At 33.5% G+C, this 128,729-nt stretch overlaps 2 protein-coding genes across 20 annotated transcripts; both read left to right on the top strand.

The window, feature by feature from the left end:
* Nucleotides 1–24,540: 24,540 nt before the first annotated feature.
* On the top strand, nucleotides 24,541–88,727 carry LOC143223281 (single-stranded DNA-binding protein 3-like). 17 transcript variants are annotated; one of them, XM_076451056.1, is made up of 20 exons: nucleotides 24,541–24,846; nucleotides 25,361–25,433; nucleotides 26,534–26,595; nucleotides 30,050–30,134; nucleotides 34,548–34,589; nucleotides 51,451–51,537; nucleotides 52,704–52,799; nucleotides 53,297–53,362; nucleotides 53,987–54,047; nucleotides 55,897–55,926; nucleotides 58,013–58,089; nucleotides 58,888–58,949; nucleotides 59,954–59,996; nucleotides 64,546–64,581; nucleotides 72,529–72,592; nucleotides 80,945–81,015; nucleotides 82,412–82,499; nucleotides 84,258–84,367; nucleotides 84,607–84,708; nucleotides 86,050–88,727. In XM_076451056.1, the coding sequence occupies exons 1-19, from the start codon at nucleotides 24,791–24,793 to the stop codon at nucleotides 84,688–84,690; spliced, it is 1,293 nt and encodes a 430-aa protein (XP_076307171.1). In that variant the 5' UTR covers nucleotides 24,541–24,790; the 3' UTR covers nucleotides 84,691–84,708; nucleotides 86,050–88,727. The 17 variants fall into 17 exon arrangements, with proteins under 17 accessions (XP_076307171.1, XP_076307167.1, XP_076307173.1 ...); XM_076451052.1 differs by having other exon boundaries at nucleotides 55,861–55,926; XM_076451058.1 differs by lacking the exon at nucleotides 34,548–34,589 and having other exon boundaries at nucleotides 55,861–55,926.
* An 11,383-nt stretch (nucleotides 88,728–100,110) lies between these two features.
* Nucleotides 100,111–127,265, top strand: LOC143223279 (uncharacterized). Of its 3 annotated transcripts, XM_076451049.1 has the most exons (3): nucleotides 100,111–100,248; nucleotides 101,015–101,292; nucleotides 125,507–127,264. In XM_076451049.1, the coding sequence occupies exon 3, from the start codon at nucleotides 125,536–125,538 to the stop codon at nucleotides 126,316–126,318; it is 783 nt and encodes a 260-aa protein (XP_076307164.1). In that variant the 5' UTR covers nucleotides 100,111–100,248; nucleotides 101,015–101,292; nucleotides 125,507–125,535; the 3' UTR covers nucleotides 126,319–127,264. The 3 variants fall into 3 exon arrangements, with proteins under 3 accessions (XP_076307164.1, XP_076307163.1, XP_076307165.1); XM_076451048.1 differs by lacking the exons at nucleotides 100,111–100,248; nucleotides 101,015–101,292 and adding an exon at nucleotides 123,811–123,909 and having other exon boundaries at nucleotides 125,507–127,265; XM_076451050.1 differs by lacking the exons at nucleotides 100,111–100,248; nucleotides 101,015–101,292 and adding an exon at nucleotides 125,356–125,375 and having other exon boundaries at nucleotides 125,507–127,265.
* The last annotated feature ends 1,464 nt before the right edge of the window (nucleotides 127,266–128,729 follow it).

Here is a 128,729-nt window from a genome sequence, read left to right as displayed (position 1 = left end):
TTGTTCAAGAACTGTGCAACATAAGCAGACAAAAACTATTCAAGATACATCAATCGAAATAAACGCTGGCATCATATTCAGTGTTAAAGTGTGAAACAGACTAGAACAAAAGCCAAGTTAAAAGTTTAAAGATAACGCTCGTTGCTAACAGAAGTTACGAAATAATATTCACTCATTCTTCCAATTCTGACTGGATGTGACCTAGTGGTTAGCCGTTCTGTTTGTTTGTTTTTTAAATTCGCGTAAAGCTATACGAGGGCCATCTGCGTTAGCCGTCCCTAATTTAACAGTGTAAGACTAGCGGGAAGGTAGCTAGTCATCACCACCCACCTCCTACTCTTTTACGAAATAGTAGTGGGATTGACCGTCACATTTTAACGCCCACTCGGCTGAAAGGACGAGCAAGTTTGGTGTGACGGGGATTCGAACCCGCGATCCTCGGATTACGAGTCGAATGTCTTAAACACCTGGTCATGCCGGAGCCAGTATGATAGTAAACACCAATTTTCGCTAGGAGAAAGAGAAGCCAAAGAGTTGGCGGGGTTGATTGGCAGTTGCCTTACAGTTGTGAATCAAGAGTTTTGAGGCTCGAGATGAGATGCTGTTAAACATGATCTGCACTTCAGCTGTGGGCCCATTTTGGAAAGAGATATTCAGTTCCATTATTCGACTGAAACCCTCATCACAGTAGGTGCTTCTGACTGGCTGCTTTCCCTCTGGTCAATTGTTCAAAAATAGGAACGGCTATACCTGAACGATAGGGATCTCTAGTCGTATTGGCAGAAAAGACCAGATTTTCCCTATACCTCATACGCGACATAATCATACAGACTTTTCAAAAGAGAGGAATAGTCAATCGGTTAATATAGTAACTTTCATTCAAATCTGAATAGTTCTGGTACTTACATGCAGTTTCGTAAGTGTGTCTGGTACAAACTGAACACAAACTTGATGTTGCAATTTTTAGTTCCTGTGTTTTGGTGTTATCTAGCAAAGAGTGTGCTATACAGTACCGAAAATAGTTTTAATCAATCTACTCGCAAAAGCAATGATATACATACAGTTTCAAACATGTAATCGTCTGTTACACATAGTATTACTTTGGGGTTTCAAACCATTCAAAACACATCAATCAAATTAAACACGTAATATACTACATAATTTAAGAATGCTTAACATCAGTATTATCGAGTTTAGGTGTTCTACCTCTTCCTTTACTATTTTCTAGTATGTCTGTCTCGATCTCATGATCTATGGTGTACTTGACGGTTTGAGGGAATATTTCAAGTCTGCAGCTAAACAACAAGACATAATCAGCACATTCACACACTTATGTATAGTCAGTCCGCTTGCAAATCAAAAAATTATAATTATCGTGATATGTGTTATTGATAAAGACACGTTTTAATGTATTGAATAATTTAACAATGTAAATGTCTTGTTTCAGCTATTTATATCTGTTATGTCTTTCCTCCGAAAGGGGGCCAAAATCCGGAAAAGTTACGTGTTTTAACCACTTTATTAGTGATGTGTTGTCAGTCAGTCAGTCCTTTAGAGAGACATCCTCCACCCAAAAAGTCAAGAACAATAACAATAATTAATTTATTTTAAAAAAAAACACACCACTTAATCTTAATAGCAATCCACGAAAGGGGACGAAGAGGAACCACAACGTTCCTGAACACCCTGGTTGGGGAGAGAACTCTTCTGATTTCTCTCTCTCTAAACTGAACCCCTGCCACGTTAGTTAGTTAGTTAGTTCAGCCAGTCAAAAGACACTAAAATGACGTCACATAACGTTGCAGTTTGTACTGTCCTGATGTCAGTAAAATGTGCGCATTCCATGAATCACGTAGAGAATTAAGTACTCCTCAGACCACGATACAACATGACATACGAACTTCAGAAGCAACAAAAAATGCTACTCTTAACTTAGGTCTTGACATAGAACACTTTCAAGGACCCTGTAGACGTACATCAAGTCATTATAATCAAAACTTTTATAACTAATACAGAGGTATATGATTAAAGTGTGATTGATATTGGTGAACTTCCGGACAGCAACAGTATTGTACGATTGCGATAACATTAATAAATAATGATTTTTCCGTGTGTCCATAGATGGCAGAAGCGATGATATGGAGTAATACAAGTAATTTGTTTGTTTCTTTTTAATTTCGCGCAAAGCTACTCGAGGGCTATCTGCGTTAGCCGTCCCTAATTTAGCAGTGTAAGACTAGAGGGAAGACAGCTAGTCATCACCACCCACCGCCAACTCTTGGGCTACTCTTTTACCAACGAATAGTGGGATTGACCGTCACATTATAACGCCCCCACGGCTGAAAGGGCGAGCATGTTTGGCGCGACGGGGATACGAACCCGCGACCCTCAGATTACGAGTCGCACGCCTTAACACGCTTTGCCATGCCGGGCCAATACAAGTAATAGAGTAATATAAAGTTTAACTTTTCATGAAATAAATAATTTTTTTATTTCACCAAATTCCCTACACTCCTCACCAATCTCTCAAATAAAAGGCACGCTTCCTTAAGTATTTACTTTTATTTTTAATTACTAACTTAGGATGTAACGAGAAATATGGAATCACTCGGTAAATAATTCATAACCAAAGCCGTGCCCAGTCTTTGTTTGTTTGTTTGTTTGTTTGTTTTGAATTTCGCACAAAGCTACTCGAGAGTTATCTGTGCTAGCCGTCCCTAATTTAGCAGTGTAAGACTAGAGGGAAGGCAGCTAGTCATCACCACCCACCGCCAACTCTTGGGCTACACTTTTACCAACGAATAGTGGGATTGACCGTCACATTATAACGCCCCCACGGCTGAAAGGGCGAGCATGTTTGGTGCGACCGGGATTCGAACCCGCAACCCTCGGATTACCAGTCGAGCGCCTTAACCCACCTGGCCATGCCGGGCCAGCCCACAGTGGGAAGAACACAACCCATTTTGTAGCTTTGTACTTAATTTGGAACAAACAGCAAAACCAAAGCCGTCAGTTGTTTAATATTCACTTTTAAATTTTAATACATCTTCTGTAATATACTAATTTAAGAATGCTTAACAGCAGCAGCATCAACTTTAGGTGTTCTGTTCCTTCCTTTCCAATTTTCCAGTATGTCTGTCTCGATCTTACGATCTACGGTGTATTTGACAGTTTGGGGAACATTTCAAGTCTGCAGCAATTTGTCGGAGAGTCCAACCAGCATCAAATAAAGCTCTATTCTACTGACAATTCTTTACGCTTTTTGGCTGTGGCATGACAACAAAACCTAATATATAGTGTTAAACACTGTTTTTATCAAGGTTTATTTGTGGAGTGCTATTAAATTAATTTCTTCTAGCATGTAACGACATAATATGCTGGCTTCTTTCTAAATAATTAAAACACTGCATAGGGTACCAGGACAATTATTTAAGACCCTAAATTTGATAAGTACGTTCATTAAAGCAGAATTCTTATGACATGCCCTTGGTACAAGTATAAGGGAATTCTAAACAAAGATAAGTATTCTCACCTTAACTCATTCAGTTGTCAACAGGGATCAGTGAAACATTACCATTGTGTTGAAATTTACATTCTATAATAGCATGGAAGAATTAGCACCATAAAATGAAAAAAACGATAAAATATATTCTTGTCCTAACTCTTTTTACACAGTACGTTACATCAGTTTATCACACATTCTTGGTAATATGATATGATTTCAAGAAAACTGTGTTTTAATACATGATGAGGTCGTTATAATATTCCCAGTCAATGGTGGATTCCATCTTTATTGATAATGTGACCAAGAAATACATTACTGCACATTTAATTGCTTTCAACTTCCAGACTGCCCTTCTTATTCACTGAAGTACCTTGCTCAGGTTTCCAGTAGCAGACTCAGATGTGCAGCTAAACAAAAAGACATAACTGACATGGATATGTCATGTCTTTCATATCAACTCTTTCAGTGTAAGCTTCATTAACCTTTCAAAAGTGATGGGTATATTGCACAGGCTAAATGTCATAACGCAAAACTCAGATAAACCATCTTGAATACTAAAATCAGTTTTAGGTCTGCTCTAGTTTTCCATTGTGACTTGAATATCCACACACCAGGTCTTATTATTGAACGAACAGGCTCATTCCAATGCATCTGGATGTTTGCCTTTCTACTGGAATGAAAAGGTCTCAGTGGAAGTTATTACATTCAGCCAACTAATATAAACACTGAATCTTTGTTTCCATCCTCATTCCTCACACTCACTACTGAAGATGACCATGCAGTTTCTTAAGGCTGTGTTATTCTATCATTTAACATCACTATTATATTAACACTGATTAGATTCCTAGGACTCTAGAAAAGCCTACGGAGGATTTGCTTGCCTGTATTTATATGATTATGATTTGTTGTTCAACTAAAGTGGTCATCTGGTCCAATGAATACATCAGCACATTCAACCAACAAATGTACTGAGTTTCAATCACTACATTAAGTCCAAAGTGTTTGCTTATCACAATGGTGACAGCACTGGTTGTACTTAACTTACCGTGCTGACGACCATTAAAGATGGAAGCTAGATAACCGATTATCCACAATTCCATAACACTATGACTTCATCCCTAACTTAAACTGCTCCATATATGAATAAGAAATGTTGCATTTCATTCATTAGCTCTATCACCATTTAACATGGTGCCAACAAACCCATATCTTATCCACAGTAAACTATACAACAGCACTTGAGTATAGGGGGAAAATGTGGTTCTTTCTACAACATACACTCATACAGTCCACTGATTTGGCCAGCATTGAATAATTACCCTACAGAACATAAATTTACCTTTAGCATTGCAAATTACTAATTCTTATAGTACTTCTATACCAAGGATTTCGATGCTCCTACCAAGGTTGAGTATTACTTTTTTCATTCCATTTTTCTTTCTAAACTAGTCACAAAATTTCCTCTTTATTCCCACTGTATCAACATTTACCAGAATGAAAGCAATGTTGACTGGCTAGCATTATATGGCAAGCTCAATTAGGGTTCTGCATAGGGTAAAATTGATGTGTTTTATTCTATAATATCAGTTTAGGTAACCTCAGAATGTCTAAATCAAATTACCTAAGACTACAACAATTACAATATAATCAAACAATCTAACAAATTGAAGAAGAGATAAAAATTATATTAGCCCTCATTTTTTCCCACAAATTACATTGTGCAATAGAAATTTTAGAGTGGTTTTATTTCTGCTTTAATGACCCTGAGGGTAACTGCCTTCCCACAACTGGCTGCAGACAGTGAAAGGAAATAGAAGTTGAGACATTGTGCGTGTAAACACTCAACTCCGTACCCTTAATTGATTTTTCATGTTATCTAACTAATTTTACATCAGCATTTGGATATTCGCTGATAGCTGGGATATCCCCAACGCAAATGGACGTTATTAACACAGGCATTATCCCTTATGCTATCCTAGTTGACAACTAGGACTGACAATGGCATTTCTACGAATGCTTGAGTAATACTTATTTTATATTAAGTTCATTATTGCTATTTATATTTATTTATTGTTTTATAGTACTATATCGAGTTCAGATTGTTTGAAAAAAAAAAAAAGCATATCAGATGTTCTGATAAATTTAACTTCTGTTAATTTAATTTATGTAAGGCCAAGTCTTTGTTCCAAAGTTCAACGGCATGTGCCACACTAGAACTTAAAAGTTGCGCTGAAAGGTTAACTTTCATTTTTTCTTCTACCATTGAATGTATATTTATCATAATTTATTTCTCAGGGGTAAGCCTTCTGGTTTTTGCGGATTGTTCGAATCAGTAACGAACTGCCGTTTAAAATATTCACCATCTCCGTTTTCTCATATGTAAAAATATTTTGAAAAAAACTTTAGCAAGCGGCAGATATCAAATATCCCAAACATTCTGCATTTTTAACTGCTAAAGCCGAAATACCATGATTGTTAGTTTACTAGCGACGAATCGCCATCAAGCTTAACAAGACAAAGTATCACAAACAAGTGCCATGACCATAATTTCAACATCTGACAGTTTTTGTGGACAAATTTTCACCAAGTTTTTGTTCTTCTCCTGTCATACAATTGATAAAGAAACAGGTAATTGGGATCTTCCGTTCGCTCTTTAGAGACATAAACATAAACACTAATACTTCGCTAGTAAAAGATTTGGTTTGTTTTGAATTTAGCGTAAAGCTACACGAGGGCTATCTGCGCTAGCCGTCCCTAATTTATCAGTGTAAGATTAGATGGAAAGCAGCTAGTCATCACAGCCCACTGCCAACTCCTGGACTACTCTTTTACCCACGAATAGTGGGATCGACCGCACAGTATAACGCCCCCACGGCTAAAAAAGCGAGCATGTTTGGTGTAAAGGGGATTCAAACCCGCGACTCTATCGTCTGTGTCTGCCAACTGTCCCAGAACCCAGACCAGCTATGTTCAGAAGGTTTTGTTATTTTAAGAATCAAGCCAGATCAAAGTATATAAGAACTGAAAACAAGTTATGAATTTAAATGTTGGGAATATATGCAAACTATCGTTAAAACAGACTGTTTTCATATATACACAATTCCGATCTGTAATAGTCTTCCCATAAGTATAAAATCTAAATACTTGTTCTACTAGAATTTTAATAGTGACCAGAAGCTGCATCACATATTATTTGAAAGAATTATTTTACATTTATCTTTTGTCAAAAATTATCTTCTATGTTTCTTCACGTCTGCGAATATTCATTAGATATATTTTATTTACGCTTGAAAAATTCTCCAAGTTAATTTAACCAAACACTCCTAAATTCACATTCATAGTTCAAATTACAGTTTCTATCCATCCACCTATACAGGCCCGGCATGGTCAGGTGGGTTAAGGCGTGCGACTCGTAATCTGAGGGTTGTGGGTTCGCATCCCCGTCGCGCCAAACATGCTCGCCTTTTCAGCCGTGGGGGCGTTATAATGTTATGGCCAATCCCACTATTCGTTGGTAAAATAGTAGGCGATGGGTAGTGATGACAACCTTGCCTTCCACTGCAAAATTAGGGACGGCTAGTGTAGATAGCCCTCGAGTTGCTTTGCGCGAAATTCAAAAACAACAACAACCATTCACATATGTGTTTTAATTTTTCTGAATATCACAAATATGTGATATTTTCAGCTTTACCTTACAGATCCTTCTCCAAATTGGTTATTCATTATTCATCTTTCTAACAGCTTGTGTTTGCAGCTCTTTGGCCAACTAGTCTGTATTTAAGTTGTCTTAAAAACCAAACCACGAGCTACTGTCACAGTACACCCCTCTTCATGAAAATACTTTTGTTTGTTTGTTTTGGAATTTCGCACAAAGCTACTCGAGGGCTATCTGTGCTAGCCGTCCCTAATTTAGCAGTATAAGACTAGAGGGAAGGCAGCTAGTCATCACCACCCACCGCCAACTCTTGGGCTACTCTTTTACCAACGAATAGTGGGATTGACCGTCACATTATACATCCCCACGGCTGGGAGGGCGAGCATGTTTAGCGCGACGCGGGCGCGAACCCGCGACCCTCGGATTACGAGTCGCACGCCTTACGCGCTCCATGAAAATACTCAACAGTAAGACAGACATAAGCTTATTGCGGACTACATATAAACTAAAATTAAAGCCATCTTCTTGAATTATATTTGGAGATATTTTCGATCTGTTCAGTTCTGCACGGACTCATAAATTATTTGATAAGATTACCATATGAGGTAATATCGAATAACAGTTCACGTAACTTTTAAAGAAAAATGTACATTACAAACTAGTAGAGATACATCATGTATTCTTAGAAAAGTAGATCACAAAATTTTAAAACACATATTATATATGATGCCTTAAAGCATCATACTCATAGAAAAGATAATTATAAATAAATATAAAAAAGTAGTTTTCAATACAAAGTCATCGAAACTTAGAATACAAAGTCATGGAAATACAGCCAATAAAATCATAGAGAAATAAAGCACAAAGATTTTGAAACACAGAAAGACAGTTAATAGAACTATAGAAATATGTGATAAAATCTTACAATCACATTACAAGGTTATATAAAAGGTTAAAAAGCCTTAAATATATTGTAAGTTTGTAGGAAGACAGTTCAAAGCCAGAAAAAAAAACCTGGACACGAAATTAGATAAATAGTTCAGAAAAGTCTAATTAAAAACGTTTACAATAATACAAACCAGCCTCAATAAGGGACAGGAGCAAGAGAAAGTATCCCACCAATGTAGGCTATTGTTGATAGCATGTAAAAAGAGCTGTTTACCAGGATTGTCATATATGGAGACAATCACCATTTCCTGAACTTAATATTCCGACTCCAGTTGAATGGGTTGAAAGCAAACAGACCAAGACTGACACCTTTGTGGACAATCCCACCAGAGACTATCATGTTTTACAATAAGGTCATCTATACTTCTGCAAAAAAGAATGCATAGGTTTCTGCAAATTCTGTAAGGCTAGATTGTCCTGCGTTTCACTGTGTTTTTGTGTAAATTGCTATTGGTATTAATGTTTTGAAGTTCCGTGATGTTTGGTACAGCTACGTTTTCATAGTCTAAACTGTTATAGATCATGCACGTATTTAAATAAATCGTGTGATCCTTACAACATAAATTACAATAACCTCTGTATATTTATTGGTCTTAAGAGTGATTGTTTGTTTTGTCTCTCTATGTTTAAATAAATTTTACACTGATGGTGGGTGATTTTTCACATTATGGTACACGTTGAACAAGTGAAAATATGAATGTTTATTATACACAAGTGATCTAACTGTCTGTTTAAAGACATTTGTACCAATATACTTAGACATTCTTCAAAAAAATTAGGAATTATATCTTCTGAGATTTTATTGCCACATGCTAGAGTATATAGAGTTTTAGGCATTAAATAATAATCGAACTGAAACTAAATGACTTCATATATTAAATGTTATAATCAAACTCTTTCACCGGGAAATTTGGGTATTAATGTAACATTTATATGAATTAGTAGTGTAGATTTGCACAAAACTGAGTTTTGATGGTAGCATTGTTGGAATTCAATATGGCGACTGTTGAGACAACATCTGCAATGGGCCTTGCTTTCACAGTAATTTTAATGTGAAAACATATATGTATGCCAAAATTATGTATTTAAATGACATTTCTATGTGCATTTAGAGCATATGTTTGAATAATACTGAATTTCGATGGCGAAAATATTTAAATAAAAGATAATAGTTGTTTGGAGCATGATTTGCAATGGATCTTGCTTTCACATAAAACTCCATAAGAAAACTTCTGTGTGCGCCAATTTCATGCTGTCTTTACATGACAATTTTCAAGCTCATCTGCTGGACTAAAACACTAAATCATGGGAAGCCAATTCATTAATTTATCAAAGAATATCTCACATAAACACAACATGAACTATTGTTTGTTTGTTTTTTGTTTTTTTTTAATTCCGCGCAAAGCTACACGAGAGCTATAAGTGCTAGCCGTCCCTAATTTAGCGGTTTAAGACTAGAGGAAAGGCAGCTAATCACCACCACCCACCGCCACCTCTTGGGTTTCCCTTTTACCAACGAATAGTGGGATTGACTGTCACATTATAACACCTCACAGCTGAAAGAGCGAGCATATCTGGCGTGACGGAGGTTCGAACTCTCGACCCTCAGATTACGAGTCCAGTGCCTTAACCACCTGGCCATGCCGGGCCTGATATATTTTAATCTTGCACAAAGAAAAAAATGGTTTTGCGAGAAATGATAACACTAAGGAAATAAAAAATAGCTAAATTTATAAATAAAAATGCGCATCTGTGTGATTTTATGAAAATGGACAACTTATAAAAATCATGAACATTTATTATCATGAAGTATATCTGTTATTCTGGTTTCTGTTGAACTCAAGAGCTTCGTTAATTGAATCTACTCATTCTTGAATGTTTTCTTACAGACGCTTCAAGTTAAAGTATGGATATTAGACAAGACACAAAACGCGAAGACAGAAACCCTTTGAAAACTATGGCACGCTTTCTTCTAATTTATCTCATTTCTGATCGTTTAGCTAAATGGATCTGGCATTACTTGCAGATCATTTGCATATAACATGTTCAAAAACAGATGAGAACGTGAATGTGAATGTTACTAAAAATAACCCAATGTATGTTGAAAATTTTCTAGTTACTGACGACTACAAACAGGGCCGTGTTCTGATCTGTACTGCTAACTTGAAATATAGTGAATCTTATGGTGGAACGCTAGAAAATGGTGACGATTTACACCAAACAGAAAAATTTGTTCCAAACACATTATTTGCAGTAAGTGTAGGTCAGCATAACATGAAGATTGAGAAGTATTCTTACATCAAATAAAGGTAATCTTCTCCCTCAAAGTTCTTAATGTTATACATTATATTGTTATTAAATTTAAATATTAAATGTTAAATGTCGAAAGCTGGTGAAGTAATAGAAACCAAAAGGCCTAAAAGTTTTGACAAAAATCACTTAAACTTCACATGTTTTCTTTCCACATTATTTTGTCCATTTCGTATTCAAATTCAGGGGCCTGTAAATATACACTTTCTTTTCGATACGTCTTTTGCCTCCCACAAGCCACTGCCAAAAAGACCTTTAGTTTAGTACAAGAACTTATCATTTGGATTGGACGATAAAAAGTAAAAGTTTTTCTTTCGTTATTTCATTTTACAACTCTAAGGACTGGTAGATATATCATCAAAAGGTTATGCTCTCTCTTCGGCCAAAGACATTGAAGAAGGAAATATACAACTGATGTATAAAATGACCTAACTGAAATCATGATGTGAAAGCTAAGTGAAAGCAAAGACTTGTTAGTAAAGTGTAGGAACAGAAGAAATAATCCAATTATGACTTAAATGGTTAGAAAACCAGTCCATCAACTGTTGAATAAATTAAGTGAATAGATTCATCAGAGAATAATCATTATTATCGGAATCATCTAGTTGAAGAGACACAAGAGGTTCAATAAACGATTAACCAGTAGGAATCTATGATTTGGTACGTCAGCAACATACAAGATATAAACGATATCAAAGTATAAGAAGATGGGGAAGGTGATATATCTCCTTTGATGGAAACTATTGCACGTTGACCAGTGAAAAGTTAAAAATGGATGTTAGAATATTAAATCTGAATGCCGTTAAGAATCAAAAGCATGTTCAAAATCAAAAATAATCATGGCAGGAGGTCTAAAAGATTCAAAATCCTTAGTGAATTTATAAGAAAGTTTCAGATGTTGACCCTCGGTAGAAAGGTGGTGACAAATTCCAAATTAAGAGTAATGAAGTATATCATAATCCCCACCCTTCCCCCAAAAAATGTAAAGTTCATATATGTTCAAAAGTTTCGCTGAAGATACTGGTAAGGTAAATGGAATGATTAAAATCAACATGAACATAGTGTAGTTGTTTGACTTTATAAAGAGAAACATAGTGTAGTTGTTTGACTTTATAAAGAGAAACATAGTGTAGTTGTTTGACTTTATAAAGAGAAACATTGTGTAATTGTTTGACTTTAAAAGATAAACACAGTGTAACTGTTTGAAGGTTTCAGAATAAAATCCCGACCAAAGAAGAAACGTGCACAATGTTAGAAGAAGAATGGGAAGCTCTGCTCAAGCATGTTTGAGATGAAAATAAGTTAATCCTGTGTTCTGCCAACCTCTGAGAGCCAATAGGAGGTCTTGCACACTAAAATTAGCATGGGTATCATTCAGAGTATGTCTAACAAATGAAGATGAGTGCAAATATTGAAGATCAAACTGAACTAAGATGTCTGTAGAACTGTCAGGGTCTAGTGAATCCTGTACTAAGGTTAAATATTCCTTTTCCTAGAAAGTGGTAAAAATATTAGCTTTGTGAAGTATAGAAGGCACAGTCCTATCAGTTAGAATGAGATATGTTGGAGAATTATTCTATAATATTAACATATTGAACCAATTTCAGTATTGACTAACATTTAAAGAGTGTGAGAGAGAGATTATTTCAGAGTCAACGCCAACGTTGATTTTTCATCACTCAGGTAAAGTTACACATCGTCCGTTGATTACCATGATACTATGTGAAAAGGAAATAGTCTCAGTTGCTATGGTAACCACATAATCAAAAAGTGACATAGAGGGTCCACTACTGGCTAATGAAGCATTTACCAAATAGTAAGAATATGAAGCAAATTGGCAGTGGTATAAGCTAATTCCAGTGTAATAACAAAACAGTTTATCTTTCCAATGGAGAAAAAGAATGGTGAACAGTACCTGTAATAAGAGAACAATATTCTGTCCAATTGGCTTTATGAAACTGGAAGATTCTACATGTATCAGTGTATATGTAGGTTCGCCAGTTCTGTAATTATATCTAAAGAGAAAGATGATCAATTCCAAATATCACCAGTGAAGCAAGTAGAAGTATAAAAGAAAAGCTACATTTCAGGATGCAGTAATAATTATATCAGGATTTTATGTAGTTCGACCAGGAGAAGAAATGGGTTAGATGGAACTAAGTGACGCATTAGGAAAATTGTAACCAGTTAAGTTTAGTTAACATGTAACTGTGTAAATTGACGTCATCAGTAATAACGTAGCTATGAAACGTAATATCCATTGGATGGCCTAAACAAGGTAAATCGTATTTAATTTGATGAATGTATCTAGTAAGGAAGTCAAGGTCTGCTGCATATGCCAGTCTTACCTTGATCACAATTATGTAAAGTAGATACAGGTAATTTGACAGTCTCGATCAGTTTAAGAAAACTGTTGTTTAAGAGTATGTAATTACCGAAGACTTCATCAAAGAATATTTCCAAAAGTGGTTGAATGGCGAATATTAACAAACTAGAAGTAGCTCTTACTGAAGCAGCTGTGGTAGGTTCCTCGGGTTGGGATGAAAGTTTGTTATAACACTTATATGAGTAAGTTGGATAATTTAGTTTAAATATAATAAGTCCACTTGGGACTTGATAGCACTATCGAACCAAGTGTGCGTTACAGTAATGTACAAATGTTGTGATACTTAGCAATGAAATGAGAATGATAGGTGAGGCATTCCTCACAACGTAAAAGCTGAGAAGAGGGGAGTGTCCAGGTATATTCCACTTGATGTTATATTGTTTGAATATGTAAGCATTGTTTTGAAGAAATTGTCAGTAACATTGCTGTTTTCAGCCAGAATATAGATCATATATGTTGGACAGTGTTAGTCATTTTTTAAATGAGAAGATCACCTCCGTGAAAGGACACATGAAGAGAGTAGAGACTTGAGTGATGACAGCTGGCGTTAAAGTAGCTAAATTTCTGTAAAACAGTATTGGATGCTCATCCAGTAAATCCCATTTTGGTACGTAGAATGTTATTTAAAGTAAACATGGCTGTCTTGATTATGGCATCATTACAAGTTTAACGAGTTAACAGATATGGTCATGAAAACAATATTTATAGATCTTCAGAGGTTCATGTGGTAAAAATTGAGAATCTGTCCATGAAAGTAGAAACGCTGAAAGGTGGAAAAAAGAACTAGTATCCATGTATGTATGAAGAGTAATAAACACTGGAGTTGAAACAGAAAGATAGATGTCACTCAAATACTTGGAAGTTCTGGCTGTATATGTCATTGAAGGAATAATGAGGTTGGCGACAACAGATGGCAGATTAAAAACGCGCAAATCCAAGCACAAACAAGGTTTTTTTAACGTAGTAAAACAATATCACAGCATTTTGCTGGGATCATTGCCGAGTCATGAGTTAGTCATAGATCGTTGACGACTAGAATGCTTCCAAAAAAGCTTTTAGGAACTCCCTGGCGCTCAGAATGCACCCAGAAAAGCAAAGAAACATGATACAGTTCATATGAAGCAAATAACGTAAGTTATCAACAAAACACAGAATCAGAAAGCTTGACACAGAAACGCAAAATACTGTAACTGCAAACTTTGGAAAAATTAGCAAAGATAAAGAGGTCTAATTTCCAAAATGTACTAACTCCTCTATCCCTCACAAAAGTTTCCTTTAAACGCTATTTATATATACAGTATAATAAATAAAACTCACGGTTTATACGTCGAAATCTGAAGAACGACTAGAAACCACTAAACCTAAAATTTTCTTTTTAAAAAGAATTTCTCAGTTTTTGGTATGATTTCAGTTTTTGATTTCCGTTTCAAGGGCGTATGCAGAATGTTTGAAAGCGGATTCCTAATTTGCGAGATCAAAAGCCAACACATATTGTACGAAGTACAATCAGCATGCTGATACTAAGGAAGTCTGGCAGAGTATCCACCGGAAAAAAAATTATGAAAAAAAAGATCCTATGAGATTAAGTCTGGAAGTAACTTTGCATGAAATATAGCTTAAACAATTGTATGATTGTTTACATAAAATCCACAAACATCTGAAAAATAGTCAACGAACCATCATTCTGTTGTAATACTGTGTGGGAAGCTAGACTTAAATTACCATAAATATGTATGTTTTATTATAGTAAAATACTGTACTATCTATATGCAGAGTAGTTATTAATTATTAAAACGCTAGAAACCGGGTTTCATTACCTGTGGTGGGCAAAGCACTAAAGGCTGTTTTGTAGCTTTGTGTTTAACTTGAAACAAAAGAGTCTAGCGTATACATACACGTATGAGCTATTGAAATAACATGTTAGCATAATCCGTTATTCTGAGGCGCCTTTCCGTAAATACCTTACGTACAATTTTAATGTTGATAACAGTGTTATAATTATTATGTAATTAATATTAAAGCTAGAGCACCCAGTCTTTCTTCGGTTTGTGTACACGTCAGGTAATTAATTATTAAACCGGCAGAGAGCAGGTACCAAACGTTGACATGAACTTCTTTCTTGGCAGTGTGGCAAAGAATTTCGGTAACATAAAGATAACTGGTACACTGAAACATGCTTTAAAGCAGTCACGTACTATCTGGGACCTGATCTGGAGAGGTAAAGAAAGTCATTTTGTCTTATATGAAAAGAATGTATAATATTTGCAAAACATTAAATATCATAAGCAGCTGCGCTATAACGTCACAAAAATGTGGTTCAGTCGAACTCCTTTGAGTTCCTCTTTGTATTACAAAATGTTCATGAACTCAGTCAAACTCCTTTGAGTCCCTCTTTGTATTACAAAATGTTCATTAACTCAGTCGAACTCCTTTGAGTCTCTCTTTGTATTACAAAATGTTCATTAACTCAGTCGAACTCCCCTTTGAGTCATCTTTGTATTACAAAATGTTCATTCAGTCGAACTCAGTCGTATTACAAAATGTTCATTAACTCAGTCGAACTCCTTTGAGTTCCTCTTTGTATTACAAAATGTTCATTAACTCAGTCGAACTCCTTTGAGTTCCTTTAAGTTCATTAACTCTCTTTTAAGTCCCTCTTTGTATTACAAAATGTTCATTAACTCAGTCGAACTCCTTTGAGTCTCTCTTTGTATTACAAAATGTTCATTAACTCAGTCGAACTCCTTTGAGTTCCTCTTTGTATTACAAAATGTTCATTAACTCAGTCGAACTCCTTTGAGTTCCTCTTTGTATTACAAAATGTTCATTGACTAGTACATTTACCTGTTTTATTTTCCCTAATTTTTCGTTTACTGTTGTCCCTGTCTTAGTTTTCATTCCTTCTTTCTTCATCTTTTCCTATTTGTTTTGTCTCATTCATTTATACAGCAAACAAGAAAGTGAGTTACTGTAGCCGTTACTCACGAAATCATAATGTCAAACACAGATAGGAAATAGAAATAAATATAAAATAGAAAAGGAAACAAATGTGAATTGAAAATCTTAAACGGTAAAGCAAATAAGACAGTGATTTCCAACCTCCACGAAGTATTGGGTGGGTCTCAGAACAAGACACACCAAAAAAGCACATTTTTATAGTGGAATCATTTGTCAAACAATGAGCCTGTAACGATCAAGAAAACACCAACCAAGAACATAAAGTTGAACAGCACTACCAGAGCTTACTTGGAAATTGAGCACGAGTTTCCAGAGTCAAGAGAACTACCTGGCTACTCAAATGGATCGTGAGTTAAAAAAGTTTGGTAATCATTTGAAAGTACAGTTGTACCTTGGAGATCAAAATAATGTGGTAACAATAACAACAATACACACTGACGAAATTTATAGATAAGTCCTAACAAGCAACTTAAATACTTATACATAAATTATCACAAAATATAAAATCAGAAATGAGACACTGCAAAAGTTAAAAGGTACATGTTGTATCCCTTGTCTTATATTCCATAGTTGAATAAAGATAAATAAATATTATAGATGATAAAATTACGAAACATTAATTAATTAAACTAGCTTCCCTCATAGTCTCAGCTGAAAACTTATGGGCTACAACGCTAAAAATCGAGTTTCAATACCAGTGGTGGCCGCAATTCATATACATCATTGTATTGTTTTGTATTTAAACACATATACACACAACAAAACTTCAATTACTATTGGTTAGTATTTTATGAGCATTTTTAACCTCTGGAAGTAAGTTAAAATGATGTTTGTATATTCAAAACTACAGTATCGATAGGTCGTTTATAGATGTGTATGTGTGTCCAGTCGTTATCTAGCTGTCATTACTATGTCTAGAATTAATATTGAAATTACAGAGGGCAGTGGAATAAAGAATAAGGAAGACGAAGTGGTGACTTACATATGAATCGAAAATCACTGAAGTTTTTAAGCATCTAATACAAGTTCTTATCAAGTGAAATTAGCTATTTCTGAAAACATAGTCTGAGCAGCAGTATAAAAACTACAGCATTTATTTACTGTTATTACAATTACAAACGCCAAAAATTAATTACTAAGCCTGAAATGATAAATTCGTCAATATTTGTACTTTAAAAAGTTGTCGTTTGAAGTTTCGGAAGTCCTTTAGGAATATTTCGTCCATAAAGGATGACTTGAAATATTACATACGTTCAAGATTTTATCATCCATCATTTTAAAATCAGTCCAGTATATAAACCCTTTCATAAAAAAAAAAAAAAACGGATTGTAATTAGTTATTTTAGAAAATTAATTATTTATAAAAGCTATGCAGGGTTTAGACATGGTTTATTTATAGCACTGTTCATATAACTGTAAAACTACTGAAATATTTATAACATTATTTGGAATAGTACAAAACTCCTAAAATTGAGTTATGTTTATTATATAATCCGTTCTGTCAACAAGATGAACAACAAAGTCAAACTTTCTATTCTTCTATGAACGTTCGGATTTGGATTATTTTTTTTTACAGAATCATACAAAGAACAGAATTCTATGAATGTACCATGACATTGTATGGAACTTTTTAAGCTGCTCTAGAATATCAAATTGCAGAGAAATCGGAGCCACGAGCAAAATGTAAGTTATCAATTTCAACAAACATAATTATGTTGATGTGATCTACTAAGTAAAAAAAAAAGTTTTAATCCGTTTTAATTATGACGTATGTCAGTTTGAAAAATGAATTAATGTATTAGGTTGAGTAATAATTTGTGAGCGTTTTTAAATAATTTCATTCAAGCATTACATGCAAAACTATACAATACTTCAATGCATGAACACATTACACCCAAACATTTATCATGATACTTTATTTCATGTAATACCTAGGTATATAGTATGCATTGTTATAAACGAAATTGCAAGAAATTAAATGCGAAAAGCAGATGGTGTCGAAAACGCTCGATTTTGTCCACTTGACATTCCATTTAATGAGCTGAAAATGAAAGCAAAAATTAAAGACATATGAAAATCAAACACACCATCTATTAGAGCAAAAAATTATCTACCAAATGACATGAAATATTTTGCGAAAGCGTTTCATTTATGAATATATTTTTTAACTTGAAAAAACGCTCACGAATTATTCCTCAACCCAATAATTTATTGTTCGTTTTTACATTTTAAAAGGATTGTAAAAGGATTAATAATCATCGATATTTAATCTTTTACAGTAGATGGCGTTAATAAAGTATGTGTTGAAATTATAAAAACATTTATATATATATGTGTGCATACACAAAGCTTTGATACTGTTACATACAGAGAATAATTTAAAAGTTCATAACAAATGTATGTAATAATTAGCAAAATAGTATAAGAAAGTTTAATAATCATAAACAAAGTACTCTTATGCTTACAAAAAAGTAATTGTGAATATAGTAGAAGAGCAACAACCACATGGTGTGGCATTATTTTCTCCTGGATTTGCTGTGTTCTTTCTTGGCTCACTAGCTAGTGATCGATGGCTGCTAGATCAAGAGAAAGAAAAGTTGTTACGCTTTGTTAATCATAAAAATGTTGAAATTTTATAAAAGCTATTAATTAGTTAGTTGTAATTTGCATAATATGCCCAACGTACTTTTTGATAATGAAACCTTTAAAAAAAACAGATACATGTATTTCAATTGTACTCAATAAATACCAACATTCGAGGTTTAATGTTATCCAAACAATTAGACTAGAAAACAGGTATTTAAAGTTTACAAAATTTAAAACAGAAGCGGGTTAACAGTAATCCAACTTGGGAACTTTTCTGAATAGCCGTTAACCCATAACATCGTCAGCAAGTTTATGATTTTATGAATATGAATATTGTTTTATGATATATATTACTTTAGAAAAATTATATGCTTCAAATTTATCTACAAGGCAGCAAGCATTTACACTCCCTATGCATACCGTGTAAAGATAATTTCTTAATTGCTCTATTATACTGTATACAAACATATTCACAAAGAGGAAGTACTCAACCGACTAGTGATGCTTACGTAACAAACCAGAAATTATTCAGTGGGTCTAGTAATTCATTTTATTTGTGTAAAATGGTTGCTAGTTTTGTGAGTGGTAAAGGAAATAACTAAACATGCCATAAAATGCGGTAATAAAAAACACATTAACTTCTGCTGTGAATGATCAAGGGTGAATCACATAGCACGCGCACGTACACACATATTAGCCAGTATTAGTACAGAGAATTATAAGTATTAAGCTGCTAAATTCACGCGCATGTACATAGTAGTTAGTATTAGTACTGGGAACTGATTTTATAAGCAGTATCAATTACCAGCATAAAATGTTTGGAATAACACTATAATTGTTACATTTAGTACTATACCACTATCTGTACAAAATTTATTCTACTGTTAGAATTAAAAAAAACAACTTAAAATTAAAATTGTAGGGGAAACGTGCGTATACATACTCGTGTACTCGTCCAGCAATGATACTGAGCATTGGTACACAAAAAGATATTAGCAGTTCACCCGTTTCTGTTGTAATTAATTATATGAGTCGCTAGTCATGCTCGGAAACTAACACGAGGAATTTCGGCACGTTCACAATACATTGCTGCAATATATTTTGTCATTATGTGCTTTTTCGATTATTTTGTAAAGATAACGTGAGATTCAATCTACATAATGATAATGAATTTATTTATTTCTTCCTTAAAATATCACTTAAAGTTGTAAAAAGTTGTAGGCATAAGTGTACAAACAAAGTTTCTACACCAACTCTGCAACTAAGTTTAGGTTTAACTTTAAAATACAATATTACAACATAAACTGTGAGACTTGCAATTAACTTAACTATATTTTTTATATAAATAAATACTTATCAAGTAGCTGAACAACAAAACAGACGCAATAATTCTCACTGAGCACTCAATAGCTTATTAAATACTTCACTTTGAAATTAATATTAGCTTACTTTTTATTTGTATTTATAACTAAAGTACCCATTTAGACATTAGAAAATCTTAACCTCATACTCCTTGTAGTTTATAACACTGTTCATTCCTGGTTTATATTATCTCTTGTATTATCAAATTCAAAAATAAAACCCTACCCTAAACTGTCCATTCACGAAGTATTTTTGGTGGCTTTCTTTTGCAAGGGTTATAATATACATATGGAACAGCTTCTTGTCTCTTTAAGTCCTTGCTTTCTTACCATTTAGGGACTTTTTCCCTGGACAGCTGGTCGAACAAATCCACTAGACTTCACTAGTGTCTGAATCCTTTTTCATTCTCTAAAAGTGGTCTTGAAGAACATTTTGGGCTCCTCAGCTGGTTGACTTTCTGCTAGCAAATTCTTAACTGGAGTTACCAAGTTGGCCATTCTCTCACTGATATATTTCCAAATATATAACATTGAATGATTTTGACTTGAACCGTTTTTGAAAATTCACAAGTCTTGAAGTGTCAAGATCTTTCTTGTAAACTTTTTTCCCATATAGGTAATGGTGGAAATAAATTAAAGCTCGAACAATACTTAGTAGCTCTTTAAAAGTTGTACAATACCATCTTTTTTTTTGTAGTATTCATTGTTTTGCTGTAGTAGGCAATCACATGTTATTTTCCATATTGTACTTAGATAACACTGCTCCCAGTGCAAAACCACTGATATCTATATCTCAAATGAGTAGATCTTCAAGAGTTTAGTAGAGAAATAGTTGTTAATTCCTTCTTCAATTTATTGAATGTTCATTCAAAATTAGCAGTCCAACAAAAACCTTTTGTTTTTCAAGTAATTGGTATAGAAGACAAGATATATTTTAGAAAATGGTGATATGAAGAGCATAGTCTAAAAAATCCTCTTAACTCACACATATTCCTTGGATGTTGGCCTTATATAAGCATATTCAAGCTGTAAACATTCCCACTCTGCCATATGTCCCAGGAAACTCTTCTGCTGATGAAACAATTTATAATTCTTGGGTGAAGCTTAAGATTTTCTTTCTTCAACCAATCCAGAACTTTTCTTAGCTAATCATAAACATTTTAAAATGTCTTCCCATGTGCGAATATGGCATCCAAGTCGGTAAATACAAGATTACAAGGTAGTTCACGACAGAGTACACTTCATTAATTGTTCGAATGTAGTAACTGCATTGCATGACCAAAATGATAACACAACAAACAGCCACAATCCATTTCCTGCAATAAAGACTTTCGTCTTTCCACTTGCATTATTTTCTTACATTTGCCAATGTTCATTCTCTCGATTCAATTTTGAAAAACATTTCGATCCATATAAAACGTTTAAAGTAGAGTATTTCAGGGCTGTGTATAACAGCTGATATAAGTATTTCAACTCTTATTGGTAAATGACTTCCCTCTTTATCATAAGTAGAAGTTTAACCTCTGATATAGTAAGTATCAAATAGTGCACAGTGATTTCGTGGTCATAGATAAAGAAGCTATTCGAAGTTAGCCTCTCCTCGCATCTATGTATTTGCGTGAAGTCATATATTTATTGGGATCAGTTTTACTTATCGTGAATAACAAATGTTGGTAAAATGTTTTTCTTCTTCATATTTTTTGATACTTCATTACCTTTTATACATGTATGTAAATTTAGCCATATAAATGCAGATACGTATGGGCTAGGTGTGGAAAACTCAAAGCGATACAATGGACTAGCTGTTGTTAACGTTGTAATCCGAAGACATACCGTTGTGCTACTAGATGGGGTAGAGGGAGGGTTGGAGAGCTCAACCGGACATAACTAAGTACAGAAATTGTACTGGTGCGTGAAACGTAAGCCTAATAATGAACATCGGATCACTATATCATATTAATAGGCAACAATGATCAATTCCACTATTATCTGACGATAAGTGCTACTAGCTGTTTGCCTTTGGTGTGGTTGATCGTTCAAATTTAAGGGACCCTGACAACAGCCTTAGTAGCTTTGCCGTAAACAAACGAACAAAATATATCACATGTTGATCGTGTCAAATATAATTTTTTGCATATGCATCTCTCTCTCTTTGTTACTTTTTCTTTGCCTAGTCACATCACATAACGACAGAAAACTCAGGCTTCTCACCAGGGGCGTAGATTTTTTACACCCGATGGGGGGGATGATTTTTGCAACCACTTATGTGGACTGTTTAATTTGCAAATTGGTAATCTCTGATTACGTGAACCTGAAAGCTGTAAACATGCAGTCACAGAGTAATCTTGTTGCCACGATACTTGCATGTATACTTAGGCCTACTAACTGATACTTACGAACTATCGCTTAGATCGAAAAGCTTAGAAGCCCGCCTATATTAAAGATGCACATTTCGGCTACTGAAAAAGCCTACATCTAGGCCTAATTATGTAATTCGATTGGTAAGAACACGAGAATCACAAGAACAAACACACAATTTGTAGGCCTGTGATGCAATAAAACAATTCAACAGACCAAACTGTAGGGAGGGGATGTATACCTTCCATCCCCCCCAGGATCTACGCCCGTGCTTCTCACTATTAGAACCACCTTACTGTCCTTTCAATAGGTCATTAGCCGACTTCAAGTCATCATGGATAATCCGATGAGCAGTATCAGTGATATTCCAATTTGAATACAAAATGCCTCCAGTAGCTCAGCGGCACGTCTGTAGGTTTATAATGCTAAAATTCGGGTTCTGATCCATGTGATGGGTACAACATAGAACGTCCATTGTGTAGCTTTGTGCTTAACAAGGAAACAAAACAACGAATGTGAAATATAATCAAAATGACCCAATCTTTGTATTGATGAATGTTGTTTGAACAAATTAAATATATTTCACACCATTACACTAAAAAAGAAATATAATAAGAAAAGGTCATCTGATAAAATTTATTTAATATAAACTTTAAAAACACTATATAGAACTTATGTGAATATAAATTCACTTTATAGTAATTTTACAATTTTCTAAACAACTGTATCATCCTGGAATACAAAGTGCTTGTTACAAGGCAGTGAAGTAAGATGACTTATGTAACTTAATTATTATATTATTGCTTCTTCTTCATTGATGTTTAGTTATTTGAATGTTTTGATCTATATTTAAAGTGTTTTTGTTTAACATTTCTTAATAACAGTTCAGCAAACTATTGTAATCAAACTACTAAATGACCTTTTTATGATATTTATTCTTAATTCGAGGTGGTTGCTCTAGGATTTTTCGTTTGGTTTGAGTTTCGCATAAAATTACACGAGGGTTATCTGCGCTAGCCGTCCCTAATTTAGCAGTGTAAGATTAGAGGAAAAGCAGCTACTTATCACCATTTAGCGCAAACTCTTGGGTTACTCTTTTACCAACGAATAGTGGGATTGACCGTCACATCATAACGTTCCCACGGCTGAAAGGGCAAATATGTTTGGTGCGACGGGGATTCGAGCCCGTGACTCTCGGATTACGAGTCGAGCGTCCTAACCACCTGGTCAGGCCGGGCCCGTGGAGGAAAACTGCCATTATTACTTTAATTTTATAATATGTGCTTGTTTCTGTTTATAGAGATAGAGCAAGCTAGAAATAACATTTGATTTAGTATGTCTTGGATACATGTTTGTATGCTTCATGTTGTTTCTTCAACTTTCAGACAGATTGGCGTCGCTTGAATTTCATTATATACAAATTTGCTGCTTTCGATGTTAAGGTCGGACATGAAATATGTTGCCAATGGAAGGACTTTAGTGCTTGACAAATATGTAATTCCGTGAAAACCAATACCGGAGGAGAGATTCATCTGTGGTCTCAATAAAACTGTCACAAAAAAAAGAAAAGAAAAAAAGAAAAGATATATATTCATTCACCATTACGGTGAAGTCATTTTTCCAAGTGTGCATCTGTTTTATCTAGGTGTTTGTTTGAACGTAAATAAACTTTGAAGTATCTGGTATTTTGCAGTAACAAGTCAACACGCTGTCTAAAGTAAAAATGTCCTATAATAATTTACTCTTTTAACATTTATTTGAGGAAATTATACTTAATTTCCAGTTTAAGCAGTTATGTATTAATAGCAAGAGAATGTTGAAAACGAAAAGAAACAAGGCTTACTTTTTATCTCTCTCTGAAAAAAAGACAAAGAGAAAAAACTGATGACTAATATATGATACTAATGTATAAATAATTTTGTAATGCCTGTTTAATTTTGAATTCTTACCATAACTTCAAATAAAATAAATCTACATGGTGCAGGATGAATCAAATGTAAGAAAAAAAAAGAGAAGAAAATTACAGGCTCTACTAGAAACATAAAATACATAATTTACACAAATACAATTTTGAATGAGAAGTTCAAATGGATAAGAACATTTTACTAAGTGTTTATATTAAAGATTTTTAAAGCTAATTGTGGAATAAAATTATTTGACTATTTCTATATAGTCACTGTTTTAAAAATATGTATGACGCGTTATCTTATTGATTTTTCGAGCTCATAAACTAAAAAATAAAAATTATTTCGACTTCCTCTGTTTTCCTTCATGAGTGCATTTAGTACTAATTAAAAGAGTTCTCTACGATTGTTGTTGGGTTTTTTTTTCACAACCAGCCGTAATACGTCTTTGGCGTTCAACTTTAAAATTTAGTGTGCAAACAGTTATAACTGGGTTATGAAATAAAATTTCTTGTCAACTGTTTTGTACTTGCACGTTTACCGCTGTCAAGTAAACAAGTGCCGATTGCGTAACATGCTCAATCTACAGCGTACTTTTAGGAGGGCTCTCTCTACACACTGTCGGTTGGAGTATACTGCCAACAATTTTGAGTTTCACTCCGCTGTGACGTAGCAAGTAGGACCGGGATATTCTGCACGACGCAGACAGTAAGTCCAATCGCGTTACTGCCTCTGACAGATCAATTGACGTTTCTATGGTAACAAGGTCGGTATCGTCGTATATGTCTTGACAGGTGCGTGACAGCTCAGCCTCACAGCATGTACGCGAAGGGAAAAGGCTCAACGGTGCCATCCGATGCTCAGGCAAGAGAAAAGTAAGTTTGTTGTTCAGACGATTAAGGTTTTTAACACCACTGAATATTGAGAGTATTGTAGAACAAGAGTCATTGAAGTATCATATAAAATTTTAAATCGTGTAAGAATAGCAGTAGTACTAGTATAAGTGAACCTAATTTTCTAAACTAAGATTAACATAAGTATATATATATATGTATGTACATTTTATATATGTAAAAAAAGAGTACTGTTGTCATTTAGTGAGTTTCATTGTGTTACACGTCAGGTTTTGAAAATTTTTATATTTGCACCTAAGTAACATTATTGTAGTCCTTCCCACAAAAAGGGACGAACATACATAACTACCAAAATTAAAATCAGGTTACATTTAAATCATAACTTCAAAACAAAATTCATTTGGGAAAGAACAACAGGCAGTACTTCCAGCCCCAGGCATATGGCATGGCACGTTCCATGTTTGACCAAGAGGAGGGAGTCAGAAGATGAATGGTGTGTATTTATTTTCAAATTTCCTTTTTCTTTCTTTTACAGATTAGCTCTTTATGTTTACGAATATTTGCTGCATGTAGGAGCACAGAAGGCGGCACAAACTTTTCTGTCTGAGGTAAATTTATCATGTATATAGCGCATATTATTATGTGTAAGTAGGGCAGTGTTATCAAGTAGGTACTTCTGGTATGCACGGGCGCTTCCATGTGAATGAAGGCCGATGAAACGTACGGCACATGTAACACTTAAAACTAGGCTTAGCAAAGTTATTATTATAAATATACTGTATCTTGCACTTTGTTTATACATGTTTTCTATTAGAGAATATACTATAAAATACAAAATATGTTTTACATCAGTATAAGCAGTGAAATAAAATATAAAATGAAAGATACAAATAATCTACAGACTGATAAATAAGACAAATATTTATTGCATAAATATCAACTATCTTGCTTGTTTCAATAAATTGTAATTTATATCTATTTTGTATATTATAATGGGCTGGTATACTTTGTGTAAAAAATGTGTCAAAGAAAAGAGGTCAGTGTGATATAAATTAAAACGTAAGCGAAATCACTCAGTTTAAAAATGAATACTGAACTTAAGGTACTTTATTTAAAATTCTAAACATATTGAATAATGCTCTTGTATTGATATTTGTTGTTTACAATAATTTACTTGAATAGTTTGTAATCAATGTTTTGTCAGTTTAATTATATGAAAACGATGTTAATATGTTTTGTTTTATATTGCAATCATCTACTCTTTTAGTTGAAGTAGTATGTATAATCATTTTATTTCATAATACACTTGGAGATTTAAAAAAAAAAACACATCATATCATATAAAATAACACTACATTTAAAATAGCATTGCGTTAATTCAGTATAACCCGTATCTGTAGTTGAGCAAAACTTGAGTTAGAAATTTACTGGGGGTATTTCTTACTTGATAATTAGTATTTATGACTTTCTAAGTTTAAGCTCAGATTTTAAATAATGTAGTTTAATGAAACATGGTTTGTTGAAACAATTTTCTAGAAAACAATGAAAAATCAATACTTTTAATGTGTGTTTTTACATTTCTTTTTTTCTGTTTAAAATATTAATATACTAAACTTATACAGGATACTTTTACTAAAGTAGTAAGACATAACAGGTTTGTGTATCATTTTTCACTGTGACTGTTACTTATTTATCTTCTCTTTTTTAGATAAGATGGGAAAAAAACATAACATTAGGAGAACCTCCAGGGTTCCTACATTCATGGTGGTGGTGAGTAAATAGTTATAGAAAAAAAATGTAAAAAAAAGTGAATTGGGGAATTTATTTCATATTTTTTTTTCTAGATTTTCTTTCTGAAACTGTTCTGCTAAGTTAGTCAATCTTACTAGTTTTGTTTAGCGTGTGCCAATTAAAATACACTTTCGTTTTTTTTAACATTATATGTTTGATTTGTTTGGATATTCATGCATATCTACATGAGGATATCTGCGCTAGCCATCCCTGATTTTGAAATGATAAATTATAAGAAAGGTAACAACACTCACTGCCAGCTTTTTTACTTTAAAAATATGATTGAATATTGAGATTTGGTTGTCATTTGTGTAATTTATCCATGGCCCAAAGTTGCAGAGCACCGTTTTTTGGTGATAAGAAACAAACCATATTGTTGTGCATATTCAGAAAATTTAGAACAAAATAGTTACAAGACAAGTATATGTTTTAAGAAACATTAACATTTTACTTATGCTCCAGCATAATTTTTCTTTCATTTCCAAATAAGTATTATACATAAGTATCTTTGAGACAGTAAGACATAAGCCATCCATGTCATGACACTAGTTACAAATTACATGATGTATTTCTAAAGTTTTAAAGAGTCTTACTTTATTTCCAATACTGTCAAAATGCCCCTGAAGCCAGAGATTCCTCTCAGCTAAAATATGCATATGGACCTGATTATTTTTTGAAAAACAACTTTTAGATTTATATAGTTAATAACTTTATCACTACATAGTTTGTAGTCCTATTTCTTGTATCTTGTGTGTGGAAAATATAGAAAATAACTATATGAATGCATTTAAAAACAAATTTTTAAACTGTAATACTGCTTTAAAAACAAGACAGCAGTCTTCTAAAAATGCTTAAAAGACCTACTTTTTACTTTTACTTAATAATGACAAAAATATAGATTAGTCCACAGTAAATATGAAAAGTAATGGTACATTTGAAATGCAAAAGAAATTATTATTTTTTATAACAACAATTACTAAAATTTTAACCAAATCTTAATCCAGTTGTATATGCTTTGAAAAAAAACTGAATTTTTTTCAAATTGCTACTCTGGTATTTCTAAATAATAAGTTTTGTATAAGTTCAGCTACGCTCATTAATTAAAATCTGAAATAAAATATCATTTTCTGAATATTGCCAAACATTTGTTCTGGATACATGCCAAAGCTTTTATGCCTCCCTAACACTTATTTATGTGCATATAATGTGTTAATGCCATCATATATTTTATGCATCTTTTAAAAATTGTAATTAAAATGATTGTATTAAGCAATGCATTACATTTCTTCAATACATCATATGGAGCATAAGTCAAAACAGAAAAGTGTTTTACCAAAATTGAGAGTTTCATCTGTTTACAATGCTGTTATAAAGTAAGTATTCCACATGAAATTGGTGTAGTATCATAAATTATATGATATAAGATGGTGCATTGCACAGTTGTAACGAGGGACACTTATTCATTTATCAAGTCTATCCACAGAAGCAGTACAAAATCATAATTTGTATATTGAAGTGTTTTAACTTTTTGTGACATCCAAAACAGCAAATACACATCTAACCATGGACATTTATTCTACCATTTATCTTCATCTATATATTGGGAAGTTTTCTTAGGGAAGCATTCTTCAGATTATATGAAGTACATGACTTATTCTTTTAGTTACACCTGTCTTTAGGTAACCCCATAACCAGAAATCTGCCAGTGTAAAGTCCTAGGAATGCAGTGTCTGTGTACATGAAAAGTAGTGAAATATTACCCTATATTCACAAAAGTGTATTTGTAATATTTTTCTAATCTGTTGGCTTATGTAGTAAAATACATCATCTTGTCATAAATATTGTAGGGTTGATTATATGATACTGCTTCAGTAGGGGTTTCATTGTGTGAGTAAATAGGCTATGGTAGTACTTATTGTTTACTGTACAGGTCTTATGATAATGTGGCAAATTCCATAAATAAATATATGCTAAATATACACTGTACAGTCACTCTTCTGTAGGGGTTATTGAAGCAAAACATGGGAATTCTCATTGTAGCAGATCATGAATTTCTTTGTACTGATGATCTAGTAGATTTTGTTAGCCCACAGGATATTTTTATGCACCATAAGATTTGCAAGGAATTCTAATGCTTATTTGGATTTTAAACTTCATGAAGAAAATAAATTACTACAGATTACAAACAAAATATTTGTATAACACAGCAAGTAGAAAAATTGCTGTAATGTCCATGGTCCCTCAGGTTTTAAGTTTTTTAACTGTCTTGATAAAATCATGAAAGGATAAAATGGTAATTATAAATTAATTCCAAATACAATAACTGCAATGCCATTAATTATGTATTGCAGATTGTTTTCAACACAGAGCCAGTAAAATTGTCTTTTATGGTGTGGTTGATTTGTAAGATAGTATAGGAGTAATTGCTGAACATCCAGTGTTTAGTGTTATGTGATAGTATCTCCTTTTCTGATTACCAGCAGCTCTTTGGAGTTAAAGATTAAAGTATAAATCCAGACACAAATAATTATTCATACTTAAATTATATTTTGAAGTGTTTATACAGTAGGACACAATCCCCTTTTTACCTTGGTTTTCATAAATGTAAATAGACTGATGACAGAATTAGGTATAGGCTTTGGGACACCAGAGAATTTATTGAGATCTAAAGTTGTTTGTTGGTATTGCTGCAGGCATCCATGGTTGCTGATAAAGACAACAAGACTGTGTTTACATTGTTTTTCCTACATGCAGTTGTATATTTTTAGTAACAAGATAGTGAAATTAGGTGATGTGTTGCTTGGCAACTTAGTAGAAGAACCGATAGATGTTTGACTTCTATTACTTTTTTCCTCTATTCACCTGAAAATAATGCAGAAAGCTATGACTTTTATGGTTGCTCTCTGCCATAGCCTTGTGTTTTCTCTTATATGAAGGGAGCTTCTCTGAAAGTTACAGAAGTGGCTATATGGGTGAGGCAGGTGTGTACATTAATTCCTGTATGGTCTCATAAGTTAATAGTACATAGCTACTACCAATTTTTTGTGATGTTATTTTCTACAGACCCAATTATTTGTTAGCTGAAGATGACCCAAGGTCAAAATGTTGTTCTTTATTGTAATAAAAGTTCTAATTCCCATACCAGCTGTCTTGAGATACATTAAAATTGTAGTATGTTAATGTACTATTTTACTAGATTCCTATATTCTACAGCAGACAGAATTCATTAAAAAATGACAATAATTTTATACTAGCATGTGTAAGTTTAGTTTTTTGTTTACAAATTGAGAATACATGCTTTTGCAAAACTGTGTATAAATTATTTATCATGTAGTTTTAAAAAGTGTGAAATTTAGATATATTTATTTTGTTTAAAGAAATTTTGTATCATTATTAATATTTTCCTTCATTTTATTCATAATAATTTTTTTAGTGTATTTTGGGATTTGTACTGTGCAGCACCAGAAAGAAGAGACACCTGTGAACATTCAAGTGAAGCAAAAGCTTTTCATGATTATGTAAGTTATCTGTGATTTACCACCAATAAAAGCAGAACTATAAGTGATATCTTTGCACTGGATGAATTTATTAAAAGAAAGATTAGTACAGATAAGATGACATGATAAAGATGCTCAAGCTTAGTCCAAAGTTTAACATTTTGTATGTATGGAAGGACAAGAATTTATCAATACTCTGAAATTTGCTGTAATAAATCTAGTGATTATGAAATTATGTTGAAATTAAATTTAATGACTGTGTGACACCTTTGTTCTAAATTTTAAGAGATGAGACTCAGAATTCTAATCTGTTTTAATATGTTATCAGATTTTAATAGTAATTTAACTTAAACTTGTAATTGTTTGCCAGGAACAACTTTTTCATATTGGTTATCTCTTGTGTTATAGGTTATTTTATCATGTTAAAGGTGTCCTGATCTTCTCATTTAAATAAGTCCACACCATAATTAATATTTCATATAAGTACATATATCTCTTCTTCTTTGCATTTTGTTTTGTACAGCAAGTGTATATTTGTTAGTATTGTATATCAGTAGAAATACTTAAATTTATAACTAACTGGAACTTGCATTAGATCAGCATCAGTCATAAATGCTTTGAATGTTTCTGTTTAGCATCATGTAATTATGGAAGTTTCCTGTGATGGAAATGTTTATGTAAAAAAAATAGTATTTTTGTAGAGTGACTGACAAGCATTTTGTATTTCCAAGAAATAATTAATTACTATATAAGATAGACTCCATTTGGGTGTGAAGTGATTGTGGAATGTTGAATATGTTTGACAGGTATATTTTTATGTCACTTCCTGTCAACCAAGTTGTATAAGTTAAACGTTAGGGACTTTGTAACCCATGAAGCATGAATATGTGTTGTGAAATGTAGTAATTTTGTATTGTTATATTTTTAAAATTAATTTTTCCACTAAGCTTAATGATAATTTCAGGAAATGTGTGGCCTTTCATTAGTAAGGCAAAATAGGTTTCAGTGGACATACATTTGTTTCTGATATGGTTGGGATAGCCTTAATATAAAGTAAAAAGCTAGGCTTGAACAAATTGTTTCACTTGTATTAAGATTGAAATATATAGCTTTTAAGGTAACAGATGTTATCAAATCGCCATTGCATTGTTTTCTTGCATGAAACTCTAATAAAATCAAACTCTGGTTTCACTTCAAATGTAAAGATTGACAGTTGAAACTTTCTCTCAAATTGGTATAATATTGTTCATTGTTCAGTATGTGATATGTGCAAAATACACAACTCTTGTATTAAAAAATATGCAAAATATTTTCTAGTAAATGTGCAAATTACACAGTGTACTAAAGAGCACTCAACTTTTCTGTAGTGAATAATGCATTACTGTTTAAGTTATATTTATGAGATTTTGATATATACTACAGTCACATTATTGTTTTGTTTTTTTAAATTGGCAAAATAATATAAAATCCTATACAAACAATGATCCCTTAGTGCTTGAAAAGATAGACATGCCAGCAATTTATTTTATGAAACTATAAAATCACCTCATTAATATAACCTAAGGAGAATCTCACTTTTGGGGCCTGGCATGGCCTAGTGCGTTAAGGCGAGCGCTTCGTAATCTGAGGGTCGTGGGTTCGCGCCCGAGTCGCGCCAAACATGCTTGCCCTCCCAGCCATGGGAGCGTTATAATGTGACGGTCAATCCCACTTTTCGTTGGTAAAAGAGTAGCCCAAGAGTTGGCGGTGGGTGGTGATGACTAGTTGCCTTCCCTCTAGTCTTACACTGCTAAATTAGGGACGGCTAGCACAGATAGCCCTCGAGTAGCTTTGTGCGAAATTCCAAAAACAAACAAACAATCTCACTTTTGATAATTTGTTTTATATAGTTCAAAATTTGTTTGCATGCCTTATAAAATAACTGAAAATAAAGTAGCTGTCCTATGAAGCTGGACATATAAACAAATCATATATAAAATTTTAAGGTATTTAGAACGTATTTGCTCCTTATATATTAATTACTTGGAATTTAGCCTGAACTTGTTCACTATTACTACGTCATAAAATAAGGAAACTGTATTTTAATATCAAATTCAAAATATGTTAGTTAATATAATAAATAACTGGTGTGAATAGGTTTTACAGAATTCCAAGAGAAAGCCCACGTGTTAATAATACTTATCATTTGAAATCAGATTGTCCTTTGCCAATAACATAGTTGTGACGACAACAATTAATATTTTTTATGCGTAAGCAAGCAAAAGAATTTCTAACCCTATAATTTATCAACAAGTATTTATTCTTAGATTAGCGAAGAGAGGCTGATTTATTTTTCGAAAAGTGTTCTAAGAGATATTGATTTTACTTCTCGTTAAGACTATACGCAAACAATATCAAGTGTTTTTTGCCGATTTCGTGTATACGGAAATAATTATGACTTGTAAATGTCATACGTTTTAAACATTTGGCAACGAAAACGACGAACAGTTCCAGGATTTTTGATCAGTTGAGAACGCCCAGTTTCAAAAATTAAAAGGACTTTATAAGTTTTCCTGGAAGACCATAAAAACCTTAATCGTGATTAAGTTTGAATGAAAAAAATTGAGAGGTGTAAAGCGTTAACTGCAGTATATATGTAAATTTTAAGGCATGTTTTATCAGTAACATTGTAATACCTATTGTTGGAATATGATTTTACCCATCAGTGGAAGTGCTGCTTTAAATTAACCGTGAAACTTAACTATTCGTTAAACATATCCGTTATATATATCAAAAAATAGTCGTTAATTGTAAAGGCACTGACATGAATGGCACGAGGAAGTTTTGAGATGTACGTTTAGAATACTCACGATACTATTTGTTTAATACGCCACATTTTGAGTTACGCGAAACAATGGCTTACGTAGAGAGCTCTAAACATACTTTAGAAGAGAGAACACGACTGACCTTGAAGCAATGTGGGGTTGTAGTTCGTTTATTCCGGTCTGATCTCAGTCAAGGTGAACAAATTATACAACGGTTTTGAGCTGAAAAACCTACTAGGTCCTAGATTTACTTTAAAGCATAAATAATATGATAACGTAGACGGTATATTGTGAGCACTATTATGTTATTTTCCACATATTTATATTCGTAGTGATTTCGTTAATAAAGAAATTTTAAAATTTTCAAAGTATTATTTAAATTAATTGTATTTGACTACAACCTTTGCATACTTAATGCACCAGTCATATAGTTTAATGTAGTGTATTAGCGTAGACAGAAACAGTAAATTACAGACTGTAGCTAATTGCCAAGTTATGGTAAAGAGAATGTGTGCTAGCTGCAAAGTTTCATATATGCCATCTACCTTATGACCTGGTATGATGCAAGAAAACGACTGTACATTCACGTTTTCTTCAGTACGAATAAGGCGTCACGTGATAAGTCTTCGCCATGGTGACGGATTATTCCCGACAAAACAAGGTGATCAACGAAACTTTATCTCCACTGGAATAAAAAAATATTGAACACATAATAATAACCGTGTACTTAACATATACTAATTGTTATTGATACATTGTATGAGAACAAAAATAATACTGACTTTGATTTTTGTGTTTTTTAGCATTGATAGCGTTTTTCCGAGAAAAGAACCTCAATTTTTTTTTTAAATAATGAGTTAGAGAGTTATATATATTTAATAATGCTTGAGCTAGATTATAATACTGATAAATAGATACGTGTATTCAGTTTTGTTTATCATCAACTTGTTCTTTATTTTATGTTCCCCTGAGCTTAGTATTCTGAATAAATTTTGATCAGGCGTGATATAATTAATGGACCTAAAGTGAAATTAAAAGAGGTACAATTTACATGATCTTTACCTATTAAAGTAAAATAAAATTTTGAGTATTTCATTATCTCTTAAATTTCTAGTATACCTTCACATAGTACCGTTTTAGCTAAAATAGATTGTTAATTAATTCCTGGACTAGCTATAAATTTACGGATTTACAACGCTAAAAACTGAGGCTCGGTTCATTGCAGTGGACAGGTTGTAGATAGCCCATTGTGGAGATTTGCACCAATAAAATTTTAACTACCCCTGTCTAGAGGTCGACAACGTTTCGTCGGCATCTATACTGAAGCATTCGACCTGTTGAAGGTTTTAGCCGAAACGTCATCCCCTTATAGATACAGACAGTAGCAGTGCATTAAAGCCAGAACTCTGTTATGACAATGTGTTTAAGACATAAATAGATGTATAATTACACTAATCAGCTTTAAATATCGAGTATGAGTTGTAATTATGAAACTTCAAATTAGTGTTTTATTTTTATTTTGTGTAACGTGGAATCTTATTATTATGTCGGAGATAGAAAGGCTGTTTGACTCAAAGCTATGTCGACCTTTTTCTATACATTTTGATGCTGCTTTTTTTTATTTTTTAAGGGGTTTATCAACTCCGGCTATGCCGTCAATGGGATTGGACATGTAAGTGTTAACGTTTATTTTCATAAAGTTCAATCTATTTCATTCGTTTGATATATATATGCATATATTAACTAGTGGTAGCATTATTATTATGTAATATTTATGAGTGCCGTGCATGGTAATTTTTAATGTCTATAAGAGTATGTATCATATTGGATCATATAGGTAGAATTGGATCAAGAAACTATGTGGCAAATACGCACGTGCGTTGGTCCAAGACCAGAAAGAGACTCTTCAATGAGGTTTCTTAAAGGGTCCAAAGTTTTCTTAAGTTATAGTTATATAAATTGTGATTATGGTTGCCCAGACGAATCAAACGCATCCTTGCAATGAGGAAAAGTATTCTGTGTTTTATATTAATTTAAAGCTGGGTTGTCATTAGCTGTATAAGTCAGTTGTATTCGTCATAACAAAAACAGAATGCCTTAAATGTTTACGACGATTTGTTCATGCTTGTTTGAAGTATCCAATCATAATTCATTTTTCAAGTTCGGTTAAAAACGATATGAGTTAAGTATGGTCGAAACTTTCAAGGTACATTAGAAACTGATAAATGTACTGGAGCCAAAGGACGTAACATTGTATTTTAAAAGTGCATTATGGTTCACTGTACATATAATACACTTTTAAAATGAAGTGTGATAACACTATATGTCATAGAATACAGCTGTGTTTGTTTAAAGTAGTATAATATTTTTTTTATAAATAAAAAATACTATTTTGTTAAAGAAAAAGGAATAAATATATTCTGTATTCTTGTCTAATTGTTTGTATCTTTCCTTGAATGTTGGGTTAGTGATTGAAGGACGAATAACATTTCCCGTGTATGGGGTCAAAGGTAACTTAATCTGGCTCTGTGTTGTAGATACTATTTAACAACGAACCTCAGAATCAGCTACACCACATTCGTTGTTCCGTCCCAGGAGGCATACTTTCAGTATTTCCTCGACTCTCTTGCAAAGTTTAAGGGATATGCGTTGTCGTATGATGGAACAGAGAAGATACTTTTTTTGTGGTACCTGGAGATATAGTTTACAGAGTTTTATTTGCCCTGATATTAACGTATTATCACACACTATTTACAAAGATTCTCGCAAAGCCAGTATTCATCGGGAAGTTTAAGGAAAAGCAATCATTTGGCAGATTTTCTGTCCAGATGGCACATATATTGGAGGACAGATGTCAGAGGCACTAGTTTCGAAACTCTTAAGTCTAAGGTAGCAAATTGCCTGACGTCACTATCAGTGGAACAGATGTGGATACGATCATGAAGTGATACCAGTTGCAAAGAAAGTAACCCGTAATAGAGGACAGATAATATTTCCATTCACAGTAATAAAATCACAAATGGCCGAAGAGAGCCATGTCTACCTACAGATCAGGTATGTTCACTAAATTGTTGAAAGACGTGAACAGAAAGCTGATAGTGGTTAACTTTGGGGGAAATACCATTGTATCCACAGGAAAATACTTCCTAGATGAAGCCTTACAGATCCCTATATTTTATTACAGTTTTTTCCGTGTGTATTATGAAACATACCTTTTTCTTTCTTTTTTTTAACTAAAATGTACACCATTTATCCGGTTGGCTCAGAAATGCGTTGTTCTTAGCGGCGGTCAACTTTCGTGTAGGTGTATAGAAGGGACCGTCTTAAAATGTCACGCTTGAGTTTTATTAGTCATATATAGACAACATAATACACTAATACGAAAAGTTTATATATTATGTTTTTGCGAATGTTCAGAAAATCTCAGCATTCACAACGATTGTTTGATTAATAAGAGTTGTTATTATGAAACAAACATTCAAATTATTTGTTGCCATTAATAGAAGAGCCTTATATTTTGTATATGATGAAACACCACACATTCTTAACCCTACACATAAATAATTGATATTATGCACCAGAGTTTCCTTCGCTTGGCAAGCACGTTCTCTCAAAATTCGAATGACAGTTGTACTTTTGCTTTTAACTTACGTATTCATGTGACATAATTTTGTTATATTTTAATTTTTATCAAGTAAAAGTTCATCTGCAGAGTCTGAACCAACTTGAAGAGGTCTTAGCTCGCTTGTAATTGTCGTTGAAACTCGCCACACAAAGTCCTTTTGTGCAAAAAAGTTTTCCAACCCCGGGTTCTAATTCGGCCATGTAAATATAAACGTAAGAACAGTTTATTTGATTAACAATACTAATTACCGGTTGCATTTTAGGTTTGGTATAAGTAACTCTGGCCGGAGGCTAATATTATCACTTTAAGGTAAAACTTTCAATCATTTAACTTCTTATTCATGGTCTTAGCAAATTTTTTTAAAGTCGGATAAACTTTATTTTCATGATACTTGAAAACCAGACAAATCACGGTCATCGAAACCTGATAATCCAACCGTTTCCAGGGAGAGAGCGCTTGTTGAAATTTCTCGAGTTACCGGATTTCCGTAACTTTGTTTTTGAAATTTATATTCCGCGTTTTTCTTTCTCCGCTAACAGTAATGCTGACTTACTGAATTTTGTTTTGAAACTCATATGAACAAGGGTTTCTTTACTTCTGTCCATGACATAAGACATTGTTATGTCAACAGCCTCTAGATTCTAGAATATAAAGACGGTATGGTAAACTCGCGACTGTCTGTGCATGAATTGTACATTTCAATGATAATACCAGTCATAAATGGAATATCTAAAATATCTTGCTAGTTTACGAAACTGTAAAGAAAAATACCACGGTCAATTTAGGAATATTGCTTTTCATATTATATATATTACAAACTCGCATTTTCCCAAGGGTCATCAAGTGTTTAAGAATCCTACTTGTTGGATTTATGAATTTCAGTTACTCGAGTATAATGCATTGAGTTATACATGACTTTGAAATCAATATGAAAGAAATCAACAATGGGCTAAAGACCCGTGTGTCAGGGCCTTTTAATCAGTACTTGTATTAAGAATTAAAAACATTAGTTTGGATGTCATTAGAATTAGCTATTTATAAATCATATGTATCACTTGCAAATTGTTTGAAATCTATCCAGTAAATTCATCTCGGTCAGTAATTCTTTACAAAATTTATAGTAAATAGAGGTCGCCACAAAAGGTGTGAATTATTAGTTGTTTTTTTACACCGATATTAAATTTTATATACATTGTGATTAATAATAGCGTGGTTACTAAATCCACGTTTATTTTGCATGTTAGTTTAATTTTGTTATTCCATTTACGGTTACTACATAATCTCTTATTCTCTAGTCACAGGGTTTATAATAAACTTACTTAAGAATGTTTGAAACTATGCCTAATTCATAAGACATTTTTGTGTAAGTAGAAAGACGAGGAATATGCTGTATAACTGGAATTAAACATAGATTGTATTGATAATACATATAGTTTGATTACGTTTATTACGGTAAATAAAATATATTAGTGCTTTTTTGTGAGAAAGACATTGTTTTTGGTAGGCCTTTTCGTTAAGATATCAAGTTCATCGACGAAAGGTCGTTAAATCATGAGTCTTAGGACCATTCGCACAGTTATGACTTATTGAACACTAGGTGGCGCCCTTTTAACCTTGTTTTATTATCTTTAGTAATTACGTGCCAATTTGCGAGTTATATCTAATATTACTTAAAACATTGAAAATCTATTAATGCTTTCATTGCTTTAATTGGATGAAGCATTATAACAAGCATCCTTTCACCTGAATTTGTTTGAGTATATGGATATGCATCAGAGTACTGTGAGAAGATGCAAGAGTGCGTTGTTCTACCATATTTCGTATTCCATTATACCAAACTGTTAGGTAGCCATTGATCAACTTAATAGCCACCTACTTTCATATTACTATGTTAAACAAGGAGTTGTTAAATGTTTTTTTTTTTTCCCCAGAATATCTTTGCTTGTAAAGTAGATTTAAATGTATATTTCTTCATATTTTAACTTCCAAAAGTGTATTAAACTTCGATTTATGAGTTTATTTAAATCGTATTACATAAAATGATGCATTAACACGCCATTGAGTCGGTGTTACTTTACGTAGAAACTTTAGTTTTGTTTGCTTCGTACTGCAGTGGTAAAACCTTTTTTTTTTTTAAGTTACACTCTTGTTTCGAAATGCAATCACTGTTTTGTGTTTTGTATTTTAATTACAGTGAAAAGATTGTACACGGTACATTGCAAAACCCGAAGGATAAAGCCACACTGTGTTGTCATTTTATTGTATAAACGCTTTTAGTTTTTGTTTTTTACTGGAGTAAACACTTGTTTGTGATACTCTGGAAGACTTTAGAATAGTCGCACTGTGTCGTTGTTTCTTTATTCGATGTATTTTGTGCGTAGTGACATGCTATTGTGTGAATATAACTTAACTGCATGTCTATGCCTTTCAAACGTTTTATTCGTAAATTTAAGGTTATTTTTTGGAACATTCACAAAAGGCTTGGTTTGGTTTGAATTTCGCGCAAAGCTACTCGAGGACTATATGCGCTTCATAAAAGGCACTGTATCTAACGTCACAAAATATGCAGAATATACCAATATAAAGTTGGCGTAGAACCGAGTGTATAAAAGCAACATTTTTACATTGTTTGGCCTTTTTGTCGCAAATTATTCGTACACTTAAATTAGTTCCTCAGTGGGACGGGGCAGCAAGTCTTCGGATTTACAGCGCTAAAATCCGGCATTCTCTTACCCTCGTTGGACATAGCAGATAGCCAGATGTAGCTTTGCTATAAGTAAAACACACACACACACAAATTGTAAAGAGAAAGGATATAGAATTTCGATAACGGAGATATCCCTTGTACTTATGGCATTGAAAAGTAAAGAAATATGGATAAATTTGGAGTATCAGATCCATACAGAAAAATACTTGTATCATACTGAGAATCTATGAATACAAATATTATTAACAAAAATCGTCCACCAGACAGTATTATTCAACATAACCAAAAAGAATCTCCCTGTCGAAGAACTATACTAATGACATGTACAAAAACTTCTTCCATGACATATCTGTTCAGTTGTCACGTTCCTCTAACAGCTGCAGAATGACACCAATGTTCATGTTAAATGCAGTACTTTCGGATTTCTTCGAAAGGACTGGTGAAAGTGACGCTTGGAAACTGTTGTCTTCGTACACTAGACTAATAAAAAAAATGGATTCAGAGAAGATTAGTATAGTTTGGTTGTGACGTCCTTACGACGAGACCTTTTGCATTTGAAACTACGATGCACAGCCGTCGGTTTGTTTTTATAATTTCGTGCAAAGCCACGCGAGGGCTAACTACGCTAGCCGTCCATAACTTAGCAGTGTAAGACTAGAGGGAAGTCAGCTAGTCATCACCACTCACTGCCAACTCTTGGGCTACGCTTTTATTAACGAACAGTGAGATTGCGTGATGGGGATTCGAACCTGCGACCCTCAGATTACGAGTCGAGCGCCCAACCATCTGAACATGCCGGACTAGTAACGACGTTGTGAAGCTTACTAAGTAAATCTATCTATTAAGTTGAACGTTCTGTATCGTGCATTAACCAGCATTTCATAAACACGTGATAAAACCATGTCAGAATTGTACATAAACATTAAATTTACAAGTAACGTATTGCATGTAAACTGCCTTGTGCCAAGTGTCTATATAAATTATGCATAGCTTTTCATGCGTTTTATGTAGATGTTCGTTGTCTTCTGTAAATATTCCATTGTCAGAGTGAAGTCGAATAGGGAAGCTACATATCATGTATACCGATCATTTTCTTGTGTGTCACTTTGACCTGCACAATGTGTGTGTGAGTTTGTTTGTGATACTGTTTATGTAAACAGTTGAGGTCGTTATTCACTTTTACATTCGTGTACACATGTAATGTGAGCCTAATTTTGTGCATATCTCGTAACACTGAACAGAAAGTTGTATTAAACGACAGAACTTATAGAATCTCACAATATGTTTATTCACGTACAAACAAAGGACTTGGAACAAATAGGGACCATCTCCTATTTGAACACAGTTGGAAAGTTATGGTTTTTACAAATATATGTGTGTGTGTGTTGCAGGTAATTTAATGGGAAACATTTTTGCCGCAGTGTATTGATAAAAGATGTGATATGTTAACTAAGTCATTTGTAAGCTTCTTGGTATGTTTGGAGTACAAAACAACTGACTACATCTCTAGTTTCTGATGTTGCGATAGCAATATTTTGTTTTTTTTCTTCATACTATTTACCTCACTTCTATTATTTGTAAAGATATATAATACACAAAATGGTGGAAGTTAACGATGTGATGGTAATTGTTTAATATTCCAAGTTAGTTATCAGTTTAAAAAACAACATCTTTTAACTGAAGTTCGATCTGATGGACTTTGTAATTTATATATATATATATATATTATTTAATTCTAGGCGTGGGTTAAATGTCGCTTGTGCCGTGCTACCGTTATCATCGTTGGCCTCTCATTCATCAATACATCTGTTAATTCTGCATTATAAACGCCACAGTAAGGAAACCGATCGATGATAGATTAGTTTTGTCTGGTTGTCCTTGCTGCCTCCGGATATAAGGGAGCATCTGTTAATTGCGATTGTTTGTTTTCTATCATATTAAAGCAGTCAATTTCGATCACATGCTGTTCATTAGTCACTTACAAAGTACACGTTTGTTTTTACCATGCATAAAGTTGTACTAATATTCCATTTTATTACCGACAGAATTAAGTATTCCAGTATTATTATTAAACAATAAAACAGTAATAAAGCTTAGTGAAACACGTGTTATGTTGTTCGTTACCTGACTATTGAATCCGTTCGCGTGATTGTATAGAATTTTTTTTTCTCACAGAATTCTGTGTATAGTTACCATTTGTTGACGAAATCTCAAGTTGAATATACGAAGTGCCAAATACATGTGTAAGAATATATTTTTGTGTATGGTTTATTTTTAATGCTTAAGAAAATTCATGTACGTGTACGGATGACTGGCGATAATGGCACCAGTAATAATACTAGGTAGGAAAAAAAAATAGTACCGATAAAAATGATGCTAAGTGGGAAATATATGTTTTGTAAAAATCATAAATATCCAACTTAATTTTTCTGTCTTCTGGAGTCAAACGGTGACATTTCGCGTGTTATTTTTTCCATTGTTAATGATGTCGTAATCACCGTAGTCATTTTCTTTGTGATTCAAACAGTTTCTGATTATTTTGTACATGATTAATTAAGTAATACAGTACACCGTATGGTTTCAAAATTATTGACTATATTAATTGTTTGTGTGATCCATGTATAGGTGGGTTGCTGTAATCAGTTATTGTTAATAAGTCACGACGTGTAATTTCAGCATTGGCCAATCGTGTTAAGTTCCTATGTTTATAATAGTCGGGGGAGGGGAATTAGTAAAACTAAGGGCTTGTTTGTTGTTGTCTTTTTATTGTTGGGGAGGGGGAGGCTCGAATCTTACTGTAAACAGATGTTTATGTTATATTAAATTTAAGAATGGTAGCTAATTTTGATTTAAACAAAAACCCGATAGGAGTAGATCTGATAAGAACGAGGACACAGACATGTTTTATGTTTACCTATAGGTAGGTAATTATATCGACAGTTTAAAGCCACCTCTACTGACTTGTAATTAACGCAGTAATTACTCATTTAACTTCATGTGTTATTAATTCTGAAGCACGAGGATGGTTTTTCTAACGTAATTACAAGTGTGATGACCCTGAACCTGTCTTTAGTTTCCACATCTACGAAGTAGATTTTAAACAAATGTTTCTATTATATATTTCAAGACCCATTTGCGTGCATTATTTTCATTAGATTGGACAGCCAGTTTAATTTATTTTAATATGTCAAGCCGGTTTTTGTATTTTTTTTCTTTGTACTGTCAACAGATTATTACAACACATGAACATTAGTTATGAACAAAATATGTTTGTGTTTTTTTCTTCTTTATATGTACTCTTTAATAGGCTACAACAACATGACATATAAGCGTTAGTTATTAACCAAATAAAATGTTATGGGGTCATATAGGCACCATCCTAGGTATTAAGCCAGTACTTTCCAAAATATTTCCCCAAAGCACCTAAAACATTTCAGTGGAATCTTCCACCCCCCCTCACTCGTCAAATTGTGACGCTTTAAGCAGAGTAAGAATAAAGCCACCCACACAAACACACGTGAAAACCAGATGGTAAATAAAATGGTGCATGATTCTTTTCACTTTGTCTCTGTGCTTCAATCATTATTTCAGTGTTTTGTTACTTTTTTGCAGTATGCTGTTTGGGAAATACTGAGTTAAACTGTTATCTTCGAAATGTATTTCTGGGGCATGAAGTAGGTGGCTGTCTGCGTCTCCTATGTCTTAGTTTTCAGTGTATTTTTTTCACTTTTACTGCCTATACATGTGTTATATATACACACACGCAGCAGGATGTGTGAAAACGGGTGAATTTAAGACCGGTTACAGTTTGGTTTTGGCAATAAGCATAATATAGGTCATTGAACAGACTAGATCCAATCCAAGTGTTTGTGCTAGACATTTGTGTAAGCCAGGGGGGTATTCAAAGTACTATGCATCTACCTGATATGCATTTGAAATGCATAGCTTGTATAGCAGGTTAGTTTTGTTTGTACATTAATCACATGATGAGCGATGATTGTTATTTGGGTTACTGTACACTGTTGAATATTAATTTCAGTGTACGAGACGATGGACGCTGTTGCTAGACTTTTTATATTCTACCATCAGCAGCATTATCACAACTTTCAGCGTCAAAATATACTTCTATACATGTGTTTGATGAAAAACAGGGAATTCATTCAGCAGCGAAAAGTCGCAAATGTGGTTATAGTACAGACAATAGAATTAGCTTAGATTTTGATTTTGATTTCGCGCAAAGCTACTCAAGCCGTCCCTAATTTAGCAGTGTAAGACCAGAGGGAAGGCAGCTAGACATCATCACCCACCGCCAAATCTTGGGCTACTCGTTTACCAATGAATAGGGGGATTGACCGTCATATTATAATGCCCCCACGGCTGAAAGAGAGAGCATGTTTGGTGCGACGGGGATTCAAACCCCCGACCCCTAGCTTGCAAGTCGAGTGCCCTAACCACCTGGCTATGCCGAGCCGTACATACATCTAGCTCCAATGATTTTTGTGAAACTCAACGACATGATATCCAAGTTAAGGCCCGGCGGGTTAAGGCATTATAATATTATGGTCAGTCCCACTATTCGTTAGTAAAAGAGTAGCCCAAGAGTTGGAGGTGGGTGGTTATGACTAGCTGCCTCCCCTCTAGACTTACACTGTTGAATTAGGAACGGCTAGTGCAGATAACCCTCGTTTAGCTTTGCGCGAAATTCAAGAAACAAACAAAATGTGTGTGTGTGTTTGAACATCTTAAACATTTTAATATACTTATTTCTATAAAAGAGAAAAAAAGAATTGTAATTACTAATACCAAAAACATTATTCTTATTTGGATTCACTCCCCATTGTTTTTGCGTTATACCTGAAAACAGTTATGGAAGAAATGCTACATTTCTAAGATATTTTAAATAAATTACACAACCAAATATTCGAACAGGTATTGGATAACATAATTAACTAAAAAATTATTAACCACGGCATAGCGGCTCATAAAAGTTTTTTAAGTACAAACTTTTAACTCATAACTCCGTCACACCTTGACCGATGTGAGATCTTATTGCAATTTCAGACTCAGGAAGTCAAGCTCTTTCGATTAATGTATTGGGTTGAGGAATAATTCGTGAGCGTTTTTCCCAGTTAAAAAAATATATTCATAAATGAAACGCTTTCGCAAAATATTTCATGTCATTTGGTAGATAATTTTTTGCTCTAATAGATGGTGTGTTTGATTTTCATGTGTCTTTAATTTTTGCTTTCATTTTCAGCTCATTAAATGGAATGTCAAGTGGACAAAATCGAGCGTTTTCGACACCATCTGCTTTTCGCATTTAATTTCTTGCAATTTCGTTTACAACAATGCATAACTATATACCTAGGTATTACATGAAATAAAGTATCATAATAAATGTTTTGGGTGTAATGTGTTCATGCATTGAAGTATTGTATAGTCTTGCATGTTATGCTTGAATGAAATTATTTGAAAACGCTCACGAATTATTCCTCAACCTAATATTTGACTATGTCCGGGGTCTTGTAGATTCATTTACTTTGATCCTACCTAAAGAATTTCACTTTGAGGGTGGCCTGGCATGGCCAAGCGCGTAAGGCGTGTGACTCGTAATCCGAGGGTCGCGGGTTCGCGCCCGCGTCGCGCTAAACATGCTCGCCCTCCCAGCCGTGGGGGCGTATAAGTGACGGTCAATCCCACTATTCGTTGGTAAAAGAGTAGCCCAAGAGTTGGCGGTGGGTGGTGATGACTAGCTGCCTTCCCTCTAGTCTTACACTGCTAAATTAGGGACGGCTAGCACAGATAGCCCTCGAGTAGCTTTGTGCGAAATTCCAAAACAAACAAACAAAACTTTGAGGGTAAGCTGGTTGAGATCGTTATAAAATGATAAAATTAAATCAGGTATACGTGGTATTACTGGGTAAGGAAAATATAGCTAATACAAAAGAAAATGGTAGGTCTCATAGTTTAATTTACCCTAATCCTGAAAAAAATAATTTCAAGTGTTGCGGCTGTTGAGGATTCCCCCTTGTTCCAAACAAGATAAATAAATCTCTTCCATTGATCTTATGTCATGTATCTGACAACTAAGTGATGAGTTACAGCAGTTGTCGAAATATTATTAGAAAATACAAACTACCTGGAGATTACATATGAGAGATAAGTATGATGACCAGTTTTCTGAAAATTTCTAGAAACTGACTTATATGAAATAGTATTAATTGCTGGAATTTCTAGAAACTTGTATAAATATTAATATATGCTAACTGCTGGTAACAGCGGGCGTCTGGATACATTTCACACCATGGGTGTTATTTCGTCATACCGGAGATATTTTTAACAAATAACCATATTTGTGGTTCTGTGACTTTTAAATGGAAGTGTTAGTCGTTCAGTCTTAGTCTGAAACTGATGTTTAAGCTTGGCATGGTCTAGTGGTTAGGGCGCTCGACTTACAGTGTGTAGGTCACAGGTTCGAATCCCCGTACACTGAACATACTTGTCTTCGTCGTCGTGGAGGCTTTATAATTGATGTCTAATTCCACTATTAGTTGGTAAAAGAGTAGCCCAAGAGTTGGCCGTTGGTGATGTTGACTAGATGCCTTCCATTCATAACTACTAAATTAGGGACTGCTAGCGCAATTAGCCTTCGAGTAGATTTGCGCGAGATTCAAAACAAATTAAACCGATTCTAACTATTACTTTCAAACAGTATTCATGGATGTTTCTACCTTAATCTTCATTATATCCAAAATATATCACTTCTTCATTACTCTTATCACCATGGCAGTTCTTTCAATCCCCATTTGCCAAAGCCTCTCAGTGGCACAGTGGTACGTCTGCGGACTTACAAAGCCCAAAATCGGGTTTCGATACCCGTGGTAGGCAGAGCATAGATAACCCTTTGTGTAGCTTTGCGCTTAATTACAAACAACAACAGATTCGGCACGACCAGGTAGTTAGAGCGCTTGACTCATAATCTGAGGTTTTCGGGGTTCTAATCTCTGTCACACAAAACATGCTTGTCATTCCCTTCAACGTGGGGCCCGGCATGGACAAGCGTGTTAAGGCGTTCAACTCGTTATCCGAGGGTCGTGGGTTTGAATCTCGGTCACACCAAACATGTTCGTCTTTTCAGCCGTGGGGGCGTTATAATTTTCGGTCAATCCTAATAGCGCAAATAGCCCTCGTGTAGCTTTTTCCATGAACAAATTTCTGCTTCGTAATTATTAATAAAAATTACCAAGCTTTCAAATATGTGCCACGATCTGATGATGTCGGACATTTTATCTGCATTCCATAAATGCATTAGAGCCTAGCGTGTTCTTATGGTTAGTATAATTGGATTCCGGTCTAAGAATCCATTGTTATAAAGAAATAAAAGTCACTTTCTGGAGGGTTATATTAACAAAATCTCACTTCGTTCACAGTAACTCAAGAGTTTGCGATGGGTGCTGTTGAGAAGCTGTCTCCCCTCTAGTTTATCAGTTATAAATTAGGAACGGTTAGCATAGATAGCTAAATAATTCTCGCGCATCTTTGCATCAATATCCGAAACAGTCCAGAAACATGTTCCTTTACTGCTTCAGGATGTTTTCTCATTTATGTTGTTAAGTTCTTAAAACATGCATTCAACTACCTTGTCCTGGACTTTTTCCTTTCTTCAATCTTGTTAAATAGATTTTTCAACTTACTGTACTGTTCATCGACTATCTGATATCCGTTTTTCCTAATCCCCGTTTTTACCTACTGCAATTCATTTCTCTTGTTACTACCTCCTGAAACCGTTCTAAAAGTGTTCATCCATCCATATCCAATGCTTGCTTCTCAGTTGTCCTTTCTCAGTATATTTAACGTTTTAAAGCATTCCTTCCTTGTTTCACTGTTTTCAGTTTTGTTCTAATTTCATTTGTTCCCCACCTTTTCCTTTCCATTCTTCCTCCTCCCCATCTACTCTTCCATTGAAGAACATTTCAGTTCCCAATATTTATTTTTTTTTCCATTTCTATTCGTTAGTCTTGTTAATTTCTACATCATTTTCATAGACATCTCGTACCTTCTTCCATTTTAACTTGGTGTGGCTTAGGGGTTAGCGCATCAGACCATGCATCCGAGAATCTATGGTTTTTCCCCTGTTGCCGCAAACTAAAACCCTCGTTTCACACTTTGATTCGATGAGTGCATTACAAAGTGATAGTCCAATAACATTATTAGATTAGAATACCTAAAGAGTTGGAAGTGGGTGTTTGTCATGATATAAAAGACTGTGTAGATATTAATTTATTTTTGAGTGAATATTTTATTATTTTTTAGTTTTGTTCATAACAAGATAGTTAAAAGCAATTCTATTAAAGTAAATGTTATGACAAGTTTAGTTACGTAAATCGGCGAGAGTCTTATGGTGTATTTATAACTCACTGAAGTTGAGATTATCGAATGTCGCGTGAAATTTATTGATGTATGGCATATAGCGAGCAGATTTAGCAACAAACATAAAAATAGTGTTAGATGAGCGGGAAAAAGGCAGAGCAAACTGGAAACAAAGTCACGAAAAAGAATTGTGAGGACAGAGAAAGAAGCTCTAACGGTTGATATATATTAGAGTGAGATTAATAGTATTGAAAGAAATGAGAATAATAGTTTATTTTGTCAGAGACAGTTCTAGAGTAGTTGAATCATCTGCCTGTGTGGACTTTATTGGAAGTAGACCTAAATACCAAAGAGGAGCAGACGGTTTTAGAAGTATAGGATACCATTGTGATAAACTCGACCAACTGAAATTCTAAAAGTAATTGAATAAGCCTAACTAGACCTTTTACAATAAGAGAACTATATAATATTTATGATATGCCTGTGCTCATATATAGTGTAAAATAATTGTTGTGCATACATTTAACTAGTTCCGTGTGTGTTTGTATGTTATTTTGAAAACGTGTGAAGTGAGTACTGTTCTTTTATTTATTTCAAATTCACCGCTAACAAGTCGCAGACACCTACTTTTCAAGAATCCTAAGCCCCAAAACAACAACAACAGTGTTTAATTATACTAATAAGAAATGTAAGTAAAAACATTTAATTGACAATGTCGCTGACTTAACTGCATTTTCTGTAGTCTGTCGGTTCAAAGTGAGGGCAGCTAGAGCGCAAAACTTTGCGCGAATATCGGAAACAAATAAACCAATGTTATTGTGCATCATATTCTTACCATTTCCCGATCGTTATGTATTTCTCACCAATTTTATATTTCCTTTCTTACAACAGCCTCAAATGTTACTTCCATTCCCGTAATCCTTTGCTTTACCCTTGGTTATTATACGCTGGAAAAGGTATTCATTTCTACTTTATTTTATTTATTGGAATTACCATCTTCTCGTCCTCCATCTTGCCCCCCGCTAGTACAGCGGTATGTCTCCGGATTTACAATGCCAAAATCAGGGGTTCGGTTCCCCTCGAGCAGATAGCCTTTGTGGCTTTGCTAAAAGAAAAACACAAACACAGTTCTCTGTCTTCATTTTCATCACAAAATTATTTTAACTTCCGGTGTATTATTTCTTTTTACCCTTACTTTCTTCTCTGTCCGTCCGTCCAATTTTTCACACATTTACCCTTGCTTTCTTCTTCTCTCTGTCCTGTTTTTCACACATACTTCGCATTTATTTCTTCTCAGTACCAGTTGTTGTCTTTTGCTCCACCTACATCTCTATTAGGACCACCTTCTCATGTTTTTGAACATATATGTTTGAGTTTCACAAACCGCAAAGAAGTACCATCTTTATGTAGAAGATACAAATAAGGTGTGACCTAATAAAAGAGTGAACATTCATTTGTCCAAGTCAGTAGTCCAGTTCCTCCACATTGTATAAATACAACGAGAAAGTCGTACAATATTGGTCTAGTGGTAAAAGCGCTCGACTCGTAATTTCCAGGTTACGGATTCGAAACTTGTCACTGTTTATTATCCCTATCCTGTCGTTATGACGTTATTATGTGATGACCAATCCTACTGTTTGTTTGTAAGGAGTATTCGAAAAGTTGGCGATGAGTGTTGTTGTCCAGCTTCTTTTTCTTTAGTCTCTCACTGTAAGATTTGGAACAGTTTAACGAAGATGACACTCTTTGCATGAAATTAAAAAAATACAAAGTATGTGCTGACACTTTCAGTGGACATCCTATGCCTTTGAATTACTTAAATGGGCCCTAAAGGGGTCGTCGTCCACATTACTGTAGTTTGGCTGTGATAATACAAAAGGGGATAGGTAGCTGCATTGACTCCAGTATAAAGGGGATAGGAAGCTGCATTGTCTCCAGTATAAAGGGGATAGGAAGCTGCATTGTCTCCAGTATAAAGGGGATAGGAAGCTGCATTGTCTCCAGTATAAAGGGGATAGGAAGCTGCATTGTCTCCAGTATAAAGGGGATAGGAAGCTGCATTGTCTCCAGTATAAAGGGGATAGGAAGCTGCATTGTCTCCAGTATAAAGGGGATAGGAAGCTGCATTGTCTCCAGTATAAAGGGGATAGGAAGCTGCATTGTCTCCAGTATAAAGGGGGATAGGTAGCTGCATTGTCTCCAGTATACTGCGCAATGACTTCCTGCATTGAAAATTGCGCTATTGAGCAACATTACATCAACAGGACCATTAAATAACATACCATCGGTGGTGGAAGAAGTCGTTTTAAAGCTAATGCAGTCATTTGTATCGTTATCGTAGATTGTGGATAACCTGTGGTAATCCAAGCATTTGTTACTCTATATTAGTAATAATGTACTTGAATAGAGTTTTCACGCTTAATTGTTATCTGATTGTAAGACAGATTAATTCTGTTAGTTCGGATAAATCATTAACCTTTTTTTTTTATATGATCAAATATCAATGAAATGATTGATCAGTGAATCAAGAAAATCGAGGAACCAAACTACAGTAACAGGTGTAGTCGTGTTTAATACTGTCATTGATAAAGTGAAACGTCGTGGTTCTAAGCACATGATGACAGCCAAACAGTATATATAAATTCATTCATTCGCTCCCAGTAATCGATCATCAATGCGATTGGGGCATACTTATAAAAACAGTTGTAACGGCATGTATATCAATCTTTAGATATATTGAGAAGTGTGTTTTATGTACCAGTTTCTTAAATTGTATTCCAGTGAGATCAACTTGAAATGATTGGTGATGATTTAGTCACGTTAAGCGCTAACACTCACGTGTCCCTTGAAATCGAATGATGTACACGTGTAAACGGCTACGGTAACTAAGTCGCATCATCCGTGTGTAACAGTGATCTTGCCACGCAAAACGAAATACGAGTTACTCGTATAAAACGGGTAGTAATAAATTAATTACGTAAAATAATAAAATATATTTGCATGAAACAAGCGATCCTGATTAAGACATAATACTTATATTTGAAACTGGTGACAGTGATTTAACCACATGAAAGGAATTACGAAGATTTAGCCACGTCAAATGGGTGACAATGATTTAACCATACAATTTAGGTTACAGAGATGTAATTGTATTCGGCAGTTCATTTAGAGTGCAAATAAATCGATGAATATAACTTGAAAAAAAGAGTTAATCACGTTCTTTTGGGAATGCGTCGATCTTTTGATGGCAGATTCAATTAATTAATTTAAGTTTCCAAGTTTTAAGCATAAAGTTACATCTCTGTGTGTATGTAAGAACATACGCGTGTACTTAAACGATTGGTGTTTTTTAAATAGCTTTCAGCTTCGTCATATTATGTATGACTTAAAAAACAGACACAAAGTTATATAATAAGCAAAAAATTTGACGGCCATCAGGCTCGTTTTACTGTTATCCATTCGTTTCCATGACAACGGTTTCTACCATCAGCCATGGAAATGTCAACTGATTGTGTAGGAGTGGCTGATTCTCTCTCTGCTTCGAAGCCTAGTGTTCAGTAGGCAGCTTATTACTATGTTAAGGAATAAATTTTGGTAGTCGCCAGTCTATGAGTTCTGTTATTCTGATGTACTTTTGGTCAAGGACAGTTTCTATCACTTTTGTTTTAAATGGAACGGTGAAATTCAAGTCATATTAAAGGTTGGATTGTTCCTAATGTAAAGAACTACGGTTTGCTTGTATGATAAGGAATTTTATTTTTAATGATTTTATTATTTTGTAATAAAAATATGCCGGTTTTCTGTTAGAATTTATAAATATTTCTTTCTCAGAACCCTACAGCTCCCAGTCCATTAGGCCAGATGCCCCCTGGTGATGGAATGACTGGCGGACCTGTCGGCCCTGCTGGTTTTTTCCCCGTAAGCTTTAAACTATTAGCAGTTCGCAGATAACAGCCATAGAAATATTCTCTGTTGTTTCACAATAATGAAATATGAAAATAAGTTCGAATTTGTAGTTAATAAAATGAATACTATATTTGCTAAATGGAAATAATTTTACGTTAACCTTTATTGAATAAAACTGAAATAATGTGGTATAAACAGTTTATGCCATTTGAAGTACAACTGATTTCTTCGAACATTTAAGTTTCATGACGAGGAACTTGCTTATTAGGAAATAAAGTTTAGAGAGGTTTGAATTGGTAGTGAAAGAAACTAATACAAGTTTCGAGAAATTTATATGCAATTTCATTGTTTCGCTGTTTTCTTTAAATACAAGAATAATTATGGAACCTTGAAAAGAACATAAGCTTTTCGAAACGTTGTACATTTCTACATGTAATTAATTTCTTTTACTACCCAGTCAAGCTATCACCATATTATTAGATTTAAGTTTAGTTAGACGTGTGTGTATATTCTAATGAGATGTGCAGGTTAGTTTATAGAAGAAAATTAGTACTGAGTAATGTTAAAGCCAGCGGAAACGAATACAACCATGTAGCTAGAAGTGATAAAATTATATTACAATAGATGGCGCTACATGTCAGTATACTTGTATAGCTGAAAATGCGATTTTCATAGAGTTTATGACAGGATACGGAAGTTTGTGTTTTAAGTAACGAAAGGGAATTGTGCAAGATACGTAATAATTTAACACTCCTACGAAAAGTGGGGCCTAATAGGCCCCAGAGCAACTTGAAAGGTTATTAATATTAGGCTAATAATTTTGTATTTAAATGAAATTGCCATTTAAATCCATTAATGAATGGATTAACGAGATTCCCACTGTCCCATCTACTATCTAGCGAAACCACAGCCAGGGGAACGGGCTTGGAGAAATCAGGACTAGAAACGTCTTTTCGTAGGAGTGTTAAGCAACAGTGTTCAGATGTTTAAAAATACGAAAGCTGCTTATGACATGTTTTTGGTTTGTTTTTGCATGGAATAGGGAAAAATTTCCCCAATAGTAATTATAGATATATAAATATTGTATTACTTTTTATAATGTGTCATGTGAGTTCACACTGAACGTAGTGCCCTTGCTTCCTCCTGTAGATAGTTATCTTACTCTATATCCTCTACAGAACTCTCACATCAGACCTTCTCAGCCTCATCAGCCAGTTTCACAGCCGTCCCCTCATTCCCAACCTCCTCCTCATAGTCAAATGATGCAGAATCAGGTGGGGTGGCGCCATCTAGTCGTGTCTGTAGTTAACTGTGCTTGTGTAATGATGAATGTGCAGTCTCATTGTTTCGTTGTTTCCTTTAAATACAAGAATAATAGTTGAACCTTAAAAAAAGCACTTTGTTTCGAATAAATTCTAGTTGAGAAAAATGCGTTTTTTAGGTTTATAATTTAAGCAATTTACAGTTTATTATTTAATGCTGAAATATTAGAAAAGGTTCCATGTTATATCTAATATTGCTGCTAAAGTAATGCCTTCATATGAAAGATTTTAATCAAATTATCCAGGTTCATTAAAATCATTAAGGTTGATTTAAATTGGTACTGTAGAAATATAGACATACTTTGTAATTAAGAACTAGGCACACTCTTTTTATTAAGTGTAACCATCAACAAGGTAGCATAATTTTTTTTGTGTTGTATAAGAAAAGCAGTATTCAAGTGAGAATATTGATAAAGCTGGAAGATGTGTAACAGTTTTCCTTTTTCCAGCCATTCATGTCACCTCGTTATCCAGGTCGGCCAGGAGTAAGAATGGGCCAACAACTTGATTTCAATGTAAGATTTATTTAGGTTTCAGTTCTGCTGTACTTGCTTGTCACATTGAAATCAAATATCTATTAAACAGTTTTTTTTATTTACTCAGTAATAGTTATATTTAAGATTTCAATTACATAAACATTTCTCATAATTGTAAAATCATGAATTTTAAAGGACTTTCAGTTTGTATTATTATCTTTTCACAAAACTGTAAAGATTGTTGGTTTTGTTTTAATCGTAACTGGTACTAAAATGAGATTTATATTCAAATTTTACAAAACTTACTTGGTCAATTACAGTTAACTCTCATATAATGAGAAGTTTAACTATAACTAATTACTGTCAAATGATGTCAGATATTCATCATTATCTGTATAGTGTTTTTCATGCTGTGCAAATATTAATTGGATACAGAGAGTCTTAAGAGAAGGTCACTTTTTTAAATCAAGGACAATTTATTATTTTCTGACAGAATGTGTATAAGAAATAAAGAAGAAATTTCAAATTGCTGAAGAGGACAACCTAAAGTTCTATGCATAATTTTCTGTGTTTATCTATTTAGGAAATGTAAGATTATTTCATTAGTTTTTCCATTAAACAGTGTTAGATAGTTTTAAACTTGTAGTGTGGTACTTTCCCTAGGCTCCTGGTAATGTTCAAGGCCAACACATGATACCAAACAATATGGACCCAACAAGACCAGGTAGGGGATGAAGTGTAACAGATCAAAGGTTTCACCATTGATGTGAAACAGCTAAATTGTCAATGTTTCTTCTGAGTTTATTTACAAAATCATTCTCTATATCATTAAATATATCACTTACTTAGAGTTTATTGTTTGCATTATTGCTAGACTGTAAGTAATTAGATTTTTTACATTATATTTATCAGTTTTTGCAGGATTGTTTATGCTACTGCCATGCCATCATAGTTATGTTAGACATTTCCCAGCATAACTTTAGGTTTTCTGATGGATCACATAGTGCTGCCTACATTTCTAAATACTATTTGATTAGAACCATTGTTACTGGGGGCAGCAGCTGTACATACTTTTTACCACAAACTAAGACAAAATCACGTCCTTCTTTTTTATAGTTTTTATTCATTTACAAAACATCAGATGCTTTATAAATACGTGAAAAACTTGTCTCAGTAGTTTTAGTTTTCCAATAAATATTTTATAAATTGTGGGTTACGTTTTATCTTGTGTTGAAATTTTCATACATTGTTTTATTGACTTATGGTTTAATTTTCCTTTACATTATTTAAGATATTGTGCTATGTTTAAACATGAGTAAAACTGCACTAATAATTTCCTTTGTGGGTTTTAGGACAGTTCACTACTAAATATTTCCTTCCTGGACATGTTTCTACTGGTCTTTTTATTACTAGGGTATTTCACTATCTGTTCCAGCTATGTATAAATGACTCATTATGGCTCAACAACTATTTGAGGCAGTGGCTAGGCTACAGGCTTATGATCCAGCAAATAAACACCACTTTAATCATAGAGCTGTTCACAGCCTAAATGATTTTTAAAAAGTTTATATCTTTCATCATTTCAAGTAAAATGTTTTAAAACATAAGAGCCTTTTTTTATTGTGAATACATGTTTCTCTAATGAACTAATATTATCTAATATTTTTCTGACTGATGTGTTTGTTTGGTGAACTAATACTGATGAAATAGTTTTATTTGATGATGTTAAATAAGATACGTAAGGGAGATTATGACATAAAATTATCAGGTAGTGAGAAAAGACTGGTAGTGAAATGTTCGGGAACAAAATGTTCAGTAGTAAACTGTCTGGCCACCTCCTTTCTGATATTATAACATACATAATACCTGTATTACATAGTTTTAATATTCATATATATATATATATATATATATATATATATAGACACACACACACACACAATATCATGTTTTCAATAATAATTGTTCTTTATGATAGTAAAATGAATTTATTTCCCTGTTAGATATGTCAAATCTAGTCACGTAAAATGGTACACAAACAAAATATTTCTCACGTTCATGATGAAATGAAAAAAAAATTGAAATATGAAAAGTTTAAAATTTTATTAATTATTTTTCATTTAAAAATATTAGCTTTCCAGAAATGCTTATTTAAGTTTTTCATGTAAAGTAAGTTTGTGTTGTTGTTAAGCATAGAGCTGCATAATGAGCTATTTGTGCTTTTCCCACTACAGGGATCAGGCTTTGAATTTTAACATAATAAATCTTCAAGCTTACCACTGAGCCACTTATGAAGGAAACATCAGGGAGTACTTTATATTTGAATAACAAGGGTCAATAAGTATTATCATGTGAACAGCAAAAGGAGATGTGTGTGTGTGTAGCAGAGCCCTTATAAAATATAGTTGTTATGCCTTCAGAGTGAATTTTTTGTGTACCCATTACTCCCTGTATTTGTTAATGTGCTTGGTTTGTTTTATTAAGTATTAAAATGCTCTTAATCCTAACCTCTAACCTTTCTTCTTCCTTACTAACAGTTCTTTCTACTCATCCATCAACATTCTTGTTTCTAGCTGACGGTGGAGAGTTTGTAAGCTGGCAAGGTAAGCAACATCTCTGTGCACCTAATTGTGCCATTCATGTGTTCACTTCATAATTTTATGCACACTTAACATCTTTACTTATGTAATTGTCTCTGCCTAACATTACTACTTTTACTTTAATATAGATGTAATTTTTATTCAATTTGACCACAGTTGTTACAGCTCTACCTGGTTTGTCACTATAACAACTACTATTTAATTAGAGGAACCCAGTGCTTAAATTGAACTACCCTTTACAGCTTTTGTTATTGCTCCAAAACCTCTTGTCTCTATGTTATGCTTTTGGTTTGTTAATTAACATGTTCAGATCCTATCAATAATTTCTGATCAAAGCAAGCAACCTTAGTTTCTGATTATTTTGCTAGTTTAGTTTCAATTACTACATTCAAAACTTACTTCTTCTGTACTAACTTTAGAAACAAATATGTATGTATATATGTATATTTATACTTTGGTGAGCAAATAGATTTAAAAACTTTGAGAGTTGTGATCAGGGAATTTTAACCAGTTCTGTATATTATAGTTGAAAAAGTGTAGCATATTGTACATTAAATTTGTTTCAACAACATAATTATGTTAAAGTAAGACTTAATATTTTACATATAGTAAACATCTTGTGTGTAGAAGGACAAAGATGCAATAACACTGAGAAACTCATCATAGAGTATTACCTTTATATAAAACTTTGAGAAAAACAAATAATTGTTAAAAACTATTTATTACTGCAATTTTTCCAGTGTTTAAATTATTTGCATTATATAGGCTAGCTAATTACCATGGTACCAGTGCTCACTTGGGATGCCAGCAGTTGGTAGGGATGACAGTTCATGGTAGCTGTGAGTGATTTGCAGCCTTGTATAGTAATTTTTGTTAAATTCTTTTTTTCTTGTCCAAAGACAAAAATATGCCAATTACCCTGTAAAGGTCAAATTTGCATGTGACCTCTTTACCTTCATTTTGCTCCACTATTTGTAGCAAATTCAGCTGCCCAATTTTTCTGTACATTCAAATGGAGAAAAATATAGTTCTCTGTGATGGGAAACTGAGGCAAAACAGGAAAATTGCAACCCCTATTGCAAATCTACATGCACATAGGATGTAAATTTCACAAAGTTGAGGGTTGCACATCACATAATAAAAATGTTTTTCCAGTATCATGCATATACGCAAGAGTTGCATTATTGTATGATTTTTATTGTCATTGAACTACAACATGGCAATCACTAAATTATATTAAAATATCACTGCTATGAAATCTTAGTGTTATAAATATGTAATCAAATATCTCAGAGCTTCTTCAACAAAAAAAATTTGTAATATGCTAAAAATATTCATTAGTTATTGTGTTTATAAATTTGTAATTCTTATTTCATCTAGAATTCCAGAAAATAATTATCTAATTTCAGTAATGTAATGTTTGTGTGCATCATTACCTTGCATATTTAGGATGAATAATAAAAAAATGTTCACATTTTTTATATTATTATTGGTGAGTATTAGCTACCAAAAAGCATAAAAAATACTAAGTTGCTCAGAGAATCTTCATAAATGTATTGACAAATAGGGTGCATAATGTAAAGTATTTTATTATTTTGTTTCATTTTATTTTAAAGATGTGTAAGAGTAAGTTGTAATTTAGCTTCTGTTACATTCTGAGGAACTTGCAATTTATGGTATTACAAGCAACATTTGTAAGATAATTTTTAGTGTTGCAACAAATTTATTTGTAGAACTTCACATTCTTTTATGTAAGATCTAAAGAAAAAAATGTCTATTTTATTAATTTTATTTCTTAATGTTCCAGTTTGAATTTTCTATTACAGACCTACATCTCAAGCAGACTAAAAATAATGTGCAGATATGTGGACATATTTTATAATATTATTTTTACATTTTTGTTAGTTTGAGAGTACAGATTGTTGTTTGTATCAAGAATGAATTGTAGCAAGAGTTACAAGGATATGTTGATCCTTTGCCAAGTTCCCACAGTGGTGCACTGAAGTTTAAGCTTTTTCTTATTGAAAGCTATCCTTGTGATAGTAAAATTACTGATTATCTGTAAAGTGTGTCATTTTTCTTTTCAAAGGACCACCAGGAATGAGCCCAATGAATCCAAGAATGAATCCACCTAGAGGACAGCACCTTGGACAAATGAATCCTGGTGTAAGGAATGCAGAATTTTTAGCATTATTTTGCTTTATATACAAATTCATGATATAGGGTTGAGAGAAGAGTACAAGCTTTAACAAAACCAGTAGAAAATATGGTATCTTGTTTGGCTTTCTAGTGAAAATTATCTGTTAAGTAACATAATACTTGTTTTTAACACTTTTAATTTTAAAATTGCTTGTTTGTTTGTTGATTTTTGCACAAACCTATTTAAGGGCTAAGTGTGCTTAGTCAATGTTTGGCTATTCTTTTACCAACAAAAGGTTGGATTAACCATAACATTATAACACTTCCAAAGTTGAAAGGGTGAGTATGCTCACTGATAGGATTGAAACTTATCACCCACAGATTGTAAGTCAAGCATCCTATTCATCAGACCTTTTACAATTGTACTTGTAAATATTAGCAAACACCACTCAGTTTAATTTATACTTTATTTATGTTTAAAAAATCCAATAACCCCAGCAGTTTCATAGATTTGACCTTGCTTAGGAAATAAGCTGCCTATTTACTATTACTAGTTCAAATATCACTCATAGTCAAGTTGTAGACTAATGAATAAAACAATAATAAAACATTAACTTCAATTTTACACAGAAATTTTCAACCTTTTATCAACTTTGTTAATAGAATAAATGTATTTTTAAATGATCAGAAAGATTATATAAAGTGATGCCCATGAAATTTTGTCAGCATTATTTCTGATTATCACTAACATTAAGAACAGAAACGAAGTTGTGACATAATTGAAATAATTTTCATTATCATGAGATTGACAGTTTTTTATTTCAGGGTTATGGGCCAATGAGACCACCAGGTGGTGCAGTGGGCCCTGGAATTCCTTCAATGTCCATGTAAGTTGTGTTTCTTTCAATATGTGAGGGTATATTCAACATGATTTTTTATTATATACTAATCTCACTGAATAAGACATGTAAGATCATCAGTGCAAAAATACTTAATACAAATAATAAATATAAAGGTATATAGGTTTATGAGACTTAAGCTCTTGTCTAAACATTTGTGGTTTCATGTTATACTTTGTAGTCATTCTAAAATGGAAAAGGCATAACTTGTATCTATTTCTTAAGTTTTTTATGGTGGTTATGAGGTCAGTCAAACAGACCAAACCCATATGGAAAGTAATAGATAACGCCTAAAGGTTTTTTCTAACCAAAAACATTTGAAAATTATTTGGAGGTTATAAAAAATTTTGCAAATGAAGTTTGACAATTTTCTGATGTATAAAAGTATTTTTAATCTTAAAATCACTATCAAAGGACAAAATTTAAAAAAAAATGTATTTAAATATCTAATATTTAGTGTATGAAAGTCTTGTAATGTTAACTGATAATCTGTAAACTTTTGTAAAAATATACTTACTGTATTAAAAGTTAATATTATGAAAATTATAATGAGCACAAAATGGTCACAAGGTTTGCTGGTGGGACCAAACCTCTAGTGAGAGAGTTAACTTTACTCTTAGGAGAGAGAAAAATATGTGGCTAATATTATAACTAAATGACAGATTATTTATCAAAATGCTTTACTTTTATTTTTCTTAGATTAATTTTAACAATTTCTTTATATTGTTACATATTAGAAAATGTAATTTTATCAGTCTTTGATATATAAGAAATTAAAGTAAGTACCGAAAATAATTGAAATGCTATCTAGTCATCAATTATCTAGACAGTTTGTCCATTTGAAGAACAACACTTTCAGCTGTATATTTGCCAACTATACCTTTTTAAATCCAATTTAAATACTTGTAAAGTTTATAGCAATACAAATGTGGTTAATAGAAGTTTCAATTTGTTGATAAAAATTATTGTTTTGATTTTTCTTTTACCTAAAGGCAAGGGCCTGGTGGTAGAGCATGGCAACCTAACACATCCACTGTAAGTAACTTGTCAAAAATGTATTATGTTTGTACATCAGTAGTTAGTAATTAATAGATTTTTGTGTACTTTTGAGATAAATAAACTGATGTTTTAATTAACATCTCTAATAATCACTTCATAATGGGAAATTAGAAGAAACATGATATAGTTACAAAAAAAAAAAAATTAAAATACATAATAAAGAGTAAATATAACACAAAATGTAACACACACACACATACATAAATAGTTTCTTTGAAGTTAAGCATGAAGATACACAATGGGCTACCTGTGCTCTGCCCACCATGGGTATTGAAATTGAAACTGGGTCCATAGACATACCTCTGTTCCACTGGAGGGAAAATAAATAAAACAACAGACATGAAATAGATATGAAGAGCTTTAACACTCCTACAAAAGACGTTTCTAGTCCTGATTTCTCCAAGCCCATTCCCCTGGCTGTGGTTTCGCTAGATAGTAGATAGGGACAGTGGGAATCTCGTTAATCCATTCATTAATGGATTTAAATGGCAATTTCATTTAAATACAAAATTATTAGCCTAATATTAATAACCTTTCAAGTTGCTCTGGGGCCTATTAGGCCCCACTTTTCGTAGGAGTGTTAACATAAAGAGGAGAAAAGAATTGAACTAGAATCATTACATAGTTAAACAAAGAAAAAATACCCAATGGTTGAATATAACACAAACTTAGTTTGCATGGACATATTTTTACATTACAGCTCCAACAAGTATATTATTAAGGTGATGAGTAGGTTGTCCAAGGCCAGTGTAAGTAGACATTTTTTCAGCAATAGTTTGTGGTTGACCTATGTTGTTTTAACCAAAATGTGTTTTATATCCACAAGCTCTACTTGTATTGTGTTTATTTTGTTAACCCTCTTGAGGTTTTCACATTTCTAGCATTTGGACTTCTCTTGAAGTAGGTAAGAGAAGGTGATGTTCATTCATTGTGTATGGGTTTGAAAGTGGTTCTTTTATCACATAAGCTGCCCAAAAGTCATAGTCTTATGGCTTAGTAGTTAGGGAGTCCACCAATAACTTCTGTGTCTATAGGATGTCAAAACTGCTCAGTAGTCACAATATCTAGATGTCATTTTGTGGTTGTTGTAGTCAAAGGAGTGTTTATAGGTTCAGTCTCCCTTGCTGGGCTGTATTTATTTTTCAGTTGAAATTCTCACAGGTTTTGTTTTTGTTCTTCAGCTTGGTAAACTGCTACTCTTTTAAATGCTTTTTTTTTTTTTAGATGAATCTTAATGCCACTAAAGTGAAAATTGTACGTCTGGCTGATATTTGGTTGTAATGCCTGTGTTAGGTGGCATAAGACATCTAACTTCTGAGGATGAGTTCAAAAGCATGAACTCCTTTGATGTGATACTGAACAGTTTAGAAAGTGTAGGAGTTGAGATGCTTCTTGTCTATTTCAATATCTTCACATACATCCTCAAAAGTGAGGTAATCATGTATAAGATGTGGACAGGGAGAGAATGATTCATATTTATCAACATAGGAGTTGGAGAAGCATCTATGTCAACAAATTTGATGGTAAAGGAACTCCTATTTAAATTTCCCAAGTCAACAGTTGAATTAACTCCCTGATCTGTATATCTTTCATGATAAAACTGTAGTTAATAGTTTAACTTTAAACTAAAAAATTAGAAGGTGAAAATAAGTCCAAAATATCTTATCGTGCACAAAAGATTAGAAAAAAAAGTGATAGCTTGCATTTCTTCACATATTTTTATTCACTGACTTTATAACCATATCATCACCCACACTACTAGATGTCTGTGTGTTTCCTCAAAAGCTATAAAATAGGGAATTGTGTCAAAGACGTTTGACAGAGCCAGAAGGATTTGTAATGAAGACCATGTTAAAAAAACACTAGATAACCCTCCTAGATGAAATTTTTGGAAACAACAGATACCCTTATAGTGTTTATGCACAACCAAGGAAGACATGATTTCCCACTGCAAAGAGACCAAATCCAACTCACAATAATTTTTATACACAACATTCCCAAGATAAATAAAATAAAAAGATTTTGCAGAACTTTAATGGCAAAGTTTGAAGTTAGGAAAAGGTCTTCAAATATCTCTACTGAAGTGAAACAGTCATCCAACAAGTCAAAATAAAAAAGAACTCATCTTTAAAGTAACAGTGTTCATATATTAACATTTACTTTGTATAACTTGTTCAGACCCTAGAACAAAGATTAAAATAATGTTAAGATACAACTTGAGAAATAAATTCAGATAAACCAGCATTGACTGAACATAACTACAAAGCAGGACCTATCATAAATTGGGATCGACATAAAATTTTAGACAAAGCTTACCATTTTTCAGAAATAAAGGTGAAAAAACTGTCTATATCAAACTACACCAATCTGAATTCAATAGAGATGGTTTGTGCATCAGCAATCTTTAGGCAATCACTTACAACAAACTGTGCAGATAATATGACATCACAGTCATACTGACAACATCTGTTAAACCTACTTCACTTGGAGAGTTACTACAAAGTTGTGTATACATTTTCCAGACACTACACAAGTATCTACAGTGACCTGAAGAAAACTTCATTATAGTTAAACCTACTTCACTTGGAGAGTTACTACAAAGTTGTGTATACATTTTCCAGACACTACACAAGTATCTACAGTGACCTGAAGAAAACTTCATTATAGTTAAACCTACTTCACTTGGAGAGTTACTACAAAGTTGTGTATACATTTTCCAGACACTACACAAGTATCTACAGTGACCTGAAGAAAACTTCATTATAGTTAAACCTACTTCACTTGGAGAGTTACTACAAAGTTGTGTATACATTTTCCAGACACTACACAAGTATCTACAGTGACCTGAAGAAAACTTCATTATAGTTAAACCTACTTCACTTGGAGAGTTACTACAAAGTTGTGTATACATTTTCCAGACACTACACAAGTATCTACAGTGACCTGAAGAAAACTTCATTATAGTTAAACCTACTTCACTTGGAGAGTTACTACAAAGTTGTGTATACATTTTCCAGACACTACACAAGTATCTACAGTGACCTGAAGAAAACTTCATTATAGTTAAACCTACTTCACTTGGAGAGTTACTACAAGAGTTGTGTATACATTTTCCAGACAGACACTACACAAGTATCTACAGTGACCTGAAGAAAACTTCATTATAGTTAAACCTACTTCACTTGGAGTTACTACAAAGTTGTGTATACATTTTCCAGACACTACACAAGTATCTACAGTGACCTGAAGAAAACTTCATTATAGTTAAACCTACTTCACTTGGAGAGTTACTACAAAGTTGTGTATACATTTTCCAGACACTACACAAGTATCTACAGTGACCTGAAGAAAACTTCATTATAGTTAAACCTACTTCACTTGGAGAGTTACTACAAAGTTGTGTATACATTTTCCAGACACTACACAAGTATCTACAGTGACCTGAAGAAAACTTCATTATAGTTAAACCTACTTCACTTGGAGAGTTACTACAAAGTTGTGTATACATTTTCCAGACACCACACAAGTATCTACAGTGACCTGAAGAAAACTTCATTATAGTTAAACCTACTTCACTTGGAGTTACTACAAAGTTGTGTATACATTTTCCAGACACTACACAAGTATCTACAGTGACCTGAAGAAAACTTCATTATAGTTAAACCTACTTCACTTGGAGAGTTACTACAAAGTTGTGTATGCATTTTCCAGACACTACACAAGTATCTACAGTGACCTGAAGAAAACTTCATTATAGTTAAACCTACTTCACTTGGAGTTACTACAAAGTTGTGTATACATTTTCCAGACACTACACAAGTATCTACAGTGACCTGAAGAAAACTTCATTATAGTTAAACCTACTTCACTTGGAGAGTTACTACAAAGTTGTGTATACATTTTCAAGACACTACACAAGTATCTACAGTGACCTGAAGAAAACTTCATCATAGTTAAACCTACTTCACTTGGAGAGTTACTACAAAGTTGTGTATACATTTTCCAGACACTACACAAGTATCTACAGTGACCTGAAGAAAACTTCATTATAGTTAAACCTACTTCACTTGGAGTTACTACAAAGTTGTGTATACATTTTCCAGACACTACACAAGTATCTACAGTGACCTGAAGAAAACTTCATTGTAGTTAAACCTACTTCACTTGGAGAGTTACTACAAAGTTGTGTATACATTTTCCAGACACTACACAAGTATCTACAGTGACCTGAAGAAAACTTCATTATAGAAGCTATAGTGTCATCCCCATTTTGTTCAATAGACATTTGCATTCCATTAAAGTTCTCAAACAAGGCTGGATAAGGTCTAACTAATTACAATAGAGTCTTGTTGCAGAGTATTTTAGAACATAGAAGTTAGTACTCTGGTATCAATCATACTTGTATTGTAGTTTGTTTTTATTTTTTTATTTGAAGAAAATTGTGTCAATTAAAATAATTACCAGGTTTTGTTATAGAATTAGATCTTCAAATTTTGCCAAAGTTTTCACAGTTTTTATTTTTCAGATTAATTATTCATCTGCATCACCTGGTAGCCATTATGTAAGTACTTTTATGGTTTTCATCATTACCACTACTGTAAAATTTAAGCTTACGATTACTTTATTGTAGTTCTGTATGATAGTGTAAACAGCCATTGTAAAACAAACGTATCCTAAAAATAGTAACTAGGATTTAATGTAAAACAGTGATCATTACCTTTACTCTTATGGAGGATATATTTCATTTGACAAGAGTTACTTAAGTGTTTTAAAACTTTTTGTTTTGTACACAAGTTAACCAATAATGAATTTAAGTTTCATTGTACTCTCATGGTTATTCTGAGTCATTAATATTCTGTAAATGAGTAGGTAAAAGTGTATCTTTTTACATTTATATTAAAAAACCTAAATAAACTACTCTATTATCAATGTATGTTAATAAACTTTACATTCAAAACCTGGGTAATAAATTAATTTTAATATGGTGTAAGTTAAATAGTTAAATAAACTCCCAATCTACACTTTTTTTTATCATGTCACACAATATATATTGCTAAGACATGATCTAACTTTTATAGCTTTTACTTGTCTTGTTTTACTTGCATACAAACCTGAAAATCCAGATCACCTGCCATACTCTTCTGTCACTACTGTCTTTCAAAAAATGTCAGTAATTCTCTCTGACACGTGTTATTACTTTGTTTATAATCAGTTGAATGTGAAGATTTCAGTTTACTGATTTATGTATATTAACTTGTTCTTTTAACAGTTTTTTAATTATTTGGCATACAGATTTAAAATTACTTTTGTGTTCAACTTGGCTAGCTAAGTTCCTTAATTTAATGAACTTGCAGCTCATTTAAGCTATAAGTGCTTGTTATTATTTTGTATTCTAGCTTCAATATTTGAAAGTAATGATAATTCAGTAAAGTACTAACAACAAACTTAGCAAAAATTAGGGTTAACTCTTATCAACACTTCAAGTCTTTAATTGCAAAAGGTTTAAGATCAACATGTATGTATATTTATTATTGTTATAAAACTAACTACAGTGTAAAAATTAGATCTTATTATGTTAAATAAGAAAATATAAAGGGAAAATAATAAAAATATAAAATGTATACCTGCAAAAAGCTTCTGTGCTGTGTAATTCAATACTGTAACTTAAACCGTATGTTTGCTGGGTGATTTCTGGCATGTTATTGCAGATTTTGTAGTTAAACACTGTTCAAACAGCAATAAAACATTTAAACTATTATAAGATTGAGTCTTTTAAGTAGAAATAGGTATAATATTTTGATGCAATCTGCAGTCACTTTAGAAAGGAAAAAGTAATTTAGATTTATTTTGTATTTTGTTGTGATGGTTATAAAAACAGTCAAAGAGACCAAACTTGTATAGTGTAAGGGTAGAGAAAGTGATAGATAAATTATAAATTTTTTCTGAAAACTTTAAGATGAAAAAAGGTATTTTCAATCATAACATGGAAATCTCCTTGCATCCTGTCTGTAAGTTTAAGGGCTAACCTTTAGTAAAAATTCTTAATTTAAAAAAAATAATTTTGGGGTTACAAAAGACTTTATGCTAACAAACTTGATAAAGATACATGTACTATATTAAAGGCTATATTGTTTATAGCTTCATGGTTATGTGTTAGTTGGAAGGTTGGTTAAAATTACCAAGTCTGTATAGTTAGGGGTAACTATTTCTTACTCTGTGATTGAATCTCAGCCATACCAGTACTCCATAAATTGATTATCTTTGTTTTTGTTTTTGCAGACACATGAAAAAGTATTAGTAATATAAACAATGAACTTTTTTATCAAAATATTTTTATTATTTTTCTAATAAGAAAAAAAAATAGCCCCCTTTACTACATCATCATACTGATAATATTTTTCTTGAGAGGGATGTTGCACCACATTTGCACAATGGGTGTGGAATTTCCTTTTACATTATTATTGTGTGATTTATTGATTTGCACTGAAATATTATTTGATTTTGATTTTTTCTTTCCTATGGCTTAAAAAGAAACCCTTTCACTTGCCAACTATAGAATCACATATAATAGTAATATGAAATGAAAGTACATTGAAAACACATTTGTATATAAAATAATGAATTGAAATAGTTTCTTGTTGCAGTTTTTTATGCATTATTTATCAAATTCTACTTAATTTCCTTTATGTTTAGAACTTTTTTAAATAAACTAATTGATTAAGTTCATAAATATAAGTGTTGGTAAAACTTTCTCTTTCTTTTTTTTTTGATCAGGAATCCCCACATTGATTAATGTATCAAATGAATGTACATATAAGGCATTAAATAGAAAGTATTAATCACATATATTGCTAAAACTTGCAACCAGTAATTTTAAGCGAAAATGCCAAAGAAGTTAAAACTATTGTTTTAATGTTTCACTGTCTGTCAAAAACAAAAGTGATCACAATCCAAGTTAATTTGCATATATCCCATCAGTATTCAATAACATACCCAATTACTTAAAATATGTATGTTTAAAATTTTTACACTTATGTGAAGGATCCAGGTGTGTTTTCATGATAAAAAAATTGTTTTTAGAATAATAATTTTATAGAATTATATTAAGATGTTTTACACCCTAAAATTTGACATGTACTAAACACTACATAATTTTATAACTTAACTCTATGTTACATATATTAATCTTACACATACCCTTTTTTGGTATCTTTCTTACTTACATTGGCTCTTAGAGGATATCCACAGATATCCTGAGGGACTTTTTCTGATACCCATCACTTTTTTTCCTACATTTTAGCCTGAATTTCATTCTCAACATTAGCCTTACATACATGGTTTCTTTGTTGTTGGAACCTTCTAAGTAGGGACTCAGTTTGACTCAAGTCATTTTATCCTCCATATATCTCAGAGTCTTGCATCTTTCTCTTTTTTTTTTGAGACTTGTATTTGCTCCAGTCCCTAATAATATCGAGCCACTAGCATTGTCAGTCCAACAGCAGTTTGTGGTTACAACTTTTGTAGCCCACTTATCTCTCTTAAAACTCTTTTGCCACTTAGTTCTCCTGACCCTTTCCTATTCCTTCAGTTTTGGGTTATTCTTTTTATTGATTTCCTCAGTGGAGTACCACCCATTGCAATTAGTACCAGTGACTACCCTGAGGGAGCTCAAATATTTGTGTTTCTTTCTTGCTGACTTCTCTTCATCTATGATAATTGAGTGTTAAGGGTTTTTTTGAAGGTGTCATTATCCAATTTCTTACTCTTTCCATCTCTTATAACCCATTTTCTTTCCTCATCTCTGAGATTCCATTACATGCCTGTGTCTGTGAGAAGCAGTTCAGGATTTACTCTGCATCAAGCAGATGAACTAGTTCACCATCCTTCTGGGGTTTTTTCTTCCATTTTTTCATTGTCCCCATGACAACTCTCGATTGCTAGTCAAATATTGATTTCTCTTATTTTCTACCTTTTATCTCTCATTTTTACTGTCATCTAGACCCTGATAGACTGTATCCAATCAGGGACTACAGGTGTGATATTGTGCATGCAGCAACAATCTTTTTATTTCCTGGCAGTCTTCCTCTTTTTGTGACTCTCTCCTTCCCCTGTACAAGTTGGGTCTACTTTCTGGTCCATTTGGCTTACTTCTGTCTCCCTTCTTTTTCTTGCACCTTGTTCCATGTTTCTTCCTATACACACTGTCTTCTCACATTTACCCTTACTTTCCATCTTTGTTATCCATTGGAAGAGATTCTTCAAGCTGGCATATGGACAATGTCTACTACGTTCATCTCCCATTATCTTCATTTCCTAAGGGGTTTTGTCTTCAATTTATGGCCATGCTCCAGACTTTGATGCAGCTTTAACTTGTAAGTTTTGTTTCTTTCTCAGGGGTCTTTATTTTATCCCTTTTATTCCACAAATCCTACTCTGTGGCTAGTAGTGCCTGACCAGATATTCTTTAACTTCAAATCTTCACTATAAGCTATGTAGACTCATGCTCTATTGACCATGGCTCCACACAGTTGCCATAGAGATGGGGTGTTCCACAGGTTTGCTGGAAGGTTATCTGCCTTATGATAATTGCTTCATAAATATATCTGCTCTGGACCATACCATCCATGAACTGCATAGGTAAAGCAGAAGGAGATAGCTGCCCATCTTTGCCATGGCTTGAATGAATAACTTGGTATGCTCTACTTTTCAATGGGAATGTTTCTTCAGAGACTCTTAACACATTCTTGCCCTTCTTCTTTGAGTTAAATATGGGAGTCTTTAACATTTTCCACTTCCAAGCTGCTGTAGTGATTAACTCATAGGCACCTTCCTGAAGGAGTTCCACAAAAAGTTGGCTTTAACCATTCAGTTTAGAATAAGATAGTAGTATTTTTCTGGTGTAGATGTGATATGGTATCCACAGGAGTTAATCTGTCCCCTCATTGGTAGACATTGTCTTCTACTGTTAATGTACACATCAAGTTGAGTTTATCTGTCACCTTACTGGCTGGTTTGGCCACCTATTACACATTCCATACCAACTGGAGTTGATCTGCAAAAAATGAAGTTTACCCATTTCTATTGTGAATCTACATCCTACCCTTTTGTGGATGTTGATTTCCAGCATTGAGTAGTTGAATCCATCTTCTTGATGCCAGATGGCTAGTCCTGGATTGCTCTTGGATATTTATCCTTGTGTAGTACCCAGTAACTAGAGCAGTTCTTAATTCCCAATTTCTGGTTTGGAGATGAAGACAGTATGATCCTCATCCTACCCTTACATGGACATCGGTGTCCTGTAGAGGAGGTTTTGACTTGTTGAGTACAGTCCAACGTGCACTAGCCACTCTACACCTTGCAATTTCCAACCTTGTATTTTATGAATTATACACAAAAGCAATGGCTTGAAAGTGGTGCATTTCCCATCCTCCAATCTCTAGATATCTTTCTTTCAAGGTCTGGGTTATCCTTTGGATGCTTTGATGGGTGGGGTGCTTCTGTTATTCCCTTGCATTGTCCTTCTCAATATGGGATTCTAGCTAATCTTGTGAGAGAGGTAAGTACTGTATCAGAAGTTATAATTTTCCTATGCTGAAAATATATTTCCAATAGGTACCTACCTCTTCTCACAATTTGCACCCTTCTTATCCACTTATCTGGTGCTCACACTTGCTGCCAAACTACAAAGTGAATGTTCAGTAGAGGAGTGTAGAGGGAGTTAAATGTGTCACATGAACATTCAATGCTATTATTGGTTGATGGGTGACACATGATGATTTTCATGAGAGATAAATTAGAGTATAATAATCCCAACCAGGGTGAAGTACAAGTCTTGTGGCATGCATAAAGAATAGTTTGCACACAAAGGGCAGCACTGAAAGAGAATAGCTAGCTTAATAATGTAAGAGGAGGTAGGTACCTGTTGGAAATACATTTTCAGTATAGGAAAATTATAGCTTTTCCAATACATGGTTAGTCTAATGGACTAACCTTGTGCATATTTGGTTAATTTAACACAAAAGATTGATCACTTAACACTGCTTACATTTATAATTGTTAGAATCAAGCATGTGGTAATGATGGTATCTAGAACTGAAATACTGAATTTCAAAATAAAATTATTTTATAAACACACTTTGTTAAAAACCACATCTAAGCCATTCACATAGATACAAGAACTTAAAAATGGCACTTTATTCAAAATATTTTCATATTTTATTAAACACTGAGGAAGCAATAGTTATAAGTGAAATAGGGAATTAACATGGTGAATGGTAGGGTAGAGTCATAGGTCTTCACTCTATTTTTAAGGTCAGTTCCAAATATTAAGTGGCTTTATTGTGAAACAATGAAAGGAAAGGACATTCTGGTTTACCAGGTGAGAGAATTATGGAACTATAACTCAGCATTCGTTGATGGTATTAAGAATGGATGCTATCCCGTTCTATTATGCAAAACCCCAAAACTGCTATTCAGTTTTTTGTAGCTTTTACTGCTACATAAATTTGAGAAGTTTATTTTCATTCCTAAGGGTTCATGTAAAACTTATTTTTATACCATTCACTGCCAGTAATGAAAAGATTTATGTGTGTCTATGTGTAACAGCTAAATATTTGTCTTGTCACACTCATGAACAGTTAATCATATAAAAAAAATGCACTGAAATGGTTATTTTCAAAATTATTATTATTTTTTTGTTCAATTCTCTAAGCTTTCATATTGATACCAACATTGATGTGTCAGGCTTTATATGTGCTAAACAGTCAACCTGAGAAAGAAATTTGTTAAGAACAAAAATGTTTCTTTTTGTGAGGGATTTCCATAAGAAAAGCAGGACTTCTTCCATCAACTGACTGAAAGAAATATTTAAAGATAGAAGCATAAAGGGGAAAAGTCTATAAAAACGGGAATAGACAAAAAATAAACTGATTATTATGACTTTGAAGATCAGTGCTCATATACATGTATGGCTTTATTATGCCATGTTGAATAAATTGATTTGAATTGAAAATTTCCTCTTGGATACTTCATACAGAAATGATAACTGTCTAAAAGTACTTGCTTTGGTAACTGTCTTTTGTAGTGCTCTGTAAAATGACTAGGAGTGGTTGCATCCAGTGAAAATAATTGTCACTACTACTCAGTGAATGTGAGTACTGTTTAGTACTGGATGCACTCATTGAATCAAAACCCAAATGCCTTTGCTAACAATGTATTGTAGTCAGTCACAAGTGCTTAAAAATGAATGCAATGTAATGTTACTTGTTGAAATAGTATGTGGAATGACAAGAGATTTTTGTAAATGGTTCACTAAATAATCATATTGCACGTATGCTATGCCCATGGGATTGGGTTGACTGCACATTTTATGTTTATTTGTCACTACTTTTAGGAAAATTACTGTTGAATTGTTACAACACCCAGTGTAAATAATTTATCAAAGAAAATGGGTGAAAACTTGTTTCTTATGTAGAAGACATAGGTGATGCTAATAGTAATTGGCAGGATTGCAATTTTAATATTATTTTTCCATTAGTTGTTCTCTGCGACTAATATTATTAAGGACCATGGTCCTACAAGCAGATTTGGTCCTAAATAACTTATAAACATTGTATGGTAACTTGAAGTTACACATCATGTTGATTAGGCTTTCATTTTTCAATCATTTAAGACCCTAAGTTATATTGTTATTATTTTTATAACCAAGAAGTTGTTTGTTTTTTTTACCTAGGTGATATGGCGAAATGTAATACCAGTTAAATTAGTGATAAAGTAGATTGTGATTATTTGGCCAGTACTTAGGTCTTCAAGCCTTATGCAGATAACTGCCCAGTTTGTTACAGCAAGAGTGATTTAAGTATTTACATTAATTGTTTCTAAGTAGTAATAAGTGTTTGATAGGCTATAACCTAGTTTTAAATTGAAACTCACTAGGATAAAAGTCAATAGTCAAAGTTCACTCTTGGGTGGGTAAAAACATAATTATATTGTTCAATTCAAATCATCTTAATATGAACATTGCAATGATGGAAAAATTTATATTCTCCAAATGTGAAATTTTGGCAAGGAATTAATCAGGATATCTATGTTTCATTATCTTTGATTGAATTAAACCAAATCTGAAAAATTGACTTATAACTCAGGAAAACATGGATTTCTTTTTTAAAATATTGTTCAAAATGACAGTAATCAAGTTATAGCTTTTGTTTTCACACATTGTTTTATAACTTCTACTCCCTGTTGTTAGTTTGTGATATAGAATTATCTTCATTAACATAAATTTTTTTTTTTTCCAGTTTTAGCTTACAAATTTAGCTGTTATAATGTGCTGTATGAGAATTTTTTTTATGGGAAAGTATAAATTGATAATTTTTCTGTTTTTCTAGAAAATATTTGTGTACTAGACCTGCAGGCTTGGTTTAGTTTTGTTAGCATGTTTAAGACAGTTATTATGTTAATAAGCATTTTTTAAAGCATAGTTCGGTGAAATTTGTCTTCACTTGAATAGGGTCCTCCAGCCTCGGGGGCAGGTTCTCAGAGGTCAGGCACACCTATTATGCCTAGCCCTCAAGGTAAGTCGCATTGTTACCTAATCATCTTATAATTGTGGTTGTAATAAATAGGCATTTGTTTTAAAACTATGTGTCTCTAGCATCTTTAATATGCATTGAATTTATTGCACCTGCTATGTAAATAATGAAATTGCAATATTATGCATTACTGTTAGTAATTTTTGAAATTAATTATTAACCAATAATAAGTTTGTTTTAATTTTAAATTTTGCCATAGTTTTCTTTTCTTTTTTTAAATTATCTCTTTGATATATGCAGTTGAGACTGTCCGTGACTCGATTTGTTGTGAGATGGAGATGTATTTGGTCCAGGGGACTATCTCCAGGAGGTTTTGAGGCTGCTTTTACCAATGATCTTTTACCAGGACAGTCTGGAGAGAATTTGGACATTTTTTTCCGGCACCTTCGTTAATAGGTTGGCTTCTCACAAGGCCAATCCAAATGAGCCACCTTCTGTTTCATTTATAAAGTTATTCATTTGGGTTTGTGAGGTTTTAGGGCTTTCTCCAGTTGCCTTTGAACCTACTTCTTCCTTAATTGCTGAAAGGTCTGAGGGTGACTGCTTAGTTTTTCCTCCTTCACCTGATACTGTTGCTCATGCTGAGAGAGTTACTTTTGAATTCTGTAACAGAATAGTTAAATCTTGTCCCCTAAGTTTGTTGGTACAGCATGTTTTAGCTTACCATCTCCAGGAGGACGTATATATTTAGATTTCCAAAGAGTTCATATCCTTTTGGATATATGGAATAATAGACAGGACCCTAGAATCACTTTGAACATGTCACAATTTTCACTATTGTTATGATATATATATCTTTCCTCCAGATTTTATTCAACACCTATCAGTGTTCCCCACATCAATTTAAGGATCAAATGTTTCTTTGCTAACTTTTATCTTGAAAAGATTCTCAGCTTTTGCTCTTTCTTTAGTTTCCTGGGTTATATGTTGTTGGTATATTTTTGGTGAAGATGCCTTGTTGGAGGGAGTTTGCCTATCTGCTATAACCATTCATGAGTTACGAGAGGCTCTTTTTCTTTATCTCTTGATGTTTGTGGGTGTCGCAGAGGCATTAGAATAATGAATTGATGTTGCCTGTTTACATTATTCCTTTTTATCATTAGCTTCTGCTGGAAATCATGGCATGACTGCTTGTTGTGTGTCCCAACCCCTGACTGGTACTTTTTGATCCATTGGTATTCAAAATAGATTCTGTCCTTATCTTTTACTCTCCTTTGTTTGGGTAGACCATTGCCAACAGTGTTGATGACTACCCTATGTAAGTGGAGTTTGTGGGAGTGAGGTTGTGAAATTTTTTAGATATCTGGAATTCCTTCATGACAGATCCATGGGTACTTCTGGTCATTCAATTCACTTTTTCACCTCCGTTATCTTCCCAACCAGTGGTATTTCCACTCCCAATAGATCTACAGAGTGAGGATCTTCATTCCAAAGGTATCAGAGAGTCTTGGGCAAGGGGGCAGTAAAGAGAATTCATTTCCTTCTTACAGGATTTTTTCCCATTTATTTGTTGTGCCCAAGAAAACATGAGACTGGCAGCCAGTCATTGACATTTTTCCAGATCTGTGGATGACCAAGCTTAATGTTGCCAAAACACATCTTCAGGTTCCCATAGTGAAGTCATTCTGCTACTATTTACATTACATGTACAAGAATCATGCTCTGCAGTTCAGGGCTCTGCACCATATGACTTCTGCAAAGTTGTGTGAGCTTCTTATCACCTTGTATACTTTGGGCATTTGCACACACACACCATTATATGGATGACTGGTTACTTCTGGCATCATTAAGTATATTGGAGGAACAATGCACACAGATTCTCTTTTTATAAGCCACCAAGAATGGCTTTCTTATCAGAGTCAAGAAATTCATTCTCTTGCTGACTCAGTATAACATTCATCTAGATGATTTTTCAATGTGTGTTTAAGCTTTGTTTAGTTGATTCTCATCTGTCTCCAGCCTACAGAGCAGGCAGTCAGGCTCTTACTTACCATTTTGTCTCCTACTGCATGAATAGTTCTCTTTCATTTTTGGGTATGTAGGCATCCCTTGAAGTTGTGATACCTTGGAGACAAGCACACATATAGTACCTTTAGTAGCCACTGTATAATTAACAAATTAAGAACTGTGATGCACTGCATCAGCCAATTTCCTTAATCAGGAGCAGCATCTTAAATCTTGAATGGTAGTTGAATCAAGAGTTTCTGTACCTCCTTCTTATCCCAAGATTCATCTTTTTACAGATACCTCATCAATTCAGGGATGGGGTGTGTAAAGCAACAGTCAGGAATTTCAAGGTCTATGAATGGAAGATGATGAATCTGCTTTCCACCTCAATATTTTAAGACATGTTGCTGTTCAACAAGCAATGGTTCAAGGTCTTGATTTGGTAAAGGGGAAGATCATCATGATTCATTTTTCAGTTTCTCAGTGGTGTCTTACGTATCTCAATACCATTGTTTTTGAACTTTGTATATCTCTACCAGGCTTACTCCCATCATATCAGTCTCCTGGCCTGCCATATTCCAGTGATGATAAATTTAATATTAGATTATCTGTCTCAACTTATCCATATTTTCTTGACTGAATGGATGATCCATCATAAGATTTTCTGGTGGATTTGTTTTCAGTTTGGGACTTCAATGATTGATGCATTTGCCACTCATTGCAACTCTCAACTGCAGGTGTTTTGGTCCAAGGTATCTCATTCTGTGGTTTTGGCAGTAGGTGCATTCAGTCAATATTGGATGGAATTGCACTTCTATGCTTTTACTCCATTGCATCTGTTACCCAGAGTTCTGTCTGTGGTTTCATCCAATACTTTTTAAATACTGTTGATAGTCTTAGAGTGACCAGCCTCTGTTACAGTATCTTCAAGACTGCCCACCTCTGTCAGTTTTTATTTGGCCATCTCTGTTGAGGCAACCTTGATCTGACATTCTACACCCAGATATTCTGAAACTTAGACATTGTGTATGGAATTGGTGTGGTCCTTTGCACATCATTGAGCTTTAACTTCTACAGTTGCCTTGTATTTTACTCACTCTATCAGTAGATCCACAATGGCCATTTATAAATGAAAAATGACACACTTAACACCAATGGTGTCTCATGAGGAAATTCAAACTACTTTACTGTGACCACAATATCTTGTTTTTGGACCTGGCTTTTTGACAGTGACTTAGCTTTATCTACTGTTGCTTTATATAAGACAGCTTTATCAACTACTTTCAATATTCTAAACATTGGAAAGTATTTGAATCCCCAGTGCTATCTGGGCTCCTCAAATCTTTGTCTTTTGTCCCAAGTGGCCTTTTTTATCACCCAAGGAGGTATTACTCACCTTTGTCTCAACAAACATTTGAACTTTCAGCTTCACATATCTTGTATTACCTTTGCTTGAAGTGTTGCTACTGGTATATGGATGTCATATGTTGGAATTGTTTGCATTATATGTGCACTAGACTCTTTCTCACTCCATGTATGTCCTGCTATACCCTAATAGGTCTTTTCTTCATAAGTCTCACAGCTAGGGAGGTGAATAAATCCTTCTGCCCAATTCATTTAATAGGTATTTTTTATCTGTGTATGACCAATCAGACCCAGATCATTTGTTATGTCCTGTCACAGCCTTGAGGTGTTATGTAGCTTGGACTGACTCCTTTCAAGGCTCTAAAAAGCAACTCTTTACTCACTCGGATCCTTCAGTTTTTTGAGATTTCTTCTTGAATAATTTCATAAGGTGGTTTAACAAATTTATTAATATTCTTTATCGTAGACTTTCTTTACAGGTAAGAAACTACGAGTAACATCTCATCAGATTTATCATTCTTAAGTGTCTTATGCAGCCCTATTGAATTGCTTACTGGAGAACATCTTGCATGCTGATATGTGGACTTTTCTCTTACATCATTTTTACAATCTGGCAGTTTCTTCTTCTCAAGGTTTTTGCCTACACCTTGTGGCTGTTTTGACCACATTTGCTACATAAGAAGAGGGGGTTAATTTTTTCTTTTCCTCTTTTGTTTTTTTAAATCCAGGGTTCCTTACCTCTTTTTAATCATTTTATTTCACTCTGTGATAAGTGTTGCCCAGAGAGATGTGCTTTTATCCATCCATTTATGTACTAACTGCCATTCATCTACTATCATGAGTAAAACTAAAGGAAATCCTGCCAATCATTGGATTGAATAAATCGAGGGTGAATTGCCTTTAAAAATTTAGGGAACTTGACTCACCTATTTCACTGTTCTTCAAGACTCCCCAGTGCACATTATTCCCCAGATTATATTAATGGAGCTAGGGAGTCCTTACTTACACCCAGTTTCAAGTCACTAGGGTGGTGGACAGAGGCTTTTTCTCCAGAGTGGAGGAAACTGCTTGAACATTCTGAAACTGGTTCAGATATTATGCTGGACTATCCCTTTGGGGTGTGCATAGCCTTCTTTTTGGTTTAGTAGATTGTTTATGGAAAGAGTTTCAATATATCCTTGTAATTTTGAACACTGAACAGTTTCATTCTAGATCCTTGATTGAGCATGGTGTTCCATATCCTCTCCATAATTCTAGGGGTAAGTGGAAGGCTCCTTGCCCACTTGGTTGGAAAATGAAGATGAATGTTCATAATTCCAGACCAGAAGTGTTCTGTTCTTTTGGTTGAATAAGGTTTACACGATTCTATCATTCTGATCCTTTGGTGTTGCCTTTCAGAATTCTTCAGGTGGAGGAGAAAGTTTGTCCGTTTCAGTATTGTTTACTTTCTGTTGCATTTCTGGGTGTTCATAATAAATCATTCTACAGCCACAAGAAGGACTGGCATATAATGATGATTACTCATGTACTGTTCTACTTTTGATACAGGAACTTAGTTAAGAAAGAGGGTGAAGAACATGCCTGTTCTGGATGTAATGTAGTTCTCCCACTCAGGTACCACACTTATCTTGGTACACCCTTGAACTTTGCAGACATTTACTGTATGGATACTAACCTCTCTGGCTCTTCCACCATCTCAGTATTGGATTCTAGCTATAAGTTACAGCAGAGATGAGTATGTTTTGGAAGTTAATAATTTCCTAAATTGTAATTGTATTTCCAATAATACTTACCTCTGCTGACACTCTCCTGCCCTTTCTCCCTACTGATACCTGGTATTAGAAACTGGGATTGCATCGGTCTTGAAAAAGTGATAAAAGTATCTGAATGAGGTACTTATATATATAGTACCAAAATGGAGAGTGCATTAACCAAGGTGGAGACCATCACAAAACGAATATGGCAGTCGAATAATAGTTGCAAGTGTCAGTGGAGTTAAGTATTATTGGAAATGCATTTTCAATTTAAGAAAATGTTAACCTCAAGCAGTTTATTACCATCACTAATTTTAAACTGCTAACTGCACCAAACAACACCCACCACCAACTCTGGGGCTACTTTAGTGTTAAATAAAGTGTAACTTGATTTTTTTTCCCTTTATAGTGTGCTTTTTAAATTGTAATTATATACCTGTTTTTAATTTTGAATAGAATGTAAAATTTACAGGGGTGGTAGAATGGTATACATGTGCTTCATTTGTTGATTGTATGAAGAGAGAAAATTAAATGACTGTCATATTCATAAAAATGAGAAAAGAAATAAAGTAAGGGTTTTCAAAATACCTCTGGGACATACCTAAAGACCCTTTAATATGGTAATCAGATATCTGTATATTTTGAAAATTGTTATTGAGAACAGACAGAAGCTATTTATAAAATATATTGAAAAGTTATATGATTGCTCATTGAAACTATTTGCTTGAGTTTTGAGTTGTAGTAGCTTAGTTGATAAAATATTGGTGCACTGTGACCTAAGGATCCTAAATTCAAGCCCTTACTAGGATATATTTTGTAATATTCATATTTATTATACTGTTAACCATGTGCTTTGTGTGTCTACTAATCCATTTATGTTTTTATCTTATCAAAAAATAATACTAGTGCTATATAGTACCTAATTAGTCTTAGGTGTTTATTGTAAGTTGAATGTGAATATAGTGTATTTTGTAATAAAGTTGGGCTTAAGCTATCTAGATTATTTTGTTATGTATGTGTATTTATATATATAAGAGGCTAATGTCCATTTGTTTTCAAAACATCTTCCACAGTTTAAGTCCAATTTAGATTAAACTTTGCACATTTTTTTCAACACCATAAGGGGGAGTTATGATTGGGTCTCTTATTTAAAAAAAAAAGTTATGTAGTGCATGTGTCCACATGTTTGAAGAAACAACTCAATAACAGTTTTATATTGCATCAAAATGAGATAAAATAAACTCTCTAAAATTTAAAAAGTGACAGGACTTTATAAAAACTTTTTCCTAAATTACTTCTTTAACTGAGAAAGATACATTAATTGAGTGCATTTAATATCATTATCAATGAAATTAATTTCTTAAATAAGACTAAAATTACAGTAAAGTTAGTTTAATTCTGAATTTAAAAGTGAGTCTTCCTAGTAGAGAATCATTGTGATATTATAGATGAAAAGTGACTTTTTTTCTGCTGGAGAATCAAAGCATATGTTATGAAATGAACTGCTCTGTTACCAAAGGAAACTCAGGTCCCTTGTACAGAGTCCATTGCATACCAATCTGCAGTAATTTTGTAGTAGCTCGATGGTAAGTTACATGATTATTTTTTCACTTCAGTATCAGTATAAAGTGATCAAAAACATTGAAAATCAAGATGTCAAAGTTGTAAAATGAAAAAGTGACTTATCATGGAAAAAGTCTGAAACTATGAAAAAGAAAACGAGATGTCAAGATGTGAGTTACAGCAAGAAAGAGGTAGGCTGGCCTCTGAGTTATGTTACAATGCTAAAATCAGGGGTTCAGTTCCCCTCAGTGGACTCAGCAGATAGCCCAATGTGGCTTTGCTATATGAAAACACACACACTGAGTTATGAGGCAAGATTCAGTGGAAAGAAGCCATGAACAAATATGAAATACAGAAGTACATCAAATTGCTTACAAAGATGCAATTAAAAAAGAAGTCATGAGCAATTTTGTGACAGAGAAGCACACTTTTAAGCTTGCCAAGAACCTGACTGAACAGCTGCCCTAAGAGTGGCATTTCTGCTAGTTCTGAATATTTCATTTTAGTAAGCATAGAGAATATATTAATATTTCATAATTACATCTTTTAAAAGTTGTATAGTTTACTGTTAAATTATAAATAAATATTAAGAATAAAAAAGCATAATGACATATAAGTGATTTTAGCATAGATTAAAAGTAAATAACCTTATGAAAAATATAAATGAATCTCTCTATCTCTTTTCACAACAGTAAATACAAATTTCAATAGTGTATACTTTTATATGCAAAACCGGCTCGTTTGGGTTGAGAAAATATTTTACATAGAAGAGCGAACAACGGTTTGACCGAAGAATATAAATTTCTCAACAAGTGGGTTTCTCGACATCACTGAATAGTGTATACCATTAATTTTTCTTTACCTTTACCAGTAGTATTAATATTGTAGGATTTACTAGTGCTTGCTTCACTAATTTTTAATAACAGTGGAGGTATTTATTTTAACTTCTTTCCTCTCCAAATATTGGTGTAGAAACTTTCAGCAAATTGTTATAAACTGTGTGTGAAAGATGTGTTGATGTAGACATTAGTATGAAGAAAGTTGTCTTTGTGTGAAAGGCTGTATCCACAGATAAGGTTGTTTGTTTGTTTTTTGTCAGAAAATAAAATAATAAGAATCAAATAAATCTTTGTGATGATGGCAGATGGTTCAAGTGTAATGTTTAGTAAAATCAGAAATCTGTGCATGCAAAACACTTTTGTTTATTGCTGTTTTTTCGTTCAAGTCTTTATATCATATTGCTAGTATAAATTACTAGTATTAGCTATAAAAAGAGGGAAAAACTAATAGGGAAGTACTGAGCTAACTTGTAAATATGTTGTATAAATCTGTCAAGTAAAAATATTGGTTATGACTTGTGCAGACAAGAAATGTTTCAAACTTATTTTAATCAGTAGAAGTAATTATCAAATAATTTTGCAGAAATCCAAGTTCTGTTCTTGGTATAAAAAGTTTTCAGTATTAAAATAGTTATTCAAGAAGTGTATGGTAGTGATGACATATATTCTAGATTTTGGTCTAATTTTTTCTCAGCTTACAGAATAATAAAAATGAGAATTTCTCAGTCTATCTTTAGATCTAAAGATGTTTAGATCAACAAAATCAATATTGATAATGCTCATTTTCCAACTTATATTTTTTCTCTAGCACAAACTATATTGAGCAAAACTTTGAGTTTTTATTGTGTTTTTTTTACTGTTTTCAGACTCCTCGAGTTCTGGAGGTGAGAGTATGTACACCATGATGAAGACAGTTCCAGGGGGAAGTATGACAGGGGTAAAGCTAATTCTTAATACATTATAAAATGTTTTTAAAACCTAAGATTAACAAAATACAAAGTTGACATGTATTTTGAGTGACTGGCTAGATGAATAGATTGAATAACTTACTGACTATAGATGGATAGTTGATTGGGTAGCAGAACAGATGACTGAAGATCGACTAGTGGTAAGTTAGAGGATTGAATAACTAGCTAACTGTGTAGATGAGTGAATAAGACACCTGTCTGACTGGGTAAATAAGTAGGTAACTGAGTAACTAGTGGACTGCATAGATGAATGGATAATTAAATAGCATACTGGCTATTTGAGTGGATGGAAGACTGTCAGTAGGAGGACAGACGAATGATTGGTAGTTGAAGTAATAGGATACTGAATAGATAAGAGGTTAATATTTTAATTTAAATCCATAGTTTATTGCAGATGTTTCAAAGTATAGGTCATAGAAGTCAAGAAGATTAAAAGATGCAGAAAATTTCTGAAGTGTTATTTGGAAATATATGTTAATATTGTGGCTTAATAATTAGACTTCATATTATTTGGTTCTTCTATAGGTGAAAGTATTTCTTCCTCTTTTCTTTTTTAGTTTATTTCACATTTTTTGTGCAAAGCTACACATTGGCTATATGAGCATAGCTGTCCCTAATTTTAAACTGACACACTAAGAGAGAAGGCAACTAGTCAACCATACCCACCAGTAACTTTTTTTGGTCAGACAGTGGGATTTGACAGCACATCACTCTTGTAGCACATTAACAGACCCTTGAAGCCATGGCTTACTTTACTCTTTAGTATTCAATATGTGTTTTGATTGTTTTGAAGTGATGGAATAATTTAAAAATAAACTGTGTGCTTGAAGTGTATTACTGTACTGATGCTTTCTGTTTTTAGAACTATAGATACTTTCTCTTGATTTTTAGTAATCTTACAAATGGGGGGGGGGCTTGAAAGTTCACTCTTACAAAAGGGGATCTTGGTATGGAAAAAGTTTGAGAACCCCTGTTTACAGAATAGATAAATAAATGAATTTATAGACACAAGGCTGAATAAATGATCTCTTAGCTTACTGGCTAGATGAATAAATAGTTTTTTTTTCTATGAATAGGATGTTCGATACTTTGCTGGCTGGATTAAATGATCAATAATTTTCTAAAAAGAACAGCTTTACAGTTAGATAAAGAAATAGAAAAATAGTTAACTTGCTGTCTCTCATGTATTTAAGAAAAACAAATTGATAATATTGAATTAGACTGGAAGTAGCACATTTTAAAAACAGCTCTAATTCTTGTATAAAAAGGATTAATATTACTGTAAAGAAATTTTTGATTTTGTAGTAATCCCAAATGTATTGACTATGAATAAATTAACTGTGTAACATTTATGGGTTTTAACAGTTTGCGATTGGGCCAGGTCCAGAAGGTCCCATGGGACAAATGGGACCAGACATGGGAGCACCAGTTTTGAATGGGATGTCCTCTGCAGGTATAACCACAAATCATTTATCAAGTAGTATCTAAGTATTATTTCCAAACACAATAATACTGTATGTTTGTTGTAACGAGCTACCATTAGTAATTTTATTATAGTGTTCTTCAAAGAAGATGCTATGAATGAAAATTGTTTTAGTTTATTTCTGTTTTTCTAATATTTATCCTGAAGAGCATCTAATGATGCTGTGAAACCAGTTAAGAGTTTGATAAATAAAGAATAATTTGGCAAGAAAAGAAAGGATTTGGGTTTTCTTATATTTATATATATGTAATTTAAAGATTACAGATTAGTGGGCACACCCTTTCAAACTTGAAAGATTTACGACAAAGTTAGAATAAATGGATATAGAGCCTAAACATTTGTACAGGAGTAGTAAGACTGATATAATGCACAAAAACATACCATTAAATTTTAATTGAAGAAGATACAATCTTATTTGATATTGTGCATAGAATAATTTTTTTTTCTCAGGAAAGCATACTTGTCATTGTGAATTTATTGTGTTAAGAAAATTAAAGATACAGTTAATTGATATGCACCTGTATACATTTGTTTGTATGGGTGCAATAAAATGTAACATCTGCATAGCACTTCAACTTTTTAATCTCTCAGTTTTGTACACACAACCCTCCCCTCATAGCTCAGCAATAAATCTGAGGGTTATAATTTCATATGAGGGTTTGGTGTCTGTGGTGTGCAGATCTTCGATAAACCATTATGTAGCTTTGTGCTTAGCAGAAAACAAATTTACTAGTTTTGTAACTTCAATAATTTATTGGGAAATGTAACCAAAGATAATATAAAATTAGTGAAATGCAAATTATGAAAGACTATACAGATCTAGTATTTTGTTATTTAACTATTCCTCTAAAGTTAATCCAACTTATGTGTGGGGGTGAATAAACACGTATATCCAAGTGTATCTTTTGCCAGAAAAGTAGCCCAGCAGCATCTTGAGCAGGGTTGTCCATAAGCTTAACACTGTCAGTAAAATACAAGGCCCAGTTCATCCATATATCAATTTAAAAAAATGTAAAGTTTGCACCCATTATGAAAAACCAGTTTAGAAATTCTGAATAAAGTAATTTATCAGCATATGCACTTTGTGCATGTGTGTCTTGAGAGAAATGGAAATCTGAATGTAACACACTTTGTTGTTGTTCAAGGAAGAGTTTACAATTTTTTTAAGTTTACAGCCTGCAAATTAAAACCTACCAAGCAGAGAATAATAGATACTAATTCTGTTTGGAATACTGAAAAATAAATTTGATACCCAATCTATTGTTTGACTTACCACTTGTAACTGAATTATAGTTTTAACTTCACATTTTATTTTTTTTATATTTTAAAAGCTTATTTGGCTGAGTAATTTACAATAATAAATTAATAGCATCAGTGATACATGTTCTTGAAATTTCTTTATAAGTATAGGATTACTGAGCAAGTAAAAGACATTTAGCACCATACATATAAATTTAGTTTTGCTTTTAAATTCCTACTTTATCAGTTAATATTTATTAATTGCTTTTTGACAGTTTTGTTGATTATTGAATTACTCAGTGAGTCCTTTGTTGTAACTTTATAAAGGTTTGTAAATTCAGTTCAAAATTGCCAACAGAATTTTTTCATGTTTAAGGATTATGAGGTGTGTAGTCACTGATTAATCTGTAGGTAGCCTTTTTTCCAGTCAGTTTGACTCCTTGTGTAGAACATGAATACCTGTTTGAGTTGTTGATTATCTCTGTGTAGGTGAAGGTTTAGATGGTATGAAGAACTCCCCGGCTAATGGGCCTGGTACACCGAGGGAAGATGGACCTCCTATGGGAGAATATGGCATAGCAGGGTATGGACAAGAAAATGTAAGTAGCTGTCTCAAGATGAGCACACCCTTAAAACTCGAACTAACTAGATTCCTTGTGTTTCTTCAACTCTTTCACATTTTGTTAGGTGTGAATGTTAGGTGTGCTGTGAGTGGTGTTAGTTTGAATTGTTTGAAGTGGTTGCATCAGTGGTATATGTAATATCAATCTCTTCAAGGAATCTAGTTAGTTCCACCCACTTTGTGGCCAGCCATTGATTGTATACTCTTGGGCTACAGATACCAGGGGATACGTCGGGAATTGACATGCAGTGCCATTTGCAGGCTTGTAGCAGTCATCAAGTTCACCCCTGTGAAATTTAAGTGCAGGATAAGCTCCAGGTATGTCTTTAGACTGCTGTCATTGTGCTCCACTGTTACACTAGTGAATGTGCACTCCCTGTGTTTGCTGTGTAGTGACCTTAAGCCTGAAACTGTAGCTGACTTTACATCCTTCTTCTCTTGTATTCAGTTCAGTTCCCTAGTGCTGTTTTTTATTTTATTGTTATTCATTTGAAAATTATTAGGAGTGTATTGCCCCAGTATATCTTAAAACCTATGCTGTCTGTTTTCCCAGTCTTTTCAATTTTTGTTTTAGAGCATGCTTGTAGTTTTCCTCCCTTTCTGCTTATTATTCTTAAAGAAAAAGATGAAAATACTTTTGTATGGGTGCACTGTGGAAGAATTACACCACATTATTATGTATAAAGTAGGCTTAACGTATTTTAAACCTTTGTAAAATAAAGCAGGTATAATAATTCATTTTAAGCTAACATCTTATGGTGTAGGATTAATAACTCCTACAGTGAACAAAATTATATTAAGATTATAGAAAATAAAATAAGCATAATTTAACAAACTTAATGATGCTGTATAAATAAATTTAATTTTTGTTAATCCTACTTTATATTTGCTAATGCAGTGTAGCATTTCAGTGGTGTATCCATACAAATGTCTAATCAAGAAGAAAACATGATTCAATTGCTCTCTATGAAGCTCTTTCAAAAATATAATCTTTCTTGCAACTGCACTTAAATTTCGTGTGGAGGTAAAGATGTGTCAAAACTCGAATGGTTAGTACAATATATGTATATATATAATATATATACATGTATATATAATGTGGCAGGCTACATTTTTTAAGGAAAAGCTGAATTTGGAGTCCGTGTCAAAGGGGAGGAAAATTGTACCAAGATCCCAGCTCAGTTTCAGACTTGTTCATTGTTTTATAGAATGAATTAACTGTTTGTAATGCTTTTTTTTCTACTTGTGAATTATAAACCTTTTGTTCTTGCACTTCTATAATTATTACTGTATAAAATCACTTGCCTGTTTTGTGGTTTAACATTTTGATTATCTGTTTTAAGTTACTCATAGTCACACTTATAACTGGAATGTTGTTGTTAGTGCAAGGTTAACAGTTAATACAAATATTCGTTCTTGCTTTTGAGGTGAATGCAAGTTGATATGTAACTTCATAATATAACAGTTCATTTTAAAATCATTTTTATTATTATTTATTTCAGTAGTACATTAATTTGTTCTGTAGTACCTATTTGTGTATTCTGCCTCTTTAATTTCAACTCTGTGTGGCAGTGCATGCCTTATGTTTTACATGACATTTTTGTTTCTTATTCCTGTAACTAATAAGTGTAGGTGTTTGAGGATTTAATATTTTTACAGGACCAAAATGAATCGGCGGCAATACTAAAAATCAAAGAGAGCATGCAGGAGGAAGCTAAGAGGTTTGAAAAAGACACCCCAGCAGAACAACCAGACTATTACCTGCAGTGACTTAAAGAATGACTGATTAAACCAGAGATGTATATGTATATTTCCACACAGTCAAAACGTGCTATTTCCCCATAGACTCCTGAAGAAAACAAAAACAAAAAAAACTAATGGCTTCACTTCTGAAGTGTAGTATTCACTCTCACTGTGTTTATAATGTATCACTTTTAAATTGGTTTAATGATTTAAAAGAAAATTCTAGGTATATGCCATACAATGAATCCAAGAGTACAAAATTTAAGATTTTCATTTATTGACTGTATTATTAAATCTTTTTTTTCTGGTCCTGTATAAGTTTAGATTTTGTATATTATTAGGATTTTTTGTCATAGTATGAGAGTTAATGGAATCTAACACAACAGGAGAAAAAATATATAAATGTTTACAAATTGCTATTATGCTTTTACCAAAGAATTATAGAAGGGGTGAACTTATTTCAAACCTGAATGAACTGTATTTTAAACAGTATAATATTTGAATGGACTTAACTCTTGGAACAAAAGCTACTCTCTAAGTGGCTTTGAGCAAACTTCAAGTTTCTCTGTCAAAATTTCATCTCCATGTCAGTATTTTTTTCTTTCTCTTCCTTTTGTCACCTCTCACTTCATCATCAATTTTGTGGTCATCACATCAGTAAGAACTCTTACAGAGAACATGAAAACTAAATGAAAAACTTAAAACCAGATGATTATCACATTTGTGAACAATATGTCAGTTTTCTGTCCACAGGTGAACTTTTCTCATCTTCTTTGTAGCATTCTCCCTCTTAAAACATTGAGCCATCAAATTTTGAAGAGAAACTTGATTTTGATGAACAACAGAATTAACTTTTTCATGATTAATCATAAGTAGATTTAGTAAGGTTATCCTTTTGTACTGACAACTGATTGACCGAAACTCAAAAAACAAACTACTAGTAGGATTATCCAGTAGGTTGATGTTGCTTCAGCTTGACTAATGAAATTTGTCATTGATCTAAGCATTTTGTATGACTGGTTAAATATTTTATCAAACCAAACAGGTTACATAACTTATGAAATATATATTTTGTTCAAGATTGAATACTTTGAGAAGACTGTCATTAAACTAGTTATATAAATGAATCACTACCAAGTTATCTGTTAATATTTGTCAGTATTTCACTGAAATGTTATAAGTGGTAAATTGTTAGTGAATCACTCATTATAAACTCTGTTGTTGAGCCAATCAAAAGTGCTTGAACTAATGAACTTCTTCATTGAAATTGTTAAAAGTTAGTTGTATAATTGATATAGTTTTGACAAGAGAGTAGAGAACACTTTTTAAAAAAATACAAAGATGGTTTAAAACGAATGGTACCTGGCATTATGTGGTCGTCTTTGCTTTTACATTGAAGCATGTTTAAACAATCAAATGTTCTTTGCAAAACCTGTATGTTAACGACTCATAATTGATAAACATGTTACCATGAATTGAAAGTGTCATAACTTTGGAAAAGTGTGTAATAATTCAATGAAGGATATGATTTACAAAAAAATATGAGATTTGATGAAGTTGGATTTGCTATTTTGTAATGAAGTTTGACTAGCCAGTGCAGTTGAAAGTTTTAACTAGTTCTCGTTTTTGTTCAAAGTAATTTATATAGTTTTAATGCCCTCCAAAAGCCCAAAAGAATTTCCCGACCTTGAAAATGGAACTTTTGTTTTTATTTCGTTTCAATCGTAACTTAAAATTAGGAGAAAGGTTAAAAAAGAACCCATAGTTAGCTTATTATACTAAAATTTAATAGTTATTTTTCAAACGTCTGACTTTCATTTATTTCAGTTTGTATATACATGTATTTATTTTTATACATGAGAGCAATATGGTTAAGGTTTTCTTCAGTTTTCTTTGCCATATTGGCTGAGTTAATTACACTTGTGAACCTATTTGTATAAAGAATATTTATTGCTGTACTTGAATTATTGGTGGCTGCTCTCTTACCTTGTTTACATCTTGGATTTGTTCTTTTTAAATATGGTTTTCCTTTTAATTTAATTTTTCTTTTATCCTATGCTGTTTGTTGGGAAATTTTTGATAGGTTTGCTCTACGACCCAGAGTATTTATTATAGGCAGCCACCTTTGATGTTTGTTGAAGAACAAAAAAAAAAAAAAAAGAAAAAAAGACAAAACTTTAGTGTATGGAAGTGTTGTTTGTTTTATCGTTTTGATGTAAATAGCTACTGTTTGTTGACTTAGACATGTAAATTGACTAATTTGTAGGGAGAAAACTGACAAAATTTCAGGTTTAAAACAAACGAAGTTACCACAAGAAGAAGAACAGTTGTAAGAGAAATAATGATGTTATGGAACGTGTGCATGTATCCTGCTTTCTTTCTTTTTTTTAATGTTTTGATAAATACATTTTTAAACCTTTTTATGACCAGTGTTGATATCGAAGTTGACCAGATCATGATCTTGTAAGAAACCAATTGAGATTTCATTATTTTTAGTTCTTGCTGTAGCTTCACATCTGTTTAAATGGTAAGTCACTTCTGTAAAGCCAACTGTTGGGTAGATCATCAGCTCATTAAATTCTTTATTTCAATGATTTCTGTTTTGTGTTTGTTAATTACTTGTTTGTAATATTTCATTTCGAAACATAATTGAAAAATTTAAAGAAAGATGTGATTTTATGTTTTTTAATTATAAATATCATGGAAGTTTAAAGGAAACATTTTGAGGTATTTAGTGGAATGGTGAGTTGAAACTAGTTCAAAAACGTCAAATCGATATGAAAATCATCACAACAAAGTTTATCATGTAACGTATAGAAAAAAAAAAGTTCAGTTGCTCTAGCTGTTCTTATCTGCGTGCACTCTTAATTATGATTTATTGTTTATGATAAAACATAAGTTTATTAAGCTCAAAGCTACACAAAGGGCTGGTTCTCTGTGCTCTCTGACCCGATTTCTTGTTGTGTAATCCTTCAAACTTACGCTGAGCCATTAGGATATCGAATACAAGAGAATCACAGATTTTCGTGTAGTTAGAATACGTTTTGTTTTCGTTGTTGAAATGTTGTGGTATACACTTTTTAAGACCCAGGGTTGTTAAAGTTAACCAAATAATCCTGTACGACACAGGTCAGTGAGGTTTGTTGGTAGTACATGTTGGAACATGGATTCTCTGTATCCAAGTGAAAATTACCAAAATACAGTGGGAAGAAGAAACTCTAAGGAGAATAAGAAGAAAAGTAGGCCATGTATGATGATGTTAGTGAGGGTCACGCCCATCCACCACATTCTTTTATTATTATTATTCTAACCATTGTGATTTATAAAATTTAATAACTGTATTGTAGTAAATGTGATGAAACGGACATAATGGAAAAAGCTTATCGTTCCTTAAGGACCATATACAAGCTAACACAGAATATAACTTAAGTGCTACGTAAACAATTTATGATGCCAAATTAAAAAGGTAAGTGCAGTATTTAAATAATTTTAATTGTAGCTTTTCATTAACGATGAGAATCTTGAGAAGTACCACAAAAAACGACCTTGTATGTGTGTATATATATTATTCATTTTTAGTGCAAAGATAGAGAATAGGCTATCTGTACTGTGTCCACTGTAGGAAATCGAACCCCAGGTTTTATCGTTGGTCGATGAACTTAACTGCTGTTGTTAAATATAGTTTGATCACATCTTATGATCTTTGTTTAATGGCACATTTGGTTCTTTGCATCTCCAGACTTGATGGATTAATTTGCTTTGTTGTCCTGTTAGGGCACTACAAGAATCATAGCCGTGTCACTTGAACACTCAGCAACTAGTGTCGGGTCTCTTCAAATCAGCAGGATAACGAAGACCATTGAATGCATTTTCCAAAGTATCGTTCCAGGGCTGACAGGTTGTGCCGACTTGAAAATTATCAAGTTGAAAAATTTATGACTTAGTTAATTGTTATATTCCGAGAAAAAGTATTTTAATTTTTAAAAAAATATACGAGATAGTAGGTGCAAATGTGTTAATTTTGGATATGCTTAAAGTGAAACTATGATAACAGGATGGTGAGTAGAATTAAGACCTGAATGATATTCACGTCTTATCTGAGTTATGGTGTATCATTACTTATTTCAGCGTCTTCCAGTGTTAGGAGCCTCTCCAGGGATAGGTGAGAGGGCAAATGATCTCTTGGGAGCGCAATTAGGGTAAAGTCAATAATACAAAATTAAACTAATATATTTGTATTAATGAAAATAATAGGTAATTACTACACCGCATAGCATTTTAATATATTTTTGTGCATTATATAGCTCGTCACTTAACTCTCACTCGTTAAAAAAAAATATAGAGTGCACAAGAAGTCATTAAATAGGGTAAGGATGACGAAAAATTTGGGAAATCCTGGCTTAATTTATAGCGTCGTTTTATTAGGGAAAACGATTAGAATATGTACATAGTTTATGTGGTACTTATAATAATAATAATAATAATTCAAGGATTTATTCAAAACTAAATCCATACTTCTTTTTTCTCTATTGAACTGATTAAAAAAGGGCCTTTTTCATCATAAACACGAATCGCATTACGATGAAATGTATACATTTGATCATAAATAAATCATTATTTGAGTATAGAAATTTTGTTCGTACATCAAAGTATATAAATGTTGTTGATTGGTATTAAGCATAAAGGGCTATCTGTGCTCTGCCCACCATGGGTATGGAAATCCAATTTTTAGCGGTATAAGGCCGCAGACGTACCACTATGTTACTAGGGGGCAAAGTAGATATAATTAAATGAACTTTATGTTAAAACACAAACAATACAAATTGCAACTACAAGAGGTGTAAAATGTTTCATTTATTCTTCAAATTCATTGAATTAAACGCATATTTTTTAAAACTTTCGTTTGTTTTTATTTTGTTAAGCACAAAGCTACATAGTTGGTTCTCTGCTGTGCCCACCATAGGTATCGAAATCCAGTTTGTAACGTTATAAACCACTTAGCGAATGGAAAGTGTTTTTCACACATTTGTCTTGTTGCTATCTCTTACTGTATGGGTGCTCGTTTTTTCAAGGTGAAATTTAACTGCAATTTTAAACGTGTTTTTTTGTTGGTTTACTCATCTTTTAAAGCTAGAGTTAATAAGCCTAGATTTGAAAATTACAAGACTAGAAGTTTGAATTATAGGTTCGTGAAAACAACGAGCAGGTAATAAATTTCATAAATTGACATTTTTTAACTAAATAAATAATAATACAGAGTAATTATTTGAGTTCATCTGTTAGATATGTGTCTAATAATTAATATTAAAATAGGGGAAAAAACAACAAACCTGATTTTGCATTTTGACCAAAAACGAAAATTTATGGTACTGTGAAGGTAGAAAAGCGGACAAAGCAATATTCTAATCACATAAATTTTACGTCTCAAACTAACAATCTCGAGTACTTTGACCGAAAAGAAACGACTTTGTCAACGTTAGCGTGTATTCTATTACTGCGTGTCAAATTAGCCTGTGCATGTGAAATTCCAAATGTTTGTGAAAAAGGTGTGTATTTAAATCATTAAGTATGTTGTTACCGAAACAAAATTGACATACCTGTTGATAATATACTGATTACCTATTTCTTTCGAAAGTCCTTTGAAAAAAGCCTCCATTGGCTCAGTAGTTTGTGTGCGGACTTCGTATACTGAAAATCGTGTATCGATACCTATGTTAGATACATCAGAGATAGTCCATTATGTACTTTTGTGTTTGACTACAAACAAACAGTTATTTAAAAAAAGCCCTCAATAGATCAGCGATAAATCTGAAGGTTTACAATGCTAAAAGCATGGTTTCGATATCCGTGGTGAGCACAGATTATCCATTGGGTATCTTTGCACCTAATCTAACAACAATAAAAATTTGTTTTAAGTAAACATGATGTCTTCATAAAAACTGTTAAAGAAATCAGCTTTTGCAATATAAGGCGAACGTTATTTTATATCATTATTTACAGAATAACAATGTATTACAAAAGAAATTTATCGTTTTAGGTATCAGTGAAGTATAAATGCCAGAATGTATAAAGATATGCAAAATAAGCTTGATTTTTAGGGGGTGTCAGTACGCCAAAAGGACGAGTTGTCACTTTTCACTATAGGAATTAGTAATTTTATCAAGCATTTCACTATAAAACATTCATATTAATCCAAGCTAAGAAAAATAAACTTATACCTCACTTCCGCCGAAATCAAGAAGCAGTAACAAAATCATCCAGCATCTTTTTTCACGCTCAACACCTGAGGTGATTGCTACGTATAAACAATCCCTGTGTATTCACTATCAACTGTGACCTAAAAAAGGAGAGCATCAACAGTGCAACCATGGAAAACTCCAATCAGTAACGTAAACGAACTTCCTGAGATTTTTGTTAAACTTATTTACGTGGCCTACTTACGTTTAATCTTTTAGCATGAGAAGGGGGGGGGGAGCTGTTTCAGTAGATGAAAGGTCGGCCACATACATACCTTATGTTGTTATACCAAACTTAAACTTAATTCATCGAGGCGTGACGTCATGTTGGTTGATTGTATCACGCCTTGTCCATTATAACTTGAAATACTTACAAATTAGAAGAGGTATTTGGTTCTTTTATAAGCTCAACATAGAAACCCTTCACGACGTCGTGATAAAACGTGTTTGTACTTTAGAGGGTGACAGAACGAGGTTCTAACCTACTTGTGCGAAGCAGGAATTGTAATTGACAGTCGAAATACAGTTTGATAAATATGCATATATTTTAGTTTAAATAAAAAAAATCATTATCAAATTCTTGACAGTTTTTGTTTGTGTTTTATAAATATGATGCTACATAATATTCTATTGCAAATAAGACATCTCTTGATCTAAATAAAATTCGTATGATTTTTATTTCAAAAAGTATGCTCAGAATGTTTAGTTGAAGAGAAACACCATTAGAGATTTATAATTTCTGCAAAGTTCATACATGTTAATAGATGACAGTGTTTATTTATTAATGGATTTATATCACCGTTGTAATAGAAGGTGGATTCTCAATAGATAAGTCTTTGTGTTACTACAGTTCTTCATCCTATACCCGGGGTGGCTAAACCGCGGCTCTTTGACATATAATGTGCGGCTCGCGGAAATATGTTGGCTGAGCTCCTTTTTGCATCTCAATTCATATAAAAGTTAAATAAAATGTTTTCAAGCTTTATAATTATTTACTGAATATAAACTGAGAGCCCACTGGATTAAAACATAAGTTTAATGTTCATGGTGAGTAAATATATTTAAGAATTTAAATCCTAATTTTAATGCTAGATTTGAGTCATGGATTAAAGCAATTTCGGATTAGCAAGGATAAAAGAGGAATTGTATAGAATCAGTAATCGACGAGCCGGTGCTGACAACGTTAGTTTTAGAGAACGTGGCTTGCGATCGCGTAATTGTGGCGTGTGTGGCTGTGTTGCGAAGAGTGAACTTAGCGGAGTGTTAGTGTGATGTCTGGCACTGTAGAGATTGGTTGCATTGCGCGTGTTGAAGCTTATTGTTTCTTTTCACTTCAAATTTTTAGAAGTGCCTGTGAAAATTTTGTGAAGGAAGATGACGTCGTCAAATTGTAAGAAGCGAAAGTATGAAGATGAAAACAGAAATTTTAAGCCAGAGTGGGAGGAAGATTTTGCATTTACTGTTAAAGGAGGTAAAACTTTGTGTCTTATCTGCAATGTGTTACTCAGTCATTACAAAGCCAGTAACTTGAAACGCCACTATAAAACAAATCACAAAAAATACTTTTCATCTGATTATCCACCTAAATCAGAATTATGGAAAACAAATTAACTGTGTTAAAATCATCAATAAATATCCAGCAGACACTGTTGACAACGTTCAGTAAGGAAGTTCATACAATGACTAAAGCTAGTTTTGTTATATCATGGAATATTGCTCGCACTAAACGCCCATATTCTGATGGTGAATTTATTAAGAAGAGTATAGCTGAAGTTGTTGCAGTGTTAAATCCAAATAACACAAAACTTCAGTGACTAATAGCACAAACACCAGCTTCACGTCACTTGTTTGTTTGTTTGTTTTGGAATTTCGCACAAAGCTACTCGAGGGCTATCTGTGCTAGCCGTCCCTAATTTAGCAGTGTAAGACTAGAGGGAAGGCAGCTAGTCATCACCACCCACCGCCAACTCTTGGGCTACTCTTTTATCAACGAATAGTGGGATTGACCGTCACATTATACACCCCCACGGCTGAGAGGGCGAGCATGTTTAGCGCGACGCGGGCGCGAACCCGCGACCCTCGGATTACGAGTCGCACGCCTTACGCGCTTGGCCATGCCAGGCCCTTCACGTCACACTACAGAAAGAAGTATCTCTCAGATCAGTGCTGATGTTGCAAGCAAAATGCAAAAAAGATTTAAAGAATTCCTTTGCAATCAGCTTAGCCCTTGACAAATCTGTAGACATACAAGACAACCCACAAATGGCGGTATTTGTTCATTATGTTTCCTCTGATGTAACTGTGAAAGAAGAGATGTTGGACTAAATGGCACTAAAAGAAACAACTCGTGGCGTTGACATTAAAATTGCGCTTGACAGAGCCTAAACAAATGCTGATATTCCACTGAATAAACTGACGAGTTTATTCAGGTGAGGAAAATTCAGGATTATTGCACTTATGAAAAGTGATTCCAGCTTTCCAGAGTTTCTTCCTGTTCTTTGCATTATTCATCGTGAACACCTGGCGGCCAGATACTTCAAGTATAAAGACGTTGTGAAATTTGTTCTTGAAATTGTCAATTTCATACGCTTAAATGGGAAAACCCACCGAAAGTTCAAAAATTTTATTGAAGAACTGGAGCTTGAAGATAAACCCAGTGATGTCACTTTCTATTGCATTGTGAGGATGCTGTCAATCAGCAACGTCCTTAATAGGTTTGTGGATCTGTTGGAGCCTGTTATTACTTTTCTTGAAAAAAAGAAAATATTCTGTCTTCAACTGGGAAATGATGGATAGATGCAAGATCTAATGTTCCTTATTGATATAATAAATCTTCTACAAACTCTCAACTTGACACTTCAGGGGAAGGATAAGATTGTTTCTGATCTTACTTAGACAATTTTCAGCTTTCAAAATAAAATAAGACATTTTTCAAAAAGACATATTGCCAAGAAACTTCAGTTACTTTCCCAGTCTCAAAAGGAGAGTAAATACATTCCCTGATATTGAAATAAAAGACCACAAACTAAAAGAATACAAAGATAAGTTGCAAGGACTGCTTGATAATTTCCTAGACAGATTTGATAACTTGCAGAAGCTGAAGCCCTGCTTCGCCTTTCATGTAAATCCATTCATGATTGATGTGATCAACGATAGTTATGGAAATGGAACTAATAGAACTACAGGAGAACCTATTTTTAAAAAATGATCCATAAATCCCATTCTATAATTGAGTTCTGGAAGGAAGTTCCAGAAATAAAATATCCTGAACTGAAGAAAAACAGTGTGCGACTCCTCTCAATTTTTAGCACAACATACTGTTTTGAGTCACTGTACTCTGTAATGAAGTTTGTGAAATCGAAGCATCGTGCAATTCTTACAAATCAACACCTGACGGAGCTAATTCGTACAGCCTTGACAACATATCAGCCGGAATTTCAACGATTCACAACCAATATGGAAACTCACAAGACCTCTACTAGCAGTAAATAGCCTGATAATTGTATCAATGTCGATTTGTGTCAGAAAAATATTATGATAAGAACAAAATTTTGTAAGGTGGTATCTGATTAAAATATCTCTAATTTTATTATTTTATATATTTTCCTCCATATTTACTAATACAAATAAATATCATTAAAATATCTGTTTTTACTCCTTTTATTTTTGGCAGTTTCATTTAATGTTAATAAAATGCAAATTTGCATATTTTCTTAAAATCTTTCCGTAGTTTATTACCGTATTAAATAGGCTCAATATAGGTAAAACAATATCAGCCAGGATTTTGAAAAAATTTGGTTTATATATATATATGTACTTTGTGATTATTAAAACTAATACAAATTAACAGTTTAAAAAACTACATACATGAATAAATATTATTACGTACATGTATTTCTTAATATTTATATAAAATTTATGTAACAAAATGTACATGTAACAATAAAAACGTGTGTAATATTCGTTCATGTCTTGCGGCTCTCAAACATCTGAAGTTTATTGTATGTAGGTCTTACGTTAAGCAAGTTTGGCCATCCCTGTCCTAACTGAGCCCGGCAAAGCCAGGTGGTTAAGGCGCTTGACACGTATTCTGGGGCGTTATAATTCAACGGTCAATCCCATTATTCGTTGGTAAAAGAGTAGGCCAAGAGTTGGTGGTGGGTGGTGATGACAAGCTGCCTTCTCTCTAGTCTTACACTGCTAAATTAGGGACGGTTAGCGCAGATAACCCTTGTATAGCTTTGTGTAAAATTCAAAACAAACAAACAAATCATCCAATACTTCCAAATTCTTCTTGACTTATCATCCGTATCGTATAAAAAACATATCGAGCTTGTGCCTCTTTTCTCCTCTTTACCCTCAAAGAGATTTATTGTTGTACATTTATTTTGGTGCCTACACTTGTTTCTATATAATTTTCTTTTTCCATGTGACGTATGTTATTGACAGTGTATTGCGCAAGTCCCGTCTGTTATCGAAATTTGTAGAAGATTCTTGAGCATAAAAATCAACAGTGTATTAGGTCTGTACATAATACTAATGATGGACAGTACTGTTGCCAAGTGAACCTTCGAGAACGTCTAAAACCTTTTATAAATAGACGCGCCAAAGACAAGACGGATGTAGAGAATATTATTGAACATTGAAATCAGTGTGTTACAGGCCTAGGAAGCTGTAATTGTGATTAACTCCTATTAACCGAAAAACTACAGAATTTCACCAGGAACTTTTACAGATTTCAAACATTACTAACCGTTCGACTTCAGTGAATTACTTCAGACGTTAGAATTTCTACGAGGACATTAAATATCTCCGTCGATAAAAAAGTCAGTGGTGTGAGGCCAATCAAGCTAGCTAGCTTAAGTGAGGTATGACAGTATTAACTTAGAATTAATTTGTTCGCCGTAAACCTCGATAAAATATTTAGACCGATTATAAGGCCTAGTTTTGTCTGTGAGTTTGTAAAACTGTTATATATAAATCATTATCTGTAATAACTAATAACAATAACCGTTATTATAAATTGTTTTATTTTTTTGTTTGTATACCAAAATATATTTGTGCTAAAAATGAAAATTGTGTGTATACAACAGTTTTAAAATCTTAGAGACAATACGGTGTCTTATATCCGTCTAGAACTGAATATTTTATCGATGATAAAAGTCCACGACGAGCAAATTAATTCTGAATTGATGTTGTTACACCTCGCTTAAACTAACTAGCTTGATTGGACTAATGTCGTTTATGAGCTGACTTTTACCAAAGGAGATGTTTAATGTTCTCGTAGAAACTCTAACGTCCAAAATTGATTAACTGAAGTTGAACGGTTTGTAATGTTACAAATTTATAAGCGTGCCTGGTCAAATTTTGTAGATTTCCGTTTATTAGACGTTAATTACAATTATAGCTTCCGAAGCCTATAGCACACTGATTGTAGCTGTCCAATGATATTAATAATATATATGTCTCTCGGCGTGTCGATTTTTATATACCAATCACGCGCAACTCTAGAACATTCGCCAAAGTTCGCTTGTAACAATACTGTCAAACATTAGTATTACATACAGATTTAGTACATTGTTGATTTGTAAACTCAAAAACCTTCTACAAATTTCGAGAACAGGCGGGACTTGCGCAATACACAGTCAAGAATATATGTCACATGCAAAAAGAAAACTATACGGAAACAAGCGCAGGCTCTAAAATAAATGCACAACAACAGATCCGTTACACACCCCATTGTGTACGAGTATATAAAATACATTAAGATGAGATCGTATAAAGTAATATATATTTGATAATGTATTTAGATATACAAGTTTTGTAGTAGCAGTAGGAAAATGTTAATTATTTGTTCACTTTAAGTAAGGAGAATATCGAAATATTATCCATCATGAAACTTTGAAGCCATCGAGTAATGTCCTATTGTATATCATGATAGAACAATGGAAAATTATTATTCCAAAATTATGCTAGAATAAGATTGAAATATCTATTCGTGTTTATAACTCTTAAAATTTAACAACTTTTCCAGTCATTCCTTTAGGTTTTAGGAAAGTGTGTATTCATTCATGGCTTCGTGTGTAATGCTGCACCTATTGAATTCAGCGAGTATGGAGTATTTAAAAACTTATTACCAATCTCGCTAGCAAGGTGGTTTGCTAACAGTTTTATTATCTATCAAGTTCTTTAAATAACAACCGAGGAAAAATTATATATATATGTATAATACTGAAGCCTTGATATAGTGAGTAATATATACTGTTAAAAACAATACTGCCTCTTTTATTCTTAGAAAAAAAATGTGTTACTTTTAAGTTTAGGTTGTTTTGATGTTGTATAAAAATTTTTGTGTTTAAGTATAAGTTGAAATCGTCAATTCTTGGTAAAAACGACATAATTAGAAATTTAGGGAAAACGCACAATTCTTTGTTTTTTTCAATTCTGAAATTGTTTTGTTTGTTCCAAAGACAAGCAGTCAAAGCCAACCATCGCCAACTATCGGAATAGCCATATCCAACAGAATAGAACGATTTGATTGTCACTTAGTTTCTTAAAATACGGAGCGCGATTTTTTTATTTTTTTTGTCGTAATGCAACGCGGTCGTTGGACCCGCAAACCTACGGAGTGGTAGCTGCACTCAGCCATTAAGATCAAGCAGGCCATGCCGTATCAGTTGTAGAACGACTTTCTTTGTATAATACTATGGAGCCTATACAAAATGTCTTTTCCTTGTACGTCGTTTCCCTCAATATACCTTCCAGTGGCTCAACGGCAAGTTTGACTGTTTATAAAATTAAAAATCTGATTTCGATACCCGCGGTGGGAAAAGTATAGACAGCACATTGTGTAGCTTTTAACTTAACAACAAATAAAAAAAAAATCCGTGAATATTAAATAGCTTATGGGCCATCCACTACTCGACTTGTAATCTGAGGATCGCGAGTTCGAATCCCCCTTTCACTAAACATGCTCGCCCTTTCAGCCGTGGGGACGTTATAATGTGACGGTCAATCCCACTATTCGTTGGTAAAAGAGTAGCCCAAGAGTTATCGGTGAGTGGTGATGACTAGCTGCCTTCCCTCTAGTCTTACACTACAAAATTAAGGACGGATAGCGCAGATAGCCCTCGTGTAGCTTTGCGCGAAGTTCAAAACAAACCAAGACCAAATCATCTGCTATATTTATTGTTAAGAGCAAGTATTTAAGAGTAACCTAAGTTTGTAGTGAATGTCTATTTCCCCAAATCTTGACATTATCTTACGACATTTTCGGCACACATATACTTTTTGTTGGTCATAGCGTGATTACAAGTAATTACCATAAAACAACGTTTATATCCATTTATGATAAGTGCCCGAAAATTATAAGAAGAATGGGCGGATGAAATAAATTATCAAATTTAACACTATATAGTATGATATTAATATAAGCAAGAATACTGTTCTTACTAGGGGTGTCACCAGATACGACAAAGATTCAGAGCTTCGGCCTTCAAGAAGCTAATACACAAAATAACTGTAAGATATTTGTATTTCCATAGATTATAATTTGGGTAAGATAAATTAGGAGCGCTGTGAAACACATTCGTTGTTCATTTTTACCCCTCTTTCTTCTACGATATTACTCGGGAAGGTGGCCTGGTCAGGTATCGAATTGATTATGCATAGGCAAATATTGTTTTCAAGCACATAGGTATTTTTCGTAAGTGAAACTGTGCAAATTCCTTTTGCTTTTGCCCGAAGATACAATCAAAAGTCGCTGTCCCAGTTTCCATTGCGGCTAGACTAGTTTGGATTAGACCCCAGCGCCAAGGTTGTGGTCCATGTTTTACTTTAAGTGTGGGTTGTGGCTTGTTTGTCGTTGGCTTTAGCACAAGTAATTCATTTTTTCTTTATTTAAAACACATCTGTATATTATAACAATAGTCTAGCTAGTAAATTAAATGTATGTATTTTTTACAAACTCATGTATTTCAGTTTCTTTAATATTTAGGTGATTTTATATCCGTATAATTTATATATTTCAATATTTTGTAATTACATAATTTACGTATTTGAATGGCTATATGTTTATTTCATTGAAAATGCTACCCCTAGTTTAATATGTTATACTGGTTACTAAATTCGATAGCATCCAGATTTACCTTTAATTAGAATCTGTAAATGACGAATAATAATCAAACATGTCTTGTTAAGATGACTCGTACAGCGGTTGTAATGAACATATTATCATCGAGAGAAATAATATTTCAAACTTAATATTCCAATTCAGGTCTTGGTTTAGAAAAAAAAAAAATCAGCTCACCAATGGTTAAGCGGTACTTTTGCAGGCTTCTGCCTCTAAAATTCTGGTTTCTATTCTTATGGTTGACGGAGAAAAAAAAACATCTATTGTGTAGCTTTGCGCTTCACAACTATCAAAACTTCTTTTATCTTTGTATTTTTTAACTATTTGCATATAAATTGAACAGAAATATGATAAAGGAACTGTTGTGTGTAAACTTCAAAGAAGATAGAACTACATTGCTTGTCACTTTTTGTTGTCTGTATTATACACAAACGTGAGGTGAGTTACTACAGGACATGCGCAGACTGTGTCGAACATGGTTTTTGCCTTGTCTAATCCCGTTTCTCTTGTGAAGTGGTCTAGGGTCGGTAAAGTGGACTTGCAACAATCGGCTCTGTTAGACGAGGATTTGTAGACCAGCCACTCGAGCTTCTGTATTCTGTGACGTGTCTTATACGTTTGAGTTATCAGTGACGAGAGGCGGTTGTTGGACGTCGTGCTGAAAGTTTCTGTGGAATGAATGTTTGAAGTACAACTGTAACCCGTTCAGTATAAATACTGGAAACTTATTCATCGACGAAGTCTTATCTGTACCATTTCTTAACCTAAAGGTCTCTCCTAGGTGCTATTCAGGTAAAATTAATGTTAATTTATTGGTATTTAGTATGAAAGAAAGGAGTGAATTTGTTCATGCGAGTCTGGCTCAAGTATTCTAAAAACTATGTACATTATTTTTACACTAATAAAAATAGTGCGTTTCATGTGATCAGTCACGCTTAAAAGTTCAAGTAACATATTAAGTTAAAAGAAGGTTGTGTGATCGATAACTGTATCAGAATTTATTTCTCTTAAAAGTCGTGATAAACCTAAAAATATTCACGTGGATCAAATTGATGGAGTTTAAAATGTAATAACAATAAAGTTTAAAACCGTGATATGATATTTATCTGGATACAAATTTCATCCAGTGTTGGACTAAACAGACCACGTGGAATTGTCGAAACTCATACCCATATAAATTTTGTATTGTTCTCTGATTGTAAATTTAAGCTTTAATTTCCGATCACTTTACACGGTATTTGAATATTTACATGTTATAACGCTGACGTTTATCCGGATTTGCTCGTACAACATGCAATACAAGTTGTAATAAATGCACAAGATAAGCATAAATATTGGTGTTGTAGAAGTTGTGTCAAAATGTTTAGGTTGTTTGTTAAGGTATAGAACCTTTAACTGTATAATATTAGTATTACGCGCAGAAAACTATATATGGTGATCTCGGTCATACTTCATTAAGTTAAATACAATAGGAGTGACAATTTCACTAGTGATGACTAAGGTTTTAACGAATTAATCTGTTACTTTGAGAAAAATACTTTTAAATAGATAGAAATTCCAGTAAAACATTTTGACAAATTCAGCATAGAATTACCCGTAAAGTTGAAAAACAAACTTCATGATAGGCTTGATATAAAAGAGAACTAACACGCTTATCTTTTCTATGAAACATGTTGCACTCAGGTAGGTGGATTACTCATACACACCCCCTCTACAAACGTAGACCTTATTAAAGTAATAAGAGCTATTTTACATTTTTACGCATTTTCTTGCATACTTTTAGACTTTTGTATTATAATAAGCACGTTGGCCTTTCAGAGGCAACTTGTATGACGTTAATAACGTTGTTGGAGAACTTTTCTTTTGTCTTGTTCTTGGTAGATAAAACTGCTAACTACATGGTTGGATTTTTTTATATTCTTTTTAGTCTCTAAATATTTAACATTTGCCAGTAAAGTTTTAGAAACTCTTTTATTCTGTCTTTCGGAAGTTTGTTATTTCACAAAGACATTATTAATGTTTTTGTTACTTTGTGGAAATAATTAAGTTTTGCTCACGCAGTTTGTCATGTGTTCAAGTATATGCTGAAATATTCTCTAAGCAGTGCATTCACCTGTTAAACTTTCCCTTAAACCCTTAAATGCATTCAACAAAATGTATCATTGTGATTCGGCTGATAAACTGTTCACTGTGTACATGATTTCCATCTTCTAATTTGAAGTTATGAACTAGCCTTCAGTGTTTAACTCGTAGTAATTTGAATACACACGTAGACAATTTCTATTTGTTTGTTTGTACTTAGCATTTAGTCGAAAAATGGAAGATTTCAGTTCATCATCTTCGAATAATCACTTTACCTTTTGGCATGTATAACACGATCATCAACAAGTTTTGATTTATGAACTTAAAATTAGACAAACTCGCAGAAATTGATTTCATGTTAAAAGTTGCAATGTTCGGGTTACTCCAGCATATTATTTGTCCCTTTTCTAGAACAGTCAATACGTTTGAGTTGAGAGCGGGGTTGGATTTAAGTCAGCTTTTACTGACTGGACCCATTTTTGCTTTCGTTCGATGGATAATATTGATATGAATACAGCCTTCTGTCCTCTTTTGTGTGTGTGTTTAAGAGACCAGACATTTTGACTTTAAATCCGCCCCTAGTTAAGGGTACTAATTAACAAACCTTTGGAACTTTTATTTATAAAACTTCACGATAAATATGATAAAGACCACTTGAGATCCAAAAATCTTGTCCCATAAAGCTTTCACGGCTTTTAAACTACAGGGTACAAGCAGAAGGCTGATGGAAAATATGGTATGAAGGCTGGCCTAGAACGAGAAAAGGATTTATGTATGCGAAAATACCCGTAAAGATAAATAAAATCAATTATTGTTATTGTTTTAACTAATTGTGGAATATTTTGCTTCCATGCTACTTTGGCATGCTAAATAATGGTATAAATACTCTTCTGTGAAAATGTATATTACGTTCACTAAGGAAAATAAGAATGGAGTATGACAAATACCTCTGGTGGATCAAGACCGTAAAGTTTGGGAAATAAATTCAAGTTCAATAAAATTGGAAATAATGTACTTCAGGGGGAATGTTTTGAACAGGAGGAATCCTCCACTGTACACCCCTGAATTTAATACTGCGAAATACGACTGTGCCTATTATGATGAAGGTAATCAATTACTTGTTAACTCTTTGTTTTTGCAACAATATAAAGCCTATAGAAATAACAATTTAAATTATTGTGTGAGTGAATAAGCGAAATGGATTTTTGGTTTTCATCGCTGGGAGATTTTCACTTCCATTTTCCACGCTAGACTCCAATTTCGTCAGTTCATTGAACAGCTTTAAATTTACGGAACTTTTATGAAATGTATTTTTATTTGTATTCTAGATTGTAGTTGTTCCTTGTGAAAGAAATAACATGTTCAAAAATTTGTTTTTGTCTGGAGACTATTAAATTTAAACAATACTTGTTATTTGTTTGTTTTCAACCTATAACTTTGACAGTTTGTTGATTTGAAAGTGTTATAATTTTGCTAGCTGATTTCTGAAGCAGTGAGTAATTTGAAGGTTAAAACTCACCAGATCGTCGGTTTACTTCTACTGGTACAACTGGTAATTATTTATTTGCATATCTGTAGGTAATTTCAGGCACTACTGTATTTGTTTGAAGGGGTTTAAAGCCACATGACATTTGAAAGTATTTTCAGCCATTCGCTAAGATAACAGAACAAATTCTTAAAGAATTAGCGAAATTATACTAAAACTATTCTTAACGTGCGAATATTTACAGTAACATGTCTAACTGTATCAGTTAATTTGTTACGTATGTAATACATAGTTTTTCAAGGCTAAAGTTTTGAAGTTGACTCGAGTGTTTGTGTAATGCACAAATTGTAAATTGGTTGATCGATTATTACAGATGTATAATATTTTATTCTAAACATACACACGCACAATACTTTTAATTATCATAGCAAAACTCTCCAAAACTGTTAGTTTACATAACCAGAACTGTATAAATAAAAGGGGTAATTTTCTTGAGTATCGGATAAGACGTTATTACAATTTGATATTAGGATATAAAGCGTTAACGTGACAAGGAAGTAGTAGTGGACTAGAATACAGTTTAGTGGGTTGATCTGTACCTCAAAACAATGTCTTCAGTCTCCTGGTCTCACCGGTCATCTAGGTCACTTGTAACTGATGGTTATCAGAACTTTCTCAAGTAGTGCAAAATAGAACGTTGAAACCTGTAGTACCTCAAGATCCTAGGGCTAAATTATTAACCTTTAGTCAGTTTTCAGGTCATGATAGAAGGTTGTGATGCTGATTTTAGATTGTCGCGAAGATTATCTTTGTCTCATAACCCTGAACCGAGTGAGTATCGGAGAACAAAAGTTAATGTTTTGCTCTTATTACGGAAGAACTGGTGACCTACTTACGCGGCAGTTAAAGCTCATAATCGAGAGGTTATGGTCACCTTTTGATACTATGCATATGACATGACGAATCTGTCAAGTTCTGAGTTGTGACGCTATAGCTTTACCTCTGTTAAAGGAAGGTGGTCAAAAGTCATGCGGGGGCCTCAAACGTCATTGCACTAAAGGTGATTAGTGTTTTATAAACTGTTCATTAAAGAGTTCTAAATTATGCGAAATTATACTTAATTGGGGATACATTCTTCTTGTAGCTATTTTTAGAGTATATGCTGTAGAGAAAAATGCATTTTTATATATTTGTTATAAAACTTTGTTTCACTTGTATTAGAAAAAACATGAAGGCTTTTTCTTCACTTTTGATATGTCGAGGGGGAAGGAAAAAGGTTTATCATAGATACTCCACTACTCCTAATCTGCAGATAATGCTTCCTGTCACGTTAACTGTTTGACTTTTTTCATTTCTTTCTAGACAGGGCATTGACAGTAATTTAAATTTTAATTCTCAGGACTACACAAGTAGCTCAGTGAATCATTGATTCATAACTCCTTTAGGAGGAGAGTGTTCAATTTATCTTCAGTTGCATACGATTCAGACTTCTCTCATCATACAAATATACCAATATTAAACTGGTATGTATTTGATGTGATGTCACACAGCTAAAAAAACGCGTTTTTGCGTAGTAAATTGTCATTTAAATAATTCGGATGGGTAAAGATTTTTGTTGTAGCTCATGTAACAGTTAATGTATTTCATATATATCTTTTGAAGCTATTTGTGTGTGTGTGTTATTGGAAAGCCACACCGGGCTATTTGCTGAGCCCACCGAGGGAATCGAACCCCTGATTTTAGCGTTGTAAATCCGTATACATATCGCTGTACTAGCTGGGTGGGGACAAGCTATTTTTTATCCTTGAACTGAACGGATCAAACCGAAATAGACATTCAGAGAAGTGTGGAAGGAAAACAAGCATTTCACATGATTTTTCGTAGAAAACTTTAGATCTTATCCGTTTCTAACCTTTCGCTACCTTTTTGTATTTATCTTGTACTCTTATTTCTTGGATAAAGATAAAGCTCATACCCTGTTGTTTCACCTGTGAATTACAAGTTAATTATTAAATGGTGTGTGTTGAAAATTTATTTTTATTTATAGTGGTTTTAAATTTATGTAACTGTTTACTTAGTACAATACAAATTACTTAAGATATTAATATTTATTAGGTTATCAAGTACACGTCGCGTACCACTCCTTTTTTGTTTATAGGTTTGACACACGCACACATATACAGTACACTAAATTCCAATACGTTAACTTTTCCATATTAAAAATAACATCGTTAGTAGCTATTCGCGTTTCTCACAAGTTTGTTTTATATGCAATGACAATTGAATAGGTTGATACAGGCGAACATATCTTGTTTTACTGGGTATATTTCAGATGACTTACTTTATTCTAAATTAAAGATATTATCCCACTAGTTAACAATAAAAGGATTAATTATTAGTTTCAAGTCAATTGAAAACCATGTTTATTAAAGAGAAACTGTGTGTGTGTGTGTGTGTGTGTGTGTGTGTGTGAGAGAGAGAGAGAAAGTTGGAAAATAGTTTTGCGATATAGCAATGTAACTTGTTTTATCTTTAGGTGGATCTTTTTGGATTATATGGTAAAAATGTTAATTATTGTCCCCGTAATATTAACGAATCATCTGATTTCTCCTTTAACACTTGCTACAGGCTACTTACACTGGTAGGCCTAACTTCGCAAATAACACTTGAACAGAAATGCCGAGACTAATGGTGCTTACGCCTCACTTACACACAAACTTGCTTGCAGAACTTCCTAGCTAATTAATCGATAACAAATGCTAACTCGCTGACTAATTACTAATTAAATCGCAGACCTATTCACTCTCGTTGTCCAACTCGCTGATTGACACTGAACTTATTAATAACTCTTAAGCTGAATAATACATTCAGTCTGGTATTTTGTATGCTCTTTTTTTTACGTAATTTAAGAATTTTTTACATATTACATCATTACATACTTTCAAATTCCCTTTAGCAAATAATAATATAAATTAAAATACTGAAAATATAGCTTACAACACTACTTTCTTCCTGGATTATTAATTCCTTTGAATAATCCTAATATACATCCAAAATCGTACTGTTACTGTACCAAAACTGTTCATTCTCAAAGTATTTAGTGGTTTTCTTTTACGAGGATATGTGGTGAAAATCGTCTCTTATTGTCAATTGCTTTCTATTTATTGGGAATTCCTTAGGTAGATGGTTGAGTGAATCCACTTGTGGTTTTGTCTTCAATGATCCTTTAAAGTTATTTCGACGGGGACCTTCGGTGTTTTGAACAGGTTTACTTTCTGTTGGCAAATATTTCACTGACTTCATATGTCTTGCCATTTTCTCTCAAATGTACCTCTAAAGACAGCGTATCATTGTAGAATACCTTTTGCTTGGTCGTAACTCATTCTCTTCTATATGGCCTTCCAAACATCTGCATAATGTTGAAGTTTATCCTATCTTGCAGTTAGAATTGTACAGTTATACTATGGTACTTCAATGAAATCCTGTCTTATTATTAACAATATAGTATTTGTCATTTTATCACTAGCTGATTTAAGTCTTACTTGGTTATAATCATACATTACATTAATGATATTCCTTAGTTTCTCTGGATATTCTGTGTAAGACTCTGCTGATAGACTACCCTACGAATGTGTGTATAAAAGGTTCAATGGTACTTTACACTCTTTCCCAAAGATCAGTAATGATATGTTGCATAGAACTTTATGTAATGCTATAAAAAAGCTCAAGCAGTAGTGGGAGATCTTTTACCCACACTATTTGACAATCATTCATAAATTACTAACTTGTTTAAAGAGGGATTAAAAGTTGCTGTTTTTAGTTCCAAGGATCTGACTCATTCCTAGGGTTTGCCTCTTGTCTACGAACAAGGCTGATTCAGGGTTCTGCTCTTGATATAAAAGAAGATCCATATGCACTCTAATCTTCAAACAAATTCATTGGAAAGTTTTTTTTATAAGAGTGTGTTTTTATTCATAAACAGCTTACACTTTCTTGTCATTGGATGAAATAGTAAATCAATGATCTGTTCGTTCCCATTGTTAGTCTGCTGCAGACAATCAAGCTCGGAAGTCGTAGTCCAACATTGTACTGCTGTAGCTGCCCATGCTCTTTTTTTCTAATGGACCTATTCTCTAGGAATCTCTGGTACATAACTGAAAAGAAGTATTATTATACTTTCTCCAGTCTCTTAATGCTTGAGTGTCCAACTGCTGGAAAGTTGTGGAGGGGATGAAATGTTTCTGAATCTAGATTCTATAGACGTACAAACTACGGTAATTGTTTCTGTCCACTGGTATATTTCGATTTCTAAAATAACAAGCCTTCTTGTGGACGAGATGTATCCTAATGTGTCCACTACATCTTTGCCTTTGTCATGTATGGAATGTTTTTGCCACAAGGGTTTTCTGCACTACTATTCATCCAATGAACAATTAATTTCAAGCTTATGTTTTGCCTGAACATATTTCAATGGAGTGTTGGTCTATGGATGTTCATTATCATAATCATTTGCTGATATATTATAACCTGTAATACTTTAGGTTGTTTATCTACCATATCATGCTTCACTTTTTTTCAGTGTTTGTATTCTTCATTAGTAGATAGTCTTCAGGATTATATATCAGCATTTCTTAAAGTGACACTTTCTGATGTTTTGTAGTATGGAATTACTGCCTGTAGAGCTTCACATCTTACAATGTCCTATCCAAAATTGACTAGAATTTTATGGTTTATTGTTCATGGCTTTAATCATGACACTTTTGTTCTTCATATCACGAACTGGAGAGCTTCTGTTACATATGTATATCTACTTTGCTTTAGCCTAATTAGCATTTTCTCATTTGTTATGGCATCTATAAACTGCTTACGTGCTAATGAATCCGTCATTTCACATGAAGAATCTGGGTAAATTTATTGGGCAAGCCTTTCCAAATCTTCCAAACGTTTGGCTAAGATCTTTCTTTTCCATTTTCTGTACTTAGTTTGCCTTGGATACTTTCTTCTGGCTTGTCTTCCAAGCCTGCTTCCAGTACCTGTTAACTGTTACATCTCTCAGCTGATAGATTGGTTAGTGTTGTAATATTTCTGTCATTTCAAGTGGGCAGTATGGTGAAGAGTTTGTTCACGATTCTACCGTATGACTATGGAATTTATTTTAAACCGAACTTCATGTGTGCCTTCCATGATGCCTTTCTATTATAGTCCCTTGGTACTTTTTGGGTGGGAAATGTTGTTGAACTAATAACCAAAATCCTGGCTGAAATGGCGTTATAATGTGACGGTCAATCCTACTATTCGTTGGTGAAAGAGTAGCTCAACAGTTGGCGGTGGGCGGTGATGACTAGCTGCCTTTCCTTTAGTCTTACACTACCAAATTAGGGACGGGTAGCGCAGATAGCCCTCGTGTAACTTTGGAAAATTCAAACAAAACCAAAATCCTGGAACAGGATTTGGGAGTGACAGCTGGAAAAGGCTGGGTAAGTCGTGTAGTCACAGATGGCAAAGTAGTAGCGATAACGGATATAGATCAAATAGTTTCTCATATTCAAAATTTTATTATTTTCTCTTTTAGATTACGGTTCTTGGGGGATAAGACAAGTTGTGGCCAGTTTGATCTTTGCACCTACAAATTCATTTTTCGAATGTTTTGTTCTGTTACTAGTGTTAACTTTGACCTCACTGTCTCTCTCTCTGTGTATCTTTGTTATTGCAGTCTTTCTGTATTTTTTCTTTTTTTTCTTATGCTTTGTCAGTTATGTCATTAAAGCCCTTTTGTACATATTTCCGTATGACTTTGTTTATTATAATCATTCTATACATTTTCATTAGTTTTGTGGATCTCGTTTGCAGTCAGATTTTACTCTTCATTCTTTTAAATATTACATCTCTCTTTTAACCTCCTTTTAAATTCATGTGACTTATCTCTTGATTTTTTAAAACTTTTTATAAACTTGTTTTGGGTCGTTTTTTTGGATTTCTATTATTTTTCTATCTTTTGATTCTGTTTTAATGTTCTATGTCTATGTGCTTATTCTTCTTTTCACTCTTTCATCATCTGCAAACTTTCAATCTTGCTTCGTGTTGGTGTTGTCATCTTCAAGTTTAGTATTAATTGTATTTTATGTTCATAAAACTGACATCATTGTCGTTACGCTTCTGTCATTTGGCGGGTTTCTTTGAATTATTGGGTGAAAAATAGTTCGAATCCTCGCCCACATTAGGATAATGAATTAATTTATTTCTTCAATAACGTTCGTGGCAGCTACTACAGACTATGTTCACTGCTAGGCTTAGCTTCAAATACGACGTTTGAACATAAATTGTGGAGCAGTTTGGAATCTGACATTTTGACCTGAACAGCATCTAATACGCGCATGAGCTAAACCGCCGGGTCATAAACTTGTATAATTCAGGTATAGTATGCCCTAATTTTGAACTGCTAACCAAAAGGAAGACTGCTAGCCAGTAGCAGCGATCACCACAAAGGCTTTGTCGGCTCTATGAATTGAATAACAAGGTTGACTTTCGTGATGACGAGAAACCCCCTTGATGTAAAAAATATATTTTCATCACGACTAGTATGGGTATCAAAACTTTAATTAAAATAAACTCCACAACAATGTTTCGGCATTCTTAGGTTATATTCAGATTCTGTACTTTATATTAAAGTTTTAACACCCATACCAGCCGTCTTGAGAATATAAGATTGACTTTCACTTTTGTAATGTGCTCACATTTGGAAGTTCAGTGCATGTTTAGCGGTATCATGTCTCGAACCCTGAACCATTTAATTTGCAGCCTGACATTCTAATCACAAAACTACGTCTGGTTCTTGTACATTCTTTCAAGATATGATCTGTTAAATTGTTAATTTAAAATTAACAAACGGCGTGATTTAAATTTGCATATTTACGGCTTTATAAATGCTGACAATAGCGTGAGTAAAGCTTTTGGTTTTATCTTTTGGTGTTCTCGCACAAATTTATAGTTTAGGAAGAGAAATGATAAACTTGCTTATCACATTCATCTGTTGCTATCCGTTTCTTAAGCGTGTATCCAAAGTAATAGTGCAAGCTTTTTTTATGCGTTTATCACTAGCGCCGATAGCCTGGTTGTTTTGCACTATAAAATGCCAAACCATCGAGCCAAATTACTAACGGATTAAAAAATGTGGTCAAACCAAGGTAACTTTTAAACTGTAGATGGGTAGATAATGAAAATGTAAGCAAAAATTACAGGAGTTTTTGCTTACCGGATACAGCTGGTTGCCAAAAGTAATTATTATTCGTAATCGTCAGAAAATCTGTGGGTTTAGCCTCTTCACAGCGTTTTAGCAATGTTTGTTTTTCAAATCCTATTTTATTGTAAACCAGTAGAACAATGGAAGCTTTTACACTCTGTTGCAGACTTATTTTGTGACTGTAGGTTGTGCTTTTATCATAGTTTCCTTTCTGTTTACCTTTTTCGACAAGAACATTGTGTCTTCACTCACGTTACGTTATCGCTGAAACAATTGTTTGAGAAATCAAGCCCAGCAGTAGAACGCGAGTGTCAGACTAGGAAGGTGATTCACGTGATTTTGTAGTTCTACGTGCACTGTCTTTTCATGGTGGGGTGTTTAACCTATAAACAGATGGCTGACGTGGAAAGTGCATCATATATATGTCTTCATATCTAAACCATCTATAACCAATGACTAAAGAGCAACCGCCCTGTTGTAACGAGGTGAGGCCAGATGCGAGTGTGACCATGGGTTCACCCCTTACCCATCTCCTGATAGTCTGTTACAGACAAATGTTCACGGATTAATTAACCCCGCCCTCAGTTGATGAATTGGAAAACCGTATTTTTCTTTGCATCAGGGAATAGACTTCTGTGTAAACACGCTTATATTTTTATATGACCCACAGTAAATTGCCAACATGAAGCAACAGTATGAATTAAACATATAGATGGGTTAATGAATATCATTTCTTCTAATGAACGTTAAAAGGAAAAATGTTGATTAAGTGAAAGCATTACAAAAGTTACTCGACTACGTCAGGCGCGGTTGGGTAAAGAGGACAAAATATTTGTAAAGTCAAATAGAAAGGTTAGTAGCTATAAATCATAAAACTTATTTTCGTTTCACTTCTGTTCAAAGCTAATTACTTACATAGACCAGAAATAAAAATTGATATAATAATGAATACAGCTAGCTTAATAATGCTTTTATGGAGTTGTATTTTGTATGTGTGTTAGTCCCTAATATTAAACTACTGACCAAAAAGAAGCCTGTTAGTCCAATGGTTAGAAGTTGACTGTTTACTTTTCATAACGCCCACAGCTTAAAAATGCAAGAAATATTTTGTGGTATAGTAAGGATTCGAAGCCTTCTTCGAATTACACATCTTTTCCACAGAAGCAACACGCAAACCCTGTTATGTTCTTGCACAACAGATATTAATGGAAGCACTTTTCAAACCAAATTGCGATTATAAATAAAATAATAATAAATGTATATAATCATTAAGTAGCCCTGAAGAATACAATAAACTTCTTTTGTAGTATTCAATTTATTTTTCATAACTTTATAGGAATAAAAAAAACAAACTTGAAATCACATAACTGTTCCAATCATTACACCGTAGATCACAGACAGAATACTTATTCTGTTTGTATGGTTATTTTATCTAGCTTTGAAGTGAAAATAACGCGTCGTTTGTGTATTTTTTTAAGTGTAGCACTGCATCTTAAGCCCTCATGCTTCTCACAAAGTAGTTTTTATTGTGTTAGTTTTAAGAATAATTTATTTTGCCATTCTTTATACGTAAGTTAAGATTTCGTTTTAAAACTTACGTTTCTTTTAGCTATATGTGCAGTTTTTTAGCGCAGAGTCGAAGTGAACTATCAGCGCTGTGTCCGTTACGAGAATAAACCTCTCAGTTCTAAAATTTTAAGCCCTCTTCAGGTTTAACGTTGAGTCGTCGGAGAACTAAATATACAGACATACTTTGATTTTAATCCATCTCGGAAACTAACAATGTTTTATAGAATTGTAAAGCAGTTTTTACTAATTAAGCTTAATTATTCACTAACTCTGTATTGTTCATCCACATTTTTCGTTCGAAAGTCTTGCAAATCTTGTCTGCGCAGTCGGCAACGGATAAAGCCACCAATAAAACAAACCGTAATATATTCAGTTTCCGCGAATGTTTAGTAATTGTGCTGACCAAAAGGCAAGTTATTTGATTCTGAAACTCGTTTTATTTTTAAGGTAACAACATTTATGACGCATGTGAAAATTCTCGGTTATGGAACAAGCAAGGATCGTTTTTAATATATGATTCAGTTATTGTGAGCTCACTAAATTCTCGCACATAAGTCATGAAATCTTTCTTTTTTAAATGGTCTTCTTGTATTGTCTGTAGAAATGTTTCAAAGTCGAAATGGTGTATATTATTTTCAAATGTGTTGGGGTGTTATTTGATCCTTGCAGATTTATTACTCTGTTTTTTAAATTTCGCGCAAAGCTACACGAGGGCTATCTGCACTAAGTTAGCAGTGTAAGACAAGCGGGAAGGCAACTAGTCATCATCACCCACCGCCAACTCTTGGGCTACTCTGAAAGGGCGAACATGTTTGGTGTGACGGGGATTCGAACCCGTGACCCTCGGATTACAAGTCAAGTGCCTTAACCACCTGGCCATTCTGGGCCAATTATTATTCTGAAAGCATTTTAATGACGCATACATATGCTATAAACCCAATAGTGAAAGAAAAGAAAAACAGCTTATACTGCAATATGTTAACTTCATTATATCTGCTACTTTCAGTACCAACGAACCTTTTCATCCTATGCTAAGGGTCATCAGGTTGTCTGTAATTCGACAGAAATGTCAGTGGTCAATTAATGGCAGCTTTTAGGTTTAAAATTTGTAAACTCTAAAATTAGATATAACTATGTTTTTAAGAAATATATTATCTTCATTCCGAATATGGCTAGACGCTACACGTACATTTCATGAAAAACAGTTGTTAGGTTATGAACTAGACTAAGAAAGAGAATTTGTAATGATTGTCCATTTAAGTTTTTTACAAGTCAGATTTCTAGGTAATAATTAAGCACGACATTTTATTACAACACCGTTTATTTTATTTCAATTATTTTTATTATATTTTGAATTAACTTTTATTCTTATTCACAAAAATTGGCAATCCAACAGAAAGCTAGTCTTCAGTTTTTTTTTCTTGTACGTATATTTAAAGGATTACCTGGAAGTGAATTAATGTTTAAAAACAAAGAGTAAAATGCGATTTATTAATCCTACTGACCGTCATACAAGAGCAGGAAATTCCCTGTTTGTTGTTATATTTTACTTAGATTGAATAATCTATAATGAAACGATGAAGAATGAGACTAATTACTGGAGGTTAAAATGCTAGTGATGTACAGGTTTTTGAAAGTACTCATAATTTTAAGTAGCTTGCAGTTGTTAAGCCTAAATCAACATGTTTTAATGATGTGACAAGTTTGACTATCTCGAACCAAAATGTAAAATCGGCATTATGAATTTACTTTAACACAGTAGATGTGGGTAATCAAACTGAGTGGTTGACAGTTTTTAAGGGGATATAGGGCATTTGTACAATGATTACATCATGAACACTCAACTGAGTAAGTTACGTGTAAGAAGTCTTACGTCATTAGGTTAGATGCACGTATATCTGTGTAATTAACAACACTATGTAACATAAATTTTGTTCCTGGATAGCATCTATTATTTCTTAATTGCTTACGTTGTAAAAGTGCGTAAAATGACCATTATTCCGTTAAAACTTTGCTTTTTGTGACCTGGATAATGAAATTTAGAAATTAACCTATTTTCTATATAAAAACGGGCAAACTTGCACACTTTCATTTACATAAGGTCTGAATAAAACAACATATGAATCAAGATATACATGTATTTATTCTAAAGTTGTACAAAAATGAACAAAAATGTTTAAAACTGAGTAGTTTTTCGAGATTTGCGACTGTAATGTAAATCACTTTCACGTATCAGCCCCCAAATAGTCTCCCATCATGTTTTCGTTATACGCTCCCAGGTCACAAAAGCAAAGTTTGAAGAGAAAATAGTTTTGTTTTTTTCATTTACTTTAGGCATAAGCAGTTGGGAAATAACTCTTTCTGCCCAAGAACAAGAAAAAGTTAAAACATTTTGTTACACAGTGTAATCTCATTGAATTCCAACAATCTTGTGCTGCTTTTCTGATAGGCAACAACACATAAACCAATAGAACAAATACGCATGCTATATATTGATAAAACGCAAAAGTATTCCATTTAGGTTCTACAAAATACCGTGATGAATACAAAGGTAAAACAAGTAATTAAATCCTTAGCCATAATAATCTACATATTAAACAACAACAAAAACCTATTAAAGTAATAAAATAATGGCAACAATAAATACATATTTTTAGACACAAATGCTCTAGAATAGTAAAACAACGGCTGCGATTGCATTTGTATGATTTGTAGTGTAACGAAACTGGGAAAATAATTTTGTTGTAGGAATTGTCTTAACAGCAGTTGTAACCTGGGGGGGTATCTTTTTAAATGGTAGAGTGCTAAAGTTAGTTTACAGTATTCTTTATTTTTGTAAGTTACGATAACAAGTACAATATTCAACGTATTGGTACAATAAAATATAGAAATGTGTAATATTATTTGTATGGCCAGGTGGGGTTAAGGCACTCGACTCGTAATCCGAGGGTCGCGGGTTCGAATCCCCGTCACGCCAAACTTGCTCGCCCTTTCAGCCATGGGAGCGTTATAATGTGACGGTCAATTCCACTATTCGTTGATAAAGAGTAGCCCAAAAGTTGGCGGTAGGTTGTGATGACTAGCTGCCTTCCCTCTAGTCTTACACTGCTAAATTAGGGACGGCTAGCGCAGACAGCCCTCAAATAGCTTTGCGCGAAATTCAAAACAAACAAAACTACATTTAAATCTAGGTATATGAACAACGCGAAAGAAATTACTATTTCAATGCTTAATAAACTTGCACTTTTCGAAAAATAATAAGCAAAGCACACTTCTGTATGAATGTTTTCATGGCTATCATTGGATTTAAGTGTAGTTTTTAAACATTTCTATTTTGTAAAAAAAAAAAAAGTGAACTGTAGACAATTGAAAAAATTGAATCAGGTCTAGTCTAGTTATGCATGTTTTAGTAAAAGAACGAGTGTATTTGTAACAACGAACTTTGTAGTTAAGCACGAAACTATACAATAGTCTATCTGTGCTGTACCTACAACGAGTATCGAAATTCGGTTTTTAACATTATAAGCCTTGCTGCTAAGTGTTGAGTCACTGAGAGCAACAACAAAGGAAGATTATACCTCAATCATGGGGAAAATACTGTATATATATGGAAGTTATTTTCCTTATACCAGTGTACTTTATTTCATAGTGAAGAGATAATAATGAAAATTTTGGTATATCTCTCAAATATTTGACCTCCACCGTTCTTTTAAAACTACGTGGTAAATACAATATAACACATCATTGGAAAATGGTTCGTGGATAATGCCTCTATTCGTACATGTATCGTAATTCCGAGTTATAAGGAGGAATGTTAATTCACAAAATAATTCAAATTTTAATAGTTGATAAGATTAATTTTTCTATCTTTAGAATAGATTTGATATATTTTTACATAACCCCTGTTTAAATATAATTCAGTGTAAATTATTGATATAAGTGGGAAGTTGCATCTTCGATTGACGCACTGCTTAAATGCTTAAAGAATAATATATTTATAGTTACGAGAAGACGAAATTCCGCATCATAAAATACGTCAATCTTTGTCAGTTTACCTCATGAAAGTTAGACATCACTCATATGGTTTGAAATGCAACTTATTGGTCATTCGGCCTAAACTGTACGAATCTCAAATTCGCAGTTCGGCACAATAACCACAAAGCCGCGGTCTGTCATATAATGCTTCTGGATTCTGGATAGATCTTGGAGAAGACATTTAAATGTTTTTCTCGTACATAGAGAGCCATTTAATAAAAGGAAAACTGCTGATCACAGAAGACTCAAAACTCTTGGCCTGCAGTGGTGCCATTAGCGCATTCAGCGAATCACTACCACGTAGACCAACATTGTTTTTACAGGTGAATCACTCTTCATCTGGTAGTCGAATAATAAGCCTGTACGTATTTGGAGAGAGCCTGCAACTTTTTATCCCTCATTAACATGCAGGAACGTGATGCTTAAAGCTGTGGTGGAAGTTTGGTGAAAACCGATTTCTAAATCCTACGAATGGCACCACTAATATTACACATAATATAGCCACATTTTACGACTCTTTGTGTTACCATATGTTGATGCGATTGGCTTAACTGATGGTAACGCCCACCTACTATTCCCATCCCTAACTGGTTGATATATTCCATGAAAAAAGAGGAAATTGATTGAATAAAGTGACTTCCACGCTCACCGGACTTCAACCCCATGCAGCATGTAAAGGTTATTCAAGTGATCCCAGACGTAAAGATGTCCTGAAAACAGCTCTTTCAAAATAATGGTTAAGAATAACCAGGACTTTATCACCATTCTGGTTATGAACATTCACAATGATGCACATCTTCTTTTTTGATGGTTGTCATAATGCATTTTAATCAGAAATGTCAAGAACTGCAGAGATATAAAAAGTACGTCAATCAAATGATCATTCACGAGCGAAAACTGAATGACCAATTATAATTTTCTAAATTTTAAAGCACACGATTGAAATGCAAATGGTTGATTTATAAACATTAACTTAGGAATCATTGATATTATATAAGTGGTCATTATGAATGGTTATCTTTCAATTGTTTGGGCCGATATATTAATAATGTTCTTGAAAATATTCCTCTTTCATTATTGTTTGTAATTAAAGTAAATCGCATCGTCATGTGTCGAGACGTGATCAAATGTTATCCTATTAGTACCAACTGCTAATTGCTACAGATTTCTTTTATTTATATTAATCTGTAACTCAAAATAACTATTTTACTTTTCAAATATTTTTGAAGTCTGTTTAATATTTTTTATAACGTATTAAATATTACTTTTTTACACAAACAAAGTATAATTTCAATTATCAAACGTTTTATTGACACGCCAAACAAAATGGCCTGCCATGGCTAAGCGTGTTAAAGCGTGCGACTCGTAATCTGAGGGTCGCGGATTCGCATCCCGGTCGCACCAAACATGCTCGTCCTTTCAGCCGTGGGGGCGTTATAATGTGATGGTCATACCCACTATTCGTTGGTAAAAGAGTAGCCCAAGAATTGGCGGTGGGTGGTGATGACTAGCTGCCTTCCCTCTAGTCTTACACTGCTAAATTACAGACGGCTAGCACAGATAGGCCTCAAGTAGCTTTGTGCGAAATTCAAAAACAAATCAACAAACCAAACAAAACTAAGTTCGAAACACAAAATGTTAAAACAGTTTTACTAAAACCAATTGATTAAAAAACATGGCTCTTTGTATAGAGTCTCCAAGAAATATTTAATAATATTTATATGTGCTACCAAATTACCTAGTCTGAACCTTCTTTCATAATAAAAATCTAAGATATACCTCTTGTCTGTTTCACCTGGAGTTAATTGTTTTTAAAGTGGTTTTAATGATTTTAGACTCATAAGTTATGAATAAGGATTATTTACTTGTTCACTTGAGCCTAAAGTATAACAACAAATCATTTTTAGCTATAAAGTTTCAGATACACAGTTACAAGAAAGCTATGAAAAGATTGTTATAATTGTGGTATTTACAACAAATTTTAAACTTAATCTATATGTATTGCTGAACATTTCAACGACTAATCACTAATTATTACACTACTCTTCCGCAATGGCCACTAAACCTTTGTTGAATTTCGCGCCAGCTAATCGAGGCCTATCTGTAGTAACCGCCCCTAATTTTGAATTGATAAACTAAAAGGAAGGAAGCTATTCAATTCCCCGTTAAATTTGTATATCTCAAAATAAGAAAAATATAAATGGGCAATGTCCTGAAAAGGACCAGTCTAATGTTAATATTAATCCATAAAATGCAGTCAATTCCAACAGTGCAATGGAAGGAGGAAGAGGTTTCATGGGTGTAAAAATTGTATATACCCAAATATCAGAGAGAGAGAGAGCAGCTATTCAACAACACCCTCCTCCAACTGTGATTAAATGTTACATTATAACGAACCTAAGGATGAAAGACAAGGGTTCGGTGACAAGATTTCGAGTAGTGTCTTAACCATCTGACAAGTATTTTAATCTTTTGCATATTAATTTTGTGTGGTGTGTCAGTAAAAATATATTATTTACAGTTACATTCTAAACTTGTCCTTTAAATTTTAAAATAGATATAATTTCGTTTTAATTTGATACGGCTATTTTTAGTGTGTGTGTCTGTATGTATTCTTATAGCAAAGCCGCATCGGGCTATCTGCTGAGGCTGTTTTTAATGAAGACCATGACCCTAGTTCTCAATTGTCATCAATCGGTACCATCTAACGTGGCAAATTCTAACAATATTTTATAAAGAGATGTACATGCGCGGAAGATGTTTTTAATATGATAACTTTGTTGACTTGTAGCTTAGTGGTGGTAGTAATCTCTTTTGAATAAGACAATCTGGCTGGCGACAAATATACGAAGCGCCATTAAAAACGCAATGAGTTGTTTCATACCAAACTTATGTTTAATCTAGCATATTAAAATTGTTTAACTGTATGTACGTTGTTTGCGTTTTTAATGCCTCTCAGTAAATTTTTAATTTAAGAATACTGTAGTGCCCAGAGTAGGAGAACCATTCCACAGCTGATTCTTCTAGAAATTGTTTTGTTTTTTTAAGTTTGAGAAGATCGTCGAAAACATCTGGTTGGGCAAATTGAGCACTAGACATAAAAGATTTGTGATCGGCACTTATTGGATTGTTCCAGTTCTAGTCAAGCATATCAACTATAGCTTAGCCACTAGCTTATTTTCTTTGTATTTTAGGCATCTACAGATTTACACGTGTAAACATGGAATATTGACCCATTTCACAGTGTCTCAACTGCCTTATACATGTGCTTCTGTACTCAGCTGTAAGATAACTACCTCTGGTTTAAGATTGAATCAGTTGGCGCCCCTTGGATTATTTGTCTTTATTCACTTTCTCCTCAATTAACTGATCCATAGCTACAACTTACAAAGGATTGCGATACAAGCTACACAGATATTTCTCCGTTTAGAAGGTGGAATAAACACTTGCAAACGTTTCATTTGAAGACAGTGGACTGGCAAGTTGCGTGCCTGGTTTAGTCCAATTACACGAAATTATGGACCGACTCGTACATTCACTTACCAAAATCATGTAAAAAGATGTCCCCAAGAAGGCTGTACCTAACCAAAACTGATAGTGTGGCTACCATTTTGGAAAAGCTATTCAAAAGGGAAGGTTATCACTTATAAATGTATATATATTTTTTTTCTCCGTCATAATAACAGAACTTTATAAATGGCATTTTTCGACACCAGCTGATATCTGATATCACTCACGATCTGTAATGATGTTTGTTTTAACACCTGTAGAAGACGTAATTTAAAAATGAATTAATTTTCTTAAATGTTGTGAATTCATAGCTTACGTAATGCTCCACCAAAGTATTTTTATACATATCAGGCGAAGTTTAAAGCATTAACAAACAAGAATTTATTCTATTTTTGAGTATAGATAAAACATGCCAGACTTGTGTTCTCTGGTTTAAATATGGCTCAGTTGTTAGCGTGGCCACATTGTGAACCTGAGGATTTATGGTTCGCAACACATTGCTTCAAAAGTTCACTCCACACTTAGAAGGCGTGAGTGCATTATTGGAGTGACGGTCAAATCCACCTGTTCAATCGGATTACAGTTAGCGGTAAGAGCGTCAACAACTTTTCCTTTAGTCTATACGCTCAAAATTAGTGACGGTCATACTCGGGTAACCTTTATGTAGCTTCGCAAAATGTCATACAAACAAATCAACTTATTTTTATTTCTACGGGACTAGACAAGCATAGATGTATTTCGTATAAACACTCGCAAAAATATGTACTTTTTAGATCATCGCGACATACAGAGAAGACATATTTTATCTGTACATTATTAAAGTTTGATGGTCAGAAAGTTTTGAAAAATACTGACGCGTATAAACTGTGGGTTAAACCTTCCTATTTATTTTTTATTGATACATATGTGTTCACGAAACCTCACTGGAAGCTCATGGTTGAAGAATCGGAGAGCACTTTATTGGTTTATTCAGCTTGATATACTTATTAGTAACAATTAAAACCAGGACCTCACATTGCCTGTTGCTTAGAGTACTTGATTCACTATATGTAGCTTGCGGGATCAACACTCGTCGCCGAACATCATCGTCCTTTCTGTGTTTTTTTTTTTTGGGGGGGGGGTATTATATGATGGATATTTCCACTCTTTTTATTTTAAATAAAAAATAGCGTAAAAGTTAGTGGTGGTTGTAGCCGGTCCGTTGCGTTCAAAATTGGGTGCGGTGACAAACGATAACAATACAATACGTTTGAACACCTTACGTTATACAGTACGAGGGCTGTTCAAAAAATACGCGGACTAACGTCATAAAACAAAATGTACTTTATTTAGAAGTTACAGGTCTGGGACCCCTTCAAAGTACTCTCCTCCCCAACGCACACACTTATCCCAACGGTGTTTCCACTTGTTGAAACAGTCCTGGTACGCTTCTTTTGTAATGTCCTCCAGCTCCTTCGTCGCATTTGCCTTAATCTCGGGAATCGTCTCAAATCTTCTTCCTTTCAAGGGTCTTTTGAGTTTGGGGAACAAGAAAAAATCGCAAGGAGCAAGGTCAGGTGAGTATGGGGGTGGGGAAGAACAGTGATCGAGTGTTTGGCCAAAAACTCACGAGTTCTGAGGCACAAATTTCGCAGCAACGCGGTGCATCTTCAATTTTTCGGTCAAAATCTCGTAACAAGATCCAACTGATATCCCACACTCTTCAGCAAGCTCCCTGACAGTCAGACGTCGATTTGCTCGCACCAGGGTGTTGATTTTGTCGACGTGTGGGTCGTCAGTTGACGTGGAAGGACGTCCAGGACGCTCATCATCTTCAATGGACTGTCGACCATCCTTAAAACGTTCATGCCACTTGAAACATGCTGTACGATTCATAGCAACATCACCATAAGCCGTGTTAAGCATAGCAAAAGTTTCAGTCGCAGATTATCCAAGTTTAACACATTTCACAGCAAGTCGTTGATCCTTCAGGTCATTCATTCTGAAATCCGCCAAACGAAAAAATTGCACTTCTTTTTAAACCGCGTAGCTAATACACAAATGAAGATATCTGCAATCAAGAAATGGCGTCGTAATCAGCTGATCTGTGCGAACCTAGCGGCACCAAGCGGATTCCCCTGGAACCAACTGGAGCCGCGCAATTCAAATAGTCCGCGTATTTCTGAACAGACCTCGTACAACCTACCCATTATTGCAAATGCTACGCTTGTGAGAAAATAATAACAGCTAACTTTGCCTGCTTGATTTAAAGTTCAAATTTTAAGACAGTGTCCAGAAAATTATTGTTTTTAGTACTTATTAAATGAGAGGCTACTTAATTACAGTAATTCTTTAATTAACTATAAAATAGAACGACATAAGAATTGTTTGTAGCTACTGTGAAGACTTGCGACTGTGATAGTGGTCAAATTTACCTAAGTACGAGTATACGTATTAAGCTTCGTGCTTTAAGCTCTAGAAATTATCAGTACTAGAGGTCTGAGTATTTGGTAAACAATGGATAAACTAAAACAACTGACAAATGAGAATTTTCTTTTTGTTGTACCAAATTTGTTTCCATAAACTGATTATTTTTTTTAATTGCTTTTCATGTTGTCTATTGAGAAATACACCACAACAGACCTGGAAAGTTCACTTTAAACTACGTAACTTGAATATAACAAAAATCCTTTGAACTTAAACCCCAATTTATAGTAATTTCGTATTACTTTTTGGCTCCTACCTCCAGTGGCATAACGGTATGTCTGCGGACTTACAACGCTAATAACCGAGTTTCAGAGCACAGGTACTCTATTGTATAGCTTTATTCTTAATTCAAACAAACAGTATTTTTTCGAACGCCATCCATTAGAGTAATTTTGGTTTGGTATAACATGCAACATGTAGCCATTTATGGATACCGAAATGTGGGATACGTACCCTCTCTCCGGCATCTATGTGGGAAATTGTGCGAGTTTTTGAAGGATCACAATTTTCAGAAACTTGGTGTTCACTTAAAAAGCTGAGAGTAGTAGCTTTTCACTATATAACTGAACGTCTATATGACCAAGAGATTTTATTTCGACTGATAAAGTAAAAATAAATGTTTTTATAAAACATCCGAGATTCGTCAAATAATTGAATACGATTCAACTCGAATCTGTGTGACAGCTCTAAAGTAAATATGCAAAAACCTGTGAAATCAAAATGTATTAAAACAGTGGATATAAAAGTTTTATAAAAGCAAATATTCAACTGCTTGGCGTCTTTTGTTTTATTAAAATAAAACCGGTTATGATAATATTGGCTCCTTTCTCTTGGTCACAGTTTTGGGCGTTCTCCACCACTTCGCCCACCTAAAAGAGCGTATTAGTCAGCTGGAGTTTTTTTTTTTGTTTTTTTCATGACAAGAAAAGAACAAGTTTTAGGTGGCAAATCCTGCCAAACTAGCAAAGCGAACCTTTTGTAGAAACCACCTACATGCAAAGGATCATGATATCAGACCTGCGTAAGTTTTGTTTGTAATAAATTGTTTCATTAGAATACATTATAATTCCTCCCAAGTAAGGGATAATAATGTAACATTCATATTAACGACTGTACAATAGATTAATCATATTAATGGTGTTTTGTTGTGTTTTTTAAAGGGAAATTAGCCGGGCGTGTCTTATTTACCAGTGTGGAGGGAAGTGTTATACATATCATAAGGAATTTCGGATAGCTTTAAAACTAATTATACTTCACTTAGCGTAAAAAAAACTATTCGTTCTTTCTCGACAGTTTACAGTAGTGTTCAATGTGTACAATAAGTCTTTACTTTCCTGTAACAACTAAACTCTGCGTTGAATCAACTGTTAAGCACCCGAAGGCTCTTTTGTTCTTTTGGAATTTTCTGTCGCTTGTAAACAAGTCCAAGGTGCCACGTTTTCGGTGTTTCCTGCATGTACATTAAAGTTGTCCTTGTCAAAATAATACACATTTCAAATCATACATACTTTGTGCCTTTAATTACTTTCTATTATTTATTATTTTGGAGTATTTTCTCCATGTTCTTTAAATGCACGCTACGATTCTGATGGCCTTATAATTCTTCTGTATTCCGTTAGTGAAGTGATCTGTGTTTGACCTACTTAAATGTAATTTTATTATCAGACTTCAAAGATCAGTTTCTTTCTTTCTTTTTTAGACTATGAACAATTTCTTTTATTCGGAAACTTCTGAATTAATGAGTTACAAACTAGTTTATCGCTACGTCGTGTTAAGGGAGTGAGTGTTGTTCACTAGCTTGCCTTCCCTCTAATGTATCATTTCAAATTGGGGACAGGTTGTGTAGGCTTTCAGAAGCTTTGTACGAATGTTTAAATACAAACAAAACTTCCACCCATCCAATCGGGAATAATTCAACATTCATATTAACACTTATACAGTAGATTAGACATACTAATGGGAGATTTGCTGGACATGTCATATTTACCAGTGTGTCCAGGACTGTGAATCTGCAGGTCAATGATTCGCATCCCCTTGCCGCAAAATCGTGCTCCGCCTTTTGAGGCTGTGGGTGTGTTTATAAGAGTATTGGTCAAAACCCGCTTCTTTTTTTTTTTTTTTTTAGAGTAGCCAAAGAATGAACGGAGGGTAATTTTGAGTAGCTACCTTTCTTCTGGTCTATCAGTTTAAAATTAGGAACAGCTAGGCAAATATTCCTCCTGAAACTTTGGGAAACAAACTTTTAAAAATAAACGAGGATTACTATATTTAATTGCATAAAATATTTTATTAATTTTTGGTAACAAATATTTATGTACGCAAAGTGAAAATACGCTTGGCTTCAAACAGTAATGATTTTTTTCAAAACAAAATCATTTTTATGCATACAAATTTTTTGTAATTGTTCTGTGTAATTTTATAGTTCATAGAAAACTTTCATCAAACTTATGACTACAGATTAAAACGAAAAGTGAAAAGGAAAGAAAGGTAATTCATACAATGTTTGCTGTTTTGGCTTTATTGCAATCAATTCCTTAGCGTTCTATATTTTTTTATACTTTTGATAGACTGTTGATAATTCTGTCACTTAATTTTTCTTTTCTGTTTCTCGATATTAGAAGCAGTTTATCTTGTGGTGGTGAAGACTATGGATCGAAACATTCCTCACGTCCGGGACATCTTCTCTAACCTTCACAAAGACCCACTGTCTAACAATATACAAGAAGTTTGTGTCTATGACTGTTCTCCAGGAAGCAGAAGGAAAAAAAGAGACTTTGCAGAGATCCCCAGTGAAATCCTTGTGGAGGACTCCATTGAGCCAACGGAAGATGGTAATGGGAGGAACAAGCTAGAAGACTGTAAACTGGTAAACAGTAGAAGCAAAAACAAGAAGAACAAACCCCCTATGGATGAAAATCGTGTTCCTTTCGAACATAAGAAACATAATACCAATAAAAATGGCAATTGCGCTTGTTATGGAACAAAAACATTAACGGAAAAAGACATACGACATCTTGAACGTCACTTATCCATGAAGAAAACGATCAGGAAACAAATCAGTAGGAACCTTGCTCAGGCTTTTGTGGAAGATCCTAATGCTATTCAGTTCGACAATCCGTCCAGTGGGACGGCTGCTGCAAGCCAACAGTCAGAGAAGGCAACCAATGGTAGTTTCACTTTAACTCGCGCAAAAGTCACGAAATCTGAACAAAATGTGCTCGACATGTTAAGGGAAACCCGAGATGACCCACAGTCTGGTGACTCTAGTCCCTCTAACCCTTCGCTCTGCAAAGAACAACAAAGACACTCTAGACGTAAAGGAGCTCCACCTGTGAATGAAAGTACCTCGGAATCTAAGGATAACATCGCTTCAGGAGACAGATTTTCCTTCTGGAAAATGTTCTCGATATGGGGAAAAGGCAAGCACTGAAATATACATTATGAAACTTTATTTTTTATTATTGCTTAGATTGAAGAACTATAAAATGATTTGAAATAATCTTTCTCCTGACCTTTAAAAGAATTAATTGTTTGTCACAATAATTTGTCTTTTCCTGAAAGCATTTTGGCATGGACCTCTCAAGATACGTGAACTATGCTGAGTGAACAGTTGATGAAGATATTTCTATATTTCATTCATTGAAATGGAATTTCTCAGCAACAGGCTTGATGACTTGTAAACCAAAAAAATCTATTTTGGATACCCTTGGTTAGCATATTGTATTGCTTTGTTCTTAAACACAAACGAACAAAACAGTCTTTTAAAAATTCAAGTGGTTCAAATATTTATGCGTTTTATAATTTTTTATTGTTGGGGATTTTTTCACTAGGTGGAGGTAATGTCTAGTCATTGTGATGGTAAGTTACATTTTATTATTATTATTGAAAAATTCTGAAATCATATGTCTCTCATTTGCGATCACATCGTCTTCACTCTGGACGTGTATTTATCATACTTAGAAAGTCATCCACCAATGTTATTAAATATATTAATTTTTTTTATTGCTGTTTTTACTGTATCAATGATAATAAATGTTATTAAATGTGATTTCTCTTCTCCGTAGCGGCGATAGTAAACCCATACTCCTATTATTTCAAAAATAACTTTTTCTTTTTTGGCTCTAGGATAGGCCATAAATTTCATTAATATGGCATCACCAAATATTATAATTGTCTCTTGATGTAATTTAGAGAGAATGAATTAGTAAATTTGAGGTTTACATCAAAGGAGTAATATTCGAATCAGTTGTATATACACATAGTTTTATTTTGAAGTGTATTACGTTTACTTATATTACCTACACTGAATTTTGTACAGAAACTAGGTGAGAGGTACCAATAAATCAGTGATAAATAACAATGTTGACGTTGTTTGTTTTTGTTTTTTTATCTCGATTGAGATACAGTACCTAACAGAATTAGTATTGATTATTAATCTTGGAGATATGTGTATATATTAGCCCTTAGTTTTATTATATTTAGGGTTCGAAAACTAATTTGAAGAAGGCTGTTTAAAATCCATGTCAACGTCTTTTATTCTACTAAAAATTAAGACAGTACGTAACTTCCATCTAATCACCACCCTAACGAAAGATCTAATTGTTTAGTATCATTACGGAGAAAATTCAAACGCGTAAAAGCCTGTAAAAACCATCAGTACGGTATCAAGACGGGTTGAAAAAATGTTTAGCCTTGTTGTTTAGAAATTCGAATTTTACTTGATAGTGCACTCAAGTTAGGGTTTTACGGACATTCAAAGGAAAACCGTTTCGTTAATCCTTAACATAATTAGGTCTGCTTAGAGCAAGAAAAATATCACTTTAATTAGGCCAAACTCATTTAAATAACGATGTATCCTGTTTGAAAACTATTAATTAATGTAATTTGATATATATTCTGCTTCAGGTAAAACTCAGTACACTGAATTAACAGCTGTATTTAAACCCAACTAGAAATTTTTAGCCTTGCATGTCTTCCCTTTATTGTGTTGCCTTTAGACGATTTTAAGTTTACGCTTTTTCCTTTCTTTTTAGGGCCTGGCATGGCCTAGCGCGTTAAGGCGTGCGCTTCGTAATCTGAGGGTCGCGGGTTCGCGCCCGAGTCGCGCTAAACATGCTCGCCCTCCCAGCCGTGGGGGCGTTATAATGTGACGGTCAATCCCACTATTCGTTGGTAAAAGAGTAGCCCAAGAGTTGGCGGTGGGTGGTGATGACTAGCTGCCTTCCCTCTAGTCTTACACTGCTAAATTAGGGACGGCTAGCACAGATAGGCCTCGAGAAGCTTTGTGCGAAATTCCAAAAAAACAAACAAACAAAACAAAAACAAACCTTTCTTTTTAAAGTATTTAAAACCTACCATAAAAGTGCTAGTTATACCACGGGAAAATATGATTAAAAATTAAAGTAAAAGTTATAGTTTTTGGTTAAAATTAGATTCATATTCGTATTTTATCATTACAACAAAAAATATTTTATATTTCTTTTTTCAACATTCTTAATTTTGTGTTTCAGTTTTAAACTCGATGCACTGGAATAGATCGCAGTTTAATTTTGAAGTTGAAAATTAAGTGTTTCATGTCGTTAGTTGATCAGTTAATCACATGTAATTACAGTTAGTTTTAGCTTCACTAAGATTAATTATCATTCATCAGAAACTCGACTTTTTATAGCGCACTATACAGAGAATAGTTGACGACATTAAGGCCAATTAAAATTTTAAAAAAAAGTGTTACTTAGATTTGACAGCATAGCTTAGGTGTCATCAGTAATTTAAACTGCTTGTATGAGAATTTTAAAAGAAACTACATTGCTCCTAAAGACATGCTAACAATATTTGTTACAA

The sequence above is a fragment of the Tachypleus tridentatus genome, chromosome 8 (genome assembly GCF_004210375.1).
Source record: "Tachypleus tridentatus isolate NWPU-2018 chromosome 8, ASM421037v1, whole genome shotgun sequence".
Taxonomy (NCBI): domain Eukaryota; kingdom Metazoa; phylum Arthropoda; class Merostomata; order Xiphosura; family Limulidae; genus Tachypleus; species Tachypleus tridentatus.
Note: the sequence above shows the minus strand (reverse complement) of the source record. Positions and strands in the feature narration are given on the sequence as shown.

Coding starts and splice junctions, on each gene's coding strand:
- LOC143223281 (XM_076451051.1), top strand. CDS start 24,791: ATGTACGCGAAGGGAAAAGGCTCAACGGTGCCATCCGATGCTCAGGCA. Junction 25,434..26,533: donor CACAAACTTTTCTGTCTGAG/GTAAATTTATCA, acceptor TCTCTTTTTTAG/ATAAGATGGGAAAAAAACAT. Junction 55,927..58,012: donor AGAGTTTGTAAGCTGGCAAG/GTAAGCAACATC, acceptor TTCTTTTCAAAG/GACCACCAGGAATGAGCCCA.
- LOC143223279 (XM_076451048.1), top strand. CDS start 123,882: ATGCAAAGGATCATGATATCAGACCTGC. Junction 123,910..125,506: donor GATCATGATATCAGACCTGC/GTAAGTTTTGTT, acceptor TCTCGATATTAG/AAGCAGTTTATCTTGTGGTG.